The 144,179-nt window shown below is 38.2% G+C and overlaps 2 protein-coding genes and 1 pseudogene across 4 annotated transcripts; 1 reads left to right on the top strand and 2 right to left on the bottom strand.

The window, feature by feature from the left end:
* Positions 1–2,186: 2,186 nt before the first annotated feature.
* On the bottom strand, positions 2,187–7,488 carry LOC127431781 (insulin gene enhancer protein isl-1-like). 2 transcript variants are annotated; one of them, XM_051682326.1, is made up of 6 exons: positions 7,237–7,488; positions 6,443–6,632; positions 5,396–5,655; positions 3,766–4,052; positions 3,395–3,562; positions 2,187–3,249 (listed from the first exon to the last, which is right to left on the bottom strand). In XM_051682326.1, the coding sequence occupies exons 1-6, from the start codon at positions 7,448–7,450 to the stop codon at positions 3,133–3,135; spliced, it is 1,236 nt and encodes a 411-aa protein (XP_051538286.1). In that variant the 5' UTR covers positions 7,451–7,488; the 3' UTR covers positions 2,187–3,132. The 2 variants fall into 2 exon arrangements, with proteins under 2 accessions (XP_051538286.1, XP_051538296.1); XM_051682336.1 differs by having other exon boundaries at positions 3,766–4,049.
* A 68,862-nt stretch (positions 7,489–76,350) lies between these two features.
* On the top strand, positions 76,351–77,438 carry LOC127439736 (uncharacterized; annotated as a pseudogene).
* Positions 77,439–79,368: 1,930 nt separating this feature from the next.
* LOC127431762 (protein mono-ADP-ribosyltransferase PARP8-like) lies at positions 79,369–136,216 on the bottom strand. 2 transcript variants are annotated; one of them, XM_051682298.1, is made up of 26 exons: positions 135,719–136,216; positions 135,048–135,102; positions 118,079–118,116; positions 111,190–111,279; positions 106,820–106,890; positions 106,624–106,692; positions 103,947–104,041; positions 97,937–97,997; positions 97,675–97,765; positions 96,699–96,765; positions 96,484–96,609; positions 95,029–95,596; positions 93,405–93,458; positions 93,106–93,201; positions 92,606–92,698; positions 92,365–92,490; positions 91,853–91,918; positions 91,616–91,683; positions 91,285–91,333; positions 89,379–89,491; positions 88,710–88,782; positions 84,826–84,895; positions 84,581–84,654; positions 81,141–81,210; positions 80,966–81,050; positions 79,369–80,715 (listed from the first exon to the last, which is right to left on the bottom strand). In XM_051682298.1, the coding sequence occupies exons 1-26, from the start codon at positions 135,807–135,809 to the stop codon at positions 80,613–80,615; spliced, it is 2,562 nt and encodes an 853-aa protein (XP_051538258.1). In that variant the 5' UTR covers positions 135,810–136,216; the 3' UTR covers positions 79,369–80,612. The 2 variants fall into 2 exon arrangements, 1 of the variants encoding a protein (XP_051538258.1); XR_007895650.1 differs by lacking the exons at positions 79,369–80,715; positions 80,966–81,050; positions 89,379–89,491.
* Positions 136,217–144,179: the final 7,963 nt, after the last annotated feature.

Here is a 144,179-nt window from a genome sequence, read left to right as displayed (position 1 = left end):
TAACTTATTGTTGTCTGTCTCTGCATTTTAAGAAGAGATAGGAGAAAGTATTTTCACATCGAAAAAATTACACACTTCAGCTTTAAAGTACTATTGCAAGAAAAAAGACATTATCACCCAGCTGTCATACAGCTAAGAACTATACAAGATTTCATACATAAAATAATTTTGATGTTGCAAAATGTTATAGCAGATAACAAGTCTCATTCTTTCGATATACATTAATATATCAAAAAATAAAATGACTGATGTACTGTAAATTTCCGTAAACTAACCATCTGCCATTGGTTATCTGCCATTGGCTGCTACCGCTTAACAGTTGTGGGTTGAGCTTACCAGTCTCCCTGATGTTGTGACACTGTGGTCAGGTTTTGGACCTTGGGGAGAGATTGTTTGCTTGGTTCACAATGCAGTCGGGTCTCATCCAGGAGACTGTGATTGTTCCATGGAGCCTCCTCCAGGTACAGTGCTGCTTTTGTTCCAGTAAGTCAGCAAGCTGAATGCAGTCCGGGAGGCTCGACCAGCTTTAGAAACTATTCTATCAGGAGCCTTTGTGCTACCCAAAGGCCCTCTTCTACCAGTAGAGGACTAGAGAATAGAGCTGACATTTTAAACAGGGAACCCCTACTCTGCAGAAGTTCAGTATCAATCAATGAGTAGAACAACAGTCCTAGTGAATCATCACAAAGTTGTGTTTTTTGCTGCTAAACTATTACAATTTCCTAATTGCTTTCCAAGTTTGCAAGTCTTGGCTACAGTTAAATCACAGCTCTTCTGACTCATGAACATGTGACTCAGTGAATCCCAGTGTGTTGTGCAATGAACCACGGTTCTGGCTGAATGAACCTGGCTGTCATAGGTGTTCTGATGAAAAAGCCAGGCTGTACTTTTATGGATCACAACAAACAGTAACATGAAAGAATTGGAAGTAAATCACTACAAAGCATCTATTTGACTAAAATGTGCTCATTAAATGTAAACTATTATTAATACAACTTTATCTGTGTTTTCATTTTACTCTGCCATTTGAATTTTGATTGGCAATTATTTGACATTATTTTATGGAGAAAAACAACATTATTACTCCACTGAATGTTAAAGCCAAAATAATTTTTTTGTCTATTTGAAGTCATCTAAATTAAATCTATACATAGATTTATATCATGCTCAGGAACCACTAGGAAAAGTAAAAAGCAGTTTACTTGCTGTACATCCAGAAATTACTTGAATAGAAGGACTTACTATTAAGAATTGTGAGATTATTAATGACATTCACAAATGAGTAAATACTGCAGTTTATGACTCATATCATGACTAGTATATTGAGGTCTTACATATTTCCTAATGTGAAGTTGCCATAACATAGTCTTTAGTTTTTTGTCATGAAGCGCCTTTGTAAGGCAAATTCAATGTACCTTATCTAACACTTAGTTGAAAATGCAAATTGAAAGTAAATAAAAAAGAAAACAGTCAGTGCAGTAGTAAACCCACCTCTCTTGGCAATATGTTTTACTTTTAAATATGTTTACTTTTTTTTTTTTTTTTTTCTTTGTTAGGTGTACAATAATCAAAGAATTTTAATGCAAATGTAGTATAGTATTGTATAGATCAGCATGGGATTTAGGAAACATCCAAATTATCCCTACTGGCAGCAACTGTTTCCATAAAAGAAACATGAAATATAGGTTGATTATACCCAGAGGCACGAGCCATGTAAAGCGGCTGGCATTGGCAAGGTCATTGCACCTTATAAGTTTTCATGAAAACCTTGACTCTTTTTCCAATTTGAAGTTCAATTATATTAATTAAGAGAGCAAAGAAAGCAGTGTGCATAATAATAACATGGTGATCCCCTCATAGGCCATAGTCACCAATTGGTCCACTAACTCTGAATTACTACTATCAGCTGAGGTTAATGTTACAACTCTTGATCTACAGTATGATGTAAATATCTTAAAGCTGCTTTTTGCTCGAAGTTATTTTCTCTTTTTTCACCTCCTACTTAATAATAGCCAAACAAAATTGTCATGAACATACAAAGATAATCACATTTAAGAAAGCTTACGTGCCTGACCGTTTACTTTCAGTACACGTCAAATGTTTATTGATCAAATATACCTGAAGATAACTCTACATATGGCGTTGATCTCACATCAGTCTTTGATCAAACGACAGGACACGTAAATTATGATAGATCATTCAAGAGTCGATAATTTTCTTTCCTTCCTTTTTACTTCAGCAAGTAAAAGTACACAAAAGTGGCACGTCTATTGACAATAAATAATAAAATATTTTGTAATACAGGAACAAAACAGAAACCTCCAGAGCTAATCAGTCATATTAACTTAAATCTATACACATCTTTGGGAAAGAAAAAAATTATTGGACGGACACGAACACATGAAATTCCCACACTGCTTGTGGCAAAATAGAGGTATACCTTGTTGCAATGCTTTAGCAGTACTTGGGCTTGAAAAGGGACCAATAAAACTGTAATCGCAGTAGACCTCGGCTGCCATATACCCTCTTCACAACGTCTTTTTTGTGAACCAGTCCATTTCGATCTATTTAATAGAAACAGAATAAACAGTCATGTTTTCATTATAGGCTACTCGCGTCGCGCACAACAGTAGGCTATATGAACGTATGTATTAGACTAAGTCCTCTTGCGTCTTATATCCACAGAGGTCCATTGATTTGTCGTAAAAAAGTGGGGGGAAATGCGGAGGGGTATTTGGCAAAAGTGTAGCCGACCAGGTCCACTGGGCTGCACCGCGGTGACACTGCAATGATCAGTTCAAGTTCGTTATGTGAATATGTGCGCCGGCTTGGTCCACTTTCGCTGGAGTTTGCAACTTCTCATCATCTACTCATGAAATGGTCTTTGCGCAGCACTCGTTGGACTTGCTCGGTACAGCTGAGTGTGTTTAAATCCCATGATTGTCATCACAGTGTATAAATACAACCAAGGGTTGTTTCGTTATAGAGGCCTCGTGCAGTTGGAGGATGGGTTTTTTTCAAGAGTGGCCCTAAATTAAATAGGGATGGAAGAAACTTCACGACCCCATCACTGAGATTGGTTCCCCGATCCGTCGTTTCCCATCCTTCAGGTACAGGAGGTAATCCACTGGCCTAGGCCTCTATAGGACTCGCTACCATGCTGTTTGGTGTATCTGGCAGTTGCGAGGACATTGAGGCGACCTCGCTCCCTGTGGAGTTTGAGCCTGGCCCTCCTTCAGAAAAATTCACCTAGAACGTGCAAAATGTAGGCTATTATTATAAATATAATTTGTATATTGTTGTCATTAATATCAGAGGTTGTAGTAATGGCAGTGCTGATGGTATATGTATTTTTGCGGTTGTTGTATGTTTACGCGCATTTTCGAGCACTTACCAGATGCTGGAAAGCAGGCTGGTCGATGTCACTCTGCAGTGCGAAGTCACTCAGGACTTTCCAAGGCGGTTGGTAACTCTGCACCTCCACTTGGTTTGCCTGCAAACCACCGTCGTGCCTCTCTGGACTGGTCGCCACCATTGGAGTGCCTGTCATCCCCTGGATGTTCTGCAGATGACCATGAATAAATTGATTTGCAGTCATAAACAGTGATCAGGTAAACAGCTACAAACTGTAGTTTTTAGAAAATGCTCATACGTTAATTATTTTCCCGGGCGTTTTTATAGTCTTTGTCTCAGTAGAAATAAAACAACTATGCAATACGGAGTTTGATATTTGTGTTTTGTGGACTGAAGCGCCCCTGGTCTTACCGTTTTGTCGTTGGGTTGCTGCTGCTGGAGTTGTTTCATCAGTATGCTCCTCTTTTTGTCCTTGCAGCGTTTGTTTTGAAACCAAACCCTGATGACTCTCGGGCTGAGACCCGTCATCTCAACGAGCTGCTCTTTCATGAGAGCGTCGGGTCGAGGGTTGGCATTGTAACAAGTCCTCAAGGTATGGAGCTGTTTTTCGTTGAGGACTGTCCGGACGCGGGTTGTTTTCTCAGGCTGCTTGTGCACATGAGGTCGAAGCGCAGGCTGACGTGCCGAAATGGGCTCTGCTGCAAGAGAAGTGAAAAAAAGAAAAATAATAGTTAAAGATAAAGATCTGTCATATAAGGCTCTGAAAGTGTGAAGACTGCCAATTAATGTCAAGCGATCAAACTGTCAAGAAAATTAGACGGATAACTCGGGGCTGGCTGATGCCCAGCTATAGGCTACTTTGTCTTGTGTATGGGATAATGATATTAATAGCAGTTGTAGTAGTAATGATAATAATAACATGCTGATAATTAATACAAAAAAAAAAAATGTGTCGTGAAGACAAAGACCCAAAGGTTCCATATTCTCTATATATTAATATTCTGAGGTTGAGAGAAAATCCCTCGATGACTTTAAAATGGATCCTCTAAACATCTATTGGGGGTCTGCTCATCCCCATATGCAATTCTTAATTATGCATGTATTATGACAAATAGTTTCGTTTAATAAACTTGAAATGCAGCCATGGTTGCAATCATTTTTTGGTTATTAAGTTCGTGCTGGATGCAGTAAATTTGGAGGGCGAGTGTGATCCAGTGCGTCGGGCAGATAGGTTTTACTTGACACTTAATTAAACCAATCTGTGCATACTTCTGAATTTTAAATAATCAGATCCGGTAGGTGTACTGCCATCATGACATTACTTTAAAGCAGGTTGTTATCAATAAGCCTGCATTAACAACAGATTTTGTGGTGGTTTGCGTATTGCGTAAGATTATTTCATGGGAAACACAAAATGTGTTACTCGTATACGCGTGCTTTACCAGTGAGAATGCATTAGTTATACAATAAAGAGCTGCAGTAGATTTTTAGTTAACCTTGTTTTATTTCGATACCCTTAAAAAATGTGGATCCTGAAACGTGCGCTTGAATTTGACGCTGATTTGTAATAGCCTATTCGATTAATGCTTCCAAATATTCTCGCATATTTCCTTTTTAAATCAGCCTTTAATATGTTTTCTATCCATTGTATTTATGCATTAGCCTGTTTATTTCTCAGGTATCTACAAGCTGACATTGTCGCGTGGTTGGGCTCTAATCAGCAGAGAATATTCATTTCATGCTTAAATGGCTGAATTCAATAACAGACAAACAGGAAAAATAAAACGAGGAGCCTTATGCTGTCAAACCACTACAGACTTGTGGTTGCCTTGTTAATGACATCATTATTCACGAATGGTTATGCACACATTTATTCATCTCGCAATGTTTAACAGTGGACTGTGAGATGATGACAGTCATCTGGAAGATGTTACAAAAAGCTCAAGGTTTAGAGGAGGCTTAAATCTTTAGAAATTCACAGAGACAAATAATCCTCTAGTCTTTGAGCAAACAATGCCTTGTAAATTGTAGTAGAACTTACCTGCCATTTGTAAAGGTCTCGCCGGATGTAGTGGGCTTAACGGGTCACCAGCACCCATTGTTGCCCGTTCCACCACGTCATGATCGGCCCGGCAGAAAAGCCCATCTTCCCGCAGAGCGAACTCGTCTCCGGGGATGAGCTGACGACTACACGCCACACATCTGAAACACTCGATATGATAAACCTTAGAGCGTGCTCTCATGACGAAGTCATTTTTGCTGAAACCGATGTTGCATTTAGCGCATTTTATCCCGTATAACCTGAAATAGAAAAAAAAAAAAAATAATAATAATGAAGAAAAAGAAAACAAATTCCTACATTATAATCTGTGTAATGTTTAGGTAACAATTATTGTAAATAAATGGCATCGCTAGCAACAATTTTAGCAGACTCTCGATATAAGAATATAAAAACTCTTGAATATATTGATGGTAACTGCAGCATCATAATAAGAACAAATGCCCCAGATAAAATGTATTTATAAAACATAACGCACACTATAGGAAGAGAACAAGTCGGTTAATAATTTCGTAAATATCACAATTCGTTTAGCCTACTACATTGTAAAAATATAAAATATGTTATTACATTTGTATTTATTATTTGTATATATTTGATGCAAAAAAAAAAAAAATAGGCCTAATAATAAAAATAACACAATAAATGTTCTCTGCAGGCTAATATATGTTTAATCAGTGGTGTTTATCCATCACGCATAAAGTACTTGTATAATATAGGCTACTAAATTCTGTACTGTCAAAAATAGTCTTATTTAATTTTGCGATGAAATTTCTTAGACATTCTGAAATGTCATGCATATGAACAAAGCTCCATAATAACTGCGGAATAATTGCACAGTTGAATCATTTAGGACAGAAGATTAGCATATAGGTGCTGTGAAGTAAAAAAAAAAAAAAAAAAAAGAAAGAAAGAAAAAAAAATGAATGAATGACAGCATGTGTCCGTAATGCACCCGTGAATAATTAGAGAATACTGTCATTCAGTCACACTCGAAAACTAAAACATGACATAATTGATCTGCATTACCTGATATAGTCCCGTTTACAGTACGTTTTTCCGTCTCGGACAAAACATGTACAGGACTCGTCCAGATACTGGTTACATTCTGCACATTTCAAACATGCCGCGTGCCACTCAAGGTCCGGGGACACTCGCAGAATATACTGGTCCTGGATTTGATTCCCACAGCCGACGCACAACGAGATAATACGTTTTTCTGATTGCGAAAGAGAGAACAGAAAAGTTTTGTCTATATATATATATATATATATATATATATATATATATATATATATATATATATATATATATATATATATTAAATAGAATGACAACACTACACATTTTTTCTTGCATAGCCCTAATCTGCCAATGTATTACTAAAACGATATGTGTAGAATTAAGGACATTATATAACCTGATTTAAAACATTATAAATAAAGGATGCATCTAATGATGTAGGCTACAGTATGACTGTAAAATAATTGGAATAAAGCCACAATCTGTCGCATTAGAATTGGCAAATACTACTACTACTACTACTAATAATAATAATAATAATAATAACCAAATGTTAATATTCAATAGTTAGTAATAATTAGTTATTTAAACTGAGGAAGAATGGTAGCCTATTAGCCCTTAAAACAACGGCTTTCACATGTGACAATCCCTCCGATCTGTTCACAACTTTTTTAACTTTTGCAGAACAAGGAACAACGTATTAAAATCAGCTTGTTTGCAGGCATCTTTCATCGTTAATAATTAGCAATAAAAAAGTAACTGTTATTAGACACAAAAATAGACATTAAAGCATAACTTACTTTTAGGTGGATCCCCCATGTCTCCCATGTCAAGAAAGTAAGGCGGTGTTAGGTCCACTTTAAAAACAGAGAGAAGGCCCTTAGTGTCCGTGTTTTGATGAGTGAAGGTGGGAAAGTGGCCGAGGGTTCGAGATGTTGCAGGACTTCCCGGAATCGAGATGCTTGCGATTAGATTTAGGTGTGTGCGTTGAGCTCCTGTGCTTGGACGCAGCATTGATGGGCCACTCTTGTCCCTATCTCTCTCTCCCTCTCTCAAACTCCGTCGGCTTCAGCTCTTCTCTCTCTCTATTGGTCTGACGTAGGACACTTATACGTCACCTTTTTGAGAAGCTGATTGGTTACGGAAAGACGACCAGCTGTTCGGAGCCCAGGCCGATGAGTTGTGTTGTATTTACTTACACTTATTCATTCATACATTTTTCAAATGTATGCAATAAAATTTTAAAAAAAAAAATAAAATAAAAAAGAAATAGAAAATAGCTTTGCGTCTGTAACATTAATTCGTTTTAACTTTATTAAGCAGGACCAGATTAAGTAGGAAATATAGTATAGTATGGGGGATATTTAAACAAAAATAAACACCAGCTTTTCTTGTACAGGCAGAATTAACTGCAATGGAATAGTAGGCTAGGCTATAAAGCATAAAGCAAACTGACAATTATTGCATTAGCTATAGGCCTATGCCAAATCGTTATGATATATTCAGGGAAACTAATATCTGAACTGATCGAAATATCTTAAGGGAATCTCTCTTACTCTCTCGACCAGTCTCCAGATTTTCACAAGGAAAGATCCGTATTCAGCTCACAGGGGTGCATTACACGATTGAAATAGACGGCACGTTTCAGGGTTGTCGCTATTCAAACTCAAACGCAATTACAGCACATAATTGCAGATAATGACCGTTTTAAACTGCGCGAGGCGCGTGGTAATATTATCTCAATGCAAGGGATGGATTGGTTGAACAAATAGGCTGAACATAGCACAGAGTTGCCAAATCAACCGACCCTTTTACATCGACCGGGCAGGCTGAATTTTGGAAGAGAAAAATTACATTTATTTCAACTGGAGTTGATCCCAAATCATTGAGATTAACTTTGTAATTCAACGCTCTTTCGTGGTGTCTTAGACAAATCCTTTTAAAAACAAAATAGTATCTCTGTAGATGTATTTGAAATGGACTTATATGTAAAGCACATTTTTGGGGGAATCTGGAAGTCTTCACACCGTCGACGATGGGCAAGGACAAGTGGTTGAAATATGACAGCAGGATTGCAGTCAGACGACAGTGTCGCTATAACAGACACAAACACGCCCTCTTGTGTTAGCAACATGACCCAAAAGCAGAGCCACCAAACAAAGGCTTAACATAAGGAAACTTGACATGAGCGAGAGCTTTCTGATCTAATGTGGAATAACTCGTTAATGTTGGAGAATTTAATTCCAACTTAAATCTGAGAAAATAAACATTTCAGTTCATCTAAAGCATTGTTTTTGCAACTGCTGGCTTTACATAGTTTTCATCAAAGGCATCACAAAAAGGCAATGTTATTTGAAACATAGTTCGAATTATTGTACTGCAGAGCTAGAAAGAGAGAGAGAGCATGTTTAATAGTGATGGAGGATTGATAGCAACTTTTCCAGATGCACCTGGGTGTTCAATACTATGTGCCCATAATTCATCAAATCCATAACATTTTATATCCAAGTTTTGCAGAATAATAAGCATATATTTGGGGAGAATGATTCCTGGACGTGTATTCCAAATCAAATACAGATTTAAGCACCAAAAGGCATTACATAACAGAAAACAAAATAGATTGTCATTGTGAAGGTATTTCCTTTAGCAACATCCATTCATGGTTTAACCAATTAAACATTTCCAAGATGGGGAAGAAGAATAAAAAACAGTGCTGTGGTGAAAATTAACATTGATACTAACAGCAAGTTCTGTTTGATGGATAAATAACAAATAACATTGATCACTTTGATGAACATTGATACGCTTACACTGCCCAGAAAATTGTAAACATTTTACTTTGGCTGACAGATTTAATTTAGGCAAAATCTTTTATAATGGCTTTCATCCCTACTTATTTGGTAGTATACATTGTTCACCCTTCAGGAGGAGTGAGATATCAACAATGCAGCAAATTTTACAAACACATTTCTTTAGCAAGTGGGTCTCAGTGAATAAATAAATGGGACTTTGTGTGCCAATAATACATTTTGTCATTATATTGTACTGTACAATATGTCCAAAGCCTACTTAAATTTTTAGGCATCGATTTTGTGGCCTAAAACAATTTTTATTATTAAAACCTTAGTCTTCAAAGGTGATGTATCCCAAAGTCTTTTCACCTTTATGATCATCATAAAAGAGGGACAATGATTCATTAAAATATATATTTAACTGACAATAAGAGAAAGATGGATATTTCCTGCCTATAAGGGAGATTAAATCTTTCACTCTCTTGTTTAACTGGGTATCACATAATTCACTCTGTTCACTTACACAACTGCCTCTCTGAAAGCATAGATCTTAATTCATTCATTAATATCAGTGCAATTATATGATTGTTATCCTGTAAGCAAGGCTCTACCCTAATCATCATATCTCAGATGGATAAATAAATACAGGTAAAAATATACCAACACAAATCTAAAGTCATTATCATATTCAGTCTTATTTTGTTAAAACAAATACAGAGGAGTTATGTGGCTTATGACTTAAAAAAATTATATTATCAAATGTCTTAAAGGCACAATGTCAGTCTTTCACTACCCTATGTTCTTGCTGATTTGAATCCTACACAGATCCAGCTTTGACAATCTCAGCACAATAATTATTTGCTTTTAGGCTTAAAGTAGTCATGTTACTCTGTCTAGTTCTCTTAACAAGGCTACCTGCAATCCTTACTGTATGGTAATTACTGGATAACCACTTAGGGAGGAGTCATACAAGATACTATTGTTGCATTTTTTTTTTTTTTTTTAACAATCTATAAAAAAAATTAATACAAAAAAATAGATCCATCTGCAGAATACTTCCTAACAAAACAATTTCTAACCCTTTAAATGATTTTCACCTTTAGTTTGCCAGCTGTATTTTCAATGAGAAGCATGTTTGCTTAAGTAACAAAATATGAAGACAATACAAACATGTTTGAAATGCAGAATTGCTCCTCACATGAACTTGAGAAAAACCACTCAGATTGTCAGTATCCAGTTTTGTGCTGTCCGCATACATGTATGACCCTTATCATGAACTCTCATTAACCTCCAGTTTCATTGATCACCCTCACTAGCTGAAGCTTGGCTGAATTTGTGAGTATGGTTTGTCTAATTCCATTCAGTTCAATGGCATTTATTCATTTTCTTGATAAAGAGAGAGAGAGAGAGATCTGTTTTGTGATATTTTGTCTTGAAGAACCTCTTGGCTTTACAGACACTTTGGATGCATGTATTCACTTAGAAATGTACCTGTCTTCATATTTCTGTTGTGACTATATGATACCAATATAAGTCTCATAGGTTTCTGGAGTGAGATGCAATTCTACATTCTCAAAGACCGCAGTGGAGTGTGCTCTCTCAACCAGTTTTTCAGACAAGTAGAAGTCTCAATGTGCTTGTAAATTTAGGCTGTTACATTCGATGCAAAAGTCTCCCTCGACCACAGCAGCCAGTTCTTAAAGCTCAGCAGGAGTCCTTCAAGCTGAATAGCAAGAACAGCGTATTTGTGTGTGTGTGCTTGCGTGCGTGTGTGCCTGTGTCATAATTTCTTTAGACCTAATGCTTTCTCCTCTCTAGTTCTCTTTACACTTAGCAATTGTGCGCGTGTGTGCGTGTGTGTGTGTGTGTGCGTGGGCGGGTTTGGGTGGTTTACGAGGACATTTTTTTTAGGTTACAAACTTACAAGGGTATTATGCTATAATTGTGGTTTATGAGAACATTTCTATTGTCCCCATAATTTAAATTGCTTAAAAGACATACTAAATTATGTTTTATTGAAAATGTAAAAATGCAGAAAGTTTTTTGTGATGGTTAAGTTTAGGGGTAGGGTTAGGGGATAGAATCTATAGTTCGTACAGTATAAAAATCATTATGTCTATGGAGAGTCCTCATAAGGATAGCCACAACAATGTGTGTGTGTGTGTGTGTGTGCATGTGTCCATGCAACATTTTCTTGGCCTTTAAGAATGACTCGTTATGATTACAGTTTAACATGTTCTGAAGAACAGTGCTAAAAACACACATTTCACCAGGAAAAGCACAGAGCTTTTCTAAGAGGGTTCTGCTTCATCACAATGACAGAGACATCAGGGATTTTGTCATTGTTAAAGTAGGTGCTGTATCCACTATTTTCAGAAATCCATTTAATCCATTTAAGGATGCTATGAAGACAGCTGCTGGATTTTATACGTTTTCTAGTTGGGTATCATGTCCATTTGGTTTGTATTGGAACATTGTTCTCTTTTTTTTTTTTCTTTTCTTTTTTTTTTGTGCAAATATAATCTGATCAGACGATTTACACTAACAAACCAAAAGGAAAACATCCAACAACAAAGTATTATATATATATATATATATATATATATATATATATATATATATATATATATATATAGTAATAGGTGAGTTTGTGTTTTGCACTTATTTTGTCAATAAATATCAGTTATTTCCAGCTCTTCGCAAAGCATTTTGCTTAGTACAGCATGTGTTATTTTAGGCATTTACTTTTGTTTTTGGTCTATTATATTTCACACATCACTGCAGAAAGATTATGGACCTTTGCTTCTCTAATTAACCTACTCAGTCGGATGAGACATTAGGGTTTCAGATTGTTCAAGATCTTTGGCTGATGCTAATCAGTTCACTCTAATTAACACAAACAGCTACAGGCTGAGGTTGTTCACTGGTTTGTCCATGGTATTGATCCATCGCATGCAAAGTTTTGCTATACTTTCTTGCTTTCCTGTTGAAAGCAGCAGTTTTTATCTTACATAATCCTACAGATGTGGATGAAGCTCCAACATTCTGCACTTTATGGATGGCACTAATATTCACACCATCACAGGGTAGTCTGTATTGTCACTTTCACCAAGGCTTTCAGCTGTAATATACAATCTGTCAGCCATATTTATGTCTGAGCCAGAATTAAACGAAAGCTGTTTCACTCACTGGCCAGCAAAAGGACATTGACTTTGGGTCTTTTTATTTACAATTCAAGGCAAGAATATTTCCAAATGTAATTAAGACAACACAGAATTGCATTTGTAGCTCTGAAGCTCTTTTTAACAGATGTGCTGTTGATACAATTGGTACCTCTCAGCATTGAATATGATGTCAATGATACCTTTTCTTTTTAACCCAAGGAATTTTCTTCATGTGCAAAAGACCTCTTCAGAAGGCCTTACTAATGTTCTTCGCTTTTATTTAATATTGCCTGAACATTTGATACCTGTCAGAATTAACACTCTCTAATGAGTCCACTTCATCTCGTGAGTCTGTCCATTCCATCTCATCATCAAGAGTCCAGAGGGATGAAGATCTCATTTGGGTCACTGTGGTCACACAGTGCCACAGACCATATGGCAGCCTTGGACATGGCCTACCTGAAGCAGCAATGCTAATCACTGAAGACAAGAGCCACTTGACACCAGAGTGACAGATGGTGTTCCTGGGTCTATGCACAGGGCTACTGCCTAGACTCATGCAGTAGCACCACAAACCTTTTCGCCTCAGCTTCGGTCAGACTGAGAAGCACAATGAAGGTGATGATGTGTCAGGGATGATTATATGTGATGCCCGGCTCCTCTTGTTTTGTCCCTCGGGTGGATCCTTGCCCACAGCTATGGCTGACGGCAAACTTCAACAGACTTTAAGGCATTTCAAACACTACAGGAAGAGCAAGTTGGTGCACCAACAACAGCTATGGTGTACAGCAGAGTGTATAATATGTAATATATTTATGGAGTTGTCAGTGTAGACATGTAGATGTTAATAGTGATTCACAAATCTAAGTTGTAGAATATAAGATTTTAACAAATTGCATGCCAATTTAAAGGTGTAAGTTTGAAGGAGCTGTTTGTTTATCTTACTTTGTTGCTTTTCATCTGTTTTTTTTTTTTTTCTCCATCTCATTTACACATAAATTGAATGGACATTGTTGAATTCAATGGCAACTAATTTGCTGCATTTGCTGCTGCATTGCACCACAGGGGGTCATAAATTGGCTGGTTAGCATCACCCTGTTAGCTCCTGCTGGTAGATGCTGGAGCTACACCGTGTGGTGCCAAAAAGCACGTTTCCCCATTTACAGCCATTTAAAAAAATAAAAATTATTATATGCAAGAACACAAATATTTCATTATATTATAGTGGATATTTTACGACAGATTGTTTTTGGAGGGCTCTTAAAAGCGTTAAAAGGACTTATACTTAGATATATTTTCCTATCTGCTGCCATTGATGAATAATCACTGATCAGTCACATCATAACACATGGTACTGGAAGTGAGTGCCAATGAGCAAAGATAGCAGCATACAGAGCGCATATTTTTGGGGGTCCATGTGCCTGCCGAGCAACTGCCATTGAGATGAAAGGGAATAAGCATTAATGAATACACCTGCAGCACATATTGGTTGACAAAGATCTGTCATACATAACAAATAAATTTTTTTAAATAGAGCACTGAAATTAAAATAATTTTGCAATCATTGATGTTTACCATCTTTCATGTTGAATCACCCCTTCTGACATCGCAAGTCGGCAACTAGAGTATCATCTATGATTCCAAGTTTCCCACTTACAGTATATGACTTTTCTTGGTCATTCATTTGCTCAGAATTCCTAATTATGATATTTCCAACTCTATTTGAAGGCCGCATTAGTAACTCAACATGGTGGGCACAGAGAGGGGGCAACCCATTGCATGTAGAATAAAACAACTTTTTCTAGGCTAATGATATGACTAGAGTCTTCGTCCCATGTGAGTGTATATCATTTCAATCGAACTGTAATTTTTAAAAGTACGATTCATTGCTTTATGTGTAAAAAGCTTCTTTCTGAGAAAAAAAATTACAAAGTACACTTTTAAAATTATTCAATTGTGATTTGTATTTGGGATTTTATTTGTGACTTCAAGGAGTGTATGATTTGTTTGTGTGGCAGCAGGGGCGTGGTCAAGCATCTCTCCGGAGAGAGAAAGTGGTAAGGGCGCTTACACCTGAGCTAAATTATGTCTAACACCTGTCTCTAATTTCAGTGAGCACGGGGAGAGCGGCATAAATAGAGCCAGACTGCAAGTAGACGAGAGAGAGAGCCTGGGCACCAGAGACCCTATTGTGAAGTCAGGAGTTTATCATAGCATAGCTGAGAGTTTATTTTTGTAAAATAGTTTGTTTACTTTTGGAAAGCCCTGAAAGAGTGTATTTGCTGCAGTAAGGAGAATAAAACACTTACCTGAACCAGGAAAGCTGCTTCTCGCCTCCTCTTTACACTGGTGCCGAAACCCGGGACTGAAGTTTGGTTAAAAATGGATGGAAGCCGCCCCGTAGAGTCCTCCCAGTTGGCGGAGATCCTCTAGGCCCTCGCTGGCCTACATCGGAGCCACCAGCAATCCCTGCTTGAGCTTCAGCAAGATCAAGACCGCCGGTTTGTGGAGCTCATGCGCGCTCAAGCAGAGGACCGACAGGCGATCTGGAGCCTTCTCAGCCAGGAGGCATCCCCAGCCGCGACCCCGGACACCCACACGCTGTTACCCCCGACTGCGTTACAAAAGATGGGGGCGGCGGACGACCCAGAGGCATTCCTGGATCTCTTTGAACGCACCGCTGAGATCTGGGGCTGGCCGCTCGACCAGTGGGCGGCCCGACTCATTCCGCTACTGTTCGGGGAAGCCCAGCTTGCGGCTCAACAACTACCAGCGATGAGCCTCCTGACCTACGGAGACTTAAAAAAAGCCATCCTGCAACAGGTTGGTCGGAGTCTGGAAGAAAGTCGTCAGCTCTTCCGGAGCCTGAAGTTGGAGAACTCCGACCGCCCATTTGCCTTCGCCCAACGGCTCCGCGACGCCTGCCGAAGATGGTTGCTATCGGGGGACCGCGGCGTCGACGCGATCATCGACCAGGTGGTACTGGAGCAATTAACACATCAACTGCCAAAAGGGACGGCAGAGTGGGTCCAGTGCCACTGCCCGGCGTTGCTGGAGGAAGCTATCCGGCTTGCGGAGGACCACATGGCGGCGATCCCGAGGGTGGAAGAGCCCTCCCTCTCTCTCTCTCTTCCCCCTGTCTCATTCCCCTCCCCTATCTCCTCTCATTCTGCTCTCTCTCCAGGTCCCGTTCCTGCCCCACGCGGACGAGGAGGACTTCAGCCATGGAGACCAGTTCCCCGGGTGTGGGAGGCGACACCTTCCTCTGTTCCAATGCCCCGCCGCTCTCTCCCCCTCAGGGAGGGGCGCCCGCCAACGCAAGTGCGGGCGTAGCGCCTGGGCCGGCCTGCCGGAGGTGTGGAGACCTGGGCCACTTCCGAGATCAGTGCCCTCTGATGGAGCTGGGGATGGTGGTGCGGGTCTCTGACCTCCCACAGGCTGCCCCCGACCGGGCCGGAGCGTACCAGATACCGGTAAGTGTCAAGGGGGGTACTCACCAAGCGTTGGTGGACACTGGGTGTAATCAAACCACTATCCACCAATGCTTGGTTCAACCCGAGGCATTGGTCACAACTAAAACGGTGAAGGTGAAATGTGTACACGGGGATATTCACAAGTATCCGGTGGTGACCCTGACGATTAAATTCCGGGGGAAAAAGCATAGAGTGGAGGCCACGGTTAGTTCCCGCCTCACCCATCCGCTGATTTTGGGGACTGATTGGCCTAACTTTAGAGCTTTATTAAAGGGAATTTGCGCGGATGGGTCCTGCATAAAGTTAGGGAGATGTGCAATGTGCGATGCTCTGGCAGGGTTGGCGGAGCCGGGGCGTCCTCGACAGCTCCACGTCATAATGACGAGAGAGGGGGAGAGGCTGCAGCCCCTCCCTTTCTCAGGGAATTCCCTGAGGGGGATTTCCCTTTGGAGCAGTCGCGAGACGAAACCCTCAAACACGCCTTTGACCAAGTGAGAGTTATCGATGGTCAACGACTCCAGCCGGACATCGCGCTTTCATACCCCTATTTTGCAATTATAAATGAGCGGTTGTATCGAGTGACACAGGACACTCGGACCAAAGAGGATACAACCCAACTTTTGATTCCAAGGAGCCGTCGGGAAATGGTATTCCAGGCGGCTCATTATAATCCCATGGCGGGTCACCTAGGAGAAAGGAAAACACTGAACCGTCTAATAGCCCATTTCTATTGGCCGGGCATTGGCGGCGATGTCCGCAGGTGGTGTGCAGCTTGCCGCGAATGCCAACTGGTTAACCCACCGGCCACCCCAAAAGCGCCATTGCGCCCTCTCCCTTTGATCGAGGTCCCCTTTGAGAGAATTGGAATGGACCTCGTCGGGCCATTAGAACGGTCAGCACGCGGACATCGCTTTGTATTGGTCCTTGTGGACTATGCAACGCGATATCCGGAAGCTGTGCCTCTTCGCAACATCTCAGCACGCAGTGTTGTGGAGGCACTCTTCAAAATAATCTCCCGGGTGGGGATTCCGAAAGAAATCCTCACCGATCAGGGCACAACATTTATGTCACGGACACTACGCGAACTGTATGAGTTGTTAAATATTAAATCGATTTGCACCAGTGTATACCATCCTCAAATGGATGGCCTGGTGGAACGATTTAATAAAACCCTCAAAAACATGATTCGTAAGTTCGTGCACGATGATTCTAGAAACTGGGATAAATGGCTCGACCCCCTGTTATTTGCAGTACAAGAGGTCCCGCAAGCCTCCACTGGCTTCTCCCCATTCGAGCTGCTTTATGGGCGACGCCCACACGGCGTGCTTGATGTATTGCGAGAGGCCTGGGAGGAAGGACCTTCAAACAGTAAAAATGAAATTCAGTACGTTCTTGATCTTAGAGCAAAACTCCACACTTTGGGACAACTAACACAGGAGAATTTGCTCCAAGCTCAAGAACGACAGCGCCGACTGTATGACAGGGGAACTCAGCTAAGGGAATTTGCACCGGGAGATAAAGTGCTTGTATTGCTTCCCACATCGAGCTCTAAATTACTCGCCAAGTGGCAAGGACCCTTTGAGGTCGCACGACGAGTGGGAGATCTCGTTTATGAGGTTAAACGAACAGATAGAGGGGACGCTTGTCAAATATACCACCTCAGTCTCCTGAAATTGTGGAGGGAGGTGGTTCCCGTGACGTTGGCTACGGTAGTTCCCGAGAAGGCGGAGCTCGGACCGGAGGTGAGTTCAAAACATAAACAGTTCACCCCAGTCATTTGCGGAGGCCACCTCTCACCGAGCCAACTCGCGGAGGTTGCTAGGTTGCAACAGGAGTTTGCAGATGTGTTCTCCCCTCTACCGGGACGTACAAACCTCATCCATCACCACATCGAGACCGAGCCGGGGGTGGCGGTACGTAGCCACCCCTATCGACTACCCGAACACAAAAAGAAAATTGTTCAGGAAGAATTGGATGCGATGCTTGATATGGGGGTAATAGAAGAATCCCACAGCGATTGGTCCAGTCCAGTTGTTCTAGTGCCTAAGAGCGACGGGTCTGTGCGATTCTGTGTGGATTATAGGAAAGTCAACGCGGTGTCTAAATTTGATGCGTATCCAATGCCTCGTGTTGATGAGTTGCTCGATCGGTTGGGCACTGCTCGTTTTTATTTGACATTGGATTTGACGAAGGGTTATTGGCAGATCCCCTTGACACCAATTTCCCATGAGAAAACCGCCTTCTCCACACCGTTTGGATTACACCAATTTGTGACACTTCCGTTCGGTTTGTTTGGAGCCCCGGCTATGTTTCAGCGTCTCATGGACCGAATCCTCAGACCGCATTCCGCTTACGCCGCTGCCTATTTAGACGACATCATCATTTATAGCAATGATTGGCAGCGGCATATGCAACATCTGAGGGCGGTTCTGAGATCGTTGCGCCAAGCGGGACTCACAGCGAATCCGAAGAAGTGCGCGATTGGACGGGTGGAGGTACGGTATCTGGGATTCCACTTGGGCCACGGGCAGGTGCGTCCCCAAATTGACAAGACAGCGGCGATTGCAACCTGCCCGAGACCCAAGTCCAAAAAGGGGGTGAGACAGTTCCTGGGGCTGGCTGGCTATTATAGAAGGTTCGTGCCTAATTATTCGGACGTCACCAGCCCGCTGACTGATCTCACTAAAAAGGGAGCTCCAGATCCGGTCCAGTGGACGGAGCAGTGTCAACGGGCGTTCACGCAAGTTAAAGCCGCACTTTGCGGGGGGCTGCTTTTACATTCACCTGACTTCTCTCTCCCTTTTGTTTTACAGACAGATGCTTCAGACAGGGGGCTGGGGGCCGTACTCTCACAGGTGGTGGAGGGGGAGGAGCGCCCGGTGCTGTACATTAGCCGTAAGCTCTCGTTAAGGGAAACTAAGTACAGCACCATAGAAAAGGAGTGTCTCGCCATCAAGTGGGCGGTCCTCACTCTCCGATACTACCTGCTGGGGCGGGCCTTCACCCTCTGCTCTGATCACGCCCCACTCCAGTGGCTCCACCGCATGAAAGATACTAACACCCGGATCACCCGTTGGTATCTGGCTCTTCAGCCGTTTAAGTTCAAGGTGGTCCACAGACCGGGGGCGCAGATGGCTGTCGCCGACTTCCTTTCCAGGAATGGGGGGGGAGTGGTAGGCAGGCCGGCCTGAGTCGGGCGGTGGGGATATGTGGCAGCGGGGGCGTGGTCAAGCATCTCTCCGGAGAGAGAAAGCGGTAAGGGCGCTTACACCTGAGCTAAATTATGTCTAACACCTGTCTCTAATTTCAGTGAGCACGGGGAGAGCGGCATAAATAGAGCCAGACCGCAAGTAGACGAGAAAGAGAGCCTGGGCACCAGAGACCCTATTGTGAAGTCAGGAGTTTATCATAGCATAGCTGAGAGTTTATTTTTGTAAAATAGTTTGTTTACTTTGAGAGTGAATTAATGAACATTGGGAAAGCCCTGAAAGAGTGTATTTGCTGCAGTAAGGAGAATAAAACACTTACCTGAACCAGGAAAGCTGCTTCTCGCCTCCTCTTTACAGTTTGGTTGCACAGAGCTAGATTTGAAGCCTGTTGTTTTGTGTGGAGTGTGATGTGACATGGCACACAAACCTAGGGCAAAGGTACTGTATATGGTAGTCATTATCTGAGGCAGTGCAGTCTACTCTCCAGCCACATTAACCAAAAATAAACATAATGTATATGCAGTTAATCTAACCTGGACAATTTATACACAGCCATTTAAAACAGTGTAGCATGGTCATTCCACAAGCTTTGCTAAACAAGCTCAGATGTTTATATTGGTGACCAACACTTTCCATTACTAATAACAAAATCAGAATTATCTTTTTTTCTGATTTCATTACCTCTCTTTATTGACAGAAAAATTGCACATACAGCTCTTCCTCCCTCTTTGATGTTAATTACTGTGCTTATCTCTAATAGACACACAGAGATACAGTTCTTATGTAAAACATTTAGTCATTCAACCCTCAAATATTATTATAGCATTGATGTTGTCACAACTTGCATGCAAACACATGAAGCATTACTTGCATGCCATTAGTGAATATTCATCACACATTATCAATGCAAATTTCAGCTGTATTGATAAAACCATGTAAAAAAAAAAAAAATAATAATGTTCTTAATACATATTCATATCTTGATTTAATAACCTCTGAATATTCAGTTGTCATCCAGACCATTGGTTTGTCTATCATTGTTTCTTTTTTCTACAAAACTCTAACAGAAACATGACACATTCATCCAGCTTTCTCAGAGCTGTCTCTAATTTTGTACAGAATGCCAAATCAAACTGATATGTTGCATCAAATGGAAAGCAAATCTGCTTTCTTCATCAGATTAGTGGGGATTTGTGGGCATTGTAAATGGGGGTTTTGCTGTCCTCTGACAGACAGGGAGGAGCAGTAAGAGCACTGCAGGCTAAGCATCAGGCTAAGTTTGTCTACTGGCGCCGAGGACTTCTCAAAAGCTCTCTCAGTTTGAGTGCCTGTCTAGGCATTATGGTTTGATCCCTTCTGCAAGGTGATCATTCTCTGCTATTTGTAAGATGCTGAGGAGACCACCCCTTCTTGTCAAGTAGCTATTTGTGACTGTGCTAGACATATAAAATAGAAATTCAAAGATTGTTTTGCTTAATGGCATTTCTTTAATAGGTTTACTGGATATGTTTTCATTCAATGTATCTATTTAGAAAGCAAAGTCAAAGTGTGTTCATTTCCATCTTTACATACTAAAATCAAAAGACATAAAAAGCTGATCAAAATCTTAGCATTTAGGTATCAATTAGCTGCAACATGTCTTATGTGGTGTTTTTACAGAGAAAAACTTTCTGCAGTCCATGTGTGAAAATGTCATTTTCTTTTTTTTTTTAAGTGCCAAATGCCACCTTAAAGAGGTCCTTCAAGTGACAGCAGTGGAAAAAAGGGCCCTTTTCGAGGGCCCTCTCATTTCCTTACCTACCACAGAGCCCATACCTGCAGGTGATCTGAAGGCCCATAGTGTGGCAAGATATCGAGAAGAAACTACAAGTTGAGAAATGGAAGCATTTAGCCACATGAAAGCCCGGAGCAGTACATTAACATGACAGGACATCTCTTGTCACGTGTCAGGAAAAGTCAGCCTTGCATTCAAATCTTCTGTGGAAGAGAATAGGAGCATGTATGAGGAAGCTGGAGAAGATTTAGAATGGGCAAATCCCTCCCAGCGTTTCTTCCAGTCAACAACAACCTCTTTCATGCTCCATGTACTTTAACCTTGGTGAAACTGACACCTCTTTTTGTCCGAGTTGCCTAGCTGCCCCAGGCAGTGGCTATCTTGTCTTTTTTCTTTTTCTTTTCTTTTTTTTTTTGTACAAAGCAAAAGATACAGGCTCATAATTGCTTTTTAGTTAGTGCAGTTAGAGTTTGTGTTGTCTCAGGCGACATCCACACAAATACATTTTCGTTTAAAAATGCATTGATTTAGCTATGTGTACACTTCTCATTCAGACTAGAATGGCGCTTTCCTCCGCCAAAAACCGAAATGTTCGCACATGCTCTCCATAACTACATACTATGGAAAACAATGACGTTAAGAGTTTTCAAACTTCAATGGATTAGTGTGGATGTGACATCAGTGGTCTGTTATCTATTTGTGCTCTAACAAAAGGAGCATCAACAGAAAAAATTTCAGCAATAATACACACTTTTATAGGTAAAGTTCACCCCAAAAGGAAAATTCTGTCATTATTTACTCACCATCATGTATTTTCAAATCTGTATGCTGTTTTTGTTTTTATTTCTGAACACACAAAAAAAGATTTTTGAAAAGTATTTACATAGATCTTGTCCATACCACAGGAATAAAACACTATAAAAGCACCATAAAAGTAGTCCATACGACTTGTCTTCTGAAGCCATACAATTGCTTGGAGTGAGGAAGTTATATAGTATGCTTTAATTTATAGGCTGGATTATCTGTGGTCAAATGTTGTGTCCAAAGCAAAGTATGAATTCCTTACATATATGCTTTGTGCGTATCTCAGAACTTTTTTATTTTTTTTTTATGTCACAGTGTGAATAAGGGATTGCATGACTAATGATTTTTAACAGTCGAGCCCATTAGTTGAGTAGAATTTGACTAGTCATGAAGTCGTTCCACCACCAAACCACTGCACACTCAATGGTCACGGGCGGACACGGTATCCAGCGTGCAGAATTGGGATGCATTCCATCATGTCGATAGACTCTCAATGGACTCAATGTCAACTTGAAAAGCATTTCTAAACTCGCCGAATCATCCAGTCAAGATGTCCCAACAAACAAAATTGACATTCGGGATGTATTCCTTCAGGTCATCAGACTCCAACTTAATCCTCTTTTCTAACTGTCACCGAATTGTGTTTCTGAGGGAGGGAACAGCATCTAGGTCAGCATTACACTAGTATTTGGGTTTTATTTGAAGGCCAATTTGCATATATTGCAAGACACAAATATAACATTTGTGTCATCTTTATCAGTATAGCCAATGAAAGGTTCTGAATGCTATCAGTGTTGATACAATGCTATGCGCATGAGCAATCCAGATACGGAGAATGCATATGATTGTTCTTGATATGTTGATGTGTTGCATTTCTGAGCAAAGCGACACAGTAAGCAAATACCAGTTCTTGTGTGTTAGTTGTAGTCAACAAGTCTATGCAACCCCTTGTGCAAATAACACACAGAGAAACCCCATTGAAGCTACTGACTGGTTTTCATAACCCACGCAGAGAAAAATTGTATAATGTGTGTTGTGTTTCATGCTAAATACACATCAGACAAACCTGTAACCCAATAGTTACATTTGGGCTTTTCTCCCTGGCGACAGCAGGCCCACAGCACACAACAAAAAAGACATAACTGGCATTCCTGGCATCCTCTTCGAAGAGTAATCCAAGTGTGAAGTTGGCCCTGTAATGCCTAATTACATCCATGTGAATTCTCCATGAGGTTTTGCCATAACCTCCGTCATGGTACAGTGGTGGTTCAAACAACATCTTCAAGAGGGATCTGACCATGATGGAGATGTAAGGAGCATGAGAGACAGGATCTATGAGAACTCTTGCATCTCTTCATGAGCAGTTACCTACCCTTATGTAAACAACAGAAGAGGCCAAAGATTAAGCAAAGGTATTGAAAAGCTCAAAGTGATGCAAAACATCCATAGTCTCTTAGAAGAATGGTGAACCTTGAAGGCATGTTGTGTGCATGTACATAACTTGGATTGTGTGTACTGGTAAATGCACATGGCCAACCTGGTCTCATAGAATCACACTACTACTATATACCCTGTACATTTTTGCCAAAAAAAATGTATGTGGTTCGTTTTTATGTGGCAGTTTTTTTTATTTTTTATTTTTTTTTGGTGAAATAAACACTAGGCACTACAACAATTATATATATTCACTTTCACACAAATCACAAGTAAAATGCCAGATTATCAGTTCATAAACACTTTCTTTTCATTTTATTCCTCACAGAATGCAGTCTTATGACATTAAAACACTTTTACTATGGTGCATGGCTTGTAAGGCATGCAATTCAACTTTTGCATTACATGACCAACTACATTTACAAGCTTATTCGAGTGCAATCAAGTTTCGTGGTAGCTCAGCTGATAGCTTGTTGCACTTCCAGTATGAATGACTGAAGTACAAGTCCAGAGAAGCATGCGACTCAACATGTGAGCCGAAATTGTCATAGAAGCACCACAAAAAGACGTGGTTGCTTCAGCAGTTGCTTTTTTTGACTCACGTTTGCTTTTATGACATTATCAGTTAGGTTAAGGGTAGGTAGGTAGGTAGGTAGGTTTTGTTAATTTAAAACCCGATAGAGCATTAACCTTAAAAACTTCATTTGTTTTGAACATTCAACTCGCTTTTAGTGCCACACAGTGGATGTTTCACCTCTACTGGAACTGCTGCGATACGTCTAATGAACTGCGCAGTGTCAATTTGCAAAAATGTCACCAGAATAACATGTTTTTATAATTTATAAAATTATATCTTTTAATTATAATTGTTTATATAATTTAATATTTTTAACACACTTTTATCCAGTTTAATATTTAGTGTTCTTTAATTCCCTTCGTTTGCTAATTTCCAGATAGGCCTAAGCAAGTTATAAATGTGCAAAATACTGTATGCATCAGAAATATAGTAAGACCACTGTAAATTGCCCTTTAAATGAAGTCCTTGTGACAATTATGAAGAATCAAGCAGTGGAAATTACTCTTATGAGTGGAAAGGTAGATGTGAGCACTGCAGTACTCTATAGGAGAGCAGGCAGAATTATCCTGTTTTCATATGCTGGAGTCATTCCCCTGCAATTATCTTAGTGAATGGGGCCCACGGAAGGTAATTGCTTTGTTTTTCAATTATTTGCTGAGGCTTTGGTAATTTACTTCATTCTATGAAATATGCCAATTAGACATTTTAATTACAGTTTTCACTGTATCACTTCTCTCTGTCTCTGAAAGGATGTAATACTGCTATTAGCTAGAAACAGAGGAGAAAAAATTACATTTCTTGAGCAGATTCAAATTGGAAAGATTGGCTTTTTGCAGAGGGTTTTTTTGCACACATCTTCCTGGCTCAGATAGACAACAGAATACAAAACAAAAGAATTCTAATTTACCTTTTTATTTTTACTAGAATTAAAGGCTCTGCGATATGTTTAATACATCTGTACAACTGCCGAATATAAAGATAACCGTTAAACGATGTATGGTATGTTTTTTTTTATTTTATCTAAGCATTTCATAAAACAATGAAACATTTATTTTGAAGATTGTTCCATTTGTGGAAGAGATACATTAGGTGATCTGCAGTGCATTTTTCCTTGTGAAAGAATATAGGGAAGAATATTTCCTCAATAAAAGAAAAGTAAATGAGAAAAGGTCATAAGGTGTGTCCATAAACCCTTCACATTTGTCCCTGCTCTTTTGAGTACATGAAATCTACCACTCATTACTGTGTCTTCATTTGTCCTTGGGCCTGCAATTTGATTTAATTTCAAAGATAAGTCTACAGTTCTCTTCCCCCTGAGCCCCCTCCCACTCACTCTCCCATCAGTTGGACTATGTGTGTATTTTTACCTTTTTTTATACTCTGGAGCACTTAGGCGTCTAAGAAACAGGCATCTGTCTTAAATATGGCCATCTCTGCCAACCGGAAAGGGCAGTGGAGAGCATCATATGTCTTGAGGAAAGACTGCAGAACCCTTTGTCTGTCCCTACAGAAACACGGACTGATGAATGATTCTGATCGTTGGCTCTGAGTAATATATAAAGTCATCCCACAATGTACCTTTGCACTAAATTACACTCACTCAATAAGGTTTGACAGGTGCGGGTACTTCACCAGGCTCTTTTATATCTCTTAAGCATCAGATGGCCTCCATTTATCAGCGGCCAACCAGCTAGAGATTTCTTTCTCTATTTTTACCCCTTTTGTATTTCCACCATCTTAAAAAAATGCTGGTGTCACGGAATTGTGAGTCGTAGATGTCTTTGCCAATGTAAATATCAAAGCCTGTTCCAGTTGTATCAAGCAGTAAAAAAAGGAAATTTTAATGAATGCTGATTTTCTGTTAGCTTGGCAGACTCACTGGGAGGGATGTATTTGTGTGTCCATTTGTTGCTGTTTGGCACTAAACTGAAGGGGTTTGGTAGAGGGGGTGTCATGTTATTGTCAGTGATCCATTAACTCAGGATTAATGAACATGTAAACATTTTGGTAATCTTTGGACTGACGTGATGGGTCAGATAAATGTAGACCATGCAAGGAGACTTTTTAAAGCCAATTCTCTGATAACATCTTCAATAGGAGTATGAAAACCAATTCTGATGTGACAATTTAAGTGTTACTGTATGGAAACCCTTCTGAGCACAGAATGTATTTTCCTTAGTTTTTTTTATTGCGTTAAAAAAAATTTTAGTCAAGTAAATTTAATTTGTCTTCTTTTGTTGTTGTTGTTGTTAAACTGTCTTTATAGAAAGATTTATTGTTGATGCAATTACATAAACAATGTGTTTTCTATTTAAATGAGCAAAGATTATAATTTTTTTTATGTATACATGCATATGAACAATTGATTGCTATGATTGCCAGTCATTTATATTTATGCATATATACACAACAGGTATAAGTATGTGTCTATGTTTTTTATATTGTACAGCCTTTCAAAAAATACTTTTTATAAAGAGATAATCTTGTGATCCATACAAATTCCTTCTTCTTGACTTCTTCACATTTATCAATTCACACAAGATACCAGCAATGCCTCAATGAAAAAATTACAGTATGTCGACTTTGCAAGCTTCTGGTTAAGTTCTGTGACTGGTGAGAATCTACGGGTCAGAGACATGGACCATTCTTGAAAAAACTGTCCCCAGGGCTTCAATTAATCATCGCAGTTATTAGACTTGCCTGTCTAGCTGTGAGGCCCTGTGTGCTCAGTCAAAGGGATTTGCTTTTAAACTAAACAAACGTTAGCATTATGTATGTTGAGCTAAATAAATGTAACTACAGCATTTACATTTTAGTGAAGATATCACATTTATTTATGGCGAGAAGACAAAGGACAAAAAATATTGTTAAACCCCAGTGTCAGTGCTATAAATAGATAGATAGATAGATAGATTGGCGGTTGCTTGAGTGTTCTTTTTGGTCACTAGGGCGTTGCTAGGCGGTTGCTAGGCTGTTCAGAGTGGTCGCTAGGGTGTTGCTAGGCGGTTTCTAGGCTGTTGCTAGGGTGTTCTTGGTGGTTGCTAGGTTGTTGCTAGGGTGTTCTGGGTGGTTGCTAGGGCATTGCTAGGTGGTTGCTAGGGTGTTCTGGGTGGTCGCTGGGGCCTTACTTGGCAGTTGCTAGGCAGTTGCTAGGGTGTTCTGAGTGGTCGCTAGGGTGTTGCTAGGTTGTTGCTAGGGTTTTCAGTGTGGTTGCTAAGGCATTGCTAGGCGGTTGCTAGGGTGATTTGGTTGGTCACTAGGGTGTTGCTAGCCAGTTGCTAGGGTGTTTTGGGTGGTCACTAAGGCATTGCTAGGCAGTTGCTAAGGTGTTCTGGGTGGTCGCTAGAGCCTTTTTAAGTCCTTTTTCATTCACTTTAACTTTGCCCTTCATCTGTTTTTGGTGATTCACAGTCTTCATGCATATCACCCCCTACTGGGCAGGGAGGAGAATTTATGATACAAATTACTTAAATATTGATCTGTTTCTCACCCACACCTATCATATCATGTCTGAACATATGGATTTAACCACTGAAGTCATAAGGATTACTTTTATGCCCCCTTTATTTGGATTTTGGAGCTTCAAAATGTTGGTACCTATTCACTTGCATTGTATGGACCTACAGAGCTGAAATAGTCTTCTATAAAATCTTAATTTGTGTTCTGCAGAAGAAAGAAAGTCATACACATCTGGGATTTCAGGAGGATGAGTAAATCATGAGAGAATTTTAATTTTGAGTGAACTATCCCTTTAAGTGTTAATTAAATTTACTGATTATAGAAAAATGCACTCTACAAATTCCCAGAATGTCTGTGAATATGAATATAAATGTATGTGAATGAAGGTGCATGGTTTGGGCAGGAATTCAATTGCATTGTGCATTCAGGTGGTTATGATCTTAATTCCTGAATATGGGTCAGTGGATGTTTATCGGCTTACATCACTTCGTATTAAACATAATAAAAAATATTCCTCAATGAATGTGTGTCTGGCTATCTCACCTAGACTACATTAAAACAGCACAAACCTGTCTGTTTTCCCGCAAGTGACTCACCCTCACCCCCTGCCCCTGTCTGCATCTGCCCATATGGCTAATCAGACATGGCAGGCAAAAGTCTGTATGGTTGTAGGGTCTTATACCCTCCCTCATCTCTCTTCCCTTTCTTATTGGAGAGCTGCCCGACTCCAACCTCTTCACTCTTCTTCTATCTCCCTTCATCCTGCTCTCTTTCAGCTGCCTCTAGTCAACTGCAGGGGAGAGATGATCCCTCTTAGACACCATGTGTGTCTATTACTTTGTTTACCTCTGGGTGTGCATGGTGAAAAAGATAAAGATAAATTAAGAGAAAGAGTTCCTGCTCAGATATTTACTCTTTTACAAAATGTACTGAGCTGCCAACGGAAGCAGTATTATAAGGCATCTGCTTCTTGAGAGACCTAATTTAGGCCAAATCTTCATGGTGAAAGAAATCCTAGAATGCATCTGAATGCTTAGTGAAAAACTAAATTCAATATAATGGACAAGGTGAGAGAATATTGATTATAAATGTAAGTTGTTTAGTGTAATTCAAAATGATTTTCTTTACGTGTACTATGTATTTTTATGCCTATTAGAGTATCACAACGTTAGCTTAGCAACATGCTGACATCAAAATGTATTGAAATCAATTGCATGTTGAGTCATTTGTGCTAAGCACTATTTTTGTGGTGTGGGGTTGCCTACCACAAACGGAGCATTCCAGATCGGTCACTTATGAGGTTCTTTGACAGTTAGGATGCTGGCTTTGGGATCGTTCACACCAAAATGCATTTTTGCATCCGTTCATGCTGTTTTTCAACTGTTTTTCTATGTAGACATGTGCTAGACTAATTTATTTGACCACTGTGCCATGCCTCACTTTATTTCCACTTCTTGCTGTGGAGTGCCTCGTTTTTTAGATGCTATGTCAAGCTAAAATAACTTCAGCTTTAAAAAAAAGTGTCTTGAGACACCTGATTTCTGTTCTATTCATTGCGCTGCATCTACCATTTTTAGCACATGAACACAATCAGTCTGATTTCGATAGATTTTAGAACAGAGCTATTCTCTCTCTCCTCTCCTTCTCTTTCACCCTCCCTTCTACTACTAGTAAATAATAGCCCATATTTCATGCCAATTATTTTCTATGTAAATTATGGCACTTCTAAGCACTGCATCCATGCCAATGCACTGTACATCTTTGTGCAAAGACAGCATATGAGCAGGAAGAAAAAAACAAGAAAACAAGCATCTAAGTACCTTAAATTAAGTCAGGGGTTATGCCCCATATCTAACTGAGTGTTGTGAAACAAAGTCCAGGCTGGCAGAGTGGTAGAGTGCTATAGGCCGCAGGCAGACATTTGCAGCAGTGTATGTAGCCGAGGTGCAGCCCTATAACTTACTGACTGGGAGGTACTTAATATATAATGCAATATTCCTGCACTGCAGCGTGCCATTTGTCATTTGAAGCGGGACACAGATTATGGCTTAGGGCAGTGCATCTGTCCTGCAAGCAGCTAAAAGCCTCCCCAGCTGAGCCTGCTGATTCAGCCGCTGGAGCAGGGTCAGTGCACCACCCCCCCCCCCCCCCCCCATTACTCCTCTCCACCTACTTTCTCTCTCTCTCTCTCTCTCTCTCTCTCTCTCTCTCTCTCTTTCCCTCTCTTTCTCTGTCTCTCTCTCTCTCTATCTCCCACCCACTTCCACACCCTAACCCACTGTTAGCCTGTATCTACATCTGAAGTGCAGGTCTGTTTGCTAATGCACACTCCCTAGCTTAGCACCCACTTAGCAACATCTCCTTATTGCCTGTGACAGTCCCTGCTAGCTAAGCCCTGTGTCTTAGCGGGTGACTAAATGAAACATATTGGTGTCCCACTGGGCTCAGCCCTTGTTGTTTTGACAAATCCTCCTTTGGTGTTGATCAATCAGGGCTTCTCAATGGGGAGTGGATTGCTCCCAATATTTCATTCCCTAGTGCGCTTGCATGTGGGACTGTGTGGCGAGCAGGCGTATTCAATTTGGGCTTGTAAGTGCTGCCCGTTCGGTCCGTCCCTGTAATTTACCCATTGTGCACACATGCCTCTGATGAAAAGGAAAGGGAAGATCATCAGCCCCCCCCCCCCCAACCACAATGCTGACATAACTTACAAGTAAAAATTTTAATTAGCAGGGCGGCACATGGCGATAATTCACTGCCTCTTCTGTCTGTTTGCTTGTTTGTCATTGTGAAGCTCTATTCATTGCATCTGGCATCTGCATGCCGTGGGAGGAGAGAGAGGTGGCAACACAACCAGCATTTAAAGCCCAGGGAAAAGAGGAACTTTTCGTGACATTGTTCATGGAGTAATTCAGGATTACAAACCAGGACTAATAAAGATCAGACATGTCACAAATAATAGTGTTTTTCATGGTTAATCATTAAACCTTTAAAATGTACATATTGTACATATTAGACTTTTTTTTTTTTTTAAATAGTTCACTCAAAAATTAACATTTTGTCATAGTTTCCTATATTATAAGTCAGTCAAAACCCATGTGACTTTTTTACATGGAACAGATTTTTTATTGTATGTCCCAGTCCATCTTTTTAGTACAATAGCAGTTGATAGTGACTCACTTTAAAGCTTATAAAAGTAGTCCATGTGGCTTGCACATCATAGTCTTCTTAAGGCATACCATTAATTTTGGTGAGAAAGAACCTAAAATGTAAGTCATTTTTTAGTGGTAATCTTGATGTCCATTGCACTTACACCAGGTCACAAGAGAAGCTTGTTCACAGTGGCATAGATGTTTGTGCAAAGTTCTCGTGTGAACACGTGAGCCACTGTGAACGAACTTCTTTCATAGCACTAATGTACGTGCAGTGCTCTTCAACATTTCCACATAAAATGTTATTAAATGAAAATCCTCGTATTGTGTTCTGCATAAGAAAGAAAGTGACACTGTATGGGTTTGGAATGACATGAGGGTGAGTGAATCATTACAGGATTTTCACATTTGGTTCAACTATTCTATTAAAGCCTATTCTCAATTGCTGGAGAACAGAGGGTGTAACTGTACAATCTTTATCTTTACACCCTAGAAAAATAAATATAAAGGTCAATGTCTCTCTTTCTCTCTCTCTCTCTCTCTCTCTCTCTCTCTCTCACACACACTCTCACACTCTCTCTCTCTCTCTCTCTCTCTCTCTCTCTCTCTCTCTCTCTCTCTCTCTCTCTCTCTCTCTCTCTCTCTCTCTCTCTCTCTCTCTCTCTCCGTAGGCCTTTAGGATGCTTGCTTTCCATCCTGGCTAACTTGACAGAAATTGACACAAATTCATAGTGGAACTAAATTAAGTCTCATCAGCCATGCATCTGCTTGTGAGTAGCAGCCAACCCGGTGTGGCAAATGAAAATACATGCTTCAAAGTTACAAGTCTCATGTAAAATGTCCTTCATGTTTGAAACAGAACAACTACTTTATTTAGATAACTGTATTGCACCATTCTGCATATGTGGTGATAAGGAAATGTCGACAGGAAATAATCAAGACTATAAATATTTCACCTGAAAGAGTGTGTTATCCCACTGTTGCCCAAACTAGATTACTGTTCTCGGTCTCCCCTGCTACTCTTCATCATTTATTTACTTCACAGTCTGATTGCAAGAGCCCCACATTTCTGTAGCACTTGAAATTAATGGGACTAAGGAGCCATAATGCTGCGGAACTGTGTGTGTGTGTGTGTGTGTGTGTGTGTGTGTGTATTTGTGGGGGGGCAGGTTTAAGTGGTTTACGAGGACTTTTTTTTAGGTTACAAACTGGTAATTACAAGGGTATTATGCTATAAATGTAGTTTATGAGGACATTTCTAGTGTCGCCATAAGTCAAATTGCTTAAAAAACATACTAAACGATGTTTTATTGCAAATGTAAAAATGCTGAAATTTTTTTGTGAGGGTTAGGTTTAGGGATAGGGGTAGGGTTAGGGGATAGAATCTATAGTTTGTTCAGTATAAAAATCATTATGTCTATGGACAGTCCTCATAATGATAGCTGCACCAACATATGTGTGTGTGTGTGTGTGTGTGTGTGTGTGTCTGTCTGTCTGTTTGTCCTGTCACAACCAACCCTATCGTTCCCTCCCAGAATGTTAGTAAAGTCAATCTCCACCTCCCAATCTGGTCTCTATACCACCAGAGTCTGAGTGATGACTTTTGTCTTGTCCCAAACCACCTCAGGCCCCTTGCTGGCCTTTGCTCTTTCTCCTTGTCCTTCTCCATGCAGTGACATGCTGTCTAGCTTGTTAGCGACCCATAAGTTCAAACTGTTGCCATCTGGCTTGTTGGCTCTTAACCTAAAGTGCTTTATCTTGTGCTGATCTATGCTGGATGTTCTGATTTTTCTTATACCTCTGGATGGAGCACACACAGATATGCATGAAAGATTTTGGAGGTCAAGTCACCAGGGACTTTCAAATCTTTTTGCTACTACTATTCTTTTGATAAAGCCTTTTTTACAGAATTAAAATATGCAGTATTTTTAGTGAATAACAAATTGTGCTTTTGCAGTTTTTAAATATGCGTAGCAAGCATTATGGAAGCAATTTACCTGTTGCTTTACTTAACTGTTTTCCCTCTGCAGTTTAGCACACGTGCTCTGACACATTGATGCCACATGGGCATCCTTCTATAGTTGTAATTTTGCGGCTAATATTTGAATCACATGCAAGTTCAATCCAGACTGTTGCATCGACAGTATTTCCATAAATTTGCTTAATGTAACAATTTTCTGTTAACAAAAGATAATTTTGAAGTCATATTGTTGTGTTTCTACCTTTCATCATGCTCTGCTGATTTTCATATAAATGTCTTTTCTACGGCACTTAGGTTGTGCAGAGCAGAGAAAAAGAGAGAGCTGTTAGTGGATATTCATTTATGGTGTAATTGGTGGGGGGGGGGGGGGGGGCTTGTAAAACAATGAAATATTTATCATGGAAAGATGAATGGCACAGATAGGGAGAGGGCACTAAATTATAAAGGAAAGGTTAGAATCTAATTGAATTAGGATGTGCGGAGAGCATGAACTAGCCAATTGCAAGGGTTCACAGTGTCTGCCACAAGACTCTCCATCCTTCTTTCTCTCTCCTGATTTCACTCCTGTGCCTCACCCACTCCTGTAAATTTCCCCTCAGATAACACCTTACTAGATATGAACTAATGCATAGTTATGAATCACATTGCAGATTATTAAACATTTATGTTTACAAATGAATACAAATATCAGGGAACATTTTTAAGATGATTTTGTGAATACAGGTTGAACAAAATTATGGATAGACTGTACAATGTAAAAACTGGAAAGCTATTTTTACCTGATCTAACCCTTAAAATTAATCAGTCATGTTAAATTTTATTTTTTACTATAATCAAACCAGTTAAATGAAAAGTTACCACATGAAGCACCTGTTTTAGGTTAATTTTCTTTTTTCAGAGGAGAGTGAGAGAGAGAGAGAGAAAGAGAGAGAGAGAGAGAGAGAGATTTAGCCTTAACATCTGAAATATCATGAAAATTATAAAGATTTGAATTGGATGCCATCACCATCTATAACAGTTAGAATGGACACTATGATCTTTTTATAATGTATTACGTATTATATTGGCCATTTTGCAATAAAAATACACTTTCTGTGTGTGTGTATATATATACACACACATGTTGACTATATATTTTTGCTCAATATACTATACATTATACATGCACATTTTTCTGTCAACACATTTAATCTTATGTTCTTCTATAATATATGGGCTCAGAGCTCCTGTAAACCATAAAAAAATTCCTGGTGCGTGTGAACACACTTTACCAATTGTCATTCTGATTCTCGCATGAAAGAAATATGATGGGTTCGATACAATTTAAGCTCAACCAACAGCATTGGTAGCATAATATTAATTACCACAAAAATAATTTTAGACATATCCCTTCTTTTCTTTACAAAAAAGCAAATATCGAGGTAACAGCAAGGCACATACAATGTAAATAAATATGGCCAATTTTTTAGAAGGTTTTAGAGGCAGAAATGTGAAGCTTATCATTTCATAAAAGCACTTACATTCATTCTTCTGTTAAACTTGTGTATTATTTGAGCAGTAAAGTTGTTTAAATTGTTGTTTTTACTGTAATTTTGGGCTTTTAGAGTTTACAGCGTTATGTCGTTATGGTAACAAATTTGTAAACTTAAATATAACTTTACACAGAAATGGTTAGTAAGCGGTTTCATTACACTAAAATCATGTTAAAACACATATTGTTTACGTCTTGAGGCTATACTTTTGAAACAGGTTGTGTTTCAACATTTAGGGATTGCCCCCCTTCACTTCCATTGAAAGTGCCTCACTGTAACAAAGATTCTTTTAAAGAAAAATAGGGACAGTTCAAAAGAAATTTTTGTGACAATCAACCGTATGCCAAAAATGCTGTCGATTGAGCTTAACTTGTATTGAACCCAGAATTTTCCTTTAAATCTAAAAATGAAACATTCTAAATCGTTGTTTTGTTTCAGAATATTAACATTTCTAATAAAATTTTCAGGCTCGGTATACCGAGGCAGGCAAAACAAGATGGCACCACTTTGTACTTTTTAAAAGAACATATTTTCATTTCTGCCCATCCCTCCCTCCCTTCCTCAAGAATAACCTCATTAGAATTGAGGGAATCTGATTGTGTATTCCCATGAGATTAACATTTTGCTGGTTAATTTAATTTGATGGGCTGGCAGAACAGGCTAGTGTTCAGTGGGGAAAGAAAGAAAGAGAAGTGTGCATCCATCTAACAGGTGGCGGAATCGACCTCAGCTGGTGCCACCTCGGCCTCTGACACTGACCTTGCTCAGAACAAGCTCAGCCATCTCTCTCTCTCTCTCCTTCCCTTTCTTTCTCTCCCTCCACTCATCTCTCTAAACAAATAACACTTCTGCTTTCAAGGGGGAGAAGATAGAAAGACACTAAAGGGGAAATATGTTACAGTACTTGCGGTGGCAGAAAGCATTTGAGGATGAATAATTTCTCTCTGTCTCTGGAGAGACGTCGCTGTATTTCTTCTTTTTTTTCTTTTAAGGAGAGGGTGGATTTGCATAAAAGGAGCAGCAACCACAGCGGTCTGAAAGAGCCTCTAACTGGTGGGAGGATTAAGTGTATCACTGAATGGAATTATGTTGTAAATGACAAGGAGGGGTAAGGCACCCCCCCCCCCCCCCCCCCCCCCAGGGCACCCTCACTCTCCTCCTCAGTGTCGTGGTTCCATCTGGTCCTTTAAAGAATACCTAGCAGTAATTACCCCCAGATGGCTTAGGGGCTTTGCACAGGCCGCCTGACCAGGTGCCAGCAAATCCTGCTGGGTCTCTGTATTCACTGCCAGCCCCCAGTAGCACCGCAAAGTGGATCAAGGCTCACCTCCTGATTTTTGTTTTTACAGGGCTTAAAGCAAATAGAAGCCAAAACTAGGCTAGGATAGGACAGGGCATTAGAGTATAGGAGGGGAAAGGTGATGGTCTGGACACAGAAAATATTAGTTTTTATTTTTCGTCCAGAGGAGCAAAATGTTGCACAGCAGGATTCAGTAAGTCTTATTGCACAGGGGTGTTAAACCCTCGCAAATACATTTTATCACTGTACCAAACTGTTTAAAACAGCTTGCCAGGTAACCTATAAAAAAATTGCTTCATGTGATAATATCTAAATCAACTGGATAATTTTTTTTTTTTTAAGTCAGAAAAATGTGTTAATTTTACTAAACCTGATTACGTTGGGTTACAACAACACAAGTACCCTATAGGTCAGGTAACATCTGAATCAACTGGTTCTATTCAAGTCAAAAATATTTAATCCCATTAAATCAACCTGTCAAATTAGGTTACACCAACAAAAGTCATTTTTCGGGTCCGTTCTGGTAGAAATAGATCCTTCAACTGCACATTTTCCCTCTTTTCATTTGTAACAAAAGTCATGTGTTATGCAAAGAGTGTTGTAATACTGAAAAGCAGCCATATTGCATTGATCTATTTTGACCAAACAAAACTAAGATAAAGGGAGGCAAGGAAACCAAAACCTTTATTGATCACTGTGGTATTTTCTGTCAGGCTCTAATAATATACCTGAAGTTGTTTGTATTTGGCAAGATCCCTGACAAGTGACAAGAAGTCTGTTTGGCCACTGTAACACAACTCCACTCAAAAGTACAAGAAGCTTCCTGTACTTTTCATTAAAATTTCATGAAAATGCCGAAACAGGACTTTCTGTGATTTTCACATTTGTACATACTCTTATTGTGATATCCAAAACAAGTGATTGTGGCTTACTCATGTTTGGATGAAAGTAATAGTGACACTGAGTAAAACTGATTTCGTCTCCTTTGACTCAGACTTTTGAACTGATCAATCCAAAAAGAAGAAATCAGTGCAATTCCATGTGTGGTGAATTGATTGGCTATTAGCTTGGGATCCATTTTAAAGTACAATAACGATTATAATAGAATAAGGTTATTTCTCACTGAAATGTTCCTCCATAGCCTCCATGAGTCACTTGAGGGTGGGACTGTTTAGTGCAGTTCACACTTATTCTATTTAACGTCACAATCTCTCAATAGACATAATGAGCCTATGACATGATTGTGATTCTTTAAATAAAAATGCACGCACACAGACTTTATTAATATAATCTGACCTACTTTATTATAAGATCTCTCAATGACTCTAAATTGGCTGCGTCGCTTTTGTCTGCAGGCGTGTGTGATGGAGTTTATTTTATGAAGGGTCCCTCCTCTAACAGCAAACGCTATTCAGCCTGCTGGTCGCAAGTGAATGCTGCTCCTCTTTCTGTAAACAATAGACGCTTGACCCCTGTCACAGACTCACATAAAACTCCAGTGCCTCTCTTCAACAGACTGCTGCCTTTAACATTATTCATAGAGAGAGGGCTTTTACAAAGGTATGATTTGGAGGCCTTGTTTCACATTGAATTCACTCACACAGGTCAGTCATGTGTGTGGAAGCTGGTGGTGTGGCTAATAGATACATTTGTTGCTGTATAATTTTGTTTGCAGTAGCATGTGATTTAATTTAAAATACTGCAGTTCCAAAATCAAAATGGACATGCTGTATATCACATCCATGACCCTGTCATACCACATGTCAGCTTGAGTTCATGGCTGGACTTGAATGTGGTCCTATGACTCCAAGTCCAACGCCCTATCAGGTGAGCTACCGGACAAGCTAATCATGTTGGAATAAGTGTATATACAGGGCCGGAGTGGCAGTCGGGAAGATCGGGAGAATTCCCGCTTGGCCGGTCAAAAATTGGGCCGGTTAGGTCCGCATGTTGATTGACAAACTTTCATCATATGTCGCATAACAATTGCCAACAGTCCGTAACATCCGGTATTTAAAGGATCGGAATTGTGTTCCGTATTATAGCGGACGCAGTCTGTATTTTATCATCTCACACCCAAACAAATGAGAGAGTAGCATGTGAGAGACGAAATTGATGTTGCGCCGCATCACTTTACAGCACGGGAAGGATCACGGAAGATCCATCGAGAACAGATAGGCTACTAATAGCTGAATGGATGAACGTGCCTCAGGTACAAGATCATCACAAGTTTAATACTGACTGCAGTCTCACAATCTCAATCAATTAATCTCTGAAATCCTCCTCCCTAGCAGTGCAGAATGATAATAGCTAAATTATTTTTTGTCACAAAATAACAGAATACTTAAAGTAAATGAATACAGATGCAACAGCATGACACGGTACGAAAACAATGGGACTTTACAGCTCTCAAAAGATTAAACTCAATGAAACAAACTGCACAGAGTGCCTTCAATGCGATAAAACCCTCTTAAAGAGACAGTAACCATTTTGCCTTTGTCCTGAACATTTATATTCCAAGTACAAAAAAGTAAACATTTGTTATTTTTAGTCTTTTATTTCACTCTTATCATTGTAAAATGGCACGTTTTTGAATGGCATGTAAAAATGTAAAAACAATCACTCAAACTTAATTGTTTCACTGGATCTGTTGCAATTTTAATTATCTAAAATACAAAGCACTGACCATTTAAAGTGTGAGCCTGTACATCTTGAAAGAGTTATAAACATTTACAGTTCTATAGTGTTATTATGTGCCTAGATAGTCTTTAAAATAAACTTAGTTTACCCAAAAATGAAATTTCTCTCATCATTTACCCACCCTCATGCCATCCCAGATGTGGATGACTTTCTGTCTTCTGCTGAACACAAATGAAGCTTTTTAGAAGAATTTCTCAGTTCTGTTGGTCCTTTCAATGCAAGTGAATGGTGATCAGAACTCAGAAGTGCAGAAATCACATAAATGCAGCATAAAAGTAATCCATACAACTCCAGTGGTTTAATCTATGTCTTCAGAAGCGATATGTTAGGTGTGGGTGAGAAACAGATCAATATTTAAGTTTTTTTTTTTTTTTTTTATTATTACCATAAATTCTCCTCCCTGCCCAGTAGGGGGCGATATGCTTATGTAAATCACCAAAAACAGAAGAAGAACTCTTAAGAGAGAAGAGTGCTTATGAAAGTGAAAGTGGAGATTTATAGTAAAAAATGACTTAATTATTTATCTGTTTCTCACTGCTTCTCATTTACTTGCATTGAATGGACCAACAGTTCTTCTAAACATCTTCATTCATGTTCTGCAAAAGAAAGTCATACACATCTGGGACGGCATGAGGGTGAGGAAATTATCAAATATCCCTTTAACATTCACTTATTTTTACAACACATACAATGATGTCTTATGACAAAGTGAAAATCTTAGTGAATGCTGTATGTGGTATAATGACATGGAGAGCTTAAATAATTTTCAAGTAATTACATATATTGCATATTTTTGCTGTGATCTTGTTTTATTGTTATCATCTTCACCTCCAACCCCCCTTTTGGGTGTGGGCTGACTTGGACATGACATCCAAGAATATAAATCCCACTCTGGTCCTGCGTATATATGTTGGTGGGTCTGTAATACAAGCATTAAAATGTTTTGTTTTTTCAAAAGATGCCTTAGAGTAAAAGTGTGTCGATTTCATAAAATAGCAGGTTCTGAGTAACAGAGAGAAAAACAAGTATTTATAAAGTCATAATCAGCCATCAAAGTCATGATTTGAGTGAAAGTGAATAAAATTTAATTTCTCCTGGAAACTGCAGGGAATTGTACCTGGAGACACATATAACAAGTTTTGTGAAAATGTATATAGAGTCAAGTTTTCACTATGAGATCAGGATGGATTCATGTGCTAAATCTGATTTAATTACAGCAAAATTTGAATGAAAGGTGCCAGATCACAGTATTGTACAAAATATATAGATTTGTTTCCTTGAATATATTGAAAAAACATTTTTTACAGTGCACTGTAAAAAGGCGGTAACCTGCAGTTGTTACTGTAGAAATCTATTTCTACTTGATCTAACCCTTAAAATTAGTTTTGCTGGTGTAATCTAATATAGTCTGACTGATTTAGTCATACTAAATCATATTTTGACTTGAATAAAAATAGTTAATAGATTTCATCACATGAAGAACACCTTTTAGGTTACCTGAATTTTTTTTCAGTGTAACTTTCACATAACACTTGCTAAAGTTGTTTGAAAGTTCCCTGTTAGATATCCTGTATCACAAATCATCCTAAAGAGAGAAGTGCGTTTAGTAGATATTTCTCAAAAGGCATTTTCTCACTATGCCTTACACATCTAGTCCACGTGAAAGCTGGACCAGCTTTCACGTAGACTAGACATTCAGTCACTAAGCCATTTGTTCAAGATGCATGCAACACTTTGCTATTGCAGGGCAACAAAATATTACCTAGGCACCTTTTATGCTAGCACTCTCATGTATGGCTGCAGCAAGGCCAGAGGGGGATTTGAAGGAGGCAGACTCCATCATTGCCCTAGAGTGCTATTGATTCTTTATTAAGCCAGTAAGCAGTTCATAGGGGGATCTGTGGGTCCCCTTCACGCAGTCATCCTTGAAAGGAGAGTGCCATTTATCTGTTGTGACAAAGTGCTGGTTGGACTGGGAGGATTTCTGTTGAAAAGTACTCCACAGAAAAACTCAAGCACTACTGTAATTGCAGGGTAGTGCAAAAAAAGTATAATTAATTCTACATATTTGAGTATTATGATTGGAAACATGTTATTTTAATACATAATATAATAATTGTAGGTATATATATGCATATTTTTGTATATTAATGTACCTTTAAAAAAATAGAATTTATATCATAATTTGTTCAGCCATAATACAGCAAAAAGGAAGTCCTTGCCCTTTAAAGGGAAAGAGTGCAATGGTTTCCTTTAATCCACGATGGATTTCCTAATACCATAATACCTTGGCATGCTGTTATTATTTTTCTAAATATTTTAAAGTAGCAGAGGTACAAAGAGGTAATCTCATGTTGCAAACAAGGTTGCAATCAAACAAATATATGTATAGTTTTACTATTGCTATTACTTAGGCAAATACTCTTAAAGGTGTAATACTTCAATTTTAAGGATTATACTTATTGGATAATACATGAAGGAACTGAGCAATTCATGGTCGTGCTGTAATACGTTTCAGAAAATGTCAAAAGAAAATTCTTCTTGTATTGTTCATTATAGGTTCAAAAATGGAAAAGGTCTCTAAGAGTATTCAAGCAGACTGATTAACTTAGATTGCAGAGTGTGGTGTCATCTGGCATAGCACAGTCAAGACGTGCCCACCCCCAGACTCCATTTAGTGTCAGCAGAGGCTGGTGAACCAGTGACTGGTCCTGTGGTGTCTGACATATGCTGGAGCAGACACCAGCAGACACCCCAATGGCCTTGCCCTGATTATTGAATATTGGCAGATTTTTTAGCTGCTTTGAAATGCTAGATGAAAGAATGGAAGGAGCGAGGTGTCATAAAACAAGAGCATTCTCTGCTTACATATTATTGTCCTCTCCTCCAAAAATAGCTATCAAAATTTATTTGTTGTTTGTCCATTTTCTCTGTTCTATATTAATTCCCATATAAATTCCACACAGGACTTCGACAATTAATTCGAATTATTTATTTATTTATTTAAAATATGTATATATATATATATATATATATATATATATATATATATATATATATATATATATACCTTTTTTTTTTTTTTTTTTTTTTTACAAAGATCACATTTAACGGCATCATTCAAAGAGTGGTCTTATGGCACTTGGCATCTGTTTTGTGTACCCAAAACCTTGATTTTTACCCTTTAGAATTTTTAATTAAAGAATGTTCTAAAGATCTGCAGTAGAAACTTTGCTGTTCTCAGTATAATGGGGGCATTTTGAAAATGTGGGTTAATTAGTCCTGAAATGTTCTCACTACTGCAACAGCTGTGGCATAATTGATAGAGTGCTATTTACTTTGCAGAGTAAAATTATGCATGCACTACACTTAAAAATATACAATTATGGCTGTGTAGTAATGTTGAAAAGGTTGTGTCAGTTACATTTGCGTGATGTACAGTAATTAATGCTACCTAGACATGGGAGGAGATCAGCTTGGCATGACCATGGCACAATAGATGGGGATGAAGGGATACAGTACACACATACACACACACACACACACACTTACACTCACACATAATTAACGTTAGAAAGGGAAAGCTATGATTTTGGAGGGTTATTCTTTCCATAAAAAATGTAAATGCATTGGATGTGTGCTTGTTTCGGGTGAACCTAATATGCATTTTCACCAACATTTGTTGTGGATGGGCCAGTCATCCCTACTGGAATAAGTGCCACTGATATCCATTTTTGTGTAGACACTCATTTTCTGGTTACTAATTGTGTAAACAAAAATATATATACACAGTATATACGGTATATATTACAAAGCCATGCTTTTATCTGAAGAGTTGTCAGGCTTTTGAGTCTATTTGGCAGATGTTTAAATTTACATATACAGTTCTTTTACAATTTTAATTTAGAAGTGCAGAACAGCATTTACAGAAGATATCAGATTATTTCATTCAAAACAAAAAGCAAATAATGTGTTAAGATAATGCTTTGTTTTTGCCAGTGATTAGGGAAAACAATAATCCTGTCTATTCAATTTAGTCAGTCTCATTCCCTGATCCCTAAGTTTGGTTATACAGTATGTATCCATTTTATTATTATTATTGTTTTTTTTTTTTTTTACTGTATTTATACCCCACAAAACCTCACACTCCCTTAACTTCTAAGGCTCAGAAGGCTTTTTTTTTAACTCGCAACTGTTCTTCGCCCACAGTTTAAATTTTACTTTTAATTTTAACTTCATGCCAGATATTCTGGAAGGTGCAAGCAAGGTGGGAGTCTTACAAACACAAGGTGCGAGGGAGAAGACAAGGAAGAAGGAGAAAAAGAAAACCACACACGCCATCCATTGGTCTTTGTATTGATTCACAGGGGTGTTGAAAAGGTCTTTGGTCATGCCCTTACCAAAGCATACTAATTTGCTCGATCAAGTCTGTCAGAATATCGACTGGGAGGAGGTACAGCGCACGCCATTGTGTTTTCTTCAGCGGGGAGCCGGTCTGTGAAACAGGATTACGAGAGGTCACGCAGGCAGAGAAAGGATGTCCATCACTTTCTGTCTGCTAATACAAAGGGGCAGGAACTGGGACATGATTGAGATGTTGAAGACAAGAGGAATGACAGATTAAAAATAATAATAATAATATCTTGCATGCAAATGTCTCACTGCTAATGTATTCATATAGCCATCTTGCAGAGTTTTAATCACAAGAGATGGCTTACAGTTTCCTGTTCTATTTCAGGCTCTGAAACAAGTGGTTCTAAATTTAACTGTAGCACAGTTGTAGATATTGCTGTAGCAATGGTAGAAATCTGAAGGCTGTATAGAACAAGAAATGAAAAGTCGAATCATTTAATAATTAATGTCGTTTTTAAATTGTTTTAGCTATGTTCCATAAATTTGACCTTGAAAGTGAACATGTTTTAAAAATGATCAGCTTCTTGAAATCATTTTGTCATATTGATTTCATAGTGATTTACACTAAATTATTATCCACACAACTGATTACATTTAACATGCAATTTCTATCATCTGTTGTGTCATATAATAAATCAGTGAAGAGAACATTCTCACATTAACATTGCTAACTGTTCATGAGCATTTGACCATTACAAGTATGCTATGAGCAGCAAGTTGTGATAAATCTGGCATGAAATACATTTTGTATTTTTTTTTTTAATTAATGTATGAAATGTCTATATGAAATTCTCAAAATGTAAAATATTAACGGTTTAATATTTTGATCACATAGTAGTTTTTTATCACTTAATTTTTTTACCACTTTTTATTAACTGTAATATGTTTTGTGACTATAACATGTATAATGTATGTTAAAGAGAAATAAAAAGAGATGTGTTGTACTGTACATGTGATGTCAAATCAGAAAACTGTCAAAACTGAAAGAAACAGTCTACAAAAAAAACCTTTAGTAGGTGAGAATTATTTTCATGGTCTGATGTATTTTACACTAATCAGTTTCATTTTTATTCCTTTTTTTATTTTTATAAGACAGTATATGTACTATATATACATACTTTATACACATGTACTGTATGTAAACACATACAAACATTTATACATACTGTAGATATTCACATTCATAGTCACAAGTGGCGTAGCCCGGGTGTGCCAGGGTGTGCATATGCCACCCAAAACGTCACCTTGCACATCCAAATGAAACCATTTTGATGATTAATAATAGTGTTGTGTTGTAAATGATATAATGCTGAATCTTCAATGCATCAATTACAGAACTTAATAATCTATTGTAATGACTATTATAATACCTAATGTGAGTCCTTCGTGAGTGTTATATCGTCCGATTGATGTGGTTTGTTAGCCACATCATCTAACAAACCTCTTTTCTCAACAGTGGTTTTTATTATGTCCATTATTATAACAAATATCAAATTATCTATTATCTTGCAGACCTGATTATATACCTCTTTGTGGCAATCAGGTCAAATACTCTTACCTCTCTATACGTGAAACATCTGCCTGTGCTTCCTGCCTCATCAGCGGCCCTCGTGGCCAGCAGCCCCTTTAACCTGATCACATAGGTATTTTGCTTTCACCCCCTGAGCAGGTGTTTTATAGCCATTACAGAGACTCCATTGCAACCCTGTCTCTGAGTAGTGAGCAAACAGAACAAGCAGACAGCCAAGTCATGCAAGTGATTTTTTTCCCCCTCAATGGAACCATCTGGTGACTGAGTGAAAGAAAAAAGGAAGCATGGGGTTGGTGTGCTTGTTTACCTTTGGCTACATAATTGTGTTTCGAGGAAAGTGTAAGGTCACAGGGGAGGATGCCTGTTGGTTCATCAGTGTCCTTGTTTGCAGCCATGAGTGTGAGAGCGTGCAGCAAATTTTTCATTAGTCAAATTAGTGTAGCTTTTATTATTTGATTTTATGCATTGACCTTTGTAGTACTTTAATGGTCTAAAATGTTTTTATTCCACTTACTACTTCTCTATACTTCAATGTTAGATACATTCATTCAGTATCAAATGTTAGAAGCCACTGAATTCTGACAATGTATTTTTTAATTGTTTATTATTAATAATAATAATGTTATAATAATAAAATTATATAATAATGATAATAATAATAATGATATAATAATGATGTTTTCTTCCACTATCTGAAGATGATGCTTCTTTTATTTATTTATAATACATAATAAATACATAATAAATTATAATGAATATAGTTTTGACTTTATATACTCTTCCTTTGCTTTGTTAGTCAAATGCCCATCAGTCAACTAATATTGTCCCCCAAGCACCATTGCAGCTATTTGACTCATTTTTGCAACTGAAGTGACAGTGAATTAAGCATGCTGCTCTCAATGCTGACATTGGAAAGATAGAAATGTTTATTTTGTGGTTTTGCAGTGGTGTCAATAAACAGACATTCATCCCTTCTCTCACTGGGCAGACCATTACGCCACACTACTGCATGTAATTATGAAATTGATGATAATTACTAAGTGACTCATTAATCTCTCATTAGGCCATTGTGTATAAACTCAATAACATGCAAATCAATTCAATGAAAACAGAAGAAGAGGATAAATACTTTGAAATGAACCATTAAGAGCAACTTAATAGCTGTGGTAAGACATGTTAGCCAGGGTAAGACATGTCGGAGTAAGAGAAAAGCATTTCCATATTTATGATCTCAAATCAAATTAAAGTCAAGTGGGAGATTTAATAATAACAGATGTTTTGTTTTTCGTTTTAATTTTAATTTTAATTTCAGGTGAATTTCTACACAGTTCTTATCTATATACTGTACTACTACTAACATACTCATTACTATAGTAACACACTAGCATATGTAACATAATATTAATAACAGCCCAATATGCACTAGCAATACAAAATAATGTACTTGAAGCACATTTAATTCATGCTTCTGGTGGGTGTTATTTTATGATTGAGCAATGAAAGAGACATAATGTTGAGTTGCATCTGAACACAGGAATGTTTACCTGAACACTATCAGTCTACATCTACCTGTATAACCCCTCAGATATGTGTGTGTGCAATGACAGTTCTGATAAAATCTCAACTCTCGTGGCCTAATTGATTTATTTACAATGATCTGGTCTTAGTGGGAAGCCCCTTTCATGTTGATTGATCACTGCAACATGCAGCAGATTTAACAGTACAACAAACCTTTTTGTACTAATGACCCAAGAGCATTAAAGCTCTGGGGCAATGTTTCCATTCGCACAAAAGTGTGCATTTGCAGCTCAAGTGAATGCGGGGACTTGGCTTATGTGTTCCTAAGAAGCTGTCCATTATGAACAATTCCTCCTAATGGCAAATTATCCCTGTTTCTGTTTCCTTGAAGCAAAGGCCCTGGCAAATTGATGTATCTGTCCTCTGAGGGTTTCACCGTCACATTACGGCATTTTAAAATATTAATATGAGAGTGCATTTAGCCAAGAGTTGCGAGGCTCAGCAACGCTCCCGCTGCTTTCATGTAGGTCACAAGAGACTGACTCCCTCTCCCTCTGTCTGTTTTTGTCTGTCTGTTTCTTTCTGCCTCTTTCTCCATTCCTCCCTCTTCATCTATTTCTCTTTCCCTGCTTCTCTCTTTTAATTCAACTTATTCAAATGTTCCCCCTTTTTATAGCTGGTTAAGAATTTTTAAACTAATTTTTAATTTTTATTTTTATTTTCCTTAGTGGATACGTTCATCCATTGGTATGCAGTAAGCACTAGTGGAGGTGCCCTCTTCCCAGCCGTGGCCATCTTGGCAGCTCAAACACTGATTAAAGCAGACTATGTGTCACATCCTGTTACAATATGAGCCAGAATGTGGACTCCTAGGAGATTTGAATAAAGAGTACACTCTTTTCCACGCATTTGTAATGACATCATATACTATAACTGGGACGCAGGTACCTTGTGAATTGTGAAGGACACGGGGATCTAATGTCATAATTAATGGCACTGTGCTTCAGAATTGCTATTCAATGTTGTATCACACTGTAAAAAGTGGTGATGTGCAGTTGTTACTTTAAGGAGCTATTGACCCTTAAAATTTACTTTCATTAGTGTACATTAATATAAACTAATGTATTCAGGTTGATTCAGTGTTCTATGTAAAATAATATTTTTGACTTGAATACAACAGTTAATTTAGATTTTACCACATGAAGCACATTTTAAAGGTTAACAAAAATTTTTATATTGTATGTTGCATAAATAGTCAGGCATTCAAGACAGAATAAGACCTGGACACTTAAAAGACAAACAATAAATAAAACGAAATAATTAATTTAAGCCCTTTGTCTTTGCATACGAATGTTTTGACATGTTTGATATTTACTTGAAGGTCAAGGAAATTCTATGTATGTTCGAGGTCAGAGATGTCATAAAGAGTGAATGTGCCAGGGGTTGTAGTTTATATGGAATCACTGTTGACAGAATTGCAGGGGCAGCGCCATTAAAAATTGATAGGGAAACATCCATGCTGTGCGATCCTCCCTCACCCTTTTAGGGAGTTTGAGGCTTGTATGAAATACTGCACATATGGTGTTTTATCTCTTGACAGAGGTTTTAGAACAGAGAGAGGGGTAATATCTAAAGTACAAACTACATTTCACTCTAAAGAAATACCTTAAGGGAATAGTTAACCCAAAAATGAAAATTCTCTCATCATTAACTCACCCTCATGCCATCAAAGATGTCTTTCTTTCATCAGCAGAACACTAACTCCAAGCTCCAAAATCTTTAAAGGCAGCATAAAAGTAACCCATAAGACTCCAGTGGTTAAATACATGTCTACAGAAGCGATATAAGTGTGGTTGAGAAACGGATCAATATTTAAGTAATTATTTACTATCAATCTCCACTTTTCACAGTTTCACATTCTTCTTCCTTTGTTTTTGCATTTGTCTTGCATATTGCCACCTACTGGGCAGGGAGGATACTTTATAGTAAAAAATGACTACCATTGATCCAAACAGGTCTGTTAGACACCTCTGTGGCTTTTTAAATTTGTTATTGGTTTATGGGATAGCCTGGATGAGTGTGAGACTCCCAGCCTGAATTTTAGCCCCTAGCTGGCCCTGAATGAAACATAATGTAGTCACATACATTTCAGTCATATTCATTTATCTGACTGGTTTTGATAAAACCAGTTAATTTTGAAGTTGCCACACTCTCAGCCAATTATTTTAGCTTATTTTCAAGATTTACGCATTTCAATTTCATAACATTAAATTCATTTTGTTAAAATTAATTCAAATTGATGGAATTTTGCTATGAAATTGAAATGCATAAATCTTAAAAATAGGCTAAATATTGTATATCCAACATAAAACAGATGCACACACAATAATAAATCATTCTTATTTTATCAAGTATTTCTTTTTCTTCTTTTCAGTGTACAGTACAAACCATACAGTCTTACAATACAACTAGTTGTCCTTTGTGTATGATGCTGTGTTGTTCCTCTGTCATGTAAAGGCAGTTTAGTGTTTGCTTTTATGAGGTACACATGGCAAAGTGTATGCAAACAGAAGAGTATAATATGGTAATCAAATTAGCACAACACATCAAAGGTCCTGGCTTTTTAATTACATCTGCATTTTCAGATCACAATTCACAATGCCAAGAGCCAATACAATAAAGGGCTTGGCAGCAGGAGCGACGATCCTCCTGGCAGAGGACTTTAGAGTGCCGCAGTATTCAATGAACAAACATCATATCATTCTAAATGCACTTTCACAACATCCTCCATGAATATTTATCCAGGAATACTGATGAGATGTCAAAAGCAACCATAACCTTTATTGATTAGGTGGGGTTTGTATTAAGATGCAATTCTTTTTGCAAATTGAACTTGAGTGAATAACAGTAAATTTCACAAAGGTTCAAAGGTTTAGAGAGTGATGTTGTGTGAAAAGCACATTATTTAGACATGGGTGCAGCTGTCTGTAACACATTATAATAACTTATTATAAAAACTCTGACATTTACAAAACCTAGTTCACATTTAAATTATTAGAGATGGCAGAAACTTTGAGGTACCCTTAAAATGTATTACAATATACAGTACATATTATGTACAGTATGTATGCAATATAAAAGTATATATAGCATAAATATGATAAATTATGTATACTATGATAGCATATAATAGTACAATAGTAGCAAACTATTGGCTTTTTTTCTGGGGGTGGGTTGGTGGTGGGGCGGGGGTGAGGGGCTAAATAATAACCCAAGTTATGCTAAATGTCTTGCAAGATTCTAACCCTAACCAAATGCATAACCATAACGGCAATACTAACCTTTGTACCTTGTGATCTTTTCACAGATCATGTATCATAACAAGTAGCCTACATTGAATTGAATGCTTTAAATGTACTGTACTGTATACCTAAAATAAGTTGGACCTAAATTACTTATGATCACATTTTAAGCATAAATATATTGTTAGAATGGCATTTCTAAAACATGAAATAATATGTATTACACACACACACACACACACACACACAAAAGTTACTCAAAGGAATACAGAGTGCACACAAGACAAGACAGGAACTGAGAGATGCTGTATTTTTGTTGTTTACATGCATATTTGAGCTATACGCTGAATTGCTAGACAACACTCCAGTATATTCCAGTAAAATAAGTGATTACAATTTCCACAGAATTGACGTAGATATCACAGATCAACATAAACACATTGTAAACAATTAGTAAAAATATAGGTTGCCAAAATTACCAGTGCAGCTTGCACTTTGTAAACCAAGAATGTTTTGGATCCACTTTATTGTTCTTTAGTTAGGTTTACTTTTTTTTAAATTGTGCAAATTACATACAGTAATTTTTACTGGGCAATTCCAGTGTGCTTATCATCAATTCCAATGCTTTTCATCAAATCTTCTGGGCAGAAATCTCATCTAAAATGTGTGAAATTAATTATTGTGAGCAGTCTCTGCTTCTCTGTGAGATAGACATTGCAGCATGGATGTTGATCTGACAGTGGCCCTGTCGAACTAAATAATTGAGTGGGTACTCAGCTGGCTGGGAAACTTATTAACAGGGGAGAGAAAGCAGATGGTATGAAACTTGTCGTTTGGCAAAACAATACAAAAAAGTAAGAGAAATTAAGTCAAGCAGTCATTGCTCCCTATGTTCTTGTGTGCACCCCTGATAATACACACAGACTCAAACACTCTTAAGGGTTTCTTACAACACTCAAAGGAGGTGGGATTACTGTCCGTATTGCAGAGGTATTCCCTGTTCACATCTTGATGACTCGTACCTCTAGTCACCATTAAAGTTTCAAGTGGCGCGTGGTTGAAGATTCCGAGGTGGTTGTTCCGGCTCCTGTTCTACATGCTTGGATCCCTAAAGAAGCACCGCTGGAAGGCAGCCATGGGCAACAGCGTGTCACAAACACTGGATATGGAGTCTCCAGGTGCTGCCCCAGAAAAGACTCTTGTTCAATTAGCACCTTGTGGGACTCTGTGCATGTTCACTTGGTTTGTGCATGAAACAAATTGATGGGGTTACAAGAAGAACTATGTTCCAGTGACACTGGGCTTCAAAACATTTTATGATATTCAAGTACATTCCGTATATTAAACTGCAATAATTGCCACTATTGTTACAGCACAAGAACTACAGTATAATGTAGCAGGCATTAAAATGATGCATTGGATTTCAACATTTGAGGTTTTCCTTATGTAATTGCAATTCATATCAACATATCTATCTTAATCTAATTTAATGATTTTAAAAAGAAAGACATCCACAATGCAGACCCTCAGAACTACACCTAACTTTTAGACTAATTGCAATGTAGTCACTTAAACACACCTACAGTGTATGCCAGTTCGGGTTACACCATCCACAACTGTGCTTTGAAAAAAGTATCATTGTGTGACCCACAAAAAGACTCTAAATTAAAGACTAAGTTCAAATGTCCAGAACATTACATTTCATGGGCATGAAATGGCTCTTCTTTTCCCAAGAGACATGAAATAGTGTTTTATCTGACTCTGGCAAAAGAGACTGTGTGTTTTCATGTGGTGGGCCGAAGGTTGCTAATGGATTTAGAATTTTTGATTGGCCCAAGCAGTGCTGCATGTACACAGCTTCTGTCTACATTGTGTATGGTGCCGTTCATTTTGACTCCAAATATTGTAGATTAAAAAGCATGATCTTTTAAACTTTTATTCTTGTAAGTTCCAAAACTGGGTTTTCATTTGTCATCTTCGTGCAGAATATAACTTGCTATATTTTCTAAAAGTAGTAAATATGTTAAAGGGATTTCAAAAGGTTAATTAACAGTCACCAACACAAGCTGACCAATTGATGTATTGGAAATAACCTTCACACCAGAGACATAAACATAAATGTAATACAATGTGTGTATCTAACATTTTTAGGCAGCCTTTTAAAGGAGCTGAAGTTGAAATGAGTGGCCAAAGTCAGGGACATGTCAGTTTCTGGGTCTGTACTGATGAGACCTGACAGGCATTGCAGGAAGCCTTTTAGTCCACTTATGAAAAAAACAACAACATCAGCTTTAGTATTACAAACTCTCCTTACCTGCACATCCATGCCACTGACATTTTCACAAATATTCTACTTTGTTTTTGTTTTTTTGTTTGTTTGTTTTTTCTCAGCAAGGTTATATAGTACATGCATTTATAAATAAATAAATATTTCTGAGTTGTTTTATTTATTTATTTATTTTGTATTTAATACCAGCAATTATTTGAAAATATTGCATTCTACAGTACAGTCCTCTTGCACCATGTATACACAAGACATATATTCCTCTTGCATTAATATCAGACTATAAACTTCTATGAAGTCTATAAAAGGAGAGGTATACGGCTGTGTTCTTGTAAATCTGTGTCCTCTCCACTTTTGTGTTGCAGGGTGTTGTAGTCACTTTTAAGAAGCACAGACAAAGTAAATTTGTATAGAATAAATGATAAAAATGTACATTATGTTTTAAAATGAAAATGCTTTAAAACATCTTTTGAGACATTTCCTCATCCAATGCATTTTACCTACCAGCTACTGTATGAAGATTACTTTGAAGAAAATGAATAATTGTGTAAACTATTTTTACTTTCAATTTAAACAAGTTTACATTCTTTCTGCAATAAAAAGGTGGAAAGATACTCCCAGTCATTTGTCTATATATCTGTAACGATGAGAAAATCTAGCTGTTGCAGAATTTGTTTTGCTTTTTTCTACCATTTACAATGTCATAACAAATATTGTTCAGTTCTAGTGCAAAATGTTTCTAAAAGACAAGACATTATGCACACCAACCAATTAACACCATTAAACATTTTATAGACCTCTGCACAGAGGGTTATGTCCAAAGTTTTCCAAGAATTTACTTATTCCATAATTAATTTCATTCACTTTAAAAGCAAAATGAGAGGAAGAGGCCTTAGCAATCTTTCACTATTTTCAGGTGTTTCTGAAAGTTCTATGGAGACTATCTGCTGCCTTACTGATGTACCCTTTACTTAAAACCTGTCATCGGGGGGAAAGTCCATTTGTAAATGTGTCTCCTACATACTCAGAGGGACATGCACAGCTCTCCTTACAGACTGTCTTAACTATTAGTCTAAACATAGCATTTGTCGTCATGTCTTTTCAGCACCTTAAAGCAATTGCTTTAAGCTTTTTCTATCGTGGCATTAGAAGCCAAGGGTGAGGAGCAGAGATTTTTTTTCCCAACCGGAGGATGTCTGTTCTTTATCAACCTGTGCTTTGACAAAAACATTCACCAGGAACCATATTAGCGGATATCAAAATTCTATAATATGTTTTAAAGGAATAGTTCACCCAAAAATTTACATTTGCCCATGTATTTCTTTCTGTGGAGCACAATGGAAGAATTTTTTTAAATCTTCAAGCAGCTCTTTTTCATACTTTACTAAGTTCATAGTGACTAGACTTTCAAGGTCCAAAAAGCACAAATAACAAAATAAAAAGTAGTCCAACTTGTGTGCTATATTCTAAGTCTTCTAAAGCATTATGATTACTTCATGTGAGGAATAACAGACTGAACATTGTTATTCAATAAAAAATCTTCTTAATTCAAATGTCATTTTCCATTCTTCTTATTCAAACTGACATGCTACATTCAGTTATGATACATGTAAAAAACAATGTAATTTGTTGTCAAATGTGGTGCAATACATTGAAGTGTAATTTCTGAATCAGAACACAAACTTGAATGAGATTTCATAACCTCAGCAGAGAGTATTAATGAATTACAACTGAAATTTTTTATTTTTTACATTTTTCCTTTTGTCTTTGTATTACGTTACACAGGGGCGAGTGAAAAATGACAAAATGTTCATTCTTTTAATACCGCACATTCATTTACATTTACATTTATTCATTTAGCAGACGCTTTTATCTAAAGCGACTTACAGAAGAGGAATACACTGTAAGCGAATCATCTTAAGGAGACAGTGGTATGAAAAGTGCCATATTGCAAAGTTTCACTAGCATCAGAATAGCAATAGAATTTATTTTTTATTTTATTTGTTTTGTGACTGGTTAAGTGCTCATGGAAAAGATGTGTTTTTAGCCATTTTTTGAAGACAGAAAGTGAGTCAGCTTCACGGATGGAGTTGGGAAGGTCATTCCACCAATGTGGTATGATGAAGCCGAAAGTCCAGGAAAGTGTTTTGGTGCCTCTTTGTGTTGGTACAACAAGGCGATATTCCTTAGCTGACCGCAGGCTTCTAGTGGGCGCGTAGCTCTGCAGAATTAATTAGCTTTATGGTGCTGTTTAAAAAATACATAAATAAAATAAAATAACAGTTGCTGGCCACTAAGAAACCCTGTAATTCTTTCAATATAGCTATTTCTTACATATTGGAAGATATACATACTTTAATGTTAGTGATCAAGATACTGTTCATTCCCACCACTCCACTTAAAGCCAGTTGTTATGTCTAAGGTCCAGCTGTTCCCTTCATCTGCTCATTGACATGGATTTGAGACTAGGCAGCAACATACATGCCTGACCTAATGTATTGCCATGCATTAGTCTAAAAAAACCTTAATACTGTTGTTTGCTTTAGACACATAAGACATATAAACAGGGTTGAGGAGTAATGGAATACATGTAACGGGATTACGTATTTAAAACATAAAATATAAGTAACTGTATTCCACTACAGTTACAATTTAAATCATTGGTAATCAGAATACAGTTACATTCAAAAATGTATTTTGATTACTGAAGAGATTACTTTGCATTTTATTGTCATTTGTTTCATTTAATATTTAGTCATTTCAGATGAAAAACATTTATACATATATATGATGCGATCCAAAGTGCATTTGAACAGCGGTGAAACACTTTCTTGTGATGTGTTACATTCATACGAGCAGACAGAGAAGTAAGTTTGAAGTAAGTTTGGAGCAGAAGAAATAGAAATAAACCTGGTGTAAATTGTCAGCTTTACGCTAAGCTAAAATGCTATTTCTAGCCATTTTACATGCACGTGTTACCGGGCACGATCATATTTTTTTTATCAAGAGAGTTCACGTTGGATCATAATTTCTTTTTTTCTAGTAAGACCTTTGATATTAGGGCAAAAATCATATTCTTGATAACAATTTTTGTATTGTTTTCCTGTAAAAATATCTAAAAAAATCTTTAAAACAAGATCAAGTTGATTTATCTTGTTTTAGAAACAACACTGCATAAGATATTTATGTTTTTCAGAGAATGTATTTTTAACTTGTGTATTTTGTCTTACTGTACTGGCAGAGTTTTTATAGTGAAAACAAGTGAAAAAATCTATCAGTGCTGAAGAAGTAATCCAAAGTATTTAGAATATGTTACTGACCTTGAGTAATCTAACAAAATACATTACAAATGACATTTTACAGCATGTATTCTGTAATCTGTAGTGGAATACATTTCAAAAGTAACCAAAAGTAACCATCCCAACCCTGCATATAAAACACACATATGTTATTTGGTAAATAAATAGCCTTTTGCCAGGGTGGCATTTCTGTAATGCAGTCCACCAAAATAAACATTTGTCTTTATCTTGAAAAGAGCACTGCAAAATGTTAGAGCCTTTCATTAAACGATAAATATTAAGTTTACAGTTCTGTTACATTTACTACATAAATTGTAGATATACAATTATGTTTTCTATCAAATAATGTAATAATGTTGTCTATATTCATTGCAATTGTATGTTAGTTTGTTAAGATAATTCTGGCATTTTCATTAGAAATTTGATTGATTGCAATGAATTCATGATTATATATTATATAGACACTGATGTGATGATACATTATACAGTATATATACAGTGTATACACACACGCACACACATACATATATATATATATATATATATATATATATATATATATATATATATATATATATATATATATATATATATATAAATATACATATATATATATATATATGTAAATGGTGTAGATATATTACTCAGATTTCCACAGTTGCTCACAGGCCCCATCACTATTATCCAGTTCATTTGACATTTCGGCTTCAACAATCCTGTGCACATATGCATAATTACACCTCTAGTAATAGCAGCTCTGCTTTAATCAAACACCATTTCCAACTGCATCAAGCCCTTTTATTTTGAATTTTAGTCTGATGGTCTAATTTTGAATCAAATGAGCGAGACACTCTCAACAAATGTACATGTATAAGATCAGGGCACAGCGGACACCCCAATACTCATAACCTTCCAGTGTTCTAAAAGTTATTTTCATATTTTGAGTTTTGAATAAGCTCATTTTTATGCAATTTAAAATAAACTGTTCTAGTATGCCAATCTTGATTTTTAAAATTGAACTCATTTTAATTGAAGGCAGGCAATGAAGTACAGATTTTCAGATGACCATTTTTCATATGAAATTTTGAAATTGACTATATTGATTTGGTTATATATTGAAATTAACATAGACCTATCATGACCATTCTGACCCTGTCCATGAGTCAGCTATAATAAATTATAAGGTCTAATATTGTTTATTTATCCTGAGCCTCAAATGCAATCAATTAATCTGTATGAAACAAACAAGTCAACTAATTATCCAAAGAAGAAGTCTTGGCCTTTCTCTAACACTTAGGAGTCGTAGCCGCTCCAGTCTGCTTTGTCAGACATAATCAATATCCCAAGCTTTATTGGATAAATTGGCTACTGGTCACTGCTGGTCAGCAATGTCTCTGAGCTGTTTGGTTTATAAATCATTTTTATTCTTCTTATCACTATTGATGTAGCTCATTGTGCTATGTCACAACTTTTCAATTTCCTTAAATCTTTTTGGTCCTTTGTCATTTTTGATTATCTAAAGATATTCAAGAATGTTTTTGTATATATTTATCTGTGTAAAGATGTCATATGGATTGCATCATTCAATGATGACCTCACTAACATTCATATACTGTATATTGTTAGGGCCCATTGTGTGAAATGCATTGATGGTTGTAGGTGGTTGCAAGAAACTGCACATGGTTCTCAGAGTGCTGCACTAAGAGAATATCCACGGCATGCACTACAAACTCAAGAGTCATTATCAGGTAATCAAAATTTCAAACAGGCCAATTTCAACAGGCAAACTGATCTTCTTTTCATTACATCAGCTTTAATGAACTGTTACTGTCAGCATTGTAATTTGACACATAAAGGAGAGGGTTGGAAATGCAGAATTCTTATACAAGGTGTTTCAAATATGGAAATCAGGGGAACCTACCGTATCTCATCTTTGCAGATCCAATTATATAGGCTCTCTAATATAGAGAGATAGCAATGCTAAGCCTGACAGTCACATTAAAGGTTGACAGTGAAAGTGGTTTGCTCGTGGTATATCTCCTGTCAAAGAACAGTTTTTCAGACTATAGCAAAGGTAACAATCATATAGCTAGATTCACATAAACCCAAGGCTACTTCTCTTATACTTAATAGGCTTAGGATCCCTTCTTTAATTTATTGAAATATCCGGTTGAGTTTGGTGTATGAGATTCATATGAGCCTTTGATGTTTGTCCCTGTTATTTAAATGAAGCAGCTCTTAAACCGCACACAACATTTGGAATCCTCATCGGCTTAAAAAATGTACAGCATAATCTATAAATTCTTCATGGTTGCGATCTGGGATGACAAAGGATCTAAACATGTACTTTTGAATGTAACAACTGAACAAGTGGCACATGAGAGAATTAATATAAGGTAAACACATTTCTCAGATGGTAGTGATGATGATGATGATGATGGTGATGACAATGATTATAATGATGTTCTGTTATGCAAATCAGTTTGTTATATGCTGTCTACAAATGTATGTAAAGTTTATTATGTTATCTTAAGAAAAAAGGAAATCATCAAATACTATGTCAGCACGCACGTATTTCATATGTTCCAATTAGTCAATCAGCACAATGCTAGCAGGAATCTGTTAAGTACTACTGAGACGCTTATAGTATGCAAGTCACACAAGGAATGTCCTTGTCTAGCCAATTATATCAGCACAAAGTACATACTGTATTAGCCAGCTGCAAACTGGTTATCATTTGAAGTCTCTCTCCAGAATAAGTGCAATTGTTTGACTCTGGACAAATATTTTATTTATTTATTTTTCGTTGGAGTAGGGGTAACAATAATGTATTTAATAAAAGGGCAGGTGCATGGGGTATTTGGCTGTCTCCAGAAAGAAAACCCAAAACACATAAATATGTATAATTATCTCTTCTCATGGACCCTTTTTTCCCCATTTAAAAAAACAGCAAAAATAAGCAAGGCACAACAACAACAACATAATTAAGCCCCCTACAAACCCGCCACCCACCCTATCACCCCACTGCCCATGTCATATTTATATCAGATTAGCTATCCCTCTTTGCTGTCTGTTGTCTATCCTGCTTATAGTACCCATTGTCTGACACCAATATTTAGCAAGGCCGTAACCATGTCTTGAACAGTGGTGGGGGGAGGTGGGGGGGGGATTGCGGGTGTTGAGGTCACAAATACAATGGTCCTTTTTGGTCCTTTAATAAAGTAAAGGCGCTGAATGCAATAATTTTCTGAATAAAGGCTTGAAATGCGATAAAGGCCCAAAATTGTGTAATTGCAGTTTTTAAAAGATACATGTATTTTTAAAGTTCACACAGTACAAGACAAACACTGTATCTGCATTGCTAGCAATTTGACTGTTTCAGTCATCTTTTCTTTCTTTTTTGTGCTGTATCAAAGAAAAGACAAATATATTTTGAATTTCTTTTCATCACTGATGTATCTGTAAAATGACATGACTGTGTCAGCTGGCTAGCAAAAAGAAAATACACAAAATTATTTACTGCCATCAAGTTGTTCCTCATTGTTTTTTCCTCCCTGTAGAATCTTAACACAATATTTTCTTCAAGAATCCAAACGCTGCTCTTTTCCATACAAAAACACTTCATATTGAGCACTACTGTCAAGGTCCAAAGAGGAAAAAAAAATCATTATAAAAATACCATAAAAGTAGGCCATACAACACTAAGCTTTTCTATGGCCCCAGAAAGCTTGGAATATAGTGCACTTGTCAAAGGGTCTACTGTTATGATGTATTTATACTGAACCTTTAATAGTTCTTTATAGTATTTGTCCTTTATGAATCTTGACAGCTCCTGCTCACTATAAACTGTTATTCTATGGAATAGAACTGCTTAAAATATCTATTTTTATGTTCTAAGAAAATGTAGCAGTATACAGGTTTTGAACAACATAAGGGTGAGTAAATGAGTAAAAGTACATTTTCCATTTTTAGGTGAGATACTCCTTTAACTGGTGGCTCATTTTTTTGAGCACAGACCTGACAAAGACATACTCAAAATAAAAATAAGACTCTTAGGAGATGCTGTACAAAATTCAGAATTAAAGAAAAGAAATTATTTAGAAAATCTTAAATTGATTTCAAACTATTACATAAAAATATCTGCATTAAGAACATATGACATTGTCCTTGCCAAAACCTGAAAGCACAATAGAAGTCACAAGTCACAGGTCTTACCATGTTTAGAGAATTTTCTAAAAAGCTACTTCAAAAGCCTGCCAGATTACCACATTCATTTAATTCCTTTACGATATACATACATTCGTTCTTTGCCTTAAGCCTGATATGCTGAAAATGGCTCTGTTAATGTTTTCACATTCAAAATTATGAATGACATACAATATGAATCACAAACTGTCAGGGGTATAAAGTAATTGAGTAAAAATACTTAAGTATTATACTTATTATTTGGGGGGATTTGCACTTTACTCGGGTGCAATTTAAACAGAATACTTGTACTTTTACTTAATTACATTTCCAAAGAAAAATGTTTACTTTTTACTCTTTACAATTTTATTTAAACTTGAAAAGTACTCATTCAATTTTTGCAGATCATTTTCTTTCGTCTTACTGGACTGAAACTGCCTTTTCACTGCATCCGACAAATGACAGATTGACAAATGGCAGCGTCTGATCTGATTTCGAATACGTTAAAATATTTGAGTGACTAGACCATATGTGACCACCCGACTAAATGTGATGTATTCATTCAAAACGAAGTGAGAAACACTGACGGTTTTTGTCCTAAACAGATTGGATAGTTATGAAATGATCATTCATATTGCAAATATATATATATATATATATATAAACAAAAGGCTTTTGTAATTAAATGTGTACATGTCCTTTATTTCTACACTTGCCTCTATATTTAAATCATATCTATGAATTTTTACTCCCTATTTGCTGAATTATTATTGTTGTTGTTGTTTGGCATCTATTAATTATAATTATAACTAAAACCAGCAATGATAATGAGGATAATAATGATATTAAAAATAATGGAATCTGAATAAATAATAATTATGAATTTTATTGAATTCATCCATCTGCTCAACAGCAAGGTTGAAAGGTTCAAAGCTTATTTTGAATTGTTTTATCTTTCACTATGTCTCAAGGGGTTGGGTGTTCTGACATCGCAATTCATATGCTCTTCAGGACTCTTACCACGTTTCTTTGCATCGCATATGCAACACTCTATCAGCTGAGCTTCCTTGAGTCATGCGCTATAGTAAAAGTGTTTATATGTCATAAGATAGCATTGTGTAAGGAACAGAGTGAAACGTAAGTGTTTATTTAATCTGCCATTTTACTGGTGATTTGAGTGAAAGGGGATAAATGTCATTGTTGTTTTAGCGCCTCTAGTGTTCACTCCACCAGGAAATTGCTGTGCACCTACAACAGGCCCCATAAAACTCACTTTGCAAAAATGTTGTTAGTGTAAAATAATTTTATGACTAGGTTGTGAATGCCACTGGGTGAGAAATATGACAATCCTCACAGACAGTAAAAAGGCGACTTCACAAACCAAATGAATTTAACAACATCCTCTCTTACATAATCTCCTCTCTTGATTTCATTCTAGCGATTTACTTTTTACTTTTTTAATACTTAATTACAATTTAATGTGAATACTTTTTTACTTTCACTCCAGTATGTTTTTGATTAGATACTTGGACTTTTAACTGAGTAAAATTTTCACTCAGTATCCATACTTTCACTTAAGTATAATTTCGGAGTACTTTTTACACCCCTGCGAACTGTACATGACATATTTTAAATTCAAAACGGCTCATTTCGCCAAATGGTGAATAGTTTGCACCATTGGAAATTACTTTTGGTCTGTACAATATTTCAGTCATAAAATAGTGTGCAAATATTGCATGTTTAGTTATATACTGACATCTAACATGACACTAGACACTTAACTTGAACTGTTGACACTGATGCGTGCATGCTGCTTCACGTTGGAAAAATCCACAAGGTTCCCGCTCAGCTCCTTAAATTTGAGTCCCGTCTTCATCTATTTAATTGGCTATCTCAAATGAGATGGGGGGGGGGGGGGTTGGGGTTCTTGTCCCCCTCAGATTATATTGTGGTTACGGCCCAGATATTTAGTCTGGTCTGAGGTCTATTGCATCAGATCACCATGGACTGTACAAAATACCTGTACTATTCTAAATATTCATAACACAGAGAGAGGTTCAGTTCTATAGTCTATAAAATTCTATAAATTATCTCTTTCTCTCTGTTGGTTGCTACGTTTTGCCTTTGAACATAAGGTTGTCTATCTATTATTATGCAAAGGAGTACTGGGTTGTTTTTCCTTTTAAAAGTAAAACTTAAAAACTTAAAAATAGCACTTCAATAAAATGTTAATGAAATGTAATGCTTACTTTATATGAATTCTGTACAAAACATTTTGAGAGGAAATAAATGACAGTCTGACAGTCAATGATAACGTTTAACATTTTAAGCCCACTCACATTGCTTGTGTTGGCAGGCAGGAGGGTTGTGAATGTAACCAGAAGGGCATCTTGATCTGTGCCCCCTTTGTCATCTGCATTGTGCCTGCCTGGATGCTTTCAAGCAGCCGAGTTTTCGTGATCAGATTATGAATTGTACTTAATCCTCCCCCGGTCTGCCGATGTCTTTCTTGGTTCAATATTACTAATGTACATTCTATTGGCCGCTTTTGACAGATGTCTAGATCTCCCTCAATCCGATTCCACATAATACTTTCACTGTCATTAAATCCACATTGGTGGCCTCTTTGGGATCCGTGCTATCCGAGGACTGGCAGTGATACTTAATGTCGGGCTGGAAGTGCTTGGACTGGAATGGCGCATTGCTTGATATTTTACGCTGTACTATACGCGCGTCTGCAGAGTCAGCAACACAGTGATTTCTAGCATTTTGCGCAAATCGATAAGGATTAGGATACATAAATCTGCCAGCATGTCAAGACAGTTTTAAATAATGCTTCTCTTGGAGCAGAACATTTAAACAAACGAGCATTGTTCTAAAGCACAACAATATAACAGTTCTGCATTTTCGCCGTATTGGATTACAATTTCGAAATATTTTTTGCATTAACATTATTATTATTACTACTACTACTACTGCTACTACTATTTTATTGTTTTTATTATACTGCTGCTGATTTCGTTATTTTTATTTAATATTAATAATTGTCTAATTCTTATTATTACTATTATTATAAAATTATAAAAAATTATATTATTAAGTATTATGGTTCAAGATCCTCCTTCCTTAAATCCTGAGCAGTACTAATAAAATAAAAGGTTATGCGCATTTTATCTGATGTTTTTTTAATAATAATAATAATAATGAAATAGTTTATCATCCAGCCTTGAAAATTAAGTATCCTTCAGCGTTAAACTATTAAGAATCAACAAAGCTTAGTACTATTCTTTGCCATGTTCATAAATACATTTTTTTTTATTTTTTATTTTATTTTATTTTTTGGAAATTGTAATACATTTAGTAAATAATAAACTCCCGATATATTCTAGCCTATTATCAAATATTTATATCTGTAACATCGAAATCATGTTTAAATGATGAGATGTGCGCCCTGTCAAAATATATCTATTACGGTTCAGAATGAGGGGAAATAAAAAATGACATCATTTTTATGCAGCAGAAATTATTGCAATAATAACTAAATATATTAAGCATTCGGGTAAAAAAGCATAGACAGACTAATACAATTTAAATTGGGGTGTGGGGGGGGGATGGTAACTGGACAAAACCGTGAACATATAGATCAAAACACTTTTTTGCAGGAAAAAAAAAATGAAAATGTTCCCTAAGATCCAAAATCTTTATTTTCCGTAGAGGCAGGCATACATACTGTGATGAAAGGGAGCCCCGTTTGGCTGGCTGTCCTCTTGCTTTCAGAAATGTCCCGAACAGTCGTTGACAAGTCGTCTTGTCCAGACACATAATTTGTGTCATGTGCAGGTGGCCGATTGTGTGATATCCAACAGGACCATCTCAATGGTGAAGTCTCATTCCAATTACAATCCCCCTTTAGTTTCAAGCTAGCCAGACGCGCAATGCTATAAATACCCTACATAACACAAAAACATTACGCGCATAGAAATGTAGTTTGCACATTTACAGCTTTAAAATAAACGTAAATGAACATAAGTAATGACAAAGTGCAGAAGAAATGTTGGGTTTGGGTAACAGTTGAGTCTTAGTCGGGTCGGGTGAGTGTGAGCAGCTTGTGCCATGTGCTATATTTACCCCTGGTCAGAAAGGCAAAACATTAAGAGGTGTTGCAACAATCGATTTTGGCATGAATTTGCTTGATGTATGATGATAGTCTAACTGTAACCTTATTACTAAACAGCAGACTGGGTGTTATTATTTTGTCACACGCACGAACTCTTCTGCCATCTAGCGATCAAGCAGACAGCGCATGTATTTTGTGTTAAGGTATCTACATAACTCCACTGCCATCTGGTGTAATTCTGTAGAACATCGTCTGTCCGGTGTGTGTCGTAGTGAACTGGTATGAAATTCAAAAGTATATGATATGGTATCAGGCAAAGACTTGTCCTGCTAGGGTTTCTTTTGTGTTAAGGGTAGGAGAGCTCTTCTTTGATCGGCATACTTTTGGAATATTTTTTATATTTCGTCAAACGTTATGCATTCAGATAGGAAAGTTTTGTTGTGCTTGCTCCATAGACACTGAATAACCATAAATATGCTGATTTGATGCCATTAGTTTGCCTATAATTTGTGCCCATGCTGTTTCTGTTCTGACTGAGTGTCTGTTGGAATTGTTTTAAAGTTTCACTGGAATAAATGCATTAAGGCATTATTTGGGTCTCTGTGCTTTGGTTTGACAATATTTTGTCAAGCCATATCAAACATTTCAGACAGCCTGGCAAAATCAAATGTTCTTCTTTTGTTGTCTATGATTTTGTCCTTTTTGATGATTAATTTTCAGTTTACAGTGTAGTGTAACAGTGTAGCTTGGTTGAATTCTTGTGAACATTTATTTCATTTTTTATAAATATTGCAATCTGGATGTGAGTTGAGACAATTTTTGTTAATTGAGATCTTGTCATATCAGTTCCATTCTTAATTTTGTTCTTCAGTGCTGTAGAGTTAATTTCGTAATTGCAGGGTGGCGTTCAGTGGTGGACGAAGAACACTAATCCTGTAGTTGAATTCTGTAAAAAAGGACTTACATATTGATCTGTTTATCACCCACATCTATCACATCGCTTCTGAAGATATGGATTTAAGCACTGGATTCGTATTGAATGCTTTTATGCTGCCTTTATGTTCTTTTTGGAGCTTCAAAGTTCTGGCCACCATTCACTTGCATTGTATAGACCTTCAGAGCTCATATATTCTTCTTAAAATCTTTGTTTGTGTTCTGCAGAAGAAAGTCAAAGTGTGTGTGTGTGTGTGTGTGTGTGTAAAAACAGTATATAAACATACTATATGCTTGAAATAACTGGCCACACGAGGCAAAATTTTAACATCAGAAAAGAACAGAACTAAGAAAACTTCAGTGCATTGTTTAAACAAAGCTGTGCTATATTCTTTTGTTTAACTTAAGTAGAAGTTGTTTTTCAAAATTGTGTTAGCGCAGTCTTGCTCTCCGAGGACTAAAAATAAGTCTAACTGAGCTAAACAGCCTCTAACACCAGGTTTACACATCCTCCACTGGACGTTCACACTGGCCGCATCTCTTCCACGAGAAACAGCGGCATCTCTTCCGCGAGAAACAGCGGCATCTCTTCCGCGAGAAACAGCAGCATCTCTACAGCGAGAAACAGCAGCATCTCTTCCGCGAGAAACAGCAGCATCTCTTCCGCGAGAAACAGCAGCATCTCTTCCATGAGAAACAGCAGCATCTATTCCGCGAGAAACAGCAGCATCTCTTCCATGAGAAACAGCAGCATCTATTCCGCGAGAAACAGCAGCATCTCTTCCGCGAGAAACAGCAGCATCTCTTCCATGAGAAACAGCAGCATCTATTCCGCCAGAAACAGCAGCATCTCTACTGCGAGAAACAGCAGCATCTCTTCCGCGAGAAACAGCAGCATCTATTCCGCGAGAAACAGCAGCATCTCTTCCGCGAGAAACAGCAGCATCTATTCCGCCAGAAACAGCAGCATCTCTACCGCGAGAAACAGCAGCATCTCTTCCACGAGAAACAGCAGCATCTCTTCCACGAGAAACAGCAGCATCTATTCCGCGAGAAACAGCAGCATCTCTACCGCGAGAAACAGCAGCATCTATTCCGCGAGAAACAGCAGCATCTCTACCGTGAGAAACAGCAGCATCTCTACCGTGAGAAACAGCAGCATCTCTTCCACGAGAAACAGCAGCATCTATTCCGCGAGAAACAGCAGCATCTCTACCGCGAGAAACAGCAGCATCTCTTCCACGAGAAACAGCAGCATCTATTCCGCGAGAAACAGCAGCATCTCTTCCACGAGAAACAGCAGCATCTCTTCCACGAGAAACAGCAGCATCTATTCCGTGAGAAACAGCAGCATCTCTACCGTGAGAAACAGCAGCATCTCTACCGTGAGAAACAGCAGCATCTCTTCCACGAGAAACAGCAGCATCTATTCCGCGAGAAACAGCAGCATCTCTTCCACGAGAAACAGCAGCATCTCTTCCACGAGAAACAGCAGCATCTATTCCGTGAGAAACAGCAGCATCTCTTCCATGAGAAACAGCAGCATCTATTCCGCTAGAAACAGCAGCATCTCTTCCATGAGAAACAGCAGCATCTCTTCCATGAGAAACAGCAGCATCTCTTCCACGAGAAACAGCAGCATCTCTTCCGCGAGAAACAGCAGCATCTCTTCCATGAGAAACAGCAGCATCTATTCCGTGAGAAACAGCAGCACCTCTGCGCAGAAAATAAAGTTAGCTACGGGGTCCTACACCAATTTTTTTCTTTAATAAGGTCATAATAAGATGAGGTTATTGCTGCTTCAAGGACAACAGCAAGCAGTCACGTGCACTTAATTTTTATCAGCACACTTGGTTGTTATTGGTTACTGTTGTGTCTATACTGTACACCTGTATACACAGAATGGCAAAAGGTCCAGCATTTTATTAATTATTTCCTTTATGAAGTTATTTGATTGAGTTTACTTGCATGCAGACATATAAATTGTAGTGTACTGTTGGTTCGGTTTGAATAATTTGATTTGCTTTTGTGTCTTTTCTATAATCTCCTGATTATTTTAGTGTTGTACTGCACCCAGAGCCGCTGAGCTCAACTTGAGCAACCCGGAAAAAACAGGCTCAACGTTGAAACTATCTGCTCACTGCCACGTCTGAAACGCTTCTGGGACGCATCACCTCGTGATTTACGCTTGCAGTGTGAACGTGTAATCTGTTAATATGGGCGCCGAAATGGAAACGCACCGCTCACGCCACACTCACAGAGGAAGTGTGAAACCGGCGTAAGGCAGCTGAGCAGGTAAGGCAGTATTCACCCTCAGAGATCATTTACACAATGTTGGGAAGGACTTTAAAATGTCCTTATGATCAACTTCACAAGCAAAGTATCCCTCAAATGTAAGAACATGTAGCACAGAGCTTGCTCTGAAAAGATGTTAGTCATTCATAACAGTGCACATCTTAAGGGTGAGGTACACAGAAACCAAGCATTTCAGATAGAGGGTCAGAGAAATGGTGGAAAAAAGTTATGTAATCCTACATTATGACAGTTTTTCATGCAAGAAAACTTAACTAACATTATAAGTGAAGCTCAAGGAAAATAATTTAAAAAAAAAGCTTGACATGACCCTAGAGAGCACTTGTGAGCATATTTGTATCAACACAGTGCTGTCCCCTCATCACCCCCTCATAAAACATGTCATTGCACGCTGATAATGCACATATGGAACGCTAAAATAGTCAGAGATTGTATGTGTTTTATCGTCCTTTTAAGCTTAAACGCCACTCTCTATAAACCCGGCGGCTTTGGCGTTAATTTATCATCTTTAAAGGTGTTTTAGAGACTTGGAACTAGCCAAAATCCCCTACAGCACAAAAAGTGATAAAAGTAACTGGAGACTGTATTTGCATGCATTTGTTTGGACATTTTATTTGAACGAGAAATATATGAGTGCAGCAGGACACAGGCCTGATGATTAAAGTCATCTCTTACAATATCTGAAGGCAAACATGACCAACTAGAACAGGAGTAGGATGGAACAGGAGGAAAACTTTGTCAATAAAATGTCAATTTTTCCATGAAGTCAAGATTTGAACCCTTTTTAACTCCTTTAACCATTCTAAATTGTACTTGCCTTCATGAAAGTTTACCATTGTTCTTCCATTATTTTTCTGTGGCATTTGTTAAAATAAATCCATAATCACAGGTCAGACCATGGATTGCTGCACATTACTGTGGTTAGGCTAATGTTAATAGTCTTTCTGTAAAATAAACTATTAATTGTTATGAAAAACTAGTAGCCGTTTAAAAGTATTTAAGTACAACTTTCTCAGTTAATAATTCCATGGAGTAAAAAGGAGGTAAGTAGATCAGTCACCATTCACTTTTATTGCACCTTTTTCCATAAATGAAAAAGTACCTGAATCTTTTTTTCCATCCATGGAAGACAGCCCTACAGGTTTGAGTCAAGAAAAATATGAGTGAATGATGACAATAATAATTCATATTAAAAATTAAATCTTAAAGATTTGGCCCAAACGATTTCATATTCATCTATACTATAGTTACCAGTTAGTGTTACTGCAGTAAAAACATTTTAGTTTGGATGATGATGTGTATTTTGAAAAACCTTGTAGCCTAATCGATGTTGATGCATTGCACACTGTTGTATCTACCTTGTCAGTGCTGTTTTGTCAGGGCTGTCTATCAGTTTGAGAGGTTTGACTTCCTCCATATAGCGCTTAAAAGTAGAAGATTCTCAGTAGAATTCAAATGGGTCAGTTTCTGGTCTCTGCCAGCTGCCGCAATATCGAGTGAAGCCCGACTGAATCGCGCAAGTTTTGCCCATGCTGTTGCAGAGAATCAGGTGATCTTATCTCTGGAGCGCGCTGATGTTGGCTGCGGTCGTTCGCGCGAAAGCACGCTTCATTTGCCCTGCAGAGATGCTCATATCCAATATATATATTTACTGCTTACAATGTGCTGAATGCGATATGAATAAATTAGATTTGCTTCGGCTGCGGCCACCTGTGCCAAAGTGGCTAGTAAGGGTGACGGAGTTACCCTCCACTGTCGATTTCTATCCGCATTTGGCAGGCGTTCATGTCAGGCCCTGGTTGAATTATCTACACACCCTCTTTCCAAACACTCCAAAAACACGCGCACAGCCGCACACAGACACACTTGGAGAGCAGATGGAGGTGGGAGTATGGAGATGGAATTGTTGCATATTAACATACAAATGGCAAGAGATTCAGAAATAGAAAGTTGGTTCACAAATAAACTGAATGAGATACACAAATAAATGTAAGGAGTTTCACAAAAATAAAATGAGATTTGCAAATAAAAAAATTATTAACAAATATATATTTTTTAACTCACAAACACAACTCTGTCCAGCATTCATTTGTGAACCGCCCACATTTATTTGTGGATCGCTTCCAGGGCTGGATTGGTAATCTGGCATACCGGGCATTTTCCCGGTGGGCCGCCGCACTTTGGGGCCAATCAGGGGCGGACTGGCCATTGGGAGAACCAGAACTAAACTGAAATGAGCCACACGATATGCACTCTCGGTTATAAATATGTGTAGTGTCTTGTTAAATGTCAACAGCTGAAAATTGCCCATTTGTAGGGTGTCCTGATCATTAGCTTTATAGCTGTTATTTTAATTTTAACCAAGTTTCTTGACTAAAATGTTTCGTCAAAACCTTTATTCTTAATGTCACATGGCAGATCCAAACAGACACACTACTAGACACTACAACAGATCAGTAGTACAGATAGTGTCTTTATAAAACATGAATCATATTAGATGATCTAAGGAGCACAAACTATAAATTAATACCCTAAATTACACAGTGTACAAGATCTGCTATGCCAGTAATTTGGTTTCACATTATGTTAATGTATGAAAAATAATAATTTAAGTAATATTTCAAAGGATTTATATTTTTAGCACTTAGTGTTATTGCAGACATGTCCAATGTTACTCACAAGAAATAATTATGTTAACCCTGTAAAACAATGCGTGTTTCACTTATTTACTCAGGAACTATATGGGCTGTGAGATACAGGAGGGCAACAGTAACAATAATAATAATAATAATAATAATAATAATAATAATAAAAGAGTTTCGAGGAGACTGGAGAACTAGTGCTCTCTGCTCCACATCACAAAAAGATGGAAACAGTTGTGGGACTTTTGTGCTACTGGTGGTAAGACATCACAAAGCTCCATGGCCCAATCTTGTTTGCATAACATGTTCTTCTCTATACAGTAATGGATTGTTTTTAATGTGTAACTGTTATTTTTTCCAATCATTTGTGCAGAATGCTTTTACCCTGACTAGGAGTATCCCAGACAACTGATACAACACCATGATGTGGCAATGAGGATGTTCATGTACAACAAACTCGAGCAAAATGCAAGCACTCCAGTTGTAATGTTCAATTCCAGTGTTTGTGTGTGTAAATACATGTACTCAGATTAACTGTCTTTTGTAGTTACATGCATGACATTAATTTGTAACCAAAAAATCATACCTTTCAGCCAACAGACTTGCTTTAGTGTTAAAAAACAGACACGCTTTAAAATCTATTTACCTCAAAATGCCTTGATAGAACTCAGTAAAAGATTTGTCAACTAAATGACAAAAAATATTTTGTCAAATGAGATGAGTCATCATTTATACTCATATTCATGTTGTTCCAAACCCACTGACTTTCTTCTGTGGGAGGAACTCAAAAGGAGATGTCAGGAATTATGATAGGGACTGACAGCCTCGCTTTCATTTCAGCCTCATCTACATTTTACAATGTATTCTCATATTCCACAGAAGAAACTAAATAGTACAGTTTTTTTTTTTTTTTTTTTTTTTTACATGAGGTTAAGTAAATGACAGAATTGTAATTTTTAAGTAAGTCAACCCAAAGACAATGTTATGGTTTATTTACATTTTGTATTGCACTTTCATTTCAAGACATGACATTGTAACTTAAAAGAAATCTGACATTAAATAGAAAAATAAAGAATCTCATATGAATGCTGGACAGAGTTGTGTTTGTGAGTTAAAAAATATATTTGTAAAAAAATTTTATTTGCAAATCTCATTTTATATATTTGTGAATTCACTTTATTTTTGTGAAACTCCTAACATATATTTATATATCTAATTCTTTTTATTTGTGAATTCACTTTATTTCTGTGAAACACCTTACATTTATTTGTGGATCACATTCAATTTATTTGTGGACCAACTTTCTAATTGTAATTCTCTTTCCATTTGTATATGAAACAATTCTATCTCCATATAACGCTTAGGTCTCCCCTAAGCGTTTCACCGTCCAACCCTGAGCATTTCACGGGAGCAGGACACCATACCGGCAATTTTATGAGCACATATGGGCTGCCCTGTGAACGTGCACATTGATTGACAGGCAGAAAGTCTTCTGATTGGCTGAACAGGATCTGACCATGGCCATTGTTTTCCCCACGTGTTACTGAACTTGGAATTTCACGGTGAAGCAAGCCGCAACTAAAATCCGGATGCGCGCCTATTAATAGAATGACGGTAATTTGCGGGAAAAACAGAAAAACTTGTTTTCCGACTGTCATCACATCGAGTTGGACGGCGAATCTTAATCTCATAACATGACAACGTTTATTATGTGTTTTTGAGGTATTGGTCTTATTAATGTTTGAACTTTGCCATTCGTTGTACTTTATTTAATTTAGCTATGTAAAAGGTGTATAATTTTAAAAGCTTTTTTTGCTTTTTTTTAATTGGGGGATGATTTGTACTTACAGTTTACTGCATTATAGATGATTAAACAAATTAAACAGTCTACCAATGATCTTTTATTGTAAGTGTCATTCGTAATCCACCTTGATATGAACTTACTGAACTGTAGAGTATTGAAGAATAATAAAATAATATTTTTTTTCAAAAAAGTAAAATAATAATAATAATAATAATAATTCTTTCTATAGCCACACTTTATACAGAGATTGGGTCATGTCACTTGATTTCATGCCATGCGTGTAATTAAAAACGTGTTTTTTGAAAATACAAAAAGTTGTGGAAAAAAATCTTTGTTCAGAGGAAGAAGCGGCTGTTCAAATCAGCATAAAGAAATTTTTCCACCAAGTTGAAAAAGTTATTAATTTACATTTTAACTGTAATTTTTATTCACGTGGTTCATTTAAACATGTCATTGATGTTACATTGCAAAATCTTCATGTGGAAGATTTTTATTAAAAACAAATGGATTCCCTAAGCAACCAAATTGGCCCGGTTGCTAGGGAGGGTAGAGTCACATGGGGTAACCTCCTCGGGGTCACGATTAGTGGTTCTTGCTCTCAATGGGGTGCGTGGCAAGTTGTTACAAGGAGCCACATGATAAAATAAACAGATTGACTGTCTCAGAAGAGGAGGCAACTGAGACTTGTACTCCGCCACCCAGATTGAGGAGAGTAACCACGCCACTATGAGGACCTACTAAGTGGTGGGAATTGGGCATTCCAAATTGGGGAGAAAAAGGGATTAAAAAAACAAAACAAAAATAGATTCAATGATTTATCGATTTAAGTCAGATCAGTGATTTGTGTTTTGTGATGATAACATAATCGTACCCTGATAGCACACTAACATCATGCAGACGTCTATTTGATGTGTGTGTTTACATCTGGAAGACACATTTTCTAGGTTGTTTGCTCATCTGCAATACGTCTATAAGACATTACCTCTCAGATGTAAAGGAGACATTCAGCAGATGTCTTTGAGACGTTTATGATTTAGAATGTTTGTAAATCTGACCTTTAAGATGTTTAATCAAATCAAATCAAATCAGCTGATGTTTAGCTGATGTTAATTAGATTGTGATGCTTTCCAGATGAAAAGATATAAAACAGAAATCTCAGAGATGTACGTGTGCTATCTGAGTTAGTTCATTCATCTTTTAAGATCATTTATTACTGGTGTTATCGTCACTCGTGTTACAACTCTTGCTTCATTCGTGTGTAGCAAATTAGCTTAAAAAGGGAATTATTTATAATTAATTATAACTGGTTATAATTAATAATAAATATTTAGATTAGATCTTAGAATTAACTGTAGCAGAATCGATATTACAATTATTTGATCTGTCTGTCCACCGAGCAGACAATATCAGTATTTATCAATTCTAGGAAGATTACTTTCCTGGCCAAGGAACAATAGCCCTCCTACTTATACAGTGCTAGCAGTAGTTTAGCATGTAGCAAGGAGCAACATTCAGTGACTTTGAATTGTGAGCGGAACACAGAGACAATCAATTGTGAATATAAGGGATTTAATAAAATGAAACTATAACTATCATACAAACAAACTAAGCAAAACATACATATATAGAATGAAGGAAAGTAAGGAAAGGAGAGAGAAGAGCAAAGAATGGCAGTATTTCACATCAATTAACCACAACCTAAATGAGAATCATCAGAGGCACAATTCACCTTAAAAGGGGTTCAAACTTAAACACGCATCTAATCAGTTGTAAATGGTTACTTGCATTGGTTTGTTGCTGAATAAGAGTCTTGATGCGGTAGACGAGGTTCTCGACGATTTCTTTAGGAGTGAGTTGAAGAAGTCCACAGCAAATCCACAAAGTTACTTGAAGGTAAACACTGCCAGAAGGTTAAACTCAAGAGGAGAGTTTTGGAGTGTGTTGGTCTCAAGAAGAAGAGTTTTGAGCGATGATTAGTCTGCATTCTGGAGTTTTAATAGTTCATTGCTGCACCCATTTTGTGGGTGGAGTGGCCAATCAGAGGCATGCATTTTGAGCGGGAGAGACATCCTTTGTCTCCGTTTATGGCCCATTCGCATTTTATTGCTGATCTGGACCGCTAGTGCAGCTTTTAATTCAAAACATAGTAAGAATTGTTCGATGCATTTCACGATCACATGGTGTACATTATTGTGTGAGAAATAAAGAGAAGATCATTTTGATACCAAGAAGGTAACCTCCAGACGATATTAAAGCAGAGATACACTCATACACTTGAATATAGGCATTTAACGTCTAACTAATATAAGTAAAGGGTTTTAACTAAGTTAATATAATAGGGGAATATACATACAACACATGCATATAGCAGATACATTTATAACTGCTTACTATGGCCTAAATAGAGAAAATGTCTTTAGGTGTGTGTGTGACGTGTATTGGAATTGGTGGAGACAGACAACTGCTCTGGTGCCTGGCACGGGGGTCACCCCCCTTTCTGTGGAATGTGTTTGAAGCTTGATGGAGACACTCCAGAGGTGACCTGTTTTAGCATCCTTTTGATAGTGATAAAGACCATCTGCAATTTAGCACCCATATAAATGTAAACGCGGAGGCCAGGTCAGTAATTTATATGCAAATGTCAAAAGGCTAAAAGGTTTTTTTTTTTTTAAACAAAGTGTAATTAGCCATCACTGATCTTACACAGACGTTACACGTGAAACAAAAATACTGTAATTAATAAAATATAGAACAAGAGTCAAGTTGTCCTTTATGATTAAAAATAATCTCAAGATGTTAAAAACTTTTCATTCTCAGCTTTTATGGGCGAAAACTGGACTGAATAGAATATTTCAACATGTTGAAAGCTGGAATGTCAACCATTTTTAAAAATTATCCAATTGTGAATATTCAGAGACCTATAAAAGGCCACATCTAATAAGTAGTGAAAATGAATGCAAGGGAAAACCCACACAATCTAAACCATGGAAATGAAGACTATATACATTATCAATTTGAAGATGCACCAAAGTCAACACAAGGCTCAAATTAAGACATAAGTTTTCTCAACTTCAGATACCTGCAGAATGGTGAATTCAGACAAGTAGAAAAAATGAATGCCCATTTCTTCAAAGGAAACTGCTACACTATCTACACCCTCAACTGTCAGAGAGCGAGACAGAGACCCAAGAGCAGAGGAACAGTTCAAAGGATTTATTTACAGTTCAAATAATAATTTCAGCAGAGTTATGAGGAATCCTCCATGAAGAGTGCTCCCGCAGGCAATCGCACGCGCCATGAAGGCGAGGAGCAGATCCGTGAGGAAACCTCTGCTGAAGCCACTTGCTTACAGCAGTCTGGAAGGCAACCACTCTCCTGACACGCAGGCAGAGACGAGGAATCCTCCGTTGAAGATTTGTGGGTGCAGAGAACAAGCGTACAGCAAACTGGAAGGCAACCACACTTCCGACACGCGAGCAGAGACGGGCAACCAAACAGATACACAAGACAGGACCAACTAGGCAGAGAGAGTGAGGTAAGTTACTTCGCATCAAACACACTTCAACACTAAACACATTCAACAATCCAGCAACAAACATGACACACAAAGGGATTTAAATAAGCAGGAACAAACAAGGGACAGGTTCCGCTCGCCAGCTGAAAGTTGGCATGATCAGCATTCCCATGGAAACGCACGGCGGTAACTTACACCCGGACCTGTGTGCTCAACACAAGACAGGACATGAAACACAAGACAGAACATGGGGCGATGATGTCATGGTCCCGTCAGACAAAACCCCAACCTGACAAAGTGACAGGACCATGACAGGGAAATGGCCTCCATGGCCGTGGATGCTGGTAGCAGCAGGGGAACGGCCTCCGTAGCTGTGAGCAGGGAAGGGAGAACAACCTCCGTGGCCGCTGGCAGTGGCAGGGAGATGGCCTCCGTGGCCGTGAATGCTGGTAGCGACAGGGGAACAGCCTCCGTAGCTGTATGAAAAATCGCAATGTCTGTGCATTTTGTTGACTTTGGATGCATTTAACTCCAAAATGACACAGTAAATATGCTTCATACTGAGGTTTCAGACAGTGTGGGAGGTCTTTTATAAGAAATAGGCCTTAATTTTTTCTACTTCTTTGAATCCACCTTTCTATAGGTTTCTGAGTTCAAGAAAAATCATGTCTTCGCACATTTCGGTGATTTTGGACCACCAAGGTGGACATCGCCTGCCCGAGTGCTCGTGCTGTGCTCGCACCTTCGTCGCCCGGAGGGTGAGGTCGGACACCGAGCACAGCTCCTGCAGCACACCGGGATCAGGACTACCCACGTGCAGTTCTTTTAGTGCCTTGGCCTGGTGTACCTGCAGGAGGGCCATGGCATGCAGGGTGGAGGCAGCCTGTCCAGCAGCACTGTAGACTTTGGTCGCCAGAGACGACGTAGTCCTACAGACTCTGGAGGGGAGCGCATGGCCGTGAGCGCCGCTCCAAACCCAGGAACCAATCATCAAGCCGTGAGTGCTCAGGGGAGGGTGGAGGGTTCCAGTCCAACCCGATACTCGCTGCAGCCCAGGCAAGCATGGCAGTCAGCTCTGCATCAGCCTCAGACTGGGCGGGCAGACCCAAAGGTGGCAGCCCAGTCCAGTCCTCAGTGTCCGACATCGCCAGTGCGCTCTCCGATGCAGCGATCGAAGACTCATCCTGCTCGCAGGCCCTGAAAGAGACGTCAGGCTGGCCATGAGGCGGGCTGGTCTCATTTCGGAACCGGAATGGGAGGTCCGCGGGGAATTACCCAGCGAGACCGCACCCATTGAACTCCCCAAATCGCCCCCAGTGCCAGCTGGGCCGGCGCGCGGGGGCAGCTAAAGTGGCTTTCCCGCTTCGGAAGAAGGAAAGCCACGACCGCAATGTTGCCATGGTCATATTCTAGCAATGAGAATATGAACCATCCACAAACGCTACCTCAGTGTGATCGCTGCCCAGACACGTGAGGCAGCGCCCGTGGCCGTCGGAGACGGAAAGATAACGACCGCATCCAAGAATCACACAAACGGAAAGGCATCTTTAAAAAGATGTTCAACGTCAATGTGTGTGCTATAAAAGAGAAAATATACTCTTTAGCAGAAATATACACTCTTTTAACGCTGTCAAAGTGCCCAGGGGAGAAATCTGCACTCATCGTGCAGAAGGAGAGAAGGCCACTGGAAATGCGCCGCATATCCAACAGCATACGCTTCTTAAGAGGCAAATGGAACTGCAGTAGTATTCAGCTCGCTGATGGTACAACCGCTTGGCTCCGAAGAAAAAATTTGAATGAGAGTGGGCATTCCTTCTCCTTTTATACCCGTATGTCCGGGGGCGTGGCATGCAAATTCCACTCTCCAATTCTCATTGGCCTTTTCTCAAAAGAATAGAGGTGTTCGGGGCTCTCAAGTGCTACCCCTAGTGTCACTACATCGACACAACGTCGAGTGAGTGACAGAAGGGGAAGTGCGGTTGTGTTTACAGTTGAAAAGAAGTGAATATGTTTTGAGTAGCAGTTTAACAATAGACTAAAGAAAAACTGTTAATCTTCCCATTCATTTCTGAAGTGAATGTAGGCCCCATAATTTTTTTTCTGCAATGCGCTCCTTGACTATTTATGTTAACAAAATGTAGTTTGAGGATGGTTTCTGTATGCTGATATGGTTTTGATTTCCCTGACAATTTAGCCGCGCCAACATTGAAGATAAGAGATGGCGGGCCCACCATTACCAGAGGTGAGTTTACTTATAAATTGTCTTGCCAAAAGCTAACAAAACTGTATTTTCCTTTATCAGTTAAGGACTATAAATAGCTATGAAACATAAACAGTTCGATCATGTAGTTTAAAAGTTACTTTGAACATGTTGCGCATCTAAATGGATTGCAAAATTCTTATACTGTTTGTTTGTAGACATTCTAGATGTGCGAAATAAGTTAGGCAAATATGAGGCCCACTGTATCGCTGCACAAAGTTATCCATTTTAATTAGATTTTAATTGGTCAGATTTGAATGTTTCTTTGTTTTTACATTCTCTCACATTCATTGCAGATATTTGATAAAGTGAGCCTTAAGATTGATCAAGCCTCCATGGAGCACTCAAATACTGTATAAGCACACTAAAAGGCAAAACAGAGAATGTTGAACATAAAGATGGCTATTTTGTTACCAGCGGGACATACAAAGAAGTTGAAAACATTTTTATGAAGTGTGTATTTGGACAAACACCGCATGATAAATATGGAGTTCTTGGTAAAGAGAAGAAGAGTCCTAAAAACCACGCCTCAGGTCTGGGACCAGCTCAAAGTAGCTCCATTGCACAAGTTGAACCAGTTGAGGTTGATGAAACTGTCGTGCATTACATCACAGCAAAAAAATCTAATGAGTTTAACAAAGTAAAAAGGAATGCAGTCTCCATGGAACTAAAGAAAAGGCATATGACCTTTTCATCCCTGACTGACAAGAGCATTCATGCTTAGTTTGCTCGAGAACAGTTTATAACAACAGTATATCAAAAGACTGCAACAGGCCTGCAAAAGAGGACATCCAATTTAGATCCAAAAAATATGAAGCATTACAGTGCAGAGTTCCCAGAACTCCTAATCAGCATTTATAAGGATAAACAGGGACTGACATTGACTGGCAGCTTCATCAGCCTTGAAAGATTTGAGACATTTTTGTATTAGAGTGCAAAAAGGTCTTCGCAGCACCAAACCCTTAATAAAACAATAGACTATGGCACACCTTCCAAGCAACCTGTCACACAAGAGAAAACAATAAACCAGGCCAAAGAGGAGACATGTCCAATTTGTTTAGAGATGATCAAGAAGCTTGAATGTGAAGTCTTCCCTAAATGCAAGCACTGCTTTTGTAAAGACTGTTTGAAGTTGAAACCAGCTTGTCCGATTTGTGGAGAGATATATGGCGATTTAATGGGGACACAACCAAAAGGAGGGACCATGACTGTCACAAAGGATAACTCTTCTTTACCTGGATACGAGACATATGGAACAATCGTAATAAACTATATACCAAGTGGATTACAGGGGGTGAGTTTGCAAATACAATAACATTTTAAAGTATTTTGCTTTAAACTGCATACTATGAGATCAATCAAGATACACTGCTCAGTTGAATACCTCAAACTCTGCAGGCTGAGCACCCAAACCCAGGCAAGTCTTACCAGGGTGCATCATACAAGTGTTGTAATGGTGTTTTTTCCAGTTATGGTTATCTGGATCCAGACTAACTGAAACGAGTACAAGAGGAGCTGAAAGTGAAGGGAATATAAAAAATTGTATTTTACAGGCTGAACTTTGTAAATGTTACTGACACTAAGCTTATTACTATCACAGAAACTGTATATTCCCCATGTAATCACCATCATAACCAGAAGCCATAAAAATAAAAAACAAACAAGGACAAGAAAAAGGAAGATTTAGAACAAAGTAATATGGCAGTCTCATGATCACCAATAACAGTATGCTACATTTTAATAGAGGAACGATGTACAATGACACTTTTGTCACATATATACTACTGAATACAAAACATTTGTTTCATGTCGATATGATAGGACCATATCTACAGAAATCGTTTAAAATTTTACAAAAGTTAGTTGGAATGAAGTATATATATATATATATATAAACTAGTAGTTTAATGAGTTACTATAAAGTCTCAAAAGAGACACTTGTTCCAGCCCACTTAAAATGTGGCTTCAGCTTAAACTGGCTGTAAGGCAATACTGCTTGATTCAGTTTAGGGCAAAAAGAAAACGTGCATGAAATTCATTAATGTCATTATAACAAATGACAGACATGCTTCTAAACATAAACTACTTGGGTGGATTACTAATTAATGATGCACAATATAGAAAAAAATGCTGGAAAAAACAGTTGATGTTTACTGGGTATTTAGTTATCTTATACGAACAATAACTAACCAATGACCTACCTGGGCAAAAGGGTCCTGGTTCTTGGCCAACTTGAGTAGATTATAGGATTTACCTTGCACTAACTTGCAGAGATACAGGTCAATTATAAATGAACTTTTTTGTGGGGAAAACCATAATAGGACCACAATAATTATTTTTGCATCACACAGAACAGAAACTAAAATGGCCTACTGGAGGAATTCATGTTAGAAATTAATTGTGCTAGCATCAGAGATGTTGATTGTTTTGATGCTGAAGGAGAGACTGTGTTATGCTCTGGCCAGGCATTTTATGGTACTAACAAAATAAAAAGCTCTTGCACTTGGCAACTGTCTGATCAAAGATGGCACAAAGGTTACTGTGTATGAATGATATATCATCTGTGGACTAATATTCAGCTGTATTTAGGGTTTAACATCTGATTTCAATTAGAAAGAAAAAAGACAAAAGTTTGTGCTTTATAGGCAAATCTGAATTTAATGAACATAAAAGGTACATAAGCTACTATTTCCATAACTTGTAAAAAGCCAAAAAGCTTGATCTGTTTGCAAAATAAGGAAAAGGTAAAAATATTTGGCCTCTGTGTTGTTGTGGCATTATTTACACTATATACAGTATACTTCATATATGACAGTGTTGTCAAACAGTATTGTCATATATTTGCCATTTTAATCCTTACAGATAAGGCACCATATGCTAAGTAGCATTATATTTTTACCAAATTGTGCAGACAATGTACAAAACTATACAAACAGAAGTTTATATGAACAGAAGTCCATCATAATGAGGGTAAAGGAAAAGATAAAAATAAATATGTTGCTTTAAGATGTTTTAAGCAGTTTTGCAGTTATAAGTGTTTCAGCATTTCAATACTTAAAGGAGATTTATATGATAATAAATCAACCAGTTAACCTCGGTGCACTCACAAAAACTTGTTATTGTAATATTTAGCTGTCACCACTTTGAGCACTTGAACCTAAAATTGAATAAAGAGGAATATATTGCAAGTGAATGTCATGTTAGTTTACCAGTATTTCAGTCACATGGAAAATACAAAATAGTTTTCTGCACAAAAAATGATCAAGCCCAAGTTAATGTGCCTGTAGTTTAATAAACCCCATAATTCAACCAGTAAATGAGAAAACTGTTGTGGTGCTTTTATGTAAAAATGCATTTTTTTCAAATGGCATTTTTAAAACAGTTTTAAAGAATTTAACCAAATTTTCCACTTTTATTCACAGATACTTAATATAACTATATCAGGTAACTATCACTCATTCTCAAAAAAGATTATATGATTTTAATGAGTCAACAATTTCATTTATGTTCAGAAAGTGAACAACCACAAAGTTGTCTAAACATCACTATAAAGAATTACAAAAACTGAATAAACAGAAAAAGAAAACAGAATACTCACATTTAGACCTTCCGTTAATACATTACAATGTATGAACAACAAGCAGCAAACACTTATTCTGCCTTAAAATCACCTTAGAAAAAAGATTTATATTGAAATTATTTTTAAAGACATTGTACATTTGGGTGGCGATTTTTTTCCTTTATAAAAAATTCTAACCATACCAAGGAAAACAATTTGTTTAAAAACGTAAGGAAAGCAGCATGCATCTTATTTTAGTTGTTGCTGCCAAGTATATAAAGTCTTTTTAGTTTTTCTCTTTTCTTTTTTCTAAACTCTTGTTCATAGTTGGTAAATTCACTGCTCATTAAAAACAATAACGTTATAGTAATATATTTCAAATTCTCTGATTTAAATGTTTTAATTAAGTGGCAGGTTTGATTAATCTGGGCAAACTCCTTAACTTAGACCTTTAGAAATTGTAAACTGACAGTAACTTTTAAGTAACGTGTCATATTAAGTGTCACATTGGGACTTTTTTTAAACTACCCTTGTCAAATATCTCCATCAGCTCTAAATGCTGTGTCTTCAACATCAGGAGTTGCTTGCTTGTGTTTAGCACTGTCCGATTATAAATACTTCTGTCTTTTAAAGGCATTTAAGATTATGTGGAAGTCTGAAACAACTATCATACATTAAGAAAAATAAAGTGCATATAGACACCTTTTGTATATACAAATTAATGTACTTTAACAAGTACAACTCTTAGTAAACAAAGTCAGATGGCGCATATCCACACAGGAATATTATATTTTCTCCAGTAAAGTCTCAAAATATTCTTCAAAGTGTTTTCATTTTTTGTATTCTTTACAAAAAATAAGTTGTCTATCAGGTGAACTGAGAGACATACCATGCTCTTTCAAAATGTACCTTTTATTTATAAACTTGCAAAATGGTAATAGTTTGAATCGCCAGTGTAAATATGCATGTATTCATGGGGAATAGTATTGTATAAATAGTGTTTACTTTTGAAGATTGTGACTATTATTGTTTTATTTTATTTTTTTCAGTTTTTTCTGTTCTGTGGTTACCAAAAATACATATGGTATTGGCCTCCTACGCTCAAATGTCCAACTTTGAGAAAGGTCAAGGCAACAGTATCGTGTTCCAACTCATCCAGTAGCCGTTTGATTGCCGATGACTCGTAGGATCTCCCTGTGAATACCGGGGTCCTGTGTGTTTATACTGGTGTCGCCTACTTGTCCATCTTCATAACTAGTCAATAAGAAGTTTAAAAACAGAGAGTTGGGAAGAGGGAGGCTTTCAGTTGAATTTCAGCTCATTTGCAGTTGTTCTGTTGTTATTAGATCAGACGTATGACACAGTCTACTTTTTATTTTTTGATAGAATGAATGCATTCAATATGTCAGATGCAGACTCAACATTTTTTGAGACACATTTACCCTATGGCTGTTTAAACAACACATGGATACTGAGATAAAATACTGATATAAAATATACTTACACAAAGAAAAAACGTGTGCAAACATGATCTGTATTTGGAACTACCCAGATGTCACCATGCTTGTGCAGGTCTGGAGATGTAATAGCTGTATAAAAAAAAAAGAAGGAAAGATTAGAAGCATAAAAAATTACAAATGTTGATGTAAATCTGTGTTAAGGGCAGTAAGAGTGTGAACCTTCACACAAGGCTATGCATTTCAGGTTGCGACTCTGCAGAAACTGTGGATTCTGGCCTTTCTTCAGTGTCTGCAAGCAAATCCAGATTTTGATCATGTCATACAAGTTGAGGATGGCAAGCGTTTTTTTGTTATATTGTTATACTACGCAAAATTAAGCCCATCAAGAACAAATTCATTGAAATTGACCATTAGCTAAGCCCCGCCTTAAAAGCATTTCTGACCAATCTTAGCAATTGTTGCTGTGCACCATTTCTCTAAAAAGCGCTTGCTTTTTTTTCCAATGAGAGTCTACAGGAGTAATGTTTGTTTGTGCAGTTTTAAGCAGAATTTTACAGAAAAGATCCACAATATGTAAAAAGTTTTGTTCCTGGGTCACTTTTAATAATGAAACAAGGTACATAGAGAGGATATATGCAGTATTTTTTCTTTATTTTTTTAAATATCTGAAAATAAATATCGAGAAGAGCATGCTATGGATTAAACTGTGTCAGTCCTCATTCCCAAATGAACATGCAAAGACACTTACATTTGCTGATTAAGGTAAATTAAAGTTAACAACTTAACATTAATTAATTTATGTATTGATTCAGGTCTTAGACAAGGCAATAGCAAATAAGAGCTCACAGCATCAAAGTGAGTCCCTCGATATACTTCCTACGAAATCGAAGAACAAAATCTGGCCAAAAAGGTGTTTCAGTGGTTCGTAAGAGCTCGCTTAGGAAAACTTTTCCTAAAAGTTCTATTTGACAGCAAAACACCTTCTTACTGCTATTGGTCCACATCATCAGTAGGTGTGACCTGGAGCTCCACCTACCTTGATGACAACAGCAAGTACTGTTTATGTTGTTTAGTGAGTCAAAATGAGTCAACATGAACACATCGGAGTTATAAGCGACCTGGTGCAACTTACACAGTTGTGCTCAAAAGTCTGCATATCCTTGGAATTGGTAATATATGTACCTTTTTTAAAGAAAACATGAGTGAGCAGGCAAAACATATTTCTTTTATTTCTTATGGGATTCATACTCAACTGCAGGTTATAACAGAATGGCACAATCATAAAACAAAACATGGCAATAAAGAAAAAAAATGACCCCTGTTCAAAAGTCTGCATACCCTTAGTTCTTAATACTGTGCATTGCCCCCTTTAGCATCAATGACAGCGTGCAGTCTTTTGTAATAGTTGTCTATGAGGCCCCAAATTTTTGCAGGTGGTATAGCTGCCCATTTGTCTTGGCAAAATGCCTCCAGGTCATGCAAAGTCTTTGGTCGTCTTGCATGAATCGCACGTTTGAGATCTCCCCAGAGTGGCTCGATGATATTAAGGTCAGGAGACTGTGATGGCCACTCCAGAACCTTCACCTTTTTCTGCTGTAACCACTGGAGGGTCAACTTGGCCTTGTGCTTAGGGTCACTGTCATGCTGGAAAGTCCAAGAGCGTTCCATGCGCAGCTTTCGTGCAGAAGAATGCAAATTGTCTGCCAGTATTTTCTGATAACATGCTGCATTCAACTTGCCATCAATTTTCACAAGATTCCCTGTGCCTTTAGAGCTCACACACCCCCAAAACGTCAGTGAGCCACCACCATGCTTCACAGTGGGGATGGTATTCTTTTCACTATAAGCCTTGTTGACCCCTCTCCAAACATAGCGCTTATGGTTGTGACCAGAAAGCTCTATTTTGGTCTCATCACTCCAAATGAGGGCAATCCTCACTAAGCTGTGAGGCATGTCAAGGTGTTGTCGGGCATATTGTAACCGGGCTTTTTTGTGGCATTGGCACTGTAAAGGCTTCTTTCTGGCAACTCGACCATGCAGCTCATTGTTGTTCAAGTATCGTCGTATCGTGCTCCTTGAAACAACCACACCATCTTTTCCCAGAGCAGCCTGTATTTCCCCTGACGTTACCTGTGGGTTTTTCTTTGTATCCCGAACAATTCTTCTGGCAGTTGTGGCTGAAATCTTTCTTGGTCTACCTGACCTTGGCTTGGTGTCAAGAGATTTTCCACTTCTTAATAAGTGATTGAACAGTACTGACTGGCATTTTCAAGGCTTTGGATATCTTTTTATATCCTTTTCCATCTTTATAAAGTTCCATTACCTTGTTACGCAGGTCTTTTGACAGTTCTTTTCTGCTCCTCATGGCTCAGTATCTAGCCTGTTCAGTGCATCCACGTGAGAGCTGACAAACTCATTGACTATTTATACACAGACACTAATTGCAATTAGTGCAAAAAGTCACCTTGTGTGTCTGTAACAAGGCCAAACATTCAAGGGTATGTAAACTTTTGATCAGGGCCATTTGGGTGATTTCTGTTATCATTATGATTTAAAAAGAAGCCAAACAACTATGTGATAATACATGGCTTATATGATCACTATCCTTAAATAAAAGACAGTTTTTTTTTGCATGATCTGTCATATTTTCAAAATCAAAATTGAGCAATTTCTGCCAGGGTATGCAAACTTTTGAGCACAACTGTACCTACGTCTGTATGATCTTCCACTTAGAGACATTTCCCAAGACCAAGTCATGCGATTTATTTTTATTTAATTAGGCTACTAAAGGAATCAAATCTTCTCAAATACTCTCAAGTGCCCATTCACTCATGTGCCATCTGCAGCAAAAGCCATTCACACATCTGTCTAAAATAAGATATGCCCATGATTATTCTTTTGTCTTTATTCTGAACATTACCACTTTTATACACTTATCTTTGCAACTGTATCAGTGTCATTATAAATCACAATACCAGAGTGTAACCGGCGCATATTATGGCCACGTATAGTTTGTTAGTGCATTAGCGTCATGAATTTAGAATATAAACAAGACAAATTAAACATTTTCTACTGCATATTTATTACTTTAAATCATCACCGAGTGATTAAAATGGCTTCTTTTACTGACTTCAAGTGAAGTCTACTCATAGAATGAGGCATAAAGTCATTGATAACAAATTTTTAAGGTTTTACATGTAGCATCCTCATATTTAAATGTACTTCTAAATGCCTTCCTCATCGGTGTGGCGGGTGTCTGAATGTTCGGAAACAGTATACCGTTGCTCGGCTGTTTAGAACTTCTTTTTAGCCCTGAACGAAGATGTACTTCTCCGGAAGTACATCGAGGCCTTTAGACATGTGAGATGTTATGAGCAGTTCTGTTCACTTACACTTACTTTTTAATGTTATCAGGTGTGAAATCGCTTTTAAATGACACTTAATGTGACTGTAATTAGCATTTGCCTCAATTCTGATTCAAAGTCTCTTCAGTTTTCAATCAAATTACTGTGTAATTTAACAATTTATAAAAATAAATAAATAAATAAATAAATATTTAGCCAAAAACCGCGCCATTCACATCTTAATGAAGGGTCAGTTATCAAACTATGTCTGGTGAAAAAAAACAACAACAAAAAAACAACATAATACATATATACCTGCAAATGAATGTTGGATTTGTTAGCAGCAGTTTCATCTTTTGAAGCAACTTTCTGCTGCTTCTTATTCATCCCTATGGGGAGAAAAGCCACAGTATTTCAAACAATTACATGTGTGTGAAAGTTTTTTTTAAATTATTATTACATTTTAGTCTCTGCTTTTTTCTAAATATATTCATGAAGGAAGTGAAGGAAAATTCAGGATCAAATATCTTAAAAGTGTTTGCTCATAAAAGAATTAAGACCTGAGTAGCCAAAGGATATGCTTGATAATGGACTGAGATAGATTCCACTCCCATAGATAGCGCCATGGAGCTGCAAAGAAAACAATGTTTCAGTATGGCATGTAATTATTGAACTCATTTAAAAAAAATTATAATAATTATCTTCTCAAACAGGGAAATATGTCTGCTGAAATACCCTGTAATGTCATACATTTTTGTTGCATACATAACTGGGTTTAAAGGCATTGCAACGCTACATGTTTCATATTTTGTCTTAAGAAGCCTTAAGAAAGGGCTGCCCAATTGTAAAAATTTCACATATATTTAGTTCCCACTAGAGATGTGATTTAAATATGTCAATGGGCCTATTTACACTTGGTCACTTCATGCGTTTTTACTGATTGGATTGCTATCCGATTGAATAAGCACATTCCATTTACACTTTGCCACATCAATGTGTCTCCCACACTATATGCAAATAACACAGAGTTTACTTCTGTGATTATGCTAATGCAGGGCAGAAAATTTAAAAGATATTATTTATTATTTAATTACAACTGACTTTGAACAGTGCGTGAGTGTTTCTCTTTGGCTGTGCGCACAGTAGGGCTGCACGATTATAGCAAAAATCATAATTGTTGATTATTGCCCTTGATATTGTAATCGCTATTATTAATGTCGATTAAAATATTAAATTACCGTGACGTCACAAAGCAAGCAAAGTAGCAGATTTCAATGGTGGATATGAGCTGCGCTCCAGTTTCTTTTAAGCATTAAATATTGTAATAATGTTTGTTAATGTTAGGCCAAATACAATTTATTTTAAATGGATATCTATGTATAGAATAAATTCAATAATGATATGACATATTCAATATTCAAACTTATTAACAGCTGATTTAAACTGACTAAATTACTTACTGCTTTCAGTAAGAGACAGGGGACCATTCATCCTATTAGATCTTCAATGGTGATCTTGTTCATGTAAGATCATCGTTAGATCATTTTTGGCCTCAGTGGTTGCACTTTGGAAATTTAAAAGTCATTTGCAATCGGAGTTTGTGCGATTCAATGTTAAATCTACTAACACCAGCTGCGTGGCAAATGGGTCTTATTAGAGCAGACACGATAACAATGATGGTGATTCCTGAAATATGCTATTCATGCCATATTCTTTATGTTGGCTACACCTCCAAAACAAACTTAGAACAGTTAAGCTGAATTACTTTATTGCTATTTTGTACAAATCAGATTCATATTGGCCTACATATTAACATGACAAAACAAAACTTTACAAAAAATTACATGAATAATTTGTACACAGAAATCGAGCAACGTGACAAACTCTCCCATTACAATGACTGCTGTCACTCACTGCAGGTTTACACTGTTTGAGACCTGCATTTTCACACGAGCTCAAAGACGCTCCGCACAAAGTTCTGCACTATCGCGAATGCTCTCATTAAAAACAAAGCTGTCTAATCAGCATAATAAATCAATTATTTACACCGCGTCTGTGCCTTGATTAGAACGGGAGTGTTTTAGTTTTGTCGTGTTGCTCATTTGCAGTGTTTTTAACATCTACGTTCAAAGCGAGTGGTGCAATATGCAATTAATCCAAAAGTGCTTTTCGCTCTTGTTCTACAGTTTCTTTTCAAGTCTCAGGTGATGTTTCTTCAGTATTAATTTTCGTGTGCCACCATGAACAGAGGTGGAACATAAAGTAAACATCTGGGCATTCAGACGGTTTAAAACTTGCGCTTTAGGATCAGTTGTCATTACTGATAGAATGGAGGACTAGTTTAAGCGGCTCTGATTGGCCATTGCCATTTCATTGCTCAACGGACATGTTAGTGATTGGTTAGAATACTTAACCGCTGCAAAAACACGGTGTAAATAGAAACCATTAACGCAACAGGAGCAGAATTAAATTGAATGCTGTAATCATCAGTTTTTACAATTACATAATCGTGGCAGCCGTAATCGTAATCTCGATTAGTTTTTCGATTAATTGCGCAGCCCTAGCGCCCAGTATTTTCCCCTCTCTGGGCTTCTCGTAGGTAAGATGTGTCATGAGCATCAGCTGTGCTCATTCAGTGTTAAGGTTCAGTTTCGTCATTGATCTGCATCAAATAAATGAAGAAAAAAAGTCCTGTCTTTCCTGCAACGTGCATCCGTGTCTTAATTTGTTATTATTTATCGTACAACACGAGCCCTATACAAATACACTGTAGCAGCTGTTATGTTTTGCATTTTATCTATGCTGACATAGCACTGTTTGGGCAGAGTAAAGTTTACATATGCGTCTTGAATAGCCAGATGCATTTACACTTGACTGAGTTACGAATGGAATGCGTCTCAAACCACCTTCTAAGTGGTTTGAGCGATCGGATTGCAATCCGTCTCGAATGTGTTTCGGAGGGCATTTACACCTGGTCTTTTCATGATCGGAAACCTATCCGATCAGTGAAAATGCATGAAGTGGCCAAGTGTAAATAGGCCCAGTTTACATCAGTGTGTTCTATTTTTAAGATGTTTACCTTACACATTGTGTAAATATACACTGGCGGCCAAAAGTTTGGAATAATGTACAGATTTTGCTCTTTCAGAAGGAAATTGGTACTTTAATTCACCAAAGTGGCATTCAACTGATCACAAAGCAACAGCATAATCACTATTTGAAAAAAGTCATTTTTGATCAAATCTAGACAGGCCCCATTTCCAGCAGCCATCACTCCAACAACTTATCCTTGAGTAATCATGCTAAATTGCTAATTTGGTACTAGAAAATCACTTGCAATTATATCAAACACAGTTGAAAGCTATTTGGTTCATTAAATGAAGCTTAACATTGTCTTTGTGTTTGTTTATGAGTTGCCACAGTATGCAATAGGCATGTCTATCAAATCTAGACAGGAATCTAGACCTTAATCTTAAGGTCAATATTAGGTCAGAAATGGCAAAAAAGAAACAGCTTTCTCTAGAAACTCGTCAGTCAATCATTGTTTTGAGGAATGAAGGCTATACAATGCTTGAAATTGCCAAAAAACTGAAGATTTCATACAAAGGTGTACACTACAGTCTTCAAAGACAAAGGACAACTGGCTCTAACAAGGACAGAAAGAGATGTGGAAGGCCAGATGTACAACTAAACAAGAGGATAAGTACATCAGAGTCTCTAGTTTGAGAAATAGATGCCTCACATGTCCTCAGCTGACAGCTTCATTGAATTCTACCCGCTCAACACCAGTTTCATGTACAACAGTAAAGAGAAGACTCAGGGGTGCAGGCCTTATGGGAAGAATTGGAAAGAAAAAGCCACTTTTGAAACAGAAAAACAAAAAGAAAAGGTTAGAGTGGGCAAAGAAACAGACAATGGACAACAGATAATTGGAAAAGAGTGTTATGAATCTTAACCCCATTGAGCCTTTGTGGGATTAGCTAGACTGTAAGGTGTGTGAGAAGTGCCCGACAAGACAGCCACATCTATGGCAAGTGCTACAGGAAGCGTGGGGTGAAATGTCACCTGAGTATCTGGACAATCTGACAGCTAGAATGCCAAGGATCTGCAAACCTGTCATTGCTGCACATGGAGGATTTTCTGATGAGAACTCTTTGAAGTAGTTTAGTTATTTTTTTCAAATTGTAATAGTAATTTTTCACGTTATTAACGTCCTGACTATATATTGTGATCAGTTGAATGCCACTTTGGTGAATAAAAGTACCAATTTCTTTCCATAAGAGCAAAATCTGTATATTATTCCAAACTTTTGGCTGCCAGTGTATTATTGCCTTATATTATTGCCTTATGTTTTTTTAAGTTAAACCATTGTTTCATGGTTAAAAAATATATGGGCTAAAGCATCATGGGTAATGCATCTGAACTTATCTAAGTAAGTTGGTACCTGAAGCCTTGTGTTTGATGCCACAACCAAACCATTCCTCAAAATGGAGTGCCAATTTTCTATGTGTGATCCACTGAAAGATAAAGAGAATAAGCAAGTCAGATTTATTTGAAATGTTTGAATCAATTAGCCATCAATGTTCTCAAGTAAGCAACAGGCTTTACTGTTCATTTGTGTGCAAAGACATATTTGAAATCAATCCTATGGGGTAGTTTACCCAAAAATGAAAATTCTGTCATCATTTACTCACCCTTATGTTGTTCCAAACCCACATGATTTTCTTCAGTGGAACACAAAAGCAGATGGCAGAATGTTCGCTTCAGTCACCATTCACTTTAATTAAATGAAGAAAAAAAAGATGCAATGGAAGCAAATAGTGACTGAGGCTATCGGTCCCAATCATTCTGCTTCAAGCTTCATAGAAGAAAGGAAGTCAATCAGGTTTGGAACAACAGGCCCTAAACATCACAGACGGCCCTGTGGTGGGCAGTTCTTAGCCAAGCAGGAAAGTGGTCCAGATTTTATGCCAGAAATCAAAAGTCTGTCTCTGTGAGACTACCATGAGTTCTACCATGTCTCATTCCCTTTGATTTACAGGTGGATATGTGAGACTTTCCAGAGCTTTTAAATAACCTTTCATCTGTACTGAATGTTTAAAATGGAACCTACTGGAAAGCAAAGGTGCTTCCAAAGAGGCCTTTGGCAGCTCTAAAATTGGATTCTTTGGCAGGCGGACTGCTGAGCAGGAGGAACTGGTGGGGCGTGTGCATGAACTTCAGTTGCTGTTATGATAGAAACAAGATATAAGAGCATATACTTCAGATACTAGCCTTAAGGTGCACTCAGTAAATTTTTGTTGGATTTACACTGACACCTAGGGACGTTCAAACATAATATAATTCAGTTACTGATGCCTTTGTAGAAATTCACTGTTCAAGATTAGCCATGATTAATTTAATCCACTATTGAAAGTATCCAATAACAGGGCAGATAAAGCAAGTAGAATTCAGCTGGTCATGTGATCCTAACATGACAGCCCCCATGAAGGGGCCCTCTCCATGAAGAATAAAACAGCTTTTATAAGGTTACTAATATGACTGGAGTCTTCATCTATTGTGAGTGCTCATGATTTTATACGTATGTTCCAATACTGCAATTACTTTATTTAGCAATAAAACTTTTTTTTAATGAGGAATAAATGACCGAGTGCACCTTTAATAATTGTTTCCACTTGAGACTGAGCCTTAGAGAAGTTTCACACTGCCTGTGAATATAAATTTGTCTTCAAAAATGCAGAAGAACTGGAAGATGGCATTAAGTTTCTCTTTTTGGGAGGTAATGCACAGTAATGCCCAATAATTCTATGAAAAATCAATCACTGTCAATCACATGTGTCTAACTCTGATCATTTTAATCTAAACTAGAAGTTTAGACTAGATCTCAGAAATATTAACATTTCCCACAAATTTGTGGTTTGTAACTGTTTGGTACAAATTTTTTACACTTTATAATAATCTTGTATATGTCAGAATATTAATGTTTTAAATGCATTAGGAATCATGAACAGTAACTTAACAGCATTTATTAATTTTGGATAATTTAAATTTCTACATATAATTTTTAACATAAAAAGTTGGATATGTTTTATATTTAAGTATTAACATTAGTTCATGCATTGAAATAACAATGAACAACAGTATATTTACAAATTAACATTAAAGAAATGTTCCGGGTTCAATATAAATTAAGCTCAATCGACAGCATTTGTGGCATAATGTTGATTACCACAAAAATTTATTTAGACACGTCCCTCCTTTTCTTGGAAAAAAAAAAAAAGAAGCAAAAATCTTGGTTTCAGTGAGACACTGACAATGGAAGTGAATGGGGGCCAATTTTTGAACGTTAAAATACTCACTGTTTCAAAGGTATAGCCTCAAGACATAAAGGATATGTGTGTAAAAATTATTTTAGTGTGATAAAATCACTTACTAACCTTTTCTGTGTAAAGTTAGAGCCAGTTTTACAACTTCTTTACCATGACAATGTAATGTCAACAAACCTTAAAACCCTAAAATGACTGTAAAAATGACCATTTAAACAACTTTACAGCTCAAATAACACACAAATTTTAACAAGAATTAATGCCAGTGCTTTTATAAAATTATAAGCTTCACATTTCTGTGTTTAAACCCTCCAAAAATTGTCCCCATTCTCTTCCATTGTAAGTGCCTCACTGTAACCATGATTTTTGCTTCTTTTTTTTTCTTTTTTTTTAGAAGGAGGGACGAGTCAAAATAAATTTTCATGGTAATCAATATTATGTCACAAATGCTGTCAATGGAGCTTAACTTGTATTGAACCTGGAACATTCCTTTAACCAAGATTTATAAATGCTGTATAAAACTTGTTAATTGTTAGTTCATGATACCTGATGCATCAATTAATGTCCGTATAGTATACTGTAGTATAGTATAGCAACTAATGTAAGTATAGAACTTTATTATAAAGTGTTATGAAAGATTCTAATGCTAAATAATATTGTTAAGATAAAAGTCAATATAAAAGAAAGACTTACTCTTGTAACAGGAAGCTTCACTATATGTGATCTGTTACTGGATATTACCCTGTAGAATCAAGATTAAAAATGTATTTATCAACCTTGTCATATTCCCTATTAAGTTTTAAATCCTTCAACTTCAGGTCTGTAGATGTATTTATTAATATGATTAACTGTTCTTCACATGATCAAACTGACTGTCCAAGGTACTACAAAGTTAGAAGTACACAATGTAGGTGCACACTGTCTTTGACCAGTATTTAATTAGAGCTGTTAAAAGAGCAAGACGGTTACATAAACAGATCTTTAAACTGCAGGAGCAGAAAAGATAATGACTGAGGTGTTATACCACTGTAGTAGTGGGTGAGCCAGTGGATCGTGCTTGTCCATTTGTCTCTTTATCTCCAGGTATGGAGCCTGTGCGGCAGAAATGTTAAAGTTCAAAGTTTTATAACATTATGACAAGGTTCATCCATTAAAATCAAAATATCATCTTATTTCTCTGAGGATGTATTCTATGCAAGATATACTGTAGGGATCATGATTAAAAACAACTTAAAACTAATTGAAACACCGAAGTTGATACCTGGGTCATTTCTCTGATAGATGTGATACTGTCAAGTGCTCTCATCACTCGATCATAGTCCTTTTTCTGAAAGAGAACCCAAACAATGTAATATTGGTTTCTAAGTAGCAGCAATAAACTTAAGAATAAGTTAAAGAAATAGTTAATCCAAAAATGAAAATTTTGTCATCAATTACTCACCCGTCTGCATGGAATGAAATAGGAGATATTTAGCAGAATGTACAAGATGCTCTTTTCTACATAAATGAAAATGTAGAGGGACCCGGGACTGTCAAGTTCCAAAAAGAACAAAAAGCACCATAAAAGTGGTCATTTTATGAAAAAGAGCAGTGTGAACATTCTGCCAAACAGAAAGTTGGCAAAACGAAAGTCATATGAGTTTAGAATGACATGAGGGTGACTAAATGATGACAGAATTTTCATTTTTGAGTAAACTACCTCTTTAAGTTACTGCTATATGCTAGTGTTTAAGAGAGTTGTGAGGATGTATGAAGATGTTTTAGAGTAAGTACCCTGGGGTTGAAGGCAAGTGCTTGTGAGTCATTGGGATCCACCACAGAGGGATATGGCTCAAAAATGACAACTTTCCTCGGAGACTCCAGCGCAGATCGACACATGGAGACCAGCAGGTCTACTACCTGTGGTCACATACAGAAATTGTTGAGCCATTTGGGTAGAAGAACCACATTTTTGGTAACACAATAACTGAATGAATTATGCACGTGTGTGTATCTTATGTGCGTGTTTGTGTACCTGAGCACCAGTGGCAATCTCATCAGCTGCCTCATTCATGACCCCTAACGTTTGGAAGGCAAACACACATAACTCTCTCTCACACACGGTGGGCTGCAAAAACACACATATACACAACAAGTTCATGTGTTTTGGAATTATAGCAATAAATCCTGCAGTAAAGAGTCATCTGAACACGTACTAATTTAACAAGCTCACTTTTAATTTACAAACAAATTGACATTTAGTTTAATCTGGTAAACTGTTCCATTAAAATATGAAGAAAAAAATATTTTGCCATCTAAAAAAAAAACTAATCTAAATGGGACCAAAGCTGTTTCATGTGGAAAGAGTGAAATAACAATGAAACCCTGTTTAAAATATATGTATATCTACTGTATATACCTTAGTCTATAATGTTATATAGACTTTGGACTGGAGAATAAGCTGATTCAATTTTTCACATAGAATATTCACATAGTTTAATATTCAGAGGTTGCTAGTAGCGCAAACTGACTCACTCTGAGCATTGGTCCATTTTGGAAAACGTGAGGTTCATCACAGACTACACAGAATTCGTTCAGTACAGGGATACGCTGTTCTGCGTACTCCATGGTCTGTAATTATATAGTACATAGTAAACATAACATGCATTAAGTGAAAAAAAATTACTTAGGCAATAACAGTAGGCAAGAGAAAGACTGCATCAAAGGCCTACACAAATACCTCTACCAAAAATGTAATTGCATGTAAAACACTTATATAAACCAGACTTGATTAATGAGGTAAGGGGAGAAGCGAAATGTTATGATATCTTTACCTGCACAAGAAAGCCTCTGTCTCTGAATGGAATGGATTTGGCTCCAAAGTTTGGCTACTCAAGAAGAAAACAAACAAAACAAAAAAGTCTGAACTCTCTCTAAACTTTGCTATACAAAACAGTTTTCAATGCCTCAATCAAAAATTAAGCTTGTGGGACAAAATGTTAACATGATGAATCACTCTGTCCACAACCTTTTAAAGTCTCCCAACTGCGTATGCCAGGTCAGAGCAATTAACAGTTGAAGTTGATCAAGCTTATTTTTGCCTTAAATAAATGTTGTTATAATAATGCTAGATAATTGTGAATTAGGGCAATCAGGAACATTGTGGGAAATACCATTACTATATTCAAGATGGGCTGTCATGTGACAATCACAGTAAATTGGATTCAAAGTAAAATAAATAAATAAATAAATAAATGTCGGGGCCTGGGTAGCTCAGTGGTAAAGAAGCTGGCTACCACCCCTGGAGTTCGCTAGTTCGAATCCCAGGGTGTGCTGAGTGACTCCAGCCAGGTCTTCTAAGCAACAAAATCGGTCCGGTTGCAAGGGAGGGTAGAGTCACATGGGGTAACCTCCTTGTGGTTGCTATAATGTGGTTCGTTCTCGGTGGGGCGCGTGGTGAGTTGAGCGTGAATGCCGCGGTGGATGGCGTGAAGCCTCTACACACGTCTCCGTGGCAACGCGCTCAACAAGCCATGTGATAAGATGCGCGGGCTGACGGTCTCAGACGTGGAGGCAGCTGCGATTCGTCCTCCGCCACCCGGATTGAGGCAACCATGAGGACTTAAAAGCACATTGGGAATTGGGCATTCCAAATTGGGAGAAAAAGGGGAAAAATCCAAAAATAAATAAATAAAATAAATAAATAAATATCCCTGATTACCCAAATTCACCCTATAAAACACCATCACTTTGACCTCAGTAAAGTATGTTCAGTGGCACTTTATTTTACAGTACTGTTCTACATTTACCGGTACATACTATATAATTACAATAACTCACTGACTCTTGATAAGGGACAAAATATGTCCTACATACAAAAGTCCATTTTATGTTAAAAATCAAGACATTTATAACAATACAAATACTGGAAAAGTTCAATCTAAAGGAAATGTGTATCCTCAGGGCATTTATTACTTATATTTTTTAATAATTTCATTAGAATTTAAAAAAAAAATGCATACTCTATACTTGGAAGCACTTAATCTGTCCTTAGCAAGAGGTTACAATGTTAAACTGCCAAACAAACTTCATACATTTAAATATTAAATGAAAGGTATGGATCTGTAAGATATCAAACAATTTCTAAAGTTAACTTTAAATTATATTTTCCATAAAAACTGCCTATCAAAGTTGTGTCCTCACTTTGTGTCAACTCTGTCAGACTTTTTTGTTAATCGTGAATAAATCAGACAATGTCATGGTCAGCTACTCCGAGTACCCCTTTCACACTTCCTGCCCTTAACCCATATTAAGTACATGTAGTTACCTAATATTACTTAGTACTTTCTTGGCTAAGTACACTGTAAGTATACTAAAAGTACACGTACTGTAAAATAAAGTGCAACCGTATGTTCATAAGACAGCGATCCTCAAGAAGCCTCACGGAACTGGCCTTACCTGAGGTGTGGAAGAAAGTGATGGGGCCAGGATGCCGATCAGCCCTGAGGTAAGGGAGAGGCGTCTGCTCTCAGTGACAGGCTCTCTGAAGATGTCGGATTTGCCCATCTTGGTGCTGCTGGAGTAGGACCTGCTGAGCAGACGATGGTGGTGCTTCAGGCCGTCCAGCTCTTCAGTCCGCATGCTGCCTGAGCAGGAGCGGCTCAAGAGCCGGTGAGGCTTCAAAGCACCACCATCACTACTGCTGCCAGAAGCGTGTTCGCAGCGGGGCTCCGCCGTGCTCGGCCGCGGTGACAGTTTATGAGGCCGCATCGGTGGGCAGTCCTCTGGTTTCACGGCAGTCGAGCAAGGCCGCTGCTTGAGGGGCTGATGTTGCTCCATTCGTGGGTCGCTGGAGATGGAGTGTCCTAGCAGCTTGTGCGACTTGCCGACGCAGCCATCCATTTCTGGCTTTACTGTACTGGAACATGTTCGCCGTAACAGACGGTGGGATTTTGACACAACATCCTGCTCAGGTTTGAGCTTCTTTTTGCTTTTCACACAGCCTGGAGGAGGGTAGCTGGGGGATCTGAGTTTGCAAAACACAGAACTTTAGTCAGAAAATGTGAATTATGGAACACAAGACGACATTATGCAATTATGCTAGTGCAAATCCTGCATATTTCAGAATGCTTCATTGGCTGGTTTACATGATTACATTTTTCATCTTCTGGTCTGCAGAGTTTGCAGTGGGAATGTATGTTTCTTGCGCCAATTAGCTATAGCAGGCTGTGCCCAAGCTGATGAGATACAAAGCATTAATCGTTGTTGACAACACTATTGTTATGATCAAACATTATAATAAGGCATTCAGGTAAGATTTCCTCTTCCTAGCTATTTGAATTATGATTCAAAATTAGGGGTGCACTCAGTTATTATGATTTTACACAAAGAAATGAAAAGTACTCATGGAAAAAATGATTGAAATGATGTACACTCACATGAGATGACGACTCCAGTCATTTCAGTAGCCTAATAAAAGCTTTTATTTTTATTTTTTATTTTATTTATTTTTTTACAAGGAGTAGGTTGCTTCACTGAGGCCAACATGTTGAGATCACATGACCAGCCGAAGACTTATTGGACAATTTCGCTTGTGGAATTAATTAATCATGGCTGCGAATAGTACATTTTTACAATGGCATTGGTAATTGAAAGAGTTTGCTTTTGCATGATGCTACATCAAAACTGCAAGGTGTCAGTACCAATCCAAGACTACAATACAACATAAAAAAACGTCTGAGCTGTTTTTGCATGATGCTGCATTTATGCTGCTAAGTGTCAGTGCAACTTAAACACAAATTTTACTTCTTTTAAGGGTACCTTTAAGGGTTTGATTAAACTCAGGACTGGAATTTGCCTGTATCTAATGAGCTGTGTCCAGTAGTTCTGTAGCTGTGTGACCATTTTTCTTACCTGCGTAGAGTGGAAAAAATGTGCAGGGGAGACTTCACCTTCTTCTCGGATTGCTTTTTGCTATGTGGGCTGAGTTTATCTTTGCTCTGACACTTCCACTGCTGTGTGACAAAGGTTTGCATTATCCTGCGACAAAAAACACACTCAAAGTTAAACAATATACAATGCAACCTTTTGGTATTAAAGCAACATAATATTTGATCCTATTTTCTTACTTTTTCAACTGATGTCCAAGTCCAAATCTGTCTTTTGAAGACACTTGAAACACATCAACAGTGGGAACTGGAAAATGGACATGTCAAAGTGAATTTCTTCATGTGAAAATTTAAGCAACATCACACAAGCACGTGTACTGTTGTACTGAATATTAAAAGGTTAATAGTACTAGTAACTTACATTTTACACACCATACGGTCAGTTAAATATAATTCCAAGCAAAGCCAAACATTGAATGTCGCCAATGAATACAAATGACTGCTAGCGAACATGAACAAGCAGAGTGATGCAAAAAGTAAAGCGTTCCAGTGTCATTATATTAAATATCAGCACTCTTGGAATGCTACCTGTCCAAGATTAGAGGCGTGGAACCAATTTATAAAAAAAAATATTGTGACAAAGTACTACATAATGTAACTTTGGGATACTGAAAAACATTTTAAAAACTGTTTGCTACAGATGTTTGATACAGCTATCAAGGCATTTCAGAGGTTTTCAAAACAGTGAAACGGGGTCTCTCCAAAATGAGCTACTTATGAAGAACAATATATTGACAGCAGAACAAGAGTGGGCATATTAGCTATGTCAAAGTGACTTCTCTTTTTCCTTTGCAATCTGAACTGAAGTGGCCATGTTCTTGAGGTATGTAATTTTGAACAAATCTACAATCAACAAAGAGAACTCAAAGAGAATTGTTAAGAGTGCAGAGACAATGACTTTAACAGATAAGAACCAGTCAGATTGTATTTACGGAAAAGAAGGCCAGCAGATATGTAAAGTGCCGTCTAACAAGCCAAGTGGTCCAAATTATTTTAATGACATTTGCAGCAAAATGATTTGCGTGCTTTTCTAAGAGAGTTGGTAACTGAATTTATGATTTGTTATTACATACTGTTGGGGTAAATAAAATTCAGCTCATGTTTTAGATGAACGTTGTATTACTGCAAGTCTATGCTTGAGTATGTGGGATCTAACCTGGTCCATTCAGATACTGTGTAAGGGAGCAGTGAAGTCGCACAATTACAGGTTCGCTCCTGATCACATCCCAGGCAAGTGCAATCTCCTCCTGTTAACAAACGCTTTAATTTAATTTCTTATCCGCATTTACATCTATGAACATAATTAAACTAACATGACTGTTCCATGCATATGATATGTTATGATATACTGTTAGAAGACAAAAAAAAAAAATATATAATAATTTATCTTTAATAAGACACTGAACAGTAACACTTACATCTAGGAAACTGACATCAACGTGTAGGTCGATGTCCACATCATCAATTGCGCCATATTCCCTAAATTTGAAATAAAAACATTTTTAGACTTGAATAAAGGGATCGTGTTAAACCAAACATGAAAATTCTCTCATCAATTACTCACCCTCATGCCATCCCAGATGTGTATGACTTTCCTCTGCTGAACACAAATCAAGATTTAAGAAGAATATTTCAGCTCTGTATGTCCTCACAATGCAAGTGAATGGTGACCAGGACTCTGAAGTTCCAAAAGGCAGGATAAAAGTAATCCATAAGACTCCTATGATTAAATCCATGTCTTCTGAAGCGATATAATAGGTGTGGGGGAGGAACAGATCAATATCCGTGTCCTTTTTTACTATCAATCTCCACCTTTGACCACCCCCAACCAGTAGGTGGCTGAATGTGAAAGTCACTTCCACAAGAGTATGTGGAAGTGAAAGTGTAGATTTACAGCTGAAAAAGGACTTAAATATTGATCTGTTTCTCACCCACACCTATCATATCACTTCAGAAAACATAGATTTAACCACAGGAGTCTTATGGATTACGTTTATCCTGCCTTTTGGACCTTCAGAGTTCTGGTCACCATTCACTTGCATTGTGAGAACCAACAGAGCTGAAGTACTCTTTTAAAAATCTTCATTTGTGTTTTGCAGAAGAAAGAAAGTCACACACATCTGGGATGGCATGAGGGTGAGTAAATAATGAGAGAATTTTCATTTTTGGGTGAACTATTCCTTTAAGACATTTCATTCAGCACAATGTAAATCCAGCTAGTGTGATTATACTTTTATTCATAGCATCTAACAGATCTCATTAAGACAGCTCAACTTGAATATTACTTTCTCATTACACTATGCTTAGCAAAATATATTGTTGATCTCAATATTCGTAGATATTTGTGCATAACATTTATACATACATATTTGTATGTTTGAAAGACATTGAAACGAACAATAACAATGTATTCACAGCATCTAAAACGTAAGCACTTTTAAGGATGTACAGCTTTAGAGATGTACATTATGAATACGTTAACGACAAATTGGAGCTGAAATTCCAAAAATTAAATAAACAATAATTTCCACTTTTTATATGGCTGAATTATCATCAAACCTCAACAGATGTGAAATATAAGTGTATTATTACAGTGTAACATTAATAATGCACGTTTCACTCATCTCTTAAGTTGTTCACAAGCAACAGCCTTTACGTTAAGATGCTACCAATAGTTCAATATTGTACATTCCTGTGTCAATGCAAACGAATGAAAGTACACATTTAGTAGAACCAATACAAATAACACGTTGGACAGTCAAGCACAAAGCTTTTAGGTATTTGAGGATGATTCAAAAAAATCTTTACATGATTAACACATTCTATTTGCTTATACAAGCGTCCTACAAATAACATTGCTTAACCAGAAAGATTTCAGAGTAAATGTTCTGATTTAATATTCTATTAATTTTAGGAAGTCATTTTCAGGGAAAAATGCTGGTAAATGTAAACACTGTTAGGGTTCTGTCCACAATCTTAATGCTTAAAGATGAAGTCTGATGCTCCAGCTCTGTTGCTTCTCTCAATGCATTTATTTCTCATAAAATCATTGTGATGAGTTTGTTGCGTTGCTCTGGACTAGCTGTTACCATGGTAACACTTCACTCATGAATGCCTAACAACCACTGTGTCTCGAAAATAATAATCAACTTTGATCTGTCAATGGGAAACGGCTCACATACACACAGATAAACACAATCATGTCGAGACACATGTAAACACACAAAATTAGACATTGACTAAGGTAAAAGAAAATCAGTCAGAGGAACTTGAAGGAATCATTTAAGGTGTAATATATTCCTTACCAAATATGTTGTGCATTGACCTAAAAGCACTTTTGCATTTCCATTTAAATTGTACTTCCACGAATTGGCAAAAGCCGGCAAATCAAAGTCTTTAATGGGACGTGTCCTGGAATTATTAAAAGGGGCCTCGATGAACTCTCTCAAGCTAGTCATATCGACTGCAGCAAAAAAGAGCCCAGGTCATGTTTTAAACAGAACTCGGGGTAAACACTCAAAATAGATTTCTGTCCATGACTCAAGGGCAAATGTATCTCAAATATCGCAGACTAGACCAAATATAAACCAAATAACTAGACTAGACCAAATAAGACTTCTGCTTCTGTTATCTTATATTTTGTTCTCTTATTTGACTGTCTGCTGTTGTCAAAAGCAGCTTGACAAAATCTAAGCTTTGAATAGCTATTTTTGCATGAAACACCATTCAGACATATTTTGCAAGGTGAATCACCTTCTTGTTGACAATTTGTCACGAGTTACTAACTTCGCTCTCACTACCTGGACATCTTTACCAAGTACAGTTGAAGTCAGAAGTTTACATACACTTAGGTTGAAGTCATTATAACCACTCCACAGAATATTAGCAAACTATAGTTTTGGCAAGTCATTTAGGATATCTACTTTGTGCACGACACAAGTCATTTTTCCAACAATTGTTTACAGACAAATTGTTTTATTTTTAATTGACTATATCACAATTCCAGTGGGTCAGAAGTTTACATACACTAAATTAACTGTGCCTTTAAGCAGCTTGGAAAATTCCAGAAAATTATGTCAAGCCTTTAGGCAATTAGCTTCTGATAGGAGGTGTACTGAACTGGAGGTGTAGCAGTGGATGTACTTTAAGGCCTACATTCAAACTCAGTGCCTCTTTGCCTGACATCATGTGAAAATCAAAAGAAATCAGCCAAGACCTCAAAAAAAAAAAAAAAAAATATTGTGGACCTCCACAACTCTGGTTCATCCTTGGAAGCAATTTCCAAATGCCTGAAGGTACCACGGTCATCTGTACAAACAATAGTACACAAGTATAAACACCATTATACCACTCAGGAAGGAAACGCATTCTGTCTCCTAGAGATTAACTTAGTTTTGTGCGAAAAGTGCAAATCAATCCCAGAACATTTACATTTATGCATTTGGCAGACGCTTTTATCCAAAGTGACTTACAGTGCACGTATTACAGGGACAATCCTCCTGGAGCAACCTGAAGTTAAGAGCCTTGCCCAAGGACACAATGGTGGTGGCTGTGGGGATTGAACCGGCAACCTTCTGGTTTCTGTGCTTTAGCCCACTATGCCACCACCACCTGTATGCCAACAACAGCAAAGCACCTTGTGAAAATACTGGAGGAAACAGGTAGACAAGTATCTATATCCACAGTAAAACAAGTCCTATATCATCATAACCTGAAAGGCTGCTCAGCAAGGAAGAAGCCACTGCTCCAAAATCACCATAAAAAAGCCAGACTACAGTTTGCAAGTGCACATGGGGACAAAGAACTTACTTTTTGGAGAAATGTCCTCTGGTCTAATGAAACAAAAATTGAACTGTTTGGCCATAATGACCATCATTATTTTTGGAGAAAAAAGGGTGAGGCTTGCAAGCCGAAGAACACCATCCCAACCGTGAAGTATGGGGTTGGCAGCATCATGTTGTGGGAGTGCTTTGCTGCACAAGGGACTGGTGCACTTCACAAAATAGATGGCATCATGAGGAAGGAAACATATGTGGATATATTGAAGCAACATCTCAAGACATCAGCCAGGAAGTTAAAGCTCGGTCGCAAATGGGTCTTCCAAATGGACAATGACCCCAAGCAAACCTCCAAAGTTATGGTAAAATGGCTTAAGGACAACAAAGTCAAGGTATTGGAGTGGCCATCACAAAGCCCTGACCTCAATCCGATAGAAAATTTGTGGGCAGAACTGAAAAAGTGTGTGCCAGCAAGGAGGCCTACAAACCTGACTCAGTTACACCAGTTCTGTCTAGAGGAATGGGACAAAATTCCAGTAACTTATTTTGAGAAGCTTGTGGAAGGCTACCCAAAATGTTTGACCCAAGTTAAACAATTTAAAGGCAATGCTACCAAATACTAACAAAGTGTATGTAAACTTCTGACCCACTGGGAATGTGATGAAAGAAATAAAAGTTGAAATAAATAATCCTCTCTACTATTATTCTGACATTTCACATTCTTAAAATAGTGATCCTAACTGACCTAAGACAGGGAACGTTTTCTATGATTAAATGTCAGGAATTGTGAAAAACTGAGTTTAAATGTATTTGGCTAAGGTGTATGTAAACTTCTGACTTCAACTGTACATGTACATGCTTTGCTTTTCTGAGAGAAAAATTCACAGCATTCTTTAAGGTGAAGTGTGTAATGTTTAAAACACTTTTGCCTATCCCAGTTTAATATGCAGAGACAACTGTAAGTAATCCATTGGTGGGTTGATTTTAGGGATGCACCGATACCACTTTTTCTCTTCTGATCCGATTCAAATATCTGAAATCTCAGTATTGGCCGATCCCAGTATTGCCTATTAAGACTATCATCAGTAGAAGTCGTCAGCAGAAAAGAAGAATTTTCAACTTATATCTGGATTCAGATCTTTTTTTGTTGTTGTTCAATTTAATTGTAAAATATCAGTCCACTTTTCATTTTTTTGGAACCCATTTAACATAAATATTGTTATAATTTGTAAACAAATAATAATAATAATAATTATTATTATTATAAATTATTATTATTATTATTATTATTATTATTATTATTACTATTGACTTTTAAAAGTCAATAGTAATAATAATCAACAGTAATCAACAACAAAGCTGTTTTTTTTTTTTTGGTGTTATAAGTGTTCCCATAGAAACAAATAACTGACGAGATCAGAGGACGTCAATAGCTCCGAGCAGAATGTCCGAGTTGACATCTCATAGGTAATTACAGTAATTCTGGTATGACGTGAGAATGCACCATCAGACTAACTGACCTAGATCATGCGATGTAGCACAGATTTGTCCAGTATGTCTACACACTAACTGGACCACAATTGGCCTCAGCATTCTGCGCATAATCCAAAAGACGAGCTGACACCCGACCGAGTGTATTTTCCCCGGAAGTCAAATACAACACAAACAAGGTAGAGGTATATTATTTCATAAACGCATTGTGCCATGTACACTTGGAGAGACAGATGAAGGCTGTTGCTTGATTATGCAAAAACCCGCTGTAGCTAGATTATAACTGTGCATGCAAACGTACTGATCATGGCGCTATCAGAAGATTGCTCCGTTAATATGAGCATCTCAAACACCCGTCATAGCAACATTGCCTCAAGAGTTTGGGGCAGGACTACTCTATCTGTCTGAAGACGAGGGGAATGTTCAGGAAACCAGATTCATTTTTGACCTTTAAAAGCACTGGTTTAAAATATGTTATATCGTGCTAAAAAAATAGCTCCAACACTGATTGTAGAGCAGATTAGTAAAAGGAACCCCTCTCTTTAAGGCTATCAGGGTAAACAACACAGCAATCAGCAGATCATTACATCACTGTAATCACGCTGAAACAGCTCAGACTCTCACAGACCATCCTTCGGTTGATCACTGAGCTTTTCTCCAAATGACAGATTGGAGAAAAGGCCACCTGAGGGTTATGGGATCTGGCTCAGGCAGAGAATGTCCTTGAGTGGGTTAACTGTGCCAGAACACTAAAGTACGATTGCTCAAGGTGTCGTTTCCCCATAAAACATTTCTCGAATGAGGGAGAAACAGCAATGTGAAGGAAGTTCAAAGTTTCAATACTTTCCTGTGCTGATGAAATGTCTTTCACTGATATCATGGTACTTCTTATGGCATGTTTTTCATTTAAAGTGACTTACAGCGGCACTACCTACAAGCACAATCCCCCTTGAGCTACCTGGAGGTTAAGAGCCTTGCGCAAGTTCACAATGATGACAGAACAAAATTGTCTCCGTAACTCTGTAGTTCTTGGTTCAGATTTCATTACACAGATCCCAACTAGATTCCTCAGCATTATTGCACCAGCGTGTGAGAAAAGTTTCATCAAGTGTAATGTCCTCTTGTCGATATGAAGGAAGGTGAGAGAATGGTCAGGTACCTGAGAGATACTGCATGATGGCCATGTAAGTCCCTCACGGCTGCCAGATCAGCCTCCAGCTGGGGGTGTTTGTGAAGCTCCCCATCATAATTTACCTGCCCACACAAACACACAGGTCAAAGAGTTGATACACAGAGCCAAAGTGTACAGACAGGAGCAGCAGTGCATTCATTCAGATTAAACAAAGACACACAAGGACAGCTGACCAAGGTACTGTTCGAGTCAGTCTTCAACCAGCACTTCTCCACTTCTGATTTGTTCTACTGTAAAGCTTCAGAGGTGCATTTCTATTGGCTAAGCAATGACTCACTGATCAGTATAACATCTTAGGGAAGATTTTTTTCTTCAGGAGACTTCAAACAAGCAACTACTGTATATATCAATCATCATGATATTTTTAACCTGATGATCACTGATGCTCATTGTTGTGTTGATATATGGTAGTTTGTTGACAACTGCACTCTCTTAACGTTTAATATACGTCAAACACTTTAGATCGCCCCATTTCAGTACTTGTAGACCGCATCCAAAGATCAACAGCCTGACTATTCATTGTATCTTAAATCTGATTATGGAATTTATTTATTTTTGGGGGGGGGGGGGGGTCTTTAGTGGATGTAAATGATAATTGAGTTCTCTCTCCTTAGCGTTAAACAGAAAATACAAAATGTTTTTGCTATTGCTGTCTGAGAATTGGAAAATGTTCTAAGGCTGTCAATCGATTAAAACACTTAATCAGGATTAATTTTCATAATTAACTAATTTAGGCAGTCAGTTCCAAGTAATTATTAGGTTCTGCATTTTATGTAGATGACGCTCATAATGTAGATGAGAAACAGCACTCTTTGCTCGCTCACTCACACAAAATAGTCTACAGATTCTATATTTATCACACTGCATCAAAACACAGCAAATACAAGCAGAGAACTCAAACCTGCTATGTTGCAATAATAAATAAAAAAATCCACACTATATGGATGCAAGATCAAGACAATTGAGCTGCTCCCATCAGTTCCAATCAGCTATTGTTCTGATCAGTTTTTAGAAATCACACTGAACAAAATCAAACTGTTCTAATGTCATACTGAATGAATGTGATAAACATTATATTTAACTGCATGTAATAATGAGTTAATTTTTCCAACTCTATGATTAACTACAGTAATACGCAATACTGGTAGTGCTAAGATTATGCAAATTCATAAGCATTTTTCTAGTGCAGGGTGAATCTGCCTGCATGTTGCATGGAAGCATATTCTGAAGGCTTCAGATGTGGTCTGCTCAAGTTCTATAACATTCTTCTATAATCAAATTTTCCCAGAGCAGCAAAGGATGTGAAAATTGCAATTGGCCACATTAGAGTAAGCAAGTGCCAGTGAGCATTCACAGCCCAGCTCGAGCATTAGGGCATGCATCTCCATCACCACTGGACAGGTCCTCACAGGCCACACAGCGCTTACTCTCTCAGCCTAATGGATTTGCTCCAGTGGATGGTCACATGATTCATTTAAGAACAATCCGCGTGTGCAGACATTCATTCTTATGATGGAAACCTTCTCAGAAGAGTGAGGGACTATGTATTAAAAGTTAAGAGAGTTATAAAATCCTTTTATATGAGCTGAAACTACTTCAGGTAAATTTACCATGAAATGAAAAGTCTAAAGCCCCAGGTGCTGTGAATTTAAGGTCGGTTTTATACCTGTAAGACCGTAGGTGGTTAAGTCGAAGTGACCACGTGAGAAACAGTTCATATGGTAAACAGGGACTTGTTTAGCAAATTCCAACTATAAAACTTTCACTGGAATGATCATTTTGACACTTTTAGCTAAAGATTACATTTGCCCATGCTTCTGTGATTTCAGCCATTTTACTTTCACCATTTTGATACTTCAACCACATGCCCTCTCTCCAAAACCCCACCCTCAAAGATGTGTCAGCAAACCTGAACCCACAAAATGATTCACATTGTAGCAGGGTTCCATCAATGTATTTGTATCAAAATTTTGAAATATCAAAATTATTATATCAAAATATCAAAATTAGCGTATTTAATATCACATAAAAACGCAGGATGGAAACACAAAAATGCAAATACAATTTCCAAAATGCACAAAAAGGTATATATTTGCTTGACTTGTCTACATTTGTTTTTTTCCAGTAAGACGTGCATGAACTACGATGGAAACTGATTTACCAGATAAATTCCTAGGTGTGCATTAAAAAAGTAATTTGCCACAAAATACAAACTAACTAATGGAACAATATTCTTTTCCATTTCATTTCCATTTAAAATTTGCAGCAGTTTCCTTGGAAGTGAAGATTTTGTTCACTTCGGATGGAAATGCTGCTTTATTTACAAAAAGTTTTTGATATTATGATTTTTATGGAAATCTGACTACAGATTGTTTCTGATTGGCTAGTTTTCTAATTCAGTAAAAAGGTAAAAGCCATGTTCCTGACTTTTTTTTTGCTGTTTATAAAGCCTAGGGCTGTCACAAAGACAGATTTGATTTCTCAGGACAGCTATTTCAGTGATATCTGTCAGGTAGTAGGACATTTTGTTTCTGGTATTCTAAAAAAAAAAAAAAGAAAAAAACATTCTTACAGCACCTTTCATATTAGATTTTGTCTCCTTTCATCTGGCAATGTTATGTACAGAAATTTCCTTTGAACATACCTGCCCAACATAGTAGAACTCCTCAGAATCGTTGTCACCCTCTGAATCCTCCTCTATAGCATAATGGCACTAGAGAAGTTTCAAAAGCATGTCAGGGCATTAATCATAATAGATATTGTTTGACAAGTGATTCATTGTCCAGCTGATATTTGAAAATAAAACATGTTTCATAATTAAAATAAAAGACTGTTCTTACTGAGTTTTTGTCGATTTGAAGTTTTGATTTAATGGACAGACAGCTGGTGGCATCATTATTTATTCTGATTTCTAAAGACACAGTGAAAACAAATCAAGAATGACATAATATGAATTTCAGGTTAAACATAAAACACTTTATGATAAAGACCATATTTCGCATAATCTCTGTGACAGGCCTAATCATGTCCTGAGTAAGTATCCTTCCGCATGCCTACCATATATTTTGTGCAAATCTTATGACGTATATAGTGACAGAAATTGCAATTTGCTATTTTCCTGAGAAATAGGTCATTGCGCTAAGATGTCTGAGAACCACGTCTATTCTCAGTGCAAAGTCTAAACTCCTGCATTTGCAGTTTGGGAATTCCACCAGCAGATGATATCAAAAAGCTATAGATCACTTACTACTTGCCATGATTTGTGAGTAAGTAGATTAATATGGTTAATTAAACTTACATTATTTATAATTTAATGCAGCCTGCATCCAATTATTCCTGACAAGCACCATATTTTCTATGCGTATTTAAGGAGTATTTGACTGTCACAGAAATATGCCTGACATTCAACAAGGATATAGTTAATGCACAAAAGAATGTAAGGATTCTTCTAGATCCTTCTAATGGATCACAGCTGATTAACATGACCATATTCGTATAAATGGGTTGTCTTCACTTATATCGATGTTGCTTGGAGGACACAGATAGCGCAATATCCAGAAAAGTACCTCACAATTAAATTGCACTTGACCAAACCCATGCACTCTTTGCGCATGCTATTTCGCCAACCCACAAGCACCTAAGACTTGGCGCATGCTTGCACGAATATACCAAAACTTCATGGCCATTCCCACTGACTTATATGACGAACTGCATGGCCCTCTGCTTTAGATGTAGTGGTTAAAATAGGGCCCCTTATTGCAAGACCAATTTATTTATTTACTTACCTGGTAATTTCCTGCTGAAAAAAACAGTCTGAAGCCCTATTCAGATGGCAATTGTTTCTCAGGGTGAAGTCTGTAAAAGTACATTTTCATGGTTCCTCTGTGATTAAACTTGCGTGTTCAGATGGCAATTAAATCAAGGGTGACAAGCGAGACTATTTGTCAGACACATGATTCCAGTTGCGCTTGTTATATGGAAAATTCCTCAATCCACAAACATTGACATGGCCACTTTTATGGGACTAGTCGACCCATAGTACACATTTCTGTGATAAATGTTATATAACATTTTGTTGCCATAATAATGGCCCATTTCAAAAGTTTATATGATCTGACTATTGTTTTTCTTTCTCTTCTACTTAAGAGTTCCCACTCACTGTGGTGGAGCGGCGACGTAATTTTATTAATAAGAATTATTTCAAAAAGTTTCTGTTACACAATCCTCCATTGTTCACAACTGTACATTATCGCCAGAGCTGTTACCATGCACAGAGCAACCGTATGGCACTTAGCAGTGGTCTATAATGGATTTTGGATTATAAACCCAGAGATATGGATTTGGACGGTAAGTAATTACTACATGACCTTGGTGTTTGTCAAAAAAACAGTAGGTAATTCAGCCTTGAATTTTCTCACGGGAGATGGGAGAAAAACAGCGACATTTCGGATTCGGACGGCAATAAAATCACAGACTACCCCCTGTAAATGTTGGAATTACCTCACGTCCCCATGTAAAATAATTGCTGTCCAAATAGAGCTTAAGATGGTTTGCTGTTCTTACAGCTAGACCAGAATAAGACCTTTCTAAACCAGCAAACCAGCCCAGACTGGTTTAGATGGTTTATATTTTTTTCAGCAAGATAAAGTTGTTATTGCTAATTCTACTCCAATTCCGAACCACACAATCATACTAAGTGTTTTACAAAAGAACTCACACATATTTAAAAGCTAGGACAGGGCTCTCTAATGATTCTTGTGTGGGCTAGATAATCCAAATGAAATCTTGATGTGGGCCAAACATTTTTCTGTATTCATCTTAGCAAGCACTTTCATTGTAAGTAATGTCAACTTGAATAACAACACTAAACATTATTCATCCTGTGTATTTTTTATTTTTTTTACATTAAAATAGTCAGGATATTGGCAATTATTCCTTTTTCAGATCTGGCTGATGAACAAACATGGCTTCATAACTAACAAATAGGTTTTGATCAGCTTTTCTTTGAAAATAAAATCATAACACTCATTTTAACATTTTAGGGCTATTGTTTACAAACTATGAAGACTACAGTGAGGAACATTTATGTAGATAATCTTTGACAATACCAATCTATGTAAGAAAACCACAGAACAAACTTGATGATGTTTGGGATTGAAAACGCTGACTCACAAATACTAAAAGAACCAAACAGTCAGGATATCTGCATGTATGCTGGGTTAGTTGCGCTTCACATTATCACATTTTACAAGCACTACAGACCCTGAACAGATGAGACATGCTTGTTTAACATTTGAAGTAGGGAAAATAAAAGAAACTATTCTGTGCATTTTCTTTAAAGGGTCTCTTTTCATCATTTCATTTTTGTTTTGTTTAATAAGAGAGCATATGGACTAACAACACTTCTGTAAAACCTGTGATTATAAATTGTTACATCTGTAGATTTGACCACGCTCCACACTGCAGCTAAGCAATAAATACATTTGATTGAATAAGAAGCGAACAAACATACTTACCTTAACTGTGCTGTTTCATGTTCTGGAAAGCAGTATGACTGAACTATGGCTAGAAAAACGTAAACACGCGCACTCCAGTCTGGATCTGTGCGCTAACTGATAAACACTGATTCTGAATGCTGTTGCACGTGCTGTTGAGCGTTGTCAAACTCACCACCGAGTGAGGTGATTTTATTAAAAACAGACGGAGGGTCAGATAAAAATGATTGGCTGTCTGAATTTGCCTGCAGGCTGCCAACTGAATAGCCCTGGCGTAACTTGGATCTTACAGGCCCCAGTTGAAATCACTCACCCGGGCCGTTTTTTTTTATCGGGACAGCGATAATTCTCGCAATCGTGTCTGCGGACGTTTAATCGTTCCCTTTCGGGGGACCCTCTTTTACCCCTGCACTGCCTGTGGTTACACCACTAGCCACATTACACTGTTAAGAGACAGTGAGGTCTGCACCATGAGGTTTACCTTTCATTTTGCAACAACTAATAATGGAGCACTGTTTATGCAGTGGTACGAGTCAGAAAACATTTCAAACTGACAAGCTGTGCACATCCAAGACCCATCAGCAGCTGTGTACACAGACTCATTAGTTATAATGCACTGTACCAGTAAATGTTAACACTTTTTATTGAATGTGTGGACTGGAAAAATATTAGGTGTGATAAGCATCTAATACGTGTCTAACTAACTGCTGGAGGAAATTAGTCAAGGCTGTTGCTATTCTGCCACTTTGTTTTGGCACATATGACTTGGTCTATCCTAAAAATAGGAGAAGAAATTCACTACAATTTATTTCAAAGATATCCAGTGTAATTCAAGAGCTTGTATAAGAATGACCTGGATAAGGACTTACAGGCTAACATACAGGAAAACTACAATTAGGAAACCTTTAGTTTATTATCCAAAACAATATTTTTTTAAATAATTAGCTTTCACTAACAAAAAGTATTGTGGTGTACTACGATGTATTGGACATGGTACCATGGTAAAGCTATGCTTTTTTGGACATGCAACAAATGCATTTAAATGGTAAACATGCAGTACCATAATATAAGGTACCATGGTATTACCATCTGATACTATCACAGCACCTTGGTACTGCCACAGTACTTATTTGTAACACACAATTATAAAACACTCAAGAGTTCTAAGCTATAGCCATTATTTAGATCAGACCTGAGAAATTACATTGTTTAAACTCTAAGCTAACTCAAATGTTTTCATTGTTTCATTGTTCCAATGTGAAGTGTGAATTGATACTGTCTATAGTGTGGATAATGTGTACCTAAGAGTATTTAGTGTATCTACTGTGTACATTTCTGTTTTATGTATGCGCTGTGGTCCGTAAGAAACAGTATCTCGTTTATCTGTAGTGCATCTGCATAAGGTTAAATGACAATAAAGCTCAAACTAAGTAACTAACTAAAATTTTATTCATGACATTCTAGTTTTATGTACCGGTAAGTTTTGAAATCAGGGGTGCTGGTTCAGGGTTGGCGCAAAAATACTCAGCCACCAGAGCTTGACCAGAGGTGAAAACTGAAATATTACTGTCAAGTACACTCTAAGTGTGGAAGGTTCCTGGTTTCCTCTACCCTTTAGGCATGACTTTAAAAACTAAAGATTATTCAGATGGTTCATTAGTTTTCTGTAGCTGCAATTGCTGTATGATTTACAATTAGATGACAAAGGTTCTTACCTGTTGCAATTCTGTGGAAAATCACTGGTATTGGATCCCTAGTGACTAACACTTCATCATCGTTTTCAGAGTTAGACACATAAGTGTTATCTGAAATGACAATGATAAGCAGGTGCTATGAACACAGGGAATATTCTAGAACAGCAACCTTAAAAAGAACAAACAAAGTTTAGTCATCTCTCCATCTCATACTCTAAGTGGCATCCAAAATCCTGAGAATGCAGTTTATGTATAAATTATGAATAGAAATTCTTGAGAGCAAAATAAGATATGTTCTATTTCTATGGTTTCTGGGTAATCCACTATTTTCAGGTTAACATAGCCCATGGCATTCTTTGGCAATGATGTCTAAATCTTTGCCAAGCAAATTCCTCATTTTTATGCAATGCTGACTGTCTGCCACTATGCTGTGAATCAGGCTAGACTAAGCTCTGGCAAAGATGATCTCTGTATCTTCTAGACATAGATTTGGGGCAAAATGCTTGTGTGTTGAATCAAAATATCACAGGTCAATCTTAGGCTTACAAGAAGAGCAATACTACAGCTTAACATCAAAATCCACTGAGGGAATAGGGAAATTGTAGTTTTCCATTTTAGTGTGTGCATTGAGGGGAATAAATACTCAAATGCTGTTTACTGATTATTTAAGAAACCTCAGTAAGCAAAGACACTCTGAATTAAGAGTGCACTGGGGAACTGCCCAAAACCAGCTACCAAAAAGTAAAATTCCAGCTTAATCACTATAGCCATAAAACCCACTGATCTTCAACATAGTGCGGTGTCATTTTATGGACCTTAAGAGAATAACAAACAATAATGCCCACTATAGTGCCGTTATAATTAAGTGACAGAAAAGAAACCTAGTGAGCTGCCTACAGAGAAAAAGGCATCATTTAGGCGCTCCCAATGTGAAGGCTGTTCAGAAAGTTACAGTAGGCAACTTAATGCTGCCTCCAAAGATACTTAATTTTGGCCAAATTCTAGAGCAGCATTGCATTTATCCTTCACGGAAAAGGCAGTTAAAGCATGCACTGAGATGAGCTCAGTGAAAATATCAATTCAAGATGGCAGACAAGATGAAAGAAACATCTGTTATAAACAAACGCTGTGTCCGAATATCCATACTTCTCTGCTTTATAGCATGCCAAAAACAGTATGCCAATGGAGTAGTATGTCCGAATCCACAGTGCTCATCCGGCGAGTTTCTGAAGTGCGGATCAACTTGACACTTAACTATCCCATAATCCCTCAGGAGCTGAGGCAACATCACATAAAAAATGCTGGATTTAAAAGAACGGCGGTGAACTGCGAGTCAGATGGCTCTTCTCAACTGTAAGTGCTACATTTACCAAGGTAATTGTTCCTTGTGCTTAAATTAAGCTTGTTTTTGTAATTAACATTTTTATTGATTCATATACACGACAAAGAAAACTCAACACATATACGAAGAATCAACATTTTATTTGTTGAAATGTAGTCTGGGACGCTTACCATTCCAAATAAAGGACTTGCTTGAAATTGCTTGAAATATGAGAGGGGGACATCTATAGAGAGTGACTGTAGTAGGTAGTTGAATTTTGGAATGCAATTCATTTTAATAACATTAACCTTCCCAATCATCGATAAATGTAATGAAGCCCACCTGTCCACATCGCTCGAAAACCTTTTTATTAGGGGATCAATATTAACTCTGACTAAATCAGACAAATTTCCTGGGAATAAAATATCCAAATACTTGATGCTCTGTTTGGGCCATTGGAAGACGCCTGGCTGAAAAGCCGTTACCGGGACAGTATGCTGTCAGAGCCTAAGCTTCAAATTTAGACCAATTGACTTTGTATCCAAAGAGCTTGAAGAAGGAATTAATAACTCTGTGGAGGCAAGGCATAGATCTAATGGGGTCAGAGACAAATAATAAAATATCATCTGCGTAAAGCAGAAGCTTATGCGCCACACCTCCCGCCATCACCCCTGGAAAATCATTCTCCTTTCTTATCGCAGCTGCTAATGGTTCCAGGGCAAGACAGAACAATAATGGGGAAAGAGGGCAAACCTGCTGAGTGCCCCTATTCAGAGTAAAATAATCTGAAATTAATCCATTTGTTTGTACCGCTGCTACAGGGTGTCTATAAAGTAACTTAATCCAACCAATAAATGTACTCCCGAACCCACACATTTCCAAAATCTTAAAAAATAATCCCATTCTACCATTTCAAATGCCTTCTCAGCGTCAAGTCAGATGGCAGCGACCGGAGACTGATCATTCGCGACTGAGCACATGATATTAATGAAACGCCTAATGTTATCAGAAGAGCTGTGGCCCCGAATAAACCCCACCTGATCTATATGTATAAGAGATGTCATAATTTTACTTAACCGGTTAGACAAAATTTTTGACAAAATTTTAACATCTAGCTGAACCAGGGAAATTGGACAGTAACCCTTACACTCACTTGGATCCTTGTCTTTTTTAAGAATCAGACTGATCCGGGCTTGTGTCATGGTTGGCGGAAGCTTTCCATTCTTTAATGATTCCGTATAAACTTCTAACAAAAGTGGAGCCAATTCTGTAGCATAAGATCTAAAAATTCAGTGGCAAAACCATCTGGCCCCGGAGCCTTGCCTGTAGGTAAGGCCTTAATTACCTCTTCAAATTCCTCCAAGGTTATCTCAGAATCAAGAGAATTTTTTTGCTCAGTTGTCAAGTTTAGGAAGTTCTAATGGTTACACAAATTTTCTAATATCTTCATCAGTAGACGAAGACGTGGAACTATAGAGATCAAGATAGAACTCTTTAAAGGCATTATTAATATCAATGGCCGAAGTAAAAATTTCACCCCCAGCAGATTTCACTGAGGGAATGGTAGATAAAGACTCTCTCTGCTTTATATATCTAGCCAAAATCTTCCCTGCTTTGTCCCCCAACTCAAAGTATGACTGTCTTGCCCTGAACAACCAAAACTCCACTTTCCGAGACAAAATAGCATTATATCTGTATTTTAATCGAGTCAATTCTCTGAGGCCATCAGACGACATTCTGCACTTCAGCTCTGCTTTGGCACTTTTAATATTCCCTTCCAACTCCACGAGTTCTCGTGCTTTGGATTTTTTGGTGAATGAGGCATACTGTATGATCCGGCCCCTAAGAATCGCCTTAAGTGCCTCCCAAGCCACGCCCACAGAAGATACTGAGGACCAGTTAGTCTCCATATAAACACTGATTTCAGTCTTTAAAATTTGTTGGAAATCAGGATTTTGTAAAAGGGATACATTAAAGCCCAACTATATGATTTCTTTTTCTCCGTATGTGGCAACACCTCTAAACTCACCAAGGTGTGATCTGAGACTAAGATATTTCCAACTGAGCAATCAACAACAGATGAAATGAGGGACTTAGTCTATTCTAGAATAAATCTTATGGACTGATGAAAAAAATGTATATCCCTACCAGATGGGTTCAAAAGTCTCCAAATATCTGTAAGACCAAGATTTTTACACATCCTGTGAAGTGTCAATATTGCTCTAGGGGGCTTGCACACTTTAGCTTCACTATGATCAAGGACTGAGTCCATCGAAAGATTAAAGTCTCCTCCCAATATTATATCATGAGGGGTGCCAGCGGCTTGCAACATCCCCTCAAGAGCTATAAAAAAGCCCTGATCTTCAGCGTTAGGTGCGTAAATATTAGCCAAAATCAAACTTTGTCTCTGAATTTCTCCTAAAACAAAATAGATGTTTATTTTATCAGTATAATGACTCCCCTGCTCTTACGTGAGCCAGCACTAAAGAAAACATGTCCACCCCATATCTTCCCAAATTTTTCAGCTTCCTGCGGGGAAAGATGCGTTTCTTGAAGGAACACTATATCATTTTTCTTACATTTAAGAAAATAAATAAACTTCCTTCTTTTTATGGGGTGCCCCAACCCATTCACATTTCATGTGAAGAGAGACAATCCACTCATATTGAAATCTGACATATTGATATAATAAAAATTAAAAAAGATTTGTGTCAAAAACAAGGTTATACAGACCACATTCCCCATTAGTACAACAATCAAACCCCGAACTTCCCCCCCGAACAAAACAAACAGAAAAAAGAAAAACGTGCACATTAACCCCACGCACGACAGCACCAACCGGCGTCAATCCCTCTAAACTCAAAAGGTCCACGTACGCCAACGAGAGCCCCCACGACAACTTTGTCAATGTATTGCTCATGTCCGGTGCTTCTATACAAATTTTGTGAGGCAAATTTACATATCAGAAAATACTTTGTAAAACAGACCCCAGCCAACAGGCTGAGTAAACACAAAGAACATGTAGATTCATTCACAGAACTGTCTCGAAGGTGTGTTCCTCCACAAGACAAACTCCAGCTGATACAAAGCCGCTCAGCTTCCTCGGACAGACAAAGAAATGTTCAGTGAGCCAGCTGCTCATGTGTACGGCAGATGATGCAATCATTCCAATGTCCCTCAAAATATTCCACAAAAACAAACTCAAGCCAACAGGAGGCATACGCACAAAGAACAAACAGATTCACCCACAACTGTCCCGAAGCAGTGTTATTCCACAAGTCAAACTCCAGCCGTTAGGCAGAACCAGCACAAAAAGAAACAAAACAGGCATCCTTGTTCCTCAGATGATAAAGACCCAAACTCACTTGGAGGTCGTGCAAAAAAAAAAAAAAAAAAAAAAACACACCATGACTTCCTCAGCCCATCAACTTTATAAAAGACATCCTTTATGTGAGCATGTAGATATTTTGCATTTATCCATAGTGACCATTCTCAATCTGGCTGGGAACTTCAGTGTAAAAACGATCTTCCGTCAATGCAAAAGTTTCTTGAAGGAAGTGTCATTTCACAAAACAAACTCCAGCCGCTAGGCGGAGCCAACGCAAAAAGAAAAAAAATGGCGCCCAGCTTCCTCAGACAATCGAGTGTATGTTCAGCGAGTCAAAACACTAATAAAAGTAACATCAAACGGCTTACTCACTCCAATGTATTTATGAAGGAGAGTGCCTGTTTTGGACATGTAAATACTTTGTGACCATCCTTCGTTTCTATTCTCAGTTTGGCCGGAAACATCAATGCAAAAGCAAACTTCCATTGATGTAAAAGTTTCTTACATTCCTTGAATCGATCGCGTTTCTCTCGTTGAATTCGCAAAGTCCGGGAACAAGAAAATATTGTGATTCTTCCAAGAAAGCTTTCCTTTGCTCCTCGCCTGGCACAACACGAGATCTTTATCGGATGATCTCAGAAATTTGGCCAGGATTGATTGGGGCCAGTCTCCCTCAGCAGATCCGCGAGCCGGGACTCTGTGAGCTCGCTCGATTTCCAGTTTATGGCCTGTTATTTCAAGCAGACTCGGGAAGAGCTCATCCAGGAATTTCACCATATCTCTGCCCTCTTCATGCTCAGGAATTCCAACAATCCATATATTGTTCTTTCGGCTCATATTTTCAAGATAATCCAGTTTTTCCAAAATATGTTCCAAGTCTGTTTTGGACGCGGCCGGATTAGCAGATAATTCCCTTTCCGATGACTCCAGATAATCGATCCATTTCTCAACATCTGCCACTCTTGTGACCAACTCAGAGAATTTTGTTTCCATCGCCATAATCGATCAACGTATTACAGCGAGATCCTCAAAGTCAGCAACAACCTTCATCAGCATCACTGAGATATTGGACAGTTGACACTGAATTTCTTCTCCCAACGTGCCTTCCGAATTAAGTCCCTGGCTCGCGGCCTGTTCGGGGGTGTCAGCTTGAGCATGTAAGTGTCTTTTAATGTCTCCAGATTCTGAGGATTTTGACTTCTTTGCCATGTTTACCTCAAAGTGCAAATATGTAACTGGGTGTATCAAATCTCACCGGATTATAACATGATTAATAATTAAAAAACTAGCAAAGTGCGCAGAGCTCATGATTCACATGTCTGCTTCTCTCATGGCATCACGTGCTCTTAAGTTAAGCTTGTTTAATAAAACCAGAGCAGATCATTTTCGCGGTTGTTGTTCTTACATCATATATGCAGGTCACGGGTCAATGCCTACATCCTCGGAAGAAGTATGTCTGAAATCCATTCATACTACTCTCATGCATACCTAAAAGAACGTATGGTTTTGGCAGCAGATACATGTGTCCTTCATCAAATACAGTTCATTCTGTGACAGTAGGCAGTTTTGGAAACAGCATCAGATTTCATTCAGTAATGAAAAGTATTGATAAAAATTGTTTAGTGTAATTAATAATAGATTGTTTTACCCAGTGCAATGTTTTTCATGCTTACAAGTTTTAAATAGTTTCTCTTACATTGCCTTTATTGAAATAAATTTAGAGTCGAGTCTACTGTGCAGAAAGCTATTTGTATGGCCCACAGGTTGCTGGCAATGTAGAGCATTCCAAATCAGTCGCTTAGCCTTAGAAAGCAGCTGCTTATGTAGGCAGTAGGCGGAGAGGCAGCTCAATAGGTTTTGGCGCATAGCTAAAGAAAAAAAAAAAAAATTGTATAACGCTACAGTGGTACAGCACTTCCTGGCACTAGATCAGAGTAATGCAGTTCAGGTGTATTAGTATCGTATTAGTACAAGTAGTATCAGCTGCCACTTTACATGGCACACCCTGTATCATCTGTCCAATAAGGCCAGTTAGTTCACAGATCAAATTACATTCTTAAAACATAACAATGAGTCCTTATTGTAAATAAAAAGTCACTCTTTATATCCCTGGGCAATGTAAATGGTTCAGTTATGAGGAGTGGTGAGAGCTTGGGGGCATCCATATGCCTCATCCATCCATTCATCCCATCCCATCCCATCCCATCCCATCCCATCCCATCCCATCCAACTCCATTCAATTCCATCCATTTGTGCAATACCTGGATAATCATCAGAGACGTGAACAGAATAGGACACTCTGAAAGAAAAAAAAAACACAAATATTAACATTAGACTGGATACATATACAATGGATTATCTTGTCTCTCTACACTATAGTATAGTACCTGACAAAACACAATGTTAACAGAGGTTAACACAAATCACTCTTAATCAATGTGTAACAACAGTTTGATCAGGAATTTCATATCGTGACTGACCATTACTGGATTTATTCTTTGCACCTGTTTCAATCTGTGTAATGAAATTTTGTTTATTGTACCTGACTCAGCAGTAATGTCATCAATGCTGTAATTAAATGAAGTCAACGATGTGTGACCAAACACTTTTTCATTAAATATTTGCCTGTCCATCGCTCACAGCTGTCTCCACATCTACGATAGATTACATTTTAAATTGTTCAAATAACTGCATATGAATAAATGAAAACAACTGATCAGCTTTAAAACATAATGCATATTATGTTTTGCTGCAGTACAATGGCATGAACACAGAAAACAAAACTGTCTAGTATTGACACTGGCTACATTGAATAGCAGCAAGCCCATGAAAAATAAAAGGCCCTATTAAATGAAAATCCTCTCACAGTTACACAGGTACCTGGCAGAAATGCGTGGATGGAATATACAAATGCTGAGTGACAAAAGGGATTTTGTGCGACTTTCAGGGTGCTGCCCACATGTTCTGAAAACAGCTAGTCTAAACACTTGAGTGGTAATTAAGGAAAGTGTGGCCTCCATTTCATGCAATCAAGTAAATAAGGGTTGTAAAATAAAAAATAAATAAAAAAAAACGAGTGTAAACAACAAGACACCATCTACTGCAAAGTAACTTGAATTATTGTGGAGATTGATTGGCTTGCTAAAAAGCCTTATAGTTATTAGCCTGAAACTGCCAAAGTCATATAAATTACTACAGTACCATAGGCTCATCTGGCTACAGTGAAAAGCACAAGAGCATCTAGGTGACCTCCATGTGGTTGTTTTTTGCTCCATTTTGCAATGTGAGAATATACTGTATATTCAGGAATGACCTTATAATTATCATATAAAAACAAAGAAAATAATCTACTAATTATTTGATATAATCTAATTGGTTTTAAAATGTATTTTATCTAGTATTTTCTTTATAATTTATATGTAAATCACTTTGAATTTCCATTGTGTATGAAATGTGTTATATAAATAAACTTGCTCTGCCTTGCCTACTGAGAAAAACAATGGTAAGCTAAAAATGTATATGGTATTCTAAATTCACTGGTTTTATTCAAATTAAAATATTGTTTAACATCACTGAATCAACCTTAATATGTTTTTGTACAACAAAAAAACTAATTTTAAGGGTTAGATCATATAGAAATGGCTCCTTAAAGCTAAACTATAGCTGTGTCCGAAATCGTTCATTCATTCACTATTTCCTATATAGTAAATGGCAGTGAGTGCACTATACCTCAGCAGTGAGTGAACGAAATGAATTCATGAGTGAATTCGTATACACCGAGCGTCAAAGCAGAAACAATGTCGCATATGAACTTTTAAAATTCTTGGGCCTTACTTGTTATTCTTATTAAATAATATATTAATGCAACAAATCTTCATTCTGTTTGTCATTTTTAATATATATGTTAATATAAAGAGTAAACACATTTTATCAAATGTACATTATTGTATTTATTTGTTATACTTTAGTATCTTTAAACTTCAACACAAGCTGGGTATCATTTCTCATCCGACCATAAATAGCACCAAAGTTATCATAACCTATATGTTATAACTGAATATTTTAATCATCCACAGAATTGTTTTAATTCATGTTTGTGTAAGGGTTTTGGATATCACGAGTTGGAATAAATTTGCACTTGGGTTCTTTACTTCATCGTCTTTGTCATTGCCAGTGCCAGCAACATCGTTACAGAATACCTGACCGATAAAAATGAACCCAGCAATCCAACTCCTATGCCTACGTCAGGGGAATCGTCCCCTGGAGGATTATGTGGAGGACTTTTGCGCCCTGGCATGCCAGGTGGACTTTAATGAGGTTGCCCTCAAAGACATTTTCCGTTTTGGATTAAATGAGCCAATCTCTTTGCTGATGCCAGGCGGTCAGAGTACCCATTACCTGGCTCAGTATATCGACCTCGCCCTGCAGATTATTGGTTCTACATTCACTGTGGGGGAGGCAGATGCCGAGCCAGAGTTCCACGACATGGCCGCCAAGCCAGAGTTCTACGACATGGCCGTCAAGCCAGAGTTCCACGTCATGGCCGCCAAGCCAGAGTTTCACGTCATGGCCGCCAAGCCAGAGTTCCTCATCATGGTTGCTGAGCTAGCGCCATCTTTTTTCCCGGATCCTGAGCCTGCTCCATGCCACGTCACAGCCACGCATGAGCCTGCTCCATGCCACGTCACAGCCACGCCTGAGCCTGCTCCATGCCACGTCATAGCCACGCCAGAGACTGCTCCATGCCACGTCACAGCCACGCCTGAGCCTGCTCCATGCCACGTCACAGCCACGCCAGAGACTGCTCCATGCCACGTCACAGCCACGCCTGAGACTGTTCCATGCCACGTCACAGCCATGCCACTGGGTCATAGATGGCATCACTTTGGCATACCAGGCCCAGGACATGCCGCCCCCTTTGAGACTACGAGCACACTCCACTAGGAGTGTGGCGGCCTCCTGTGTCTTGACCAGCGGTGCCTCTCTAGCAGACATCTGTAGAGCAGCGGGCTGGGCAACACCCAATACCTTTGTTAGATTTTAAAATCTCCGGGTTGAGCCGGTTTCATCCCGTGTGTTGTCAGGTACGAACAGGTAAGTATGCGGGGAAGTAGGTCGGGTGTAACGCTTGCGTATAGCGCCATTCCCCTCCTGGAGGGGGAGACGTGCACCTTTACCCCCCAGCCGTGTTCACGAGACCGTGGACCCTGGATGTCCTTCCTCCTTAGCCCTGTGGCAGGCGAGTTCGGAGAAACTCGATGCCGGCCCAGTATGTGTGCTAGTAGGCCCTGTACTGGGGTAGGTGCTCCACATGCGCTGGTTACCTGTCTGTAACCCCGTGTGATGTATTTTCCATGAGACGGTTTCCCCATTGGTAAACCCGTGTCTTCCTTGGGCAAAGTCCCCTCTGCCACCGGTCACCGTGTTTGTAGAGCTCCGTCACCTCTGGGTAGGACCTACCACGGGGACTTCTCCACATTCAACACTGCCGAGAAAACTCGGTAAGTCCATGTGATGTATTTCCACACATTACCTCCCCTTCGGGCAGGGTGTGGTCTCCACGGTGTCTTTCCCTTGGGAGTGACACCCCCCCGACGCGGACACTTATGGCCCCCAGTCAAACGATTTCCACTCTTTTTTGGGGAGAAAAAAAAAAGAGGAGAAGAGGCCACAGCTGGGGTAGCCTGTACCCATTTTTTGGGCAGTCGACTTGTCCCCGAGGTGCAGAGGACCATACGACACTCGTTGGAGCGTTGGGGGAGGTTACATGATGGCCAGGTACGCTGGCTACGAGGCACGCAGTGGTCTGCCCATCTCGCACTGCCAGTCCACGTAACACAGTTCAGCTAGCTGTGGCGTTTCGTATAGGGACCCCTAGTGTCACTACATCGACACAACGTTGAGTGAGTGACAGATGGAGGGAATGAGACATTTTGTCCCTCCTGCCACAACACTGAACTACCCGCTGAAATGACCGGGACCTTGTCTCGGCTCCTCAGCACAAAACCTGAATGAATGGTTGCGAGCCAGCTCCTTTTATACCCGTATGTCCGGGAGAGTGGCATGCAAATTCCACTCACCAATTCCCATTGGCCTTTTCTCAAAGATCAGAGGTGTTTGGGGCTCCCAAGGGTGACCCCTAGTGTCACTACATCGACACAATGTCTCGTTCCCTCCATCAGGGAATGGAGGTTACGAAAGTAACCAGGACATTTCTTGTGGTAACATCTAAATTAACTGGTTTCTGGTTCAAGTCAAAAATATTATTTAACATCTCCAAATCAACCTGAATACATTAGTTTACACAAAAAAGTCAATTTTAAGGACCAGATCAGGTAGAAATATCTTCTAAAGATAAGAAATGAAGAATTTCTCACAGACACCAGAAAGAGGGGCTGATGCATTACTGAATACACATTAGTGTCACCTCTAATATCAGCTTTACAGATTTTCAGGTAACAGTCAAAAATGTCTCCAATTCATTAATGACAAGGTAATTATAGATGTATCTGATATCTCATGTCCAGGTTGACTTGATGCTGGAATAAAGATGAAAGCACGGCATTACAAATTGCTGACAAACAGGGTCACATGCCAAGACAAAAGTGTGTGCACCTGGAACATGTACTACAAAGACTGAAACAAAGCAACATTTGCTATGAGCAATGCATGGACTTACATCAGCTAAAGACAATAACTACAAGTGGATGACTCAAGATAGGAGACCAAACCCCTCCAGGCAGGTCTCTTCAGTGAATCTATAGTTGCTTTTCAATTGCCTGCCACACAGAGAAAACTTTTCCTTGTGGTTTGCATGGAGGTCATAACAGTCATTTTGTACTGTGAGCTAACTGCATCTGGACATACAATGTGATGAAATTAGGGCTCAGCATGATCTTATAAATCTACTGCTAAAATACACTTCTAAGATGTAGCTTACATTTGGAAAGATAACCAAAAACATTGTAGAGTGGCCTGTTAGCTTCTCATCGGTTGCATAAAGAGGCGACCTCATTTATGCATTTTGTTTTATTGTTAATTACTAATATCTTGGAAAACTGAATGATTTTCCTTCTTTTTATGTATATACACCAATCAGCCACAACATTAAAACAGCCTGCCTAATATTGTGCTCGTGCCGCCAAAGAGCACCAACCCGCATCTCAGAATAGCATTCTGTGATGCTATTCTTCTCACCACAATTGTATGAGTGGTTATCTGAGTTACCGTAGACTTTGTCAGTTCGAACCAGTCTAGCCATTTTCTGTTGACCTCTCTCAACAACAAGGCGTTTCCATCCGCAGAACTGCCGCTCACTGTATGTTTTTTTGTTTTTGGCACCATTCTGAGTAAATTCTAGAGACTGTTGTTTGTGAAAATCCCAGGAGATCAGCAGCTACAGAAATACTCAAACCAGCCCGTCTGGCACCAACAATCATGCCATGGTCCAAATCACTGAGATCACATTTTGACGGTTGATGTGAACATTAACTGAAGCTCCTGGCCCACATCTGATGATTTTATGCACTGCACTGCTGCCACATGATTGGCTGATTAGATAATCACATGGATGATTGTTGGTGCCAGACGGGCTGGTTTGAGTATTTCTGCAACTGCTGATCTCGTGGGATTTTTACACACAAGTCTCAAGAATTTACTCAGAATGGTATATACATACACACACACACACACACACACAGTGCATTCAGAAAGGATTCAGACCCCTTCATTTTTTTTTTCCACATTTTGCTATGTTGCAGCCATATGCTAAAATGCTTTAAATTATTTATTTTTTCACATCAGTCTACAGTCCATACCCCATAATGACAAAGCAAAAACCAGATTTTTGATAACACTGCAAATTTATTAAAAAGAAAAAACTGAAATATAACATTGGCATAAGTATTCAGACTCAGTACTTCATTGAAGCACCTTTGGCAGCGATTACAGCCTCAAGTCTTTTTGGGTATGATGCGACAAGCTTTGCACACCTGGATTTGGGGATTTTCTGCCATTCTTCTCTGCAGATCCTCTCAAGCTCTGTCAGTTTGGATGGGGACTGTCGGTGTACAGCCATTTTCAGGTCTCTCCAGAGATGTTCGATTGGGTTCAGGTCCGGGCTCTGGCAAGGCCACTCAAGGACATACACAGAGTTGTCCCTAAGCCACTCTTGTGTTGTCTTGGCTGTGTGCTTAGGGTAATTGTCCTGTTGGAAGGTGAAACTTCGGCCCAGTCTGAGGTCCTGATTGCTCTGGACCAGGTTTTCATTAAGGATATCTCTGTATTTTGCTGCGTTCAGCTTTCCTTCAACCCTGACCAGTCCCCCAGTCCCTGCCACTGAAAAACACCCCCACAGCATGATGCTACTACCACCATGCTTCACCGTTGGGATGGTATTGCGCAGGTAATGAGTGGTGCCTGGTTTCCTCAAGACATGACGCTTGGAATTGAGGCCAAACCGTTCAATCTTTGTTTCATCAGACCAGAGAATCTTGTTTCTCACAGTCTGAGAGTCCTTTAGGTGCTTTTTTGCAAATTCCAAGCGGGCTTTCATGTGTCTTGCACTGAGGAGAGGCTTTCGTTTGGCCACTCTGCCATAAAGCCCTGATCGGTAGAGTGTTGCAGTGATGGTCATCTCTCTTACCAAGGCCCTTCTCCCCCAATTGCTCAGTTTAGCTGGGTGGCCAGCTCTAGGAAGAGTCCTGGTTGTTCCATACTTCTTCCATTTAAGAATTATGAAGGCCACTGTGCTCTTGGGAACCTTCAATGCAGCCGAATATTTTTTGCAGCCTTCCCCAGATCTGTGCCTCGACACAATCATGTCTCTGAGCTCTGCAGGCAGTTTCTTTGACCTCATGGCTTGGTTTTTGCTCTGATATGCATTTTCAGCTGTGAGACCTTATATAGACGGGTGTGTGCCTTTCCAAATCATGTCCAATCAATGGAATGTTCCACAGGTGGACTACAATCAACGTCAAAGATGATCCAGATAAATGGGATGCACCTGAGTTAATTTCAAGTGTCATAGGAATAGCAAAGGGTCTGAATACTTATGTCAATGTGCTATTTCAGTATTTTTCTTTTTAATACATTTGCAAAGTTCTGGTTTTTGCTTTGCATTATGGGGTATGGAGTGTAAATTGATGTTTAAAAATAATTTAAAGCATTTTAAATGTGAAAAAATGAAGGGGTCTGAATACTTTCTGAATGCACTCTAAATATACATATTTTAACATTCGGGCAGGCAGGAGAGGCTGAAGACAGGAACAGACGATGATGATGAAGTGTGAACCCAAATGCAGTATTTATTAACAACGTCAAATCCAAAAACATGAATCCAAAGTGAAAACAAACATAAACGACTTGACAGCATGAAAGCTGACAACATTACATCAAAACAATACTTGACAAAAGACAACGGCAAACATGAGGGCTTAAATATATGGACATGGGTAACCACATGACATAGACAACCAATGACAGGACTAAACTAATGAACATGATAACAAGACTAATAAACAGGAACCAATAATAAAACAAAACTGATAATTAGATAACAAGACACATAAACAAACCAATGAAAAGACAGGAATAATAAACATGGTGAAACAGGGTGTGGAGCCTTGATATAGATATATATATCGTATATATATATACAAAACGATATATATTATATATATATAGATAGATAGATAGATAGATAGATAGATATAGATATATGTACATATACAGTGCCTTGCAAAAGTATTCAGACCCCTGATCAGTTACAGTTTTGCTCAAAAGTTTGCATACCCTGGCAGAAATTGTGAAATTTTGGCATTTATTAGTCATAGTGATCATATGAAGCCATTTATTATCACATAGTTGTTTGGCTCCTTTTTAAATCATAATGATAACAGAAATCACCCAAATGGCCCTGATCAAAAGTTTACATACCCTTGAATGTTTGGCCTTGTTACAGACACACAAGGTGACACACACAGGTTTAAATGGCAATTAAAGGTTAATTTCCCACACCTGTGGCTTTTTAAATTGCAATTAGTGTCTGTGAATAAATAGTCAATGAGTTTGTTAGTTCTCACGTGGATGCACTGAGCAGGCTAGATACTGAGCCATGGGGAGCAGAAAAGGAGTGTCAAAAGACCTGCGTAACAAGGTAATGGAACTTTATAAAGATGGAAAAGGATATAAAAAGATATCCAAAGCCTTGATAATGCCAATGCATAAAGTGGAAAATTCGGGGATCTCTTGATACCAAGCCAAGGTCAGGTAGACCAAGAAAGATTTCAGCCACAACTGCCAGAAGAATTGCTCGGGATACAAAGAAAAACCCACAGGTAACCTCAGGAGAAATACAGGCTGCTCTGGAAAAAGACGGTGTGGTTGTTTCAAGGAGCACAATACGATGATACTTGAACAAAAATGAGCTGTATGGTCGAGTTGCCAGAAAGAAGCCTTTACTGCGCCAATGCCACAAAAAAGCCTGGTTACAATATGCCAGACAACACCTTGACATGCCTCACAGCTTCTGGCACACTGTAATTTGGAGTGACAAGACCAAAATAGAGCTTTATGTTCACAACCATAAGCACTATGCTTGGAGAGGGGTCAACAAGGCTTATAGTGAAAAGAATATCATCCCCACTGTGAAGCATGGTGGTGGCTCACTGACGTTTTGGGGGTGTGTGAGCTCTAAAGGCATGGGGAATCTTGTGAAAATTGATGGCAAGATGAGTGCAGCATGTTATCAGAAAATACTGGCAGACAGTTTGCATTCTTCTGCACGAAAGCTGTGCATGGGACGCACTTGGACTTTCCAGCACGACAATGACCCTAAGCACAAAGCCAAGTTGAACCTCCAGTGGTTTCAGCAGAAAAAGGTGAAGGTTCTAGAGTGGCCATCACAGTCTCCTACCTTAATATCATGGAAAACTCTGGGGAGATCTCAAACGTGCAGTTCATGCAAGACGACCAAAGACTTTGCGTGACCTGGAGGCATTTTGCCAAGACAAATGGGCAGCTATACCACCTACAAGAATTTGGGGCCTCATAGACAACTATTACAAAAGACTGCACTCTGTCATTGATGCTAAAGGGGGTAATACACAGTATTAAGAACTAAGGGTATGCAGACTTTTGAACAGGGGTCATTTCATTTTTTTTTCTTTGTTGCCATGTTTTGTTTTATGATTGTGCCATTCTGTTATAACCTACAGTTGAATATGAATCCCATTAGAAATAAAAGAAATGTGTTTTGCCTGCTCACTCATGTTTTCTTTAAAAATGGAACATACACTATATTGCCAAAAGTATTCGCTCACCTGCCTTTAGACGCATATGAACTTAAGTGACATCCCATTATTAATCCATAGGGTTTAATATGACGTCGGCCCACCCTTTGCAGCTATAACAGCTTCAACTATTATGGGAAGGCTTTCCACAAGGTTTAGGAGTGTGTTTACGGGAATTTTTGACCATTCTTCCAGAAGCGCATTTGTGAGGTCAGACACTGATGTTGGACGAGAAGGCCTGGCTCACAGTCTTCGCTCAAATTTATCCCAAAGGTGCTCTATCGGGTTGAGGTCAGGACTCTGTGCAGGCCAGTCAAGTTCTTCCACACCAAACTCGCTCATCCATGTCTTTATGGACCTTGCTTTGTGCACTGGTGCGCAGTCATGTTGGAACAGGAAGGGGCCATCCCCAAACTGTTCCCACAAAGTTGGGAGCATGGAATTGTCCAAAATCTCTTGGTATGCTGAAGCATTCAGAGTTCCTTTCACTGGAACTAAGGGGCCAAGCCCAGCTCCTGAAAAACAACCCCACACCATAATCCCCCCTCCACCAAACTTCACAGTTGGCACAATGCAGTCAGACAAGTACCGTTCTCCTGGCAACCGCCAAACCCAGACTCATCCATCAGATTGCCAGATGGAGAAGCGTGATTCGTCACTCCAGAGAACGCATCACCACTGCTCTAGAGTCCAGTGGCAGCGTGCTTTACACCACTGCATCCAACGCTTTGCATTGCACTTGGTGATGTATGGCTTGGATGCAGCTGCTCGGCCATGGAAACCCATTCCATGAAGCTCTCTACGCACTGTTCTTGAGCTAATCTGAAGGCCACATGAACTTTGGAGGTCTGTAGCGATTGACTCTGCAGAAAGTTGGCGACCTCTGCGCACTACGCGCCTCAGCATCCGCTGACCCCGCTCTGTCCTTTTACGTGGCCTACCACTTCGTGGTTGAGTTGCTGTCATTCCCAATCGCTTCCACTTTGTTATAATACCACTGACAGTTGACTGTGGAATATTTAGTAGCGAGGAAATTTCACGACTGGACTTGTTGCACAGGTGGCATCCTATCACAGTACCACGCTGGAATTCACTGAGCTCCTGAGAGCGGCCCATTCTTTCAACAAATGTTTGTAGAAGCAGTCTGCATGCCTAGGTGCTTCATTTTATACACCTGTGGCCATGGAAGTGATTGGAACACCTGAATTCAGTTATTTGGATGGGTGAGCGAATACTTTTGGCAATATAGTGTATATTACCAATTCTCCAAGGGTATGCAAACTTTTGAGCACAACTGTATCTCATATTACTGAATCACAAATGGTGCAATGAAATTTAATTTTTTAAATATTTGATATTTTTTGATATTTTATTTTAAAACACTGTAACTCAAAATCAATTATTGTTAGGTGACATTGTTTTTATGTTGAGAAATATAAAAAGAAATCTTGCTTACATAAGTATTCAACCCCTGTGCTGTGGAAGCTGTCAAGTTACACCGATGAAAGAAATAGCCCTAACGAGGACACAATTACTTAACCATTGGCATCCACCTGTGAATCATTAAAGTTGCAATCACATTTTGTGGATAAAAAACCCATTGTTGAAGGATCATTGGTCAGGCTGTGAATCTGAAGGAAAATGAAGACCATTCCACAGAAGTTAAAGTAATAAAAATGCATAGATTAGGGAAAGGGTACAAAATAATATCCAAATGTTTGGATATTCCAGTGAGCACAGTTGGATCAGTAATCAGGAAGTGGAAGCTGCACCACACCACCCAGGCACTGCCAAGAAAGGCCATCCCTCAAAACTCAGCACTCCAACAAAAAGGAGACTTGTGGGAGAAGCCACAGAGAGGCCAACAATCACTTTGAAGGAGCTACAGAGTTCAGTGGCTGGGAGTGGAGTAATGGTGCACCAGTCAACCATATCAAGAGCACTGCATAATGCTGGCCTGTATGGGAGGGTGGCAAGAAAGAAGCTGTTACTCAAAAAGTACCATCTGAAAGCACGTCTGGAGTTATCCAGAAAGCATGTGAGTGACCCAGCTGCGATGTGGGAGAAGTTTTTGTGGTCAGATGAGAAAAAGATAGAGCTTTCTGGCAAAACTCCAAGCACTATGTGTGGAGCAAACCTAACACTTCCTATGCCTCAAGACACACCACCCTACACTGAAGTATGGTGGTGGCAGCATCATGCTGTGGGGATGTTTCTCATCAGTAGGGACTGGGCATCTTGTTAGAATTGAAGGAAGAATTGATGGAGCAAAATATAGGGAAATACTGCAAGATAACCTGCTTCAGTCTGCTAAAAAAATTAAGCTTGGGAGGAAATTCAACTTTCAGCATGACAATGATCCCAAGAACAAAAAGCGAAATGTCCTACAGTGGCCCCAAAGTCCTGATCTCAATCCTACTGAAAATTGCAGTCCACAAGCATCACCCAACCAACCTGAACAACCTGGAGCAAATCTGCTGAGAAGAATGGGCCTAAATCACTTCATCACTGTGTGCAAAGCTGGTACATATGTAACCCAAAAGACTTAAAACAGTTATTGCAGCAAAAGGTGGCTCGACCAAATATGAATGTGTGGGGGTTGAATACTTATGCAAGCAAGATATTTCAGTTTTTTATTTTTCATAAAAATATTTCCCAACAAAAAAACAATGTCACCTTACAATAATTGATTTTGAGTTTCAGTGTTTTAAAATAAAATATCAATCAGAATGAAATTTCAGTGTACCATTTGTAATTCTGTAATATGAGAGAATTGGTCAGGGGTCTGAATACTTTTGCAAGGCACTGTATACACACAAACACACACACAAATAAAATCATTTATTTAAACTCATTGCATTTTCACTGCTAAACTACAGACTCTACACAACATCTGATTTCAAAGTTCTGCATGGCCCTACTAAAGTTTACATATGGCTTAGTTCATAACTGTGCACTCTGCACTCTGACAGATGCTGTGGTTTATGTAGCATTTAAAACTGGTACAAAAACCCTCCAAAAAGTCCAACGCAGCAGGAGCCTGCCAAACTAGATCTGATTTTGATGCTTTCACTTTCTAGCACATACAAATTCTACCCCATTAATCTGATGTCAAGAAATAACAGCATTTCCTCGTCTACTTCCTGAATTAATAGCTTGCAGGGTTTTGATGCAGTATGCCAAACAACCCAAAGTTTTTTATTCCCAGTGGTCTGCCAGCATCCACATCTAATGCAACAACATTTGTTTGAATTAGAGCTTGTCACAATTTAGCACTCATGGTAATTATGCTAATTCAGTTATACCAACATGATGAAATTCAAACAAAATTTGTGTTGATCTCAGGCATGATGGATTATTTATGAGAAACTACTGCATCTCTGGGATTGTGTGTTTGTCTATTCTTTTCGGCACTTATAATATCCTCCACCTAGTTTGGTAATGTAACAAAAGTCTCCGTGTGAATAATCGTCTTTGAATAGTTTGTTATATCAAATATCTGGGTTATATGGTGTATCAATTATCAGGGTAACCTCCTTTTCTATGAAAAAAGACAAACATAAGAAAATGACAAAATGTAGGTTCAAAAAAGGAGGCCATGTCTACATGACTACAAGGAAACACAGATCCCTCAGTAAACAGCTAAATAAACTGATGCCGCAGGTTTGCAACTCTACGAACAGGAAATGTGCTACTTCCTCTTTGGGTAAGGTTCAATGATTTTTCATAGAAGACCAGCTTACTTCCTGGTTGTAATGCAATTAAATACAATGTGCTATAATACAACTGAATGTGCATAAAAAAAAAATTATATTATATTATATTATATATATATATATATATATATATGATATAGAAAATAGGAAAGTACACTAAAATATCAATGGAAAATCTGTGTGATTTAAAACAATAATAGGATCAGATGTCACAGAGTCATAATTTGTATGAATTCCAAATATATACATGAATGAAGAATTAGTTTTTGGTGTTGTAATTACCATTAGGCTAATACATCTTAAAAATAAATCAGTAATAATCCTATTATTAACAACCATTTTTAGCCATCATTGAAGGCCTTAATTTTAGACAACTATTGGAAAGACTCTGCATTTACAAATCTTTCCAGGGCTTTCTTATCGGTACTGGTACTGCTCCAGTGAGTCTAAAGTGCTTTCCTGGACAACTCATTTTTAATTAGCATATTTATCATAACATTTGCATGACTATAGGGAGGGAAGAACTACAACAGTGCTCGTTTGTACCGAGGGCTGGTAGCTTTAGAGGTTTTACACATCCAAATGGCCTCAAGCTAAAATTTTGGTTTTGTATCTCATCTGACTTCATGAGTAATTGAGGTTGCAAGGCCTATTTTACCAAAGAAAAATGTATGTTTGTCACAAGCTCAATCTGGTGAAAAGGTCCAAATAATCTGTTTGCATTGTAAAGTGTTTGTGGTAAATATGTGGCCAGAATGGAAAGACTGCCCTTTCAAGAACCAGAGCAATGGTGTTCTTCTCATGTTACCTTTCAACAGACAATATTGTGTGTGTGAGACATAAGACCGGGTAAGATGAAACTTTCCACTTGATGTCAAGCTTTCATCTAAACCAAAACTACTCCTAACTGTACCATATGCATGCAATTTGCAGTACTATTGCCTTCTGCTAGCAGATTCTTAATTACAAGTAGTTAAGAGTGACAAAATGTTTTTTATATAAAGTTAAGCTTTTTTCATAAATGTAGTTTTACTTGTAGTACATTATCACTTTATTAAGACCAAATAAGTACTATGAATGACATTCTACAACACAAACTACAGTACATATCATAAATCGTTTGTTTTGTGAACATTATACTACGTCTGAAAACATCAAGGACTAGCTTGTCAAATCATCACATCTTCCAGGTGAAGCATTGCACAACAATGCCTCAAAATGTTTAGCCTTGGAGAGTGACATGTAAATAAAATGACTGCATTGGAACCCAGTGGCATATGGCCTTTAATAATTTTTTGATGTATGAAATATAATGGAGTGAGAAGTGTATGGTGTTCAGCTTCCAACAGCTAACTGAGGTGCAATCCAGATTCACAGTGTTTTCATTTTTGGCAAAGTGAAACTGTAAAGCCTCTCACTTGTTCTTGTCCAAAAGAAAGTATCTTGGTGCTCCAGGTTGAAACCTCATGTGTCTAGTTTGCAATGTTTATTCTTGTTATGTGAAAAACTAAGCAATTGACAAACTAACAATAAGAAATGTTGTCTGCTTAATCACAAAATTGACTAAAAACATATATTAATAGCTGGGTTTCCATGATCCATGTATTGTTATGCACATTTTGGGATACGGCATTAAAAACTGCTGGATGGAAACACCAAGATGCGAATAAAATCTCCAAAATGTGCATAAAAAAAAATTATATGCTCGCTAGAGATGGATACATTTTTTATTTATAAAGAAGAATTGCATATAAACTATGATGGAAACACATTTACTGAATAAACTCCTATTGAATTAATCAGGAATACAAGATGTGCTCAAAAAAGTCATGTGACTGAATAACTTGTTCTTAACTGGACTAACCAGCGGACCAATCATCGCATCTGAAATGTTGCTCCTGTCACCTTGAAATAATGGTGTCTACAAAATCCAAAACCTGCAAAGAGTTTGTATAGTAAATAAGTCGAATACAAACTTGAACTGTACTGAAGAGCAGGTTTATTGACACTTTTGAAAAATATCTTACAGATCCGCAAGTTAAAGCTATAAGGATGAAGGAACGCACAAACATAGAGCTCCCAGAACTGTGACGCTCTGTCATTTCCAGTCATGAGACAAGTTCTTTAGAGTGTTTTGTCTGTGTGTTCGAAACAGTGCGCATTTATTAATAAAAGACTCACAGTGGCTTCAATTTATCCGTAAGTTTCACTCGCACTGTTCTTTTGAACACACATGGCTTTATCCGCATATTGTTTTTGCGATTTCAAGGATTTTTGCATAAATTAAAATTCGCAACTTGGATGGAAACATAGCTAATGTCTAATATGGCAACACTAGAGTAAATAATTAAATGCAAATACAACCTATTGATAATTTCAGTAAGGATAAGAGGCAGTAGTAACTGTATTAATAAAGATGATAAAATATGCACAGAACTTCAAAAGGATGGCTAAATAATTGAGATGTGTGCAGACACAACAGAGATGTAAAACTGAACACTGTAGTGGTAACCAGAGATTGTTACCTTTAAAGGACAGTTTACCCAAAAATAAAAAATTATGTCATCATTTTCTCACCCTCACATTGTTCTGAACCTATATGAATTTCTTGTTTCCATGGAAAATGTAAAAGATCTTAGGCAGAATGTTAACCTCAGTCACCATTCACATTCATTGCATCTTTTTTTCTGTACAATGGCAGTGAATGGTGACAAACATTCAGCCCAACATCTTTTGTGTTCCACAGAATGGCAGAATTTTCATTTCTGGGTGAACTATCCCTTTAAAGATCTATTTCTACCTAATCAAACCCCTAAAAAATTATTGTTGTGTTTGGCAGGTAGATTTAGTGATGTTAAATTATTGTTTACTAAAATATACTGAGTAAATTTAAATGTTACCAAATATAGCACATTTTAAGTCAACATTTTTTTTTTCAGTGTAGTCATTGCAAGTCATCCTTTATTAATGAGGTATAAAGTGAAAAGTGAACACCCATTAATCTAAACCTACAACCTCTTCAATCCAAATCAGCTCATCATAAATCTAAAGTGCATTTAGTATGCTTAATTTTATAGCTTACTTAAGTAATACTTAAAGGGATAGTTCACCCAAAAATGAAAATTCTCTCATCATTTACTCACCCTCGTGATATACCAGGTATGTATGACTTACTTTCTTCAGCAGAACGCGTTTGAAGAAAAATAGAAAATATCTTAGCTCAGTAAGTCCTTAAAATGCAAGTGGATGGTGATCAGACATTTGAAGCTCCAAAAATCACAGACAGTCAGCATAAACGTCATCCATATGACTCCAGCAGTTAAATGAATGTCTTCTAAAGTGATATGATCGCTTTTGGTGTGAAAAAGTTCAATATTTAAGTACTCTTTAACTATAAACCAACACTTCCGGTTAGCAGCAGTTTACACATTCACATCACAAAAGCGCGAAGTTCTGAATTCGTGTGATGAATTCACGGTGACATATTACATACATAATCTTACATTCTTCTGTCAGTTGAGACATCCAGGATAAGCACACAAACATACCATTATGGGTAAACAAACAGATACATATACATATCTAAACCAAATCAACGAAGCTTCTGTACAGAGTTCCTCCTACTCACTTGTAAACAGCGCTGCTCTTCCGGGTGTGTAGCACATGCATCAGTTCTCACGTGAACATGCTAATGCAATTATGTCACACACGCATAAAGCTGCTGACCAGAAGCGATGGTTTCTAGTTAAAAAGTACTTAAATATTTATCTTTTTCAAGCCAAAAGCAACTGTTTTGCTTTAGAAGACATTAATTTAACCAATGTAGTCGTTTGAATGACGTTTATGCTGACTGTGATTTTTGGAGCTTCAAAGGTCTGATTACCATCCACTTGCCTTTTAAGGACCTACTGAGCTGAGATATTTTTCCATTTAAAAAAAAAAAAAAAAAAGAAAGTCATACACATCACATGAGGGTGAGTAAATGATGAGAGAATTTTCATTTTTGGGTGAACTAACCCTTTAATGGTATACTAGTAAATACTGTTAAAAATACTTTTTACTATACTATAAAACCACACAAGGCTACTGTGTACTGTATAGCAAGCGTGTTATTAAGCAAATAGTTTAGTCGTCTTGCTGACAGCAGTATTTTTTTCTCTATGTCAGTAAAAAAAAAAAAAAAAAGGTAACAATAGAGTCCATCAAATGCTTATCATATTTACCTCTTAGGTCCCTTTGAATAGGTGAAGGTGAAGGTGGAGTCAGAGAATCTAAAGTCTGAAACAAAAAGACAATCAAGATTGAACTGCAAGACACTCAAACTTGCGGTTTGTCAACAACTGACCTGAAAAGTCCCCCTCAACAAGTAGTCTCCATGGCAACATCCACAGGGGATGTCCACTGACAATGGATATTCAAGAAATAAACAGATAGCTGATAAATATGTACACAAACTGTGTAAGGAGAACAGAGCCGGTCATTTGTATGCTTAATACCAATGCGAGGGCTTATTAGAAAATCATTCACATCACAAAACGCCCAAACTAACACTTGAGGGGCATGTTAATGTCTGTATTATAATGTATTCATTCAAAGAGCAGTATGTGTAGTAATAACGGCAGCTCACGTTTTGGTAGGCCCTCGGTTGTGGTCGATTTCTGCATAATTTCTAAGTACATCTATGTCCAGGAAACATTACATTTCGGACGCTGAACCACGTAGGCTACATATGTGTGTTTCAAACATAACGGGTTTTTCAGTGTGAACAAGGAAATAAAGAAATCAGCAGTGAGGCTGTCATCCTATTACTTGTGCTGTTCGGTATCTTACTAGTGTATCTATGGATATTGTTTAAGGAAGGCGGTTCTCTTTATAAGAGACAATGGAAACTCACCAGTAAACAGGCAGTCTTTCTCTGCCTTACACCTTTGAATTACGATGTCGACGTCTTTTTGAATCCTCTCTTGCCTTGAACACATCCCCATGAAATAACACACACTAGAATGGCTCCTCTAACTAATTCAGCAAAAATAAAACGAAATGTCTCCTCTTGCAGGCACGGTGATGTACGTGAGGAACAGTAGAAATATGGTCTTTGCTGAAACAATCCCAGGTGTGTCACGCCAACCGACACCGTTGCATCTCGTCTAACAATAGCCTCGATCGCATCGACACAGTGCAGGAGAGCTCTTCCTCGCGACAGCTTTCATAAAGATATCACTTTTACACCGGAAGCATCTCTCTATCGTCCTCATAACTCTGCTGAACCCGACGATGGCGATGGCGAAAGCCACAGAGAATGAAACGCTAACGCAAGTCTTGAAGTGAAACCAGCGCAGGCTACCGTTACGGAAGCAGTCGAAGTTGCACACGGGGAAAACGAGAGTGAGAACGGGAATCACAACAAGGCGGATGATTATGGCGTCCCTTTGGGGTCAAAATTATGACTTTGCATCATGCACTCATCTCACTGAATGTGAAGTCTGAGTCTCTTTAACACGACGTCTGCCGCTTCACTCACTTCTCTGTATGGATGCGACGTCTGCCACTTCACCCGCTTGTCTGTATGAACGCGACGTCTGCATCTGCCGCTTCACTCACTCCTCTAAATGAACGCGACGTCTGCCGCTTCACCCACTCGTCTGTATGAACGTGACGTCTGCCGCTTCACTCGCTCATCTGTATGAACGGGACATCTGCCGCTTCACCTGCTCGTCTGTATGAACGCGACGTCTGCCACTTCACTCGCTTCTTTGTATGTACGTGACGTCTGCTGCTTCACTCGCTCATCTGTATGAACGCGACGTCTGCCGCTTCACCTGCTCGTCTGTATGAACGCGACGTCTGCCACTTCACTTGCTTCTTTGTATGAACGTGACGTCTGCCGCTTCACTCGCTCATCTGTATGAACGGGACATCTGCCGCTTCACCTGCTCGTCTGTATGAACGCGACGTCTGCCACTTCACTCGCTTCTTTGTATGAACGTGACGTCTGCTGCTTCACTCGCTCATCTGTATGAACGGGACATCTGCCGCTTCACCTGCTCGTCTGTATGAACGCGACGTCTGCCACTTCACTCGCTTCTTTGTATGAACGTGACGTCTGCCGCTTCACTCGCTCCTCTGTATGAACAGGACATCTGCCGCTTCACCCGCTTGTCTGTATGAACGCGACGTCTGCCACTTCACCCGCTCGTCTGTATGAACGCGACGTCTGCATCTGCCGCTTCACTCACTCCTCTAAATGAACGCGACGTCTGCCGCTTCACCCACTCGTCTGTATGAACGTGACGTCTGCCACTTCACTCACTTCTATGTATGAACGCGACGTCTGCTGATTCACCCGCTCATCTGTATGAACGTGATGTCTGCCACTTCACTAACTCCTCTGTATGAATGCGACGTCTGCCACTTCACTCGCTCCTCTGTATGAATGCGACGTCTGCCAATTCACTCGCTCCTCTGTATGAATGCGACGTTTGCGTTTTGCGCTTCACCTGCTCGTCTGTATGAACGCGACGTCTGCTGCTTCACTCGCTCCTCTGTATGAACGCGACGTCTGCTGCTTCACTCGCTCGTCTGTATGAACGCGACGTCTGCTGCTTCACTCACTCGTCTGTATGAACGCGACGTCTGCTGCTTCACTCGCTCCTCTATGAATGCAGCGTCTGCATCTGCCGCTTCACTCGCTCCTCTGTATGAATGGATTTTCTGCACCTCCTCTATAGACCTTTTCACAACTGTGATTACGTGTTTCCACCTTAATTAGCAGCGTAGATCTAGTAAAATTTATTATATGATATTTTTTTTAAATATTGAGTGTAAGTTTATAACATTATGCTTTGTGTTATATTACCCTGGAATTTAGTTTAAAAAAATGAATTACCACAGCTGCGAGGGGGTGTCAATTACAGCTGCTGAGAGAGTGACAGTAAATTTGGCATCTTCTCCCATCTGACTGTCTTAATCCACTGCTCTCTATTTTTTCCTCTTCTGGAAAGTCATTCAAATGTAATAATGGATTTTTTCTTTTGTTCTTGGAGCAAACGGGTAAGTGAAAATAATATCTGCTGTGGTCTCCCATTCACCACTGTCGAAGTTTACCCTGCAAACGTTTACTTCCACATTCCAAAACCCGGAGTGTGAAAAAGGTCTATTGTTTTTAATTAATCTAAGGCAGGTCGGATGATTCAAAACATCTTATGTACCATGGGTAATGTAGTTGTTTACCATGTATTCCACTATCAAACTTGATTTTTAAACAGTGAAGTTAAGATAACGCTGATGGATAAATTCAGCTGGAGCATCGATGAACAACCTTGTAGCTCACGGTAGGTCTGTCTTTAAAGTTTTATAAGTTATCGTTGAAAATCAATTCATCTGCGAGATAAATAAATGGGATTTTCACTTCCAGAACCAGACTGGTGCGCTCTATCTGGTTGTTAAGTCTGACATCACATTCGGTCACAGTTGTAAGTTAATATCTGCAATTTTAATTACCCTGCATTTATGATCTGTACTAAAGTCCTTTGAATTAATTGTGACAGTTATAATAAATGAAGTTTTGGGGGCCTGGGTAGCTCAGCGAGTAAAGGCGCTGACTACCACACCTGGAGTTCGCGAGTTCAAATCCCAGGGCGTGCTGAGAGACTCCAGCCAGGTCTCCTAAGCAACCAAACTGGCCCAGTTGCGATGGAGTGTAGAGTCACATGGGTAACCTCCTCATGGTCTCTATAATATGGTTCGCTCTCGGTGGGGCGTGGTGAGTTGTGCGTGGATGCTGCAGTGGATGGCGTGAAGCCTCCACACGCGCTATGTCTCCACGGTAACGCGCTCAACAAGCCACGTGATAAGATGCGCGGGTTGACGGTCTCAGACATGGAGGCAACTGAGATTCATCCTCTGCCACACAGATTGAGGCAAGTCACTTCATCACCACAAGGACTTAGAGTGCACTGGGAATTGGGCATTCCAAATTGAGGAGAAAAAAGGGAGAAAATAAATGAAGTTCACACAATAACATGTTTTATGACAACAATAACAAAAAATAAATAAATGTGACAACAAAAAAACAAAAAGAGTAACACATTTTTTATCTGGTATTACTTTTATTTAAAAAGTTTTCTGCAAAACAAACAGGCATAAATCAGTCAGAAAATGGGAAGATGCCCACAAGGAGGCAAAGCACACCTGTCTCTCCCTTAACAAGCATGAATCAGTGTTAATCAACAATGTTCAACACACATTGACAATCAGTTAATTCATTCAGTTTAGCGGAGAATGGGTGTTTGTAAATTTGTAAGACACACACATACTTTCAGTATCTTGTTGATGTATTTTCTGAACTGGTATGGGATGTGGTCCAAAATGCAAAACAATTTCAGCCTCTGAATGGAATGCTTCACGTGTATCCTAGCACTGGAGATTAGTCTGTTATTGTTCACTTCCTCTGTGAACTGTCCATTGACAAGGAAAGACGGGATGTTCAGCAAAACTTCCTCTGGCAAAATGTCCCGAATTGTGAAGCCCTTGTCTGCCATAACCATATTACCTGGTTGTAGATGTTGCAGAAGTCCACAGTCAGCTGTTATTGCCTTGTCTGAGGCACTCCCACTGTACAGGTCACTGGCGAAGGTAAATCTTCCCCTCGTTCCATGCGAATCGCGATGGCCCAGCAGCTTTGCCAACTGCACACCCACAAGTTGCAGTTTGGGGTGAAGTTTTCACATCTGTATAAAAAAAAAAAAAAAAAAAAAATATATATATATATATATATATATATATATATATATATATATATATATATATATATATATATATATATACACACACACACACACACACACACACACACACACACACACCAAAAGTTTGGAATAATGTACAGATTTTGCTCTTATGGAAAGAAATTGGTACTTTTATTCACCAAATCACAGTGATATAGTCAGGACATTAATAATATGAAAAATTACTATTACAATTTGAAAAAAAAATTTCAGAACTTCTTAAACTACTTCAAAGAGTTCTCACCAAAAAATCCTCCACGTGCAGCAATGACAGCTTTGCAGATCCTTGGCATTCTAGCTGTCAGATTGTCCAGATACTCAGGTGACATTTCACCCCACGCTTCTTGTAGCACTTGCCATAGATGTGGCTGTCTTGTCGGGCACTTCTCACACACCTTACAGTCTAGCTAATCCCACAAAAGCTCAATGGAGTTAAGAGCCATAACACTCTTTTCCAATTATCTGTTGTCCAATGTCTGTGTTTCTTTGCCCACTCTAACCTTTTCTTTTTGTTTTTCTGTTTCAAAAGTGTCTTTTTCTTTGCAATTCTTCCCATAAGGCCTGCACCCCTGAGTCTTCTTTTTACTGTTGTACATGAAACTGGTGTTGAGCGGGTAGAATTCAATGAAGCTGCCAGCTGAGGACATGTGAGGTGTCTATTTCTCAAACTAGAGACTCTGATGTACATATCCTCTTATTTAGCTGTACACCTGGCCTTCCACATCTCTTTCTATCCTTGTTAGAGCCAGTTGTCCTTTGTCTTTGAAGACTGTAGTGTACACTTTTGTATGAAATTCTGTTTTTTGGCAATTTCAAGCATTGTATAGCCTTCATTCCTCAAAACAATGATTGACTGATGAGTTTCTAGAGAAAGTGGTTTCTTTTTTTGCCATTTTTGACCTAATATTGACCTTAAGACATGCCTATTGCATACTGTGGCAACTCAAAAACAAACATAAAGACAATGTTAATCTTCATTTTACAAATCATATAGCTTTCAACTGTGTTTGATATAATAGCAAGTGATTTGTTTAGTACCAAATTAGCATGATTACTCAAGGATAAGCTGTTGGAGTGATGGCTGCTGGAAATGGGGCCTGTCTAGATTTGATCAAAAATGACATTTTTCAAATTGTGATGGTGTTGTTTTTTACATCAGTAATGTCCTGACTATACTTTGTGAATAGTTGAATGCCACTTTGGTGAATCTGTACATTATTCCAAACTTTTGGCCACCAGTGTATATATCATCATTACGTTCTTTATTAATCATGTGCACAACAATTACAGTGAAGCAGTCATTGGCAATGAAAATCTTAAATCTCAGGCTCCCTCCAACAATGCTCAAACAATATGTATAGAAAAGAGAAACATGCAAGTTAAGTAAAGGTGTGAATCTAAGACATAAAATAGTGCAGCAATTAAAATATAGTAATAAAATAGAATATAATACAGTGGAAAGATTATATGGTAGCAGGTGTACAGTAATGATAAACAATTGAATAGTTTTTTTGGGCTCAGATATGTTCAAACAACAAGGGACACTGCACTGCTGCATGTCGAAAAGAGGGGAGCCTCAGCAAATGGCAGTAGAGGCTTGGACCCGGAAACAGTATTATCGGAAGGTCTAGGCATCACATCTTAATAAGCGTATTGCGCTGTTCCTAGAATAGAAAGTAATGCAATACCGCCACCATGTGGGCTACTGGCAAAGTGTCACCAAGCACACGAGTGAAACTGTAAAATATTGAATTGTTTGCAAAAATGCCCTTATCAAAAGTACTGAATGTTGTTAAATGATCAGTGTTAAAATGTCGCCATAGACATAAAGGGACATAACATAAGTGTTAACATTTTGTTTGTAGTAAAAAATATTAATAATAATAAAAAAAATGTTTAATAAAACATGGGGTTACAAATTAAAATACAAACTCTTAAAACAAATGAGACATTGTTGACAAATTTGAAAGAGCTATAAGTGTGTACTTCACTGTGGGGGCTAAAATGTTAATATAACATTAGATCATGACAGGGATAAAAACAAAAAGTCAAGAAAGTCAATCAAGGCTTATGTTTTTAGATGAAAACATTTATTATTATTCTTGGTCTTTTTATAGGTGTATTTAAAGTCCCATTTACACCCCTGTTTCAAATGCTTGTTTTCCAATGCCAGAGGCCAGTTATGTAGGACATTTATACCCTGATGACACAGTGAAGCATTTGGACTTGAGGGGAGCAGGTTTGTATATTTATCTTGTCTTTGAAATACTTCAGGGGGCTGAACAAATTATGAACATGCTAGAATCTGCCAGAAACATTTTACAGACCTTATTTTTTGGGAGTTTGTAAAGCAGCAGCCTTATCTGTTTTTTATACAAACAGACCCTTATATTGTTTTACTCATTTCTAAGTTGCTTTGGATAAAATGCATGTAAATATAAACAAAGTTGCATGCATCAAAACAAATGACTGTCAATTTAAGTATCTTTTTATTACAATAATATATTATGTGATGCAAATGAATAAGATTTCATATAAATGATAATAATTGTATTTATTTTCTATCTTTGATCACATTTATATTTTGCTATTAAGCATTTATTTATATGTTATATTTGGTACAGTTTTAAAATTTAAGCATCACTTTCCTCATTCTAGTTATGCATTATACTGACAATATAACAATTTAATCTTACCATGCGGTAGATAAAAGAGTGTGATGCAATAAATTCTTAGTTTTTTAATATATTTATAAGCTCATTGAACAATTTGGCCAAGAAAAACACATAACATATAGGGGATAACAGGGACAATAGTTACATGTTTAAAAAAAAATGGCAGATGCAGACATCATGTTCATTAAGAGGAGTGAGTGAAGGGAAGTATTTAGGGCAGACGCTGACACACTTTACAGAGCCGTGTTACATACCGTGTTGCAATATGTGTTAGTGAAATTGAACACGAATCACTCCACTACAACACGTGAATGACATCTGCCTGGACACTTCACTGAAACACGTGGTTTACGTGACATCTGCGTCACGTCTACGTCTCGTCTGCATCTTGAATTGAACTCATGACGTTGAGTGACGCGCTCAGTGAGACGAGTGTGTGATGCAAAGTCATAATTTTGACCCCAAATTGACGCCATAGATGGTTTCATGGACGTGTTTTTACCCCCATAAAAACATATTTTACCTGCATTTACCTGCATTATATGCATTTAACCATTAATTGTGAGCATGCATTCAATATGTACAACACACATCACCCTTCTGTTTCTACATCCATCAGTCATCAAAATGATGAATGCTAAACAGTTTACAGTCTATGTGCATTCTGTCCATGCAAGCTTTCTCTCGCACTGTTAAATGTGTCATAACACTAACAAAAAGTACAATGGTATCTTGGAGTTGGGAAAAATGGGGGAAAATGTCTCCCTTAAGAAAAATGTGCCCAACTAAATTGTGAAAATACATAATTACACAGAATATTTAAATTAGTATTTTACAGTAAATGTGTCACCGGTTGTGGTAGTGAAGATGGAGGCGAGAGGCGATGGATCTATTTTCAGGCTTTAATGAGGAAGACGATGGAGATATAATAACACAGAGTGCCATAAACTAAATAAACAAACCATCACAACTATTACATGGACAAGAACTGACAAACAAAGAACAAAACTGAAGGGTATTTATACACAAAGGGACTAAATGAGGGAATTTAAGACAGGTGAGGTTAATCAGGAACAGATGGAGGTGATAAGGGCAGTGCACTATGGGAAATGGAGTCTAGGGGGAATCTTCAAAATAAGAGTCCATAGACACAGGAGGGAGACAGGATGTGACATTACACCCCACAAGGCAACTCCTGGTGCCTAAAGATGGAGAGGGGTAGGAGGAAACAGGTGACCAAAGGACAGGGGTAGAGTCAGGAGGCCTGGAAGGAGGCCACAGGGCAGGGACAGGAGGCCTGGGAGGAGGCCACAGGGCAGGGACAGGAAGCCTGGGAGGAGGGACGAAGGACACCGGTGACGCAGACGGCCCATGATGGAGACGAGGGGACGTAGGGCCAAGGTGATGAAGAGGGATCGGAGGGCCAAGGCGGAGTCCAGGGTTCGAAGGGTCGACAGATCCTTGTCTGTGGAGTCACCGAGGCCGATGGTCGAGCCGGTGACTTGAGGGGAACTGGCTGAACAGAGGGAGCAGGAGCGAATGTCCTAAGTGGAGCCAGCGGGAGGAGGAAGGGATAGGGCACTGGACGGAACCAGGGTGTCCAATATGCTGGCTGGAACCAGTGAAGGGTGAAGGGTAGTCAGGGTGGGGATCAGGGCGGGAAACAACTCCAGGTCTACCAACTTGGCGAGGGCTGGCACTGGGACGGTCGAGGCTGCTGGCTCGTTGACCGTGGCAGTCGAGGCTGCTGGCTCGTTGACCGTGGAAGACTCTGAGGGCGGGAACAGCAGAGACGAGGAGATTCGGAAGCCAGGCGGGACTTGCGGAGGCGAGGAGACTTGGAGACAGGATGGGAACAGTGGCAACTGGAGACTCATGGGACAGATTAATAGAG

Source organism: Myxocyprinus asiaticus, chromosome 4, assembly GCF_019703515.2.
Source record: "Myxocyprinus asiaticus isolate MX2 ecotype Aquarium Trade chromosome 4, UBuf_Myxa_2, whole genome shotgun sequence".
In the NCBI taxonomy this organism is placed as follows: Eukaryota; Metazoa; Chordata; class Actinopteri; order Cypriniformes; family Catostomidae; genus Myxocyprinus; species Myxocyprinus asiaticus.
This window is presented reverse-complemented; position numbering and strand designations above follow the sequence as displayed.

Excerpts from the sequence above, each read along its gene's own strand:
- LOC127431781 (XM_051682326.1), bottom strand. The coding sequence starts at position 7,450 with ATGCTGCGTCCAAGCACAGGAGCTCAACGCACACACCTAAATCTAATC. Across the intron at positions 5,656-6,442 it reads TGTAAACGGGACTATATCAG|GTTATACGGGATAAAATGCG; the intron begins GTAATGCAGATC and ends TTTCTATTTCAG. Across the intron at positions 3,250-3,394 it reads AGCCTGCTTTCCAGCATCTG|GTGAATTTTTCTGAAGGAGG; the intron begins GTAAGTGCTCGA and ends TGCACGTTCTAG.
- LOC127431762 (XM_051682298.1), bottom strand. The coding sequence starts at position 135,809 with ATGGGGATGTGTTCAAGGCAAGAGAGGATTCAAAAAGACGTCGACATC. Across the intron at positions 111,280-118,078 it reads CGTCTCTGATGATTATCCAG|ATAACACTTATGTGTCTAAC; the intron begins GTATTGCACAAA and ends TTGTCATTTCAG. Across the intron at positions 91,919-92,364 it reads CACTTGCCTTCAACCCCAGG|AAAAAGGACTATGATCGAGT; the intron begins GTACTTACTCTA and ends GTTCTCTTTCAG.